Source organism: Suncus etruscus, chromosome 11 (genome assembly GCF_024139225.1).
Source record: "Suncus etruscus isolate mSunEtr1 chromosome 11, mSunEtr1.pri.cur, whole genome shotgun sequence".
In the NCBI taxonomy this organism is placed as follows: domain Eukaryota; kingdom Metazoa; phylum Chordata; class Mammalia; order Eulipotyphla; family Soricidae; genus Suncus; species Suncus etruscus.
Genome location: NC_064858.1, coordinates 18,919,292 through 19,023,095, shown reverse-complemented (window position 1 = coordinate 19,023,095; position 103,804 = coordinate 18,919,292). Strand labels below are relative to the sequence as shown.

Sequence of the window (103,804 nt, the reverse complement as noted above, 5' to 3'; positions counted from 1 at the left end):
ACTCAATACAAAATTCACCAGTGTGCCTGTTGGGGAGTGATCCAGATGGGCTTGTGCATATCAAAGGGCTAGCTGAAAAGGAAAGAGGAAATTGGGGAATGCCTTTATTTCGGGTTAATAGCTAGGTGTCATCTTACATCTCCCCCATCTTCCTAGAGCAGCTACAGGCAGGTGTTCACTTGCGCAGGGGATATTTAAAGTGCTAGTCTAGGTGCTGTATTTCATGAAAAGCATCCCAGTCTTCTAATATTTTGATTTCCATCTTCAAGACCCTCCCCTTCTAACTGATTTCTTTCCCCCCATCCACACCTACAATTTAAAAAAGATTGTAATATCAGGGTCAGAACAGTCGCGCAGCAGTAGGGCATTTGCCTTGCATGCGGCTGACCTAGGATGGACCACAGTTTGATCCTGCAGTGTCCCATATGGTCCCCCATGCCAGGAGTGATTTCTGAGCACAGAGCCAGGAGTAACCTCTAAGTGTCATTGGATGTAGCTCCCCCCCCCCACAAAAAAAAAAAAAAACAGTGATATCAAGTCCTTAACAGGCATTGGCATGAAATACATGTAAATAAGACTTCATGCCTTTGCTCTTTTGTTTTTGGGTTACACCTGGCAGTGATCAGGGGTTACTCCTGGTTCTGCACTCAGAAACCATTCCTGGCAGGCTCGGGGGACCATATCGAATGCCAGGATTCAAACCACCATCTGTCCTGGTTCGGCTGCATGCAAGGCAAACGCCTTACCACTGTGCTATCTCTCCCACCCCTGCTGCTGCTCTTTTAAATAAAACAGTGAGGTTGGTACTTTAATTTTGTTATTATAAATATTTTGTTATTTTAATTTTTTGGACTAGCCAACAGTGCTCTTGTCTTACTCTTGGCTCTTGTGCTCTGGGGTCCACTCCTGTAGAATTTGGAGGATCTAATAGGTGCTGGGGATTAAATCAAAGTCAACCACATATAAGCAAGTGTCTTAACCCCTTTACTGCTCTCCAGCTTCCTGCATAAAGACTCTTAATATTCAAGTATTATTAATATTTTTAATGCTTATTCATTCAAAGGGACTACAAAGGAAGGAGCTAAACCCCCAACAACTCTACAAACACAACTGGCTGAGCAAGGGCAGAACAAATGGGCCTGTGTGACAGTACAAGGAAACAGTAGTGTCTGCAGGCTTAATACTCAAAGGCTAAGCAAAGTTGTTAGGAGAAAATAGAGGCTATGGGGCCAGAGAGATAGCATAGTGGCGTTTGCCTTGCAAGCAGCCGACCCAGAACCTAAGGTGGTTGGTTCAAATCTCGGCATCCCAATTGGTCCCCCGTGCCTACCAGGAGCGATTTCTGAGCATAGAGCAAGGAGTAACCCCTGAGCGCTGCCGGGTGTGGCCTAAAAACCAAAAAAAAAAAAAAAAAAAAAAAAAAATAGAGGCTTCATGGGAACCTATAAGAGGGAAATTCCATGGGCAAGAGAACCTGTGAGAGGAACAGTCAGGACACAGGAAGTCCTCCATTCCCTTCTTCAGCAGCCACGGTGCCAGGCTCTGAGTAGGAAGGCAGTAGAGGTCCTGAGTCCTGAGTCTAGGAAATTTATCTAAATGTCTGCTCCTTGAAAGCTATTCGGAGGGTAGCAGAAGATGCAGGTCCTTCTGAAATCGGACACCTCAACAGCAACTGGAAAGAGCTGGAGATAGGGCTGGACAGTCCCTAAAGAAAACAAGCTGGGGATGCTGCAGCTCTGCATATCACCTAAGCACCCACAAACAGCATCCGCATCATGCCACCACCACCTCTGAGAATGGGCATTGAGAATGGGCCTGACCAACTAGATATGGGCAAGGCAGGGCCTCCCACGCCACTGCAGGTGGGCAGCACATGCGGGAGTCCAGTCTCCACCTACCATTGTCCTCTCTGTTCCTGGACACTCTCCACACTGAAGGGACCAAGAACAAGTTCCCGCCTCAGCTGGATATGACAATATCCCCATTTTCTTCCTGCAAGCTAACCATCTGCTGCCCCATCTTATTTTTTTTTTTTTTTTTTTTTTTTTTTTTTAATATGTGTCCCACCATTTTTTTTTTTTTTTTTTTTTTGGTGCCTTTACTGTACCTCCTCATTCTATACAGTCAGTGTAAAGCACACAGCCTGTGGTAAGAATTGGGAGGCCTTATCTTATCTTTTATTTATTTTATTTTTTTTTTCTTTTTCTTCAGGGCAAATTAAAGTTGTTTTTTTTTTGTTTGTTTGTTTGTTTTGTTTTGTTTTTGTTTTTTTTTAAAATAAGAATTCATTTAAAGGACAAAATTAATTAACATAATGAGGCAAACCAACACAACACGATATAACAACACAACATAACATATAATATAATTGCTATAATAATAATACATATAAGTCAAAAAAAAGCCTCCGACCAAAAAAAAAAAAAAAAAAAAAAAAAAAAAACCACAATTTTTTTTTTTTTCATAATGGCTTACATATCTTTCACTATAATATTCCGGATACCTATTCACATTGAATCAGGGGAATACCCATCACCTAATATGTCCTCTTCCCAATCAAAAATCAAATATGCTGAAAATAGGCAAAGTCCTTTCTAGAAGCTTCCAACCTCAAGTTTGAGAGAGGATGTGAAAAAAGTAATTAAAATACCAACAACAATACCAAAAAAAAATATCAAATTAAATAACCGATAAGCACTACAGCAATAAAGGCAAACACCACACAGTAGTCTCGGTTCTGAAATCCAATCATACTCAAGTACAAAAAGAAAGAAAAAGACTAAACAAAATAAAATAAAATAATATTGGAGACATCAACCGTAATCTCCACACCAAAATAAAGATGTCAATGTTCTAGGTGTTTCAGAAAAGTGCTACCATTCTGTGTTTTTCTTTTGTCCTCTGACTTACTTCGTTTAACATAACATGATCTAGGTCCATCCACGTTGCTGCAAAGTCTGTGATTGTATCATTTCTAACTGCCATGTAATATTCCATTGTATATATGTACCACATCTTAATGATCCATTCATCTGTTGTTGGGCCATCGAGGTTGTTTCCAAGAATTGGCTATTATACTGAGTGCTGCAATAAATAGTGGGGTGCATACGTATTTTGGAATGAATGTCCTTCCATCTTGGGGATATAATGCCTAGAAGAGCAATTGCTGGGTCAAATGGCAGTCCAATTCTGAGTTCTTTGAGCACTCTCCAGACTTTTCTCCATAGATGTTGGACCAAGGGGCATTCCCACCAGCAATGAATGAGAGTTCCTTTCATACCACATCCTCTCCAACAAAGGTTGTTCCCAGTATTTTTGATGTGAGCCAACCTCACTGGTGTGAGGTGGTATCTCATTGTTTCTCTTGATTTGGATCTCCCTGATGATGAGTGAAGGTGAGCATGTTTTCATGTATTGTTGGCCATCCTTCTCTCTTCCTCAGAGAATGTCTATTCATTTCGTCTCCCCATTTTTTATGGCTTCGTTTGGTTTTGAAGGGCTCAGGTTTCTGAGCGCATTGTATGTTCTAGATATCAGCCCTCTTATCTGATATATCAGGTGAAAAAATTTTTTCCCATTCTGTTAGCTGTCTTCTTGCATTAAGTAGGGTTTCTTTTGACATGCAGAAGCTTTTTAGTTTAATAATAGTCCCATTTGTTATAGTTGATGCTAACGTTCTGCCATTGGTGCTCCATTCTCAAAGACCCTTTTGATATAAAGGTCTTCGAGGTGTTCTTGCCTATTTTATTCTCGATAAACTTTATAGATTCAGGTCTGATTTCCAGATCTTTGATCCATTTTGAGTTGACTTTTGTATAAGGAGTGAGATATGGGTCGATTTTCACTTTCGAGCATATGAGTTTCCAGTTGTACCAACACCATTTGTTGAATAGGCTTTCTTTGTTCCATTTCATATTCTTGCCTCTTTTATCAAATATTAATTGGCTATATATCTGGGGGGTTTATGTCTGGGAATTCTGTTCTAATCCACTGGGTCCTGAGGTCCTGTCTCTGTTCCAGTACCATGCTGTTTTTAATACTATAGCTTTTATAGTATAGTTTCAAGTTAGGTAAGGAGATGCCTCCCAACTTCTCATTTTTCAGAATGTGTTTAGCTATCCTGGGTCTTTTATGGTTCCAAATGAATTTTATAATTGATTGTTCTATTTCTTTAAAAAAATTGTGTCTGGATTTGGATAGGAATTGCATTAAATCTAATATAGCAGTTTGGGCATAATAGTCATTTTGACTATGTTAATTCTACCTATCCATGAGGATGGGATGTTCTTCCATTTCTTTAGATCGTCTTCAATTTCTTTCTGAAGTGCTTTGAAGTTTCCCTGGTATAGATCTTTCACTTCTCTTGTAAGATTGATTCCTAGGTATTTTGATATTTTTTGATACTATCTTAAATGGAATTGTATTTTTAATCTCTCTCTCATCAACTTCATTGTTTGTATATAAAAACGCTACTGTCTTTTTGTGTATTGACTTTGTATCCAGCCACTTTACTGTATTGGTTGATTGTTTCTAGGAGTTGTTTCTGTGGATTCTTTAGGGTTTTTGATGTATATCATCATATCATCAGCAAATAGAGCTAGCTTGTGTTCCTCTTTCCCTACTTGAATTCCTTTGATTCCCTTCTCTTGTCGGATTGCTATTTGCTAAGACTTCTAAGGTTATATTGAATAAGAGTGGAGAGTTGGACAGCCTTGCCTAGTTCCTGACCTTAGTGGGAATGCCTCTAGTTTCTCAACCATTAAGTATAATGTTGGCTGTAGGCTTTTCATAAATAGCTGTAACTATCTTAAGGAAGGTGCCTTCTAACCCTATTTTGCTAAGTGTCTTTAACATGAACGATGTTGGATTTTGTCAAACCGCTTTCTCTGCATCGATTGATATGATCATGTGGTTTTTGTCCTTCATATTGTTGATGTGGTGTATAATGTTAATTGATTTGCGTATGTTGAACCAACCTTGCATTCCTGGGATGAATCCCACTCTGATCGTGATGTATGATTTTTTTGATGAGGTGTTGGATTCGGTTTGCTAAGATTTTGTTAAGTATCTTTGCATCAATGTTCATTAGTGAGATTGGTCTGTAGTTTTCTTTTTTGGTGGTGTCTTTGCCTTCTTTAGGAATAAGTGTGATATTAGCCTCATAAAAGGAGTTGGGGAGGATTCCTGTTTTTTCTATGGTTTTGAAAAGTCTATGGAACAGTGGTAATAAGTCTTCTTGAAATGTTTGATAGAATTCACCTGTAAATCCATCTGGGCCTGGGCATTTATTCTTAGGGAGTCTTTTAATTACGTCTTCAATTTCCTCTGAAGTGATTGGACTGTTTAGAGTCTCTAGGTCTTCCTTTTCCAGTCTTGGAAGAGGGGTGTTTGTCCAAGAATCTGTCAATTTTCTGGTGGGTTCTCTAGCCTAATTGAATATAGTTGTTCATAATATGATCTCATGATACGTTGTATTTCTTGGGGTTCTGTTTGTAATCTCTCCCCTTTCATTCGTGATCCTAGTGATTTGGGTGTTTTCCCTCTTTTTTTTGGTAAGTTTTGCCAATGGTTTGTCTATCTTATTTATTTTTTCGAAAAACCAACTCCTGGTCTCATTGATTTTTTGTATTGTTTTCTTAGTCTCTATGTTTGTTTATTTCTGCTCTGGTTTTTATGATTTCTTGCCTTCTGGTTGTGGTTGGATTTCTCTGTTGCTGTTGTTCCAATTCTTTGAGGTGATCTTTTAAACTGTTAGTTTTGTTATTTTCCTGTTTCTTAACATAGGCCTGTAATGCTATAAGTTTCCCCCTAAGTACTGCTTTTGCTGTATCCCATAAATTCTGACATGTTGTCTCTTCATTGTCATTCGTCTCAAGGAATCTTTTTATTTCCTCCTTGAGTTGTTCTTTGATCCAGCTGTTGTTAAGCAGTATGTTGTTCAATCTCCATGTATTAGTTTTCCTCCATTGCTTCTTTTTAGCATCAATTATAAGTTCTGTTGCATAGTGATCTGAAAGGGTACTTCTAATGATCCTTACCTTTGTGATCTTATATAGGTTGGCTTTGTATCCTAAGACATGGTCTATTCTGGAGAAAGTTCCATGTGGGTTTGAGAAGAATGTGTATTCTACTTTCTGGGGATGGAGGGCTCTATATAAGTCTATTAGCCCTAATTCTTCTAATTTTTCATTTAGAGCTCTTATTTCTTTACTATTTTTCTGTTTGGAGGATCTGTCCAGTGGTGTTAGTGGAGTGTTGAGGTCTCCTACTATTATCACAATTCCCTTCATGTGTTTCTCTAGGTTTGTCAGTAGTTGCCTCACATATTTTGGTGAATTTACATTAGGTGCATAGATATTGACCAGGGTTAGCATTTCTTGATCTAATGTTCCCCTGATCAGTAAGTAGTGCCCCTCCTTGTCTCTGATCACTTTCCTGAGGTTGAATACAATTTGGTCCGATATAAGAATGGCTGTCCCTGCTCTTTTTTGTTTTCCATTGGCCTGAATAATTACTTTCCATCCTTTAATTCTAAGCCTGTGCTTATCCTGTAACTGTAGATGTGTTTCTTGCAGACAGCAGAAGTCCGGTTTATTTTTCCTAACCCAGTTCTCTACTATGTGTCTTTTAATTGGAGAGTTTAGTCCATTAACATTTAGGGAAATTATTGATAGAGAGGACTGTTGTGCAGTTGTATTGTGTGGAGTGGTTGTTGTTACAATCGGTGGGTTTGGATCTGTAATTCGTCTCTAAGTAAGTCGCTTAGGATCGGCTTAGTTTGCACAAATAGTTCAAGTTCGTTCATATTTGTGAATGTTTTTAGTCTACCCTCCCATATGAATGATAGTTTTGCTGGGTATTGGACCCTAGGTTGGAAATTTCTTTCACTCAGTCGTTTAAATACGTCATTCCACTGTCTTCTTGCTTGAATTATTTCAAATGGGAGATCTGGTTTGATTCTTATATCCTTTCCTTTGTACTTGAGGTTTTTTTTCTCCCTTATTGCTTTCAGGAGTTCCTCTTTCTCTTTGAGAAACGCCTTTCTCTCTTTGAGAGACGCCTGAGGGCCGGCCGGGGAGGCTTGAGTGAGTTTCTGACTTTTTGCTTGGCGTTTGGTCGTGCCCCTCCCCCCAGAGACGCCTGAGGGCCGGCCGGGGAGGCCTGAGTGAGTTTCTCTCCTTTTGCTTGGCGTTAGGTCGTGCCCCTCCCTCCAGAGACGCCTGAGTGCCGGCCGGGGAGGCCTGAGTGAGTTTCTGACTTTTTGCTTGGCGTTTGGTCGTGCCCCTCCCCCCAGAGATGCCTGAGGGCCGGCCGGGGAGGCTTGAGTGAGTTTCTCTCCTTTTGCTTGGCATTTGGTCGTGCCCCTCCCCCCAGAGACGCCTGAGGGCCGGCCGGGGAGGCTTGAGTGAGTTTCTCTCCTTTTGCTTGGCGTTTGGACGTGCCCCTCCCTCCAGAGACGCCTGAGGGCCGGCCGGGGAGGCCTGAGTGAGTTTCTCTCCTTTTGCTTGGCGTTAGGTCGTGCCCCTCCCCCCAGAGACGCCTGAGGGCCGGCTGGGGAGGCTTGAGTGAGTTTTCTCTCCTTTTGCTTGGCGTTTGGACGTGCCCCTCCCCCCAGAGACGCCTGAGGGCCGGCCGGGGAGGCTTGAGTGAGTTTCTGACTTTTTGCTTGGCGTTTGGTCGTGCCCCTCCCCCCAGAGACGCCTGAGGGCCGGCCGGGGAGGCCTGAGTGAGTTTCTCTCCTTTTGCTTGGCGTTAGGTCGTGCCCCTCCCTCCAGAGACGCCTGAGGGCCGGCCGGGGAGGCCTGAGTGAGTTTCTCTCCTTTTGCTTGGCGTTAGGTCGTGCCCCTCCCTCCAGAGACGCCTGAGTGCCGGCCGGGGAGGCCTGAGTGAGTTTCTGACTTTTTGCTTGGCGTTTGGTCGTGCCCCTCCCCCCAGAGAGCCCTGAGGGCCGGCCGGGGAGGCTTGAGTGAGTTTCTCTCCTTTTGCTTGGCATTTGGTCGTGCCCCTCCCCCCAGAGACGCCTGAGGGCCGGCCGGGGAGGCTTGAGTGAGTTTCTCTCCTTTTGCTTGGCGTTTGGACGTGCCCCCTCCCTCCAGAGACGCCTGAGGGCCGGCCGGGGAGGCCTGAGTGAGTTTCTCTCCTTTTGCTTGGCGTTAGGTCGTGCCCCTCCCCCCAGAGACGCCTGAGGGCCGGCTGGGGAGGCTTGAGTGAGTTTCTCTCCTTTTGCTTGGCGTTTGGACGTGCCCCTCCCCCCAGAGACGCCTGAGGGCCGGCTGGGGAGGCGTGAGCCCCGCTAGAAAAACCTTCAGGAAGGAGACCAAAGCAGGCCGAATTTAGAAGTCATAGCACTCCAAAACATATCATTAAATACAAAGAATTATGCGTAAATCAAGGAGATCCCTTATAACTGAAGACAACATGACAAGCCCTATCAAGTTTCCAAGCCCACCAAAACGCACAGATTCATGGGAAGAAGACCTAAAAGCGGCCATGAGGAAGGAAATGCAAGAATTACTAAACAGAATGAAAGAAACCCTAGCAACCGAGTATAAGAAATTCATGGGACGAACGACTCAACCAAATTAAAGAAGAAATGTTAAAGAACATGAGAGATTCCATACAAAAAGAAGTGAAGGATTTAAAAGACAAAATAACAAGCCTTACGAGTAGAACCAAAGAGTTGGAAAAGCACATCGATGAACTCGAAGGAAAACTGCAATATAAAAATGATCAAGAAACCAACAAAGAAATAAAAGGCAAAGCACTGGAAGGAAAAATCCAATATCTCATGAACAAGGACAAAAGAAACAATCTAAGAATTGTGGGTATACCAGAAGGGGAGGAAATAGGGAAGGGGGAAGAACAAGTAGTCAGGGAGATAATAACAGAGAACTTTCCCACCCTCTGGAAAGACAATTTAGGACAAATCCAAGAAGTCAAGAGAGTCCCTAATAAAGTAGACCCTAATAAACCCACACCAAGACACATAATAATCCAAATGCTGCCCCATCTTCTGTGGCCCCTCTGAAGAAGGATCATCACAAGAGGCAGGGCCCAGAGGAATCTCAGGAGTTACTGTGAGGGAGTGCGTAAGCTTGCATAAATGAGACTCTGGCTTGGGTCTCCAGCACCCAGAATACTTTCTAGGACTCAAAAAGTTAAGTGAGCATAAATGGGCCCCGGGGGCACGGTGCTTACATTTCTCTTGAGATGTAGGCTTTATTCTTTAACCTAGGACGTGTACCTGGGCTCTCTCTTGAGCAAATTACTCTCTCCCTTGCTCAGTACCTCTGAATAAAACCTGCTTTTATATATTTAAAAAAAAATGTCATTATGGAAAAAAATGTTTTTAATCAGAAACTTTCTTTGACTTACATTATTATTATATCAATTATATTATATGTTATGTTATGTCACTATATTATGTTATGTTAGCTTACCTCATTATGTTAATCAATTTTGTCTCTTGAATAAATTCTTACAATAAAAAAAAAATGTGGGCCGGAGCAATAGCGGCAGCAGTAGGGGCATTTACCTTGCACGCGGTTGACCCCAGTACAGTCCTTGATTCGGTCCTCGGTTGATCCCCGGCGTTTCATATGGTCCCCCAAGCCAGGAGTGATTTCTGAGCGCACAACCAGGAGTAAACCCTGAGCGTGTGTGGCCCAAAAACAAAAAACAAAAACAACAACAACAAAAAGTTAAGAGACACACTAATCCATTTACATGCAAACAATTACAAGTCAGCAAGAGCCGGGGCAGAGAGATAGCATGGAGGTAAGGCATTTGCCTTGCACGCAGAAGGACGGTGATTCGAATCCCAGCATCCCCTATGGTCTCCTGAGCCTGCCAGGAGCGATTTCTGAGTGTAGAGCCAGGAGTAACCCCTGAGCGCTGCCGGGTGTGACCCAAAAACAATAGCAACAACAAAAACAAGTCAGCAAGAGAAAAAGGACAGTTATTAAACAGAGACCAGGTTGGGGGCGAGCACAAAACTGGGGGTATGGCTATGTTTGTGCTGTGGCTATGGTCCCGATTTCATACGTATGAACCTAACTGGGTAGTAGTGCTTCCTTTAAGTATGCAACCCGAAACAGCACAGACACCCCTGGCAAAGGAGAAAGGACAGTGGTGATGGGATTGCGGTGCCTGGCAGCATGTCTGGGTGCAGTACTCAGAGACCCCAATGCCACGTAAGTGGTGACTCAGTGCCTCAGATGCCGCAGTGACTCAGATGCCTCCATTCACACAGCCTCCCTAGGCCATTCAGCCTCCCAGTGGAGAACCTTCGCTCTCTGTTAGGTGCTCTGGGTGGTCCATCAAGGGCAGCGCCTCCTTACTGGGCAGAAGCCTCGGCCTGTTGCCTTGATTCAGGAGGCAGGGCCATCAGGACTGTCCTCCATCTCCTCAACCCTTTTAAGCAATTTTGGCCTTTTGCTTTTTTTTTTTATGTCCTTTCCTTTTGGTTTTCACTTGTAGTTGAAGCTATTACTCTTTTGCTCTACTTGATGTAAATATGTTTCGCACTTTATATTTAAATTTTTTTGTTGCACAGAAATTTAGTTTTCAGGGGCCGGAGCAGTGGCGCTAGAGGTAAGGCGTCTGCCTTGCCTGTGCTAGCCTAGCACGGACCGTGGTTTGATTCCCCCCACACCCCCCTCCCGGCATCCCATATGGTCCCCTCAAGCCAGGAGCGATTTCTGAGAGCATAGCCAGGAGTAACCCCTGAGCGTCAACGGGGTGTGGCCTCCAAAACCAAAACCAAAACAAAACAGAAATTTAGTTTTCAGTTATAAAAATTCATTGCCCCTTGATACTGCCCTACAAAGCTCATTTCTAATATTTTACTGCCTCAGTCCCAACCCTTACTTCCCCCTCCTCCCATGTAGGTGCAGCTAATGACATGAAGCTCACCACATAGAATGATAAGTGCAGTTAGAGAAATAACTACACTGAAAACTATCATAACAATGTGAATGAATGAGGGAAAAAGAAAGCCTGTCTCGAGTACAGGTGTGGGTGGGGTGGGGAGTAGGTAGATCTGGGAAATTGGTGGTGGGAATCCTGCACTGGTGAAGGGGGGGTGTTCTTTACATGACTGTATTCATACAAGTACAATTATATTTGTAATCACGGTGTTTAAATAAAGATAATTTAAAAAAATTCATTGCCCATCCCTCCTCCCTGTTCTCCTCAGTCCGCATGTTTCCTCTGCATAGCACCTGCTCTACACTTCCCTTGAATCCTCAAGGTATCCCCACATACTGGGAGACCCACAGGGGGCATCCGTCCAGGCTCTGCAGATGAAGCTGTTAGGCCCACACTCAGCTCTAGGCAGCCTTTTAAAAGGCCGAGCAGTCCCTGGTTGTAGGATGCTCCTGAGTGATAGCTTGGCTCTGGGAGAAACTCGAGGCATGTCAGTGTGCACAGACATAGGCACATGGCACACGGCAGGCAGACATGCATGGCAACACACATCACACAGGCTCACAGTTGTACGTGTACGAAACACATTGGGACACAGATGTGTATTCACAAGCATGCATGAATAGGTATCCAGAACATGAAGCACACAAGCGTACGTGCATGGGCACACACAATAAACCTACAGCACAAGACTCCCTAGGGCTGATTTCCAAGAATGGGACTGAGACTGCTGGGCTATTGGATTGTCCTGCTGCCTCACCTGACGGCCCCTCCCTGCACTCTCCATGATGGAACCTGCCCCAACCAGCCTTGACTCCCAGCCTTGGAGTGTCTGAGAGGCTTCCTGGGGAGTCTTCGTTTGTTTTAGTTTTTTTCAGTGTGTGTGTGGGGTCCTCACTGGATGATGTTCAGGCATTACTCTTGATTCTTCACTCAGGAGTTATTCCTGGCAGTGCTAGGGGGACCATATTCGATGCCAGAGTTGGAATGTGGGTGAGATGTGTGCAAAACAAGTGCCCTACTGGCTGTATTATCTCTGCAGCCTCATCTTGGGTAGTTTTAAAGTGCTGCTGCAAAACCACTTGGGGTGGGGGAGGCTTGACTCAGACAAGCTGACCTTTATGCATCTTCTTTAGAAGTTCAAGTCAGTCATTTTCACAGGACAGTGCAGATCCCATAGTGCCACACAGGAGTGAGTGCTGATTTGCATTCCAGGTTTCTTAGCCAGCCTCCTCCCCTGCAGGGCTTCAGCCCCAGGTTTTAGACTTGTGCAGGCAATGATGCCCCTCCTCCATTTTCCTGGGGCAGCATGCTGGGGACATTACCCTTTACTCTCCTTCCTCTGTCCTTTCAAAGCAACAGCTCCCAGGTTGCCTTGCCGTGGACAAGCACAGGGTGAGGGACACTCAGGATGCAGGGATCTGCATGTGATCCTTCCTACTCTGAGACACTGTGCACAGCCAATGGTCATAAGCCTGTGAGGAGAGCTGACACTCAGCCCCACAAGTCCTTGGAAGGAGGCACCAGTCAAGTTCCCAAAAGAAGCTGAGTAAGGCAGCCTGTGATTCTGTCCTCCAGATCACACAGAAGCGAACTGACCTGTACCTCCCTTCACCCACCACCTCCAGGGCAGCACTTTGGCCGCTGGAGCAGAGTCTCAGCGCCCTTTGTCCCTCAGGTCACTGCCCCGTAGGAGGCCCTGTCCAAGAAACAAGGAAGGGCAGGAAGCCCCAATTTCCCAGACAAGCTGTTGGAGGGACCCTGCCTCTGTGCCAGACCCTTTTTCCTCTCGCATGACTGTCCAGGCTAGCCTCCTACCTTTACTGGGGGCTCTTGGCACTTCCTGGATGCACATGCTGAGGCAGACACAACCTCTCTTCTCAAGTTGTCATACATGCCTACCACAGAGCCAATATGTGTGCAGGGCCAGAGCTATAGCACAGAGGGTAGGGCGTCTGTATTCCATGCAGCTTAGCTGGGTTCAAACTCTGGCATCCCATATGGTCCCCCAGACCCTGCCAGGAGTAATTTCTGAATGCAGAGCCAGGAGGAACCCCTGAGCATGCCTAAGCGTGACTGGGTGTGGCCCAAAAACCAAATGTCTGTGTGTGTGTGTGTGTGTGTGTGTGTGTGTGTGTGTGTGTAAGGCACGCCCTCTCCTCTCATGTGCATGCAAGTACAGCTTGAAAACAGCTCTGTGCTTGTTCCTGGCCTTGCATCAAGGTGAGGCTGGGCCTCTATGCCAAGGAATCCCTGCTGTGTCACCCCCTAGTGGTGGCATCACTGCTAGTGTCCTGGCTTGGGCGCACGCATGTCCAGCACTGCCCCAGACAGTTTCATGTCACTGGCAAGTTATCTTTGCTGGTGTTGGGTATCTGTACGTGTGTATATGCATGTTTGCCTGTCCTATATGCACGTTTGTGTATGTCTAGATGCCTGTGCATACCCATGTATGTGCACCCAGCCTGCTAGTCTATGGGTAGTATCTGGCACAGGGCGAGTGTAGAGACACACCTGTTCAGTGAAGAAAAAACATCTAGAATGGTGCCCCATGCAAGGATCAGGTCTGAGACTCCTCGGCAAGAATGTGTAGGAACACTTATTGCTCAACGGTAGGCTGGACGCATGCCAAGAGTACCAAAGGTTTCAAGGACCGGAGAAGCATGATGCTTCCTAGCAGAGGAATGGCACTCCCTGATGAACTGGGGAACCATGAGGGATGGGGCAAGGGGACAGATGCCAGTATTGGAGAGCCCCTGGCTGTGTAGTTTGGAACCCAGCTCTTCCTCTGGACAGAGCATGCTGTGCAGTACAGGAGTAGGCATGCTCAGGCCCGCCCAGGCCCAGGGTGTGGAGCTGCTGTAGTATTTCGTTCCTGTGCTGCCTTTGCATTGGCTCTGGCTCAGGCCCAGTGGGAGCCAACGGTGAGCATACTGCATGCATCTGCCCAGCAGCAGGTAGGAGCACCCTGGGCCCCTCAGTCCCACTTTCAGACCAACAACTGGTCTCCCAGAGTTAGAGCACCTGCTTTCTCCACATGAACAGCCACATCAGAGTTTGGATGCAGGGACAGTCAGAGTGCAGTGGGATTTCTGGAGATTTCCGTTGAGACTTCATGTGACCTGCTGTGTAATCCACAGCACCAAGCCTTGTGATGTTGATTTTCAAATGTGGAAATTTGGGGCACAGAGGTAGGGTGTTTGCCTAGCATGCTGCCTACCCAGGGTGAACCCGGGTTCAATTTCCGGCATTCCATATGGTCCCCTGTCCGTCAGGAGTAATTTCTGAGCACAGAGCCAGGAATAAGCCCCGAGAGCTGCAGGGTGTAGCCCCAAATATGTGGAAATTTGTTCACTTGCAGAAAATCCAGACTTCTCAAAATTCAGCGTTTCTTAGCTGTGTGGAAAGATCAGCTTTTTTGACTGTAGCACACCTCTGGAACACTTCTGCAGACCTTCTGGTATGGGGGAATTGTGTGTAAATGGAGGTGCCTGGAGATGCTAAGGGCAGGATGGAATCAGGTAGTGTCAAACAGATCCACACTGTGGGGTGATCCGAGGGAACCTCTGCTTCTCTCCCATTCTTGTCTGAACTTGTCTCCTTCCTCTTTGCCATTTGATATGATAGGGAAGGGCCTTTTGTTTTGTTTTGTTTTGTTTTGGGGCCACACCCGGTGATGCTCAGGGGTTACTCCTGGCTGTCTGCTCAGAAATAGCTCCTGGCAGGCACAGGGGACCATATGGGACACCGGGATTCAAACCAACCACCTTTGGTCCTCGATTGGCTGTTTGCAAGGCAATCGCCGCTGTGCTATCTCTCCGGGCCCCAGTTACGCTGTTTCTAACAAATACAAAGACCAACAGAACTTCAATGCAGAGATGCTCATTTTAAAAAACAATGTATAAACTCGTGTCCACATGGCGCATGTGTGATGCGGGTCCTGGCAGGTGACTTTATCAAGGCAGCTTTGCTTTTGCTGCTGCCCCCAAGGTGGGACATCTGCAGTCACCCCCCCCCCACCTCCAAGCCTCTCCTGAAGGCACTGGACTCCAGCAGGTCTCTGCAGACTTCAGACCATGCCCATCTTCCATCAGCTCCATCTTCCAGCAACTGGGCACTCAGCCTGACCTTCAGGCAGTCATGCCTCCTAGCAGGCGGCCCCTTTCTAGGCTCTGTGACACTGTGAGAAGGGCCCAGCTAAACAGCAGGGACAGAAAGGAGAGGCTCAGACTTGCTCAGATGCTCTTGGGGGAGAGTGGAGTGGATTCCGGCTTTGTCCAGTGATGAAAATGTGCTGATGCTAGGTAAGTTTGGGTGTAAACCACCATGTGTGCTGAGGCCGGCCAGAGCCTATGTAGATGCCCTGTGTGTAAAGCATTCTTACTCCTGCCAGTCTGCAGAGAAAGACTTTGCAGCCATCTTGCCACAAAAAAGGTGTTAGGGGACAGAATTCCTGCCCTAAAGCCTTACAGCTGGAGTGTCCTGTCTCTCAGGTTCCCCTGTCCTTCAGGGGCCAGCATAGAGCCTGCTCCAGACACTGTGGTGACTGCCACAGGCTGGCAAGACACAGGAAGCCACTGAGACCTTTAAAGAAACTAAAGAAAATGGCCAATAGGCCAAGGTCTCAGTTTCTCAATTCTCGCCCCCCCAACCAGGAGGAAGGAGAATGTGGAGAACCTGAATGGTTCTGGGCTGGGTCTTTTCACCTCATGTCCTGTACCCTTCACCCCAAGTCTCAGTTCCTCTGAGCAGGCCGGTCAGGCCATGCAGCAGGCCACGAGGGCTGAATGAAAGCTTTGGCGACATATGAAAGAAATAAAGAGGGACCAGAGAGATAGCACAGTGGCGTTTGCCTTGCAAGCAGCCGATCCAGGACCTAAGGTGGTTGGTTCGAATCCCGGCGTCCCATATGGTCCCCCGTGCCTGCCAGGAGCTATTTCTGAGCAGACAGCCAGAAGTAACCCCTGAGCACCGCCGGGTGTGGCCCAAAAACCAAAAACCAAAAAAAAAAAAAAAAAAAAAGTAACACTTGGAAAAGGCATCAAAAGGTCAAGGCAGTTTCTTCTTACTCTACTTTTAGGTAAAAACATTATGTATGGTCTTTGGCATTATTTTTAGTTTATTTTGAGGGAGGAAAGTAGACACAGTTCATTTGTGGCTGGAGAGAGACTATTAAGTAGGGTGCTAGCTTTGCATATGGTTGAACCCAGCACTACATACAGTTCCCCAGTACTGATCTGAGTGCAGTAAGCCCTGAGCTCAGCTGAATATAGGCTCCAAAACAAATATCTAGATATTTAGGGTTTTTTTTTGGTGGGGGGAGGGAGAGGGACACAGCCGGCAATGTCCAGGGATTACTCCTGACTCTGCTCAGAAATCGTTCCTGGCAGGCATGGGGGACCATATGGGAAGCTGATATTCGAACTACCATTGGTCCTGGGTCGGCCACTTGCAAGGCAAATGCCCTGCCGCTGTGCTATCTCTCCAGCTCCATATATTAGATATTTAAAGCAATTTATCCAGCACCAAGGAACCAAAGGGGTGGGAATAATGTGTTACTATGCTTGTCTGGTATGTGACCCGTGACTGTGTCCAGATCAATCCCACCTTCGCCTGGTCCTCAAGCAGTGTCAGGAATGGCTCCAGGGTGACCTGGATTCCAGCACAGCAGGGCCTGAGCAGCATATCCCGGCCTTCGATGAAGTGTGTGTGTGTGTGTGTGTGTGTGTGGGTGCCCAGGCCTCCTGAGCACTGCCTGAGACTGGAAGGGTGAGGCATGGAGGTATGATTGCACAGGTATTCACTGGAGACAGATGTGGGCAGAGGGTGCCTGGCTGCTGCCACATGTTGAAGCCTCAGAACATTCGTGCTGGGCCCGAAGCATGGCTCAGGGAGGCTCCTGAGAGCCCTGGGCCCAGTTCTTGACACATGTGCCCCCAAGCATTGCTGCGTAAAGGCTCCCAAATATCAGGGTACTGGTTCAGTTATAGGCACACAAGAGCCAAGTTTTGACTCCTCATACCCGCATTTCCCATGAAGGGAACCTGCACATTCATAACATCCTTGTTATGAATAAATTTACGGATCCAAAGGGACTTTTTGTTGCTTCCAAATATTGAATTTCTTCTTTAGGGCCCAGTGTCACTGTCTCTGGAGATGCTCAGGGAAGGGGCTACACATTCCCACAAGGCCACTCTGGAAGGCCTCAATTCCAGGGGAGACACAGGCCCTGCATTTCTTGTAAACTCAGGCATCACATGAAGTGGGAGGGAACGTGAGGACTGTTCGGGGAGCATCCTAAAGCAGCGGTTTTACTACAGGCCCCCTAATCTGAATTTGCTTTTGGGCCACACCTGCCAGCACTCAGAGGTTACTCCTGGCTCTGTGCTCAGAAATCACTCTTGGCAGGCTCAGGTGACCATATGGGATGCTGCTGGGGATCAAACTCAGGTCAGTCCCAGGTCAGCTGTGTTCAAGGCAAACGCTCTATCTACTATGCTATCACTCTGCCCCAACAGTCCAATTTTTCACTCAACACAGATTTGTCAACTGGTTTCCAACATCTCTGCACAGCCAGTGCAGGCTGCTGAGGACAGAGGTGGCTTCATGGCCCTGCGCTTGCTTTGATGACTGCCCTGCACTGTCTTGTTCATCTTGCTGCCTTACAGTAAGGTCTGGGCACATGGAGAACACAGCGGGAAGCAGGCTCTGGGGTTTCCCATGAGAGTCAAACCCAATGCCCCTTCCCTGTTCCCACATCCCTATCTCGTGGGAGGGGGATATTGCATAATGGAGGGGTGTCCAGGCCTCATGGAGGCACCTTTCCTGTGGCTCAGAGGCTGCCAGGGATGCAGCTTTACCAGGTCAGAGTGCAGGGGGTTGATTCAGGGCCTCCTGCCCCCTCCCTAGCCTGTTTCCCCCAAACCGCCACCCCATGTCACTCACGTCCTCCAGATCAGCTTCCTTCTCCACTGGCCTCTTCCTCCCCTCCCTCTGCTGTTTGCTTATCATTTCACCTAACATTCCACAGAGCCTGCTGGCCTGAGGACATTCCTGCCACTTCCTGCAGGTGCTGAGCAGGGTTGGGGGGGGGGGGGACACAGAGCCATGATAGGAGTGGCACCCTGTGAGGATGGTCTTGTGTTTTGGTGGTGGTGGGCTCACAGGCTCATGTGGCATAGTCTGCAGGGCTAGCTCCTGCACACAGGGACCTGACCATGGGATTCCCTCTGGCTCTGTCCTGTTAGCATTCCCTCCCCTCCTGCTTGGAAGCTCTTTTACTCACAGGAACATTCAATCTAGGAAAAGTATCTTCAGAGAGGGATATAATTTCTTCAAGAAGAGCATATTTACACACGTCTAGCACATGAAAATACTCTATTTCATACTAAATCCCAGGTTCAAATGAACTACAATACAGCATTTTGCCTCATCTTGGCGTGAGGCTGGTCCTGATGAGGTGGGGGAAGGTGTGGAGGAGGCCCCTAGCCCGTCCCCCACTGGCTCAGTTCCCCCCCCCAGACAAGTCCGCTGGGTCCCCCTGGTTGGGGAGGGTATGGGGTACAGGACTAGCTGCATGGTTTACCGCCCGGGGCCCACATCCACGCCCTTGGTGAGGGAGCCCTCCAGGACAATGGGGAAGTCCTGCACGCTCTGCAGGATGCGGATGAGCGAGTTGATGGCCATGTGGTCCCGGAGGAGAGCGCTGTCCTCGTACATGCGGGTGACGGCCGGGCACTCGGCCAGCAGTGGCACCCACTGGGGGAGCAGGCGATCCCTGTGAAGGAAGGACAGGCCTGAGTTGGCCTGCAACCAGAACCCAGGAGTGACAGTGTGATGACCCCACAGACGCACATGCACCCCAGGGTCCCCCAATCAGCATGTGGGGACTCCTTGTCCCCAGGCTGCCTGCCTCCTCCATCCCTCATGGGGTGTCAGGCAGGGCCTTGGGTCAAGGTGACAGTCTGGGGAGTGTGGTGGTGGGATGTGGCAGAGACCCCAGGGGCTGAGCTGCATACCGAGCTCCGAGGCACACCAGGATCTGAAACTTGCCGTCCTTCCCGATCTTCCGGGGTGCCGTGTTGACAGCGTTGACGTATTGGCAGAAGGTTCTTCGGGGTGACCTCTGAATCAGGCCATCTTCACTGCTGAGAATCTCCTCCGTGGTTTCAAAGTAAGTGACGGCTCTCTCTAAGAAAGGAGCGGAGTTGCGATTCAGGCTTAGGAGTGTCCAGGCAGACCCCTTCAGCCAGCCCAGAACCTGGTGCCTGTCACAGAGCCCCGCTGGCAGTGACCTGCCCCACCACAAGGTTTCCTGACTCAGGAGAAGAAAGCGACAGCAAACTCCTGGGAAAAAACTGGAACCTTCTGTAGGAACCTTCTGACTTGCTGACCTAGTTACAGATGCCATGGCCACATGATCCCTGCAATTAATCCGGATCTCAGCTCCTGAGCCAGCGGGAAAGAGTGCTTGAATGGTCAGATGGGAGGAAATGTGTATGAATGGGTCAGAGGTGGGAGCTAAGTGTGAACAGGTCAGATGGGGAAGGTAGAATTGAACAGGTCAGAGGGGGAGCTATATGTGAACAGTCAGATGGGGGTGGTGTAAGTAGGTTAGAGGAGAGAAGATATGTGTGAAGAGGTCAGTTGGGGGGGGGTACATGAGGTGCATACAAACAGTCAGATGGGGGAAGTGTGTGTAAATAGATCAGAGGTGGGGGCAAAGAGACACTTGGCTAGGCTGAGATTCCAGAAGGAATCAGGTTGGTTCCTTAGGGCTCTGCCTCGAATGCCGAGACTTTCCTTTGTCTGAAAGTTCCAGTCAGCTGCTTCCCTAGGCCTTGTTTACAAACACAAGATGATGAATCTGCCCCAGAAAAAGTGGGAGCTCTGGAAGAAGGGAGATCACAGGAGACCATATGTAACTTAGTTAGGGGAGCATCTGGGAGGAAAGTTCTGGAGCATAGTGGGGAGGAGCAAGAGGCCCAGTGAGGAGTGAGTGGAGGGTCAGATCTGGTTAAGGACAGCTGCCCATCCTTTCCACCTACAGGCTGAAGAGCGTGACCCCGACAACAGCTGGGAAAGCCTTTCAGGACTGTCTCTGGGGGTGCAGTGACCCCTCCTGGTGACAATCCACATGGCCCTTTCTCTGCTGCTTTTCCTAAGGATCCATTGCAAGCGACCCACATTCCACTTCCTTCTCCTTAGAATTGTTGGGACCCCACACACAGAGCAGGGATGAGTCCAAGACATGCCTTGCCATGGGCCCCCTGCCTGCCCTGCAGGAGACAGGGTCAGCACAAGAGCTAGACACTCATCTCGTCACATCTCCCTCCTGTCTGAGTGTCTGGGCTAGACCAGGCAGGATGTCTGCTGTCGCTTTCTTCTACCTGGACTTCTGCACACTTCTAAGCGTGTCTGGCGGGTTGGGCCCTGTTTGCTGGTCACCTCAGAGCTGTACCCATCACAGCCCCCTGCCTGCTGAAGGGCCCTGTGCTGCTCACCTACAAAGTCCCAGATGAACACATTCTTGTGGAAGATGCGGGCCGAGCGGAAGCCATGATGGAACATGTGCTCCAGTGCTGCCACCAGTCCGTGCTCGCCACACAGCAGCACTGTGAGGTTCCCCCGCTGTGGACACAACTCATCAGAGCCCATGCCAGGACACCCCCACACCTGTGCCAACTTCCCACCCCCATCCCTACTTTAATTCCCCCCACCCATTTGGGAGGCCACAGACCAAGGCTGCATCGAGCATGGGCCCCAGGAATCATGCAGAACCCCATACATGGGTCCCAAGAGCCAAGCTACAACCACCTGCCCAGACCCTGTGCCCACAGAGCACCCCCCAGCATCCCCACCTCCTTCTCAGGCTTGTGAAAATGCTTCACGATGTTGTTCACAGCCTCCCCGATGCCATCCTGAATCTGCCCGGCGCTTGGTTCTGCAAAGGCAGCAAAGGGACTGTGCTCACTTAGGGAACCCTGAGGCCCCAGGTCCCTTTCCCAAGGAAGCCGCAGCCCAGTCACATGGTGAACTCACTCCACCTTGCTGAACAGGAAACATCACTAGACCCAGAAATGGGAGAGATGCTCGGTGTCAGATAAACAATGGGCCCACTGGGGTTTGGTGAGCAGGACCAGATGGACCAACACCCGTAGTTAGGGGGCTGACAGCTCTCCCCAGGGTCAGCTACACATGACATTCTTTGGCCTCTGAATGGGCGAGGACAGAGCCTGATATGATCCTTTGATGGAGAGGACCCTACCCTTGGATGGACAGTTCTGGTCATTGGACACTATGCCTTGGAGCCTCCTCGGCCTGTCACCTTTCAAGCCATACTGAAAACATGCCTGATAACATGCCCAGGCCATTATGTTGGCCATGTTCCTGTATGGATATGTATGACATGTCGCCCAGTTGTACATGCCCACACCCCCCTCATACAAATGCATGAGCTCTGAAAAGCCACCAAACCTGAGGAGCTTGGAGGTGACCTGAGTTCCCATATGCAGACCATACCTCCTCTCTTTGAAGGTGCTCTATGATCTGTGCCTGAGAAGACACCCCCACTGCAGCCACACCAGCTGACTGGCCCTTCATTTCTAGTCCACTATTTCTGAGGCTCTGGGGCACAGAAGCAGAGGACAAGGAGCCAGCAGTATGGATAAGAATCCCTCTCAGCCTTTACCTTGCCAACTTCCAGAGAGGTTGCTAAGTGGGCAGAGCTCACATTCTCCATTTATGCCTATAGTCAGGTCAGCTCGGTCAATCCTGGCAATTTGTTTTTTTTGTTTTATTGTTTTGTTTTGTTTTGTTTTTGGGCCACACCCGGCGGTGCTCAGGGGTTACTCCTGGCTGTCTGCTCAGAAATAGCTCCTGGCAGGCACGGGGGACCATATGGGACACCGGGATTCGAACCAACCACCTTTGGTCCTGGATTGGATGTTTGCAAGGCAAACACTGCTGTGCTATCTCACCGGGCCCAATCCTGGCAATGTGTGGAGTAACGGTTGTTACAGCCAGATCACCCTCACATCTGAAGAAGGTGGTGCTCAGGGCTTCTTCTTGGCTCTGCATTCAAGGATTACACCCGGTGAGGTTCAGGGGATATATGTAGTAGCTGGGATAGAACCAAGGTCTGTGGTGTGCAAAGCAAGCACCTTCCCTGCTATAATATCTCTCTCCAGTCTCTGGATTTCATTTCTAATTTTCATTTATTTGTATTATTTTTTTGTTTTGGGCTATACCAGGCAGTGCTTGAGACTCATTCCTGGTGAGTGCGGGGAATCCTGTGGTGCCTGGGGAGGAACTTGGTTGGTCCTGTGCAAGGCAAGTGCATTAAGTCCTGTCCTCTTCTCCAAGCCTAACTTAGTTTTTTGTTTAGCTCTCCTGGCAAGTCAGGGGACTTGAATGCTGGAGATTGAATCCAGGTTAGCCATGTGCAAGACAAGTGCCACATGCAAAGCAAGCAACTGATGTACGATTATACCAGCCACCCCTAACTTAATTCTTTATGTTGTTATGGGAATCACACCCGATACTGCTGGTGGTGCTTTGGGAGGTTTATAGTATCAGGGAGTGAACGCATTACCCATATCCTTGCCCACTTTTTTTGGTTGGTTCTTGGGTGACACCTGGTGGTACTCAGGGGACTGTGCAGTACTGGGATGCCTGCCCACTGAGATATAATCCGGTCCCTTGCCCCACTTTTTTTTTTTGTTTTGTTTTTGGGTCACACCGGCAGCGCTCAGGGGTAACTCCTGGCTCTACACTCAGAAATAGCCCCTGGAAGGCTCGGGGGAACATATGGGATGCTAGGATTCGAACCACCGTCCTTCTGTAGAGTCAAGGCAAACACTCTACCTCCATGCTATCTCTCCGGCCCCATGCCTCACTTATTAAATTAAATGCATCATGAAGGGGCCGGAGAGATAGCATGGAGGTAAGGCATTTGCCTTGCATGCAGAAGGTCAGTGGTTCGAATCCCGGCATCCCATATGGTCCCCCCGAGCCTGCCAGGAGCGATTTCTGAGCATAGAACCAGGAGTAACCCCTGAGCGATGCCAGGTGTGACCCAAAAACCAAAAAAATAAAATAAAATAAATTAAAAAAAAATAAATGCACCATGAAGGCCAATATTGAATGTGCAGCTGGGGATGCTTTGCCAGAGTAAAGAGCTGTGACCCCAACTCTTAAACTCAGCACAAAGAATCCCCCTAGCCAGAGCGGTGGCACAAGTGGTAAGGTGTCTGCCTTGCCCACACTAGCCTAGGACGGACCACAGTTCGATTCCCCCAGTGTCCCACATGGTCCCCCAAGCCAGGAGCGATTTCTGAGTGCATAGCCAGGAGTAACCCCTGAGCGTCACCAGGTGATGCCCCCCCAAAAATAATAATAATAACCCAAAAAAGCACCAAAGAATTCCCTTGCCCATAACATACAATCCCCTCTGTGCCCTCCCTCTGTTCTCTGGGACCAACTCTTCCTGTGCCATTTTCTGGGGATGTTGAGTCTCAGACAGAAGTGCACCACTTACTGCTGGTCTTTCCTGACAAGGAGGTGACGCTTGCCCTCCGGGCCATGGGAGGAGACTTCTGCTGGGGGGGCGTCCGGCACTGCTTGCCCAGGTCCTCGTCAGCTACCGCTGCCACCAGCTCCCCAATGAGGACCCGCTCGAGACTGCCATCGTCCACACCTTTCCCCAGCCACCGCCCGCATGGGAACCTGCAGCACAGAGACCAGCTCAGCCACCATCCCACACCAGGCACTGGCCGAAGGCACTGTGCACCGAGCAAAGGCAGAAGTGGGCCCTGGCTGAAAGTACCCAGGCCAGAGGCTCTTCCCATCTGATGATGTTTCACACACAAAGAGCAGAATATAGGGGCCAGCATGGTGGCACTAGAGGTAAGGTGTTTGCCTTGCCAGAGCTAGCCTAGGTCAGACCTCAGTTCAATCCCCCGGCCTCCCATATGGTCCCACAAGCCAGGTGTGATTTCTGAGCTCATAGCCAGGAGTAACCCTGAGCGTCACTGGGTGTGGCCCAAAACCATAAAAAAGAAAAAAGAAAAAGAAAGAAAAAGAAAAAAAAAAGAGCAGAACATAGCAGTCCCTTGTCCTGGACTGTTGGGTTCCATTTAATGTCTGCTTTTTTGTCCTAGGTGGCTGGTTTGGGGCCACACCTGGCAGTGCTAAGGACTCACCTAGGGATCACTCCAAGCAGCATTTGGGGCGCTATCTGTAGCACTAGGGATCAAACTGGGGTCAGGCCTGACGCAGGGCACCTGCCCTACCTGCTGTACTCTCTCAAAGTGGCCTGAAATCACTTTATTTTGATTTGTTTTCAGACCACACCTGGTGATGCTCACAGGTTATTCCTAGTTCTGCACTCAGGGATCACTCCTGGCAGTATTCAGGGAACTCGTATGGGGTGCCATGGATGAATCCTGGGTCAGCCACATGCAACCCAATGCCCTTGCTGCTGTACTGTTGTTTCAACCCCCTGAAGGCCTTTGTTGAAGGTGAATGTAGGCAAGTGTTTTGCAGGAGTGAGGTCCTGGATGTGAGCCCTAGCACAAACACAATTTGGTGGTGTTCTGGGGGCATGGGAAGCAATTTGTGTTACACAGATACAAACCATCTAGTCTTCAGATCTAGTCTTCAGGTGGCAGTTGGAAAGCTTTGGGGAGAAAACAACTGCCCGGCACTTTCCTGCCACGGAGCTGTGAGCTGAGGCTGCCCTCACCTGTACGTGTGCCCAGTGATCTCATTCCTGACCACCACACAGTCCACCAGCCACTTGGTCAACAGTCCTGAGTTGTCGTGGCCAATCTGCACCGTGGTCAGCTTGCCCAGGTTCTGGCACTGCGGAGAGACACTGACGGTCAGCTGGGATGGCACGGGATCCCTGTGCTGAGAAGCCACACAGGAGGCCCCACTTTCCGAGCCTGGGGATGGGGCTAAGCCCAGCACTGTGGTGCTGAGGTGGTGGACACGGGGAGAGGAGTATAAAGAATAGCACTATGAAGAAGCATCGAAAGCCAGCATGGATGCTCATGGGGGCTGTGAGCACAGAAGGGCATAATGTTCCAGAACATTCTGTCCTGCTGCATGACTAGGGGTCAGGGAAGAGTGGTGGTTGTCGGGGAGGGCCACACAGGACACCCCCTACCTCGAATGTCATCTCCAGGAGGTTCTTTGGAATCTGCATCACGCCCGTGTCCCCCAATTCTCCCGACACACAGACCCAAGGGTTGGAAGTGATGATGGTGTTGCTCAGCTTCTTGGTGGGGATGACCACAACCCTGTAGGGGATGACTGAGAGGCCAGGGTAGGGGTGAGTGTGTGGAGTGGGAGTAAGGCACTCAGGACATGGGACCTACAGTTCAGGGATCACCCCGGCCACACAGGGTATATGTGGGTGCTGCTGGGGACTGTGTGATGCAAGTTGAACCAAGCTTGCTAAAGTGAAGACAGTGCCCTGTCTCCACCCCCTAAGGCCTCCTACCACACAGGGTGGTGGGTCCCAGCCTTGCCTCCCAACCCAATGCATAGGAACAGACCCAAATCTCAACACCAGGGTGAACTCTGGTGAGTGGAGTGATACGAGATGCCAGCCTCAGGTTGGAGGGTTCTACTTTTTTTCTTTGGTTCTTGGATCACACCCGGCGATGCTCAGGGGTTACTCCTGGCTCTGTGCTCAAAAGTTGCTCCTGGCAGGCTTGGGGGACCATATGGGATGCCAGGATTTGAACCAAGGTCCGTCCTGTGTTGGCCACGTACAAGGCAAACGCCCTACCACAGTGCTATCACTCTGGCAAAGGATCCCACTTCTTAATCATAAACACCAATGTGCTCCCCTGCAAAAAAAGGGGCACCTGGCTTCTTCCAGGTGGGTACCCCTCATTCCTGATCTACATGGGCTCTAAAAGCACCTGAGAGTTTTCCATCCCACACCCACAGCACAGGATGCAAAGTTGGGGCCAGCCAGTGTAGCTGTTCTACCAGGATGGATGAAATGGGTGATTCACATGGCTAGTTCTGGGCCCAGACCTGGGGGTGATGGGGGACTTGGTACTGCCCGGCATAGCAGGCCTGGTCTCACCAATGGTGGTGAAGGCACCCGTGAAGCAGAAGTAGTCGACAGCATTGAGGGCGAGAAGATGGTAGAGGAACTGCTCCCGCTCATCCTCACAGCGCAGGAAGGCGTAGCGCTTGTACAGCTTCCTGCAGGGCACCAGGACACTCAGCCAGTGGGCAGCCACCAAACCGGAAGGGGACACCACTCGGCTCCCGCCCCCAGGAACAACCCAAGGACAGAAGATGGAAACCAAGAATGAGCTCCACACCTGCGGCCTAGGGTCCGACCAGCAGCACAACTACCCCTGGCTGCCAAGTCGCTTGCCCCCACAGTGGTGATGCTGACAGCTTTTGCCCGCCATGGATCCCTAGTACAAGTGCCCAAGGGGTGATGAGCTGTACATATGTCACCCCTTAGCCTAGGGACAACAGTGCCTCAGCTTGGCCTTTACAGGGGGTCCTGAGAGGCACTACACCCAACTGCCACGGCTCACATGGGACTGTCCAGAGGACAGGACACATAACTGCCATAGAAACTTCAGTAGATTCTACCAGAACAACCCTGGCAGGCTCTTGGAAGCCATGGACCCCAAGATAGTTTGGACACGGGCTATAAGCTGGAGTGGGCACCAGAGGGGGAGCAAAGGGCCTCGGACAGGTTCCTCTGTATTTTTGTGCTGGTAAGGGAGGCCATGGCAGAGAGGCCCTGGGTTGCAGGCTATTCTGAGAGAAGCTCAGTGGACATGGCTCTGGGCATCATGGGTCTCCCCTTGTAATCTCTGCAAGCTGAGGTATAGGGACCCAGCTCTGAGGAGGGCTTTCAGCCCATGGCATTTCAGTGTCCTGAGGATAAGCTCCAGGCTGTTGTCTGGGAAATGGGGCCCACCCTCCTGGACATGTAATGTTCTGGGCTCAGGCCCCACTGTACTTGGTGAGAGGCTGGTCTGAAAGCAGCTGCTTGAGGTGCTGGGACAAAAGCTTCTTCTCCAGGGACAGGCGGATCCAGGCCCGTGCCCGGCCCACGTCCGTCTTGATCTCACTCATGTTCTGCACATGCCTGCAGGAGACAACATGGAGGGGTGTGAGAGGGAGGAGGAGTACACACAGCCAGAGCAAGCACCAGAGAAGAATGGACACGCTCAGCTCCAACAGCCTCACACTTCCTGTAGTGGCCAGGCTCGTGGGCTTCCTGTCAGCCATGATATTGCTGATTGCGTGATTGAAAATCAAGGCAGGAGCTGGAGAGATAGTATGAAGGTAAGGCATTTGCCTTGCATGCAGAAAGATGGTGGTTCGAATCCTGGCTTCCCATATGATCCACTGAGTATGCCAGGAGGGATTTCTGAGCCCAGAGCCAGGAGTAACCCTTGAGCACTGCCAGATGTGACCCAAAAACCAAAAAAAAGAAAAAGAAAAAAAAAAAAAGAAAAAAGAAAATCAAGGCAAAGAGGTGCTGGACTCCCGAAGCCTAGAGTGAGTCCAGCAGAGGTAAGTGGGACTCTCAATCAATCAGTGCATGCGGTTCGTTCGTGGCCATGGAGAGCCATACTGGCACCACTGAAACCAGGCTGGACCTCAGGTAAGGCTCTCTGAGTGAGAAAGCTGCCTGGCACACTCATTCCTCTACTTGAGAGTTCTCAACTCTCCCGAAGAAAGGTAAGGCCGACAAGTCTCGATTCGTCCTATGGGTGATGCCGAGGGGTCTCATTCTTGGTGTCTTTGCTTCCAAGGAAATCCAATGCATTGCCCTGTGAGCCTGCACCCCAGTCTGTCACCATCACTCAAGTACTTTACTTGGGTAAAGTGTCACATGTAGTCCTGGTCCCATCTGCAGGAGAAGGGAATGTACCTCATATCCTGGATCAGAGACACCCTCAGCGCTGGCAAAGCAAGTCCCGAGTCTGATTTTCTCCTCTCCGGCCCAAGGGCAACTGTGGAAAGACGTCAGCAGAGAATGAGGTAAGACTGAACCCAGAGGCCCTCACTAAGCCTGCAGAGACATAGAACTAAGCTGTGAGCCATTTTCATTCTGATCAACCCAAGGCTGGTGGGGGTGGAGGGATGGAAATCATGCCCAGAGGTTCTCAAGGTAGTAAATGACTCTGGATGGAGCTTCTCGCTGAATCACGTCACAGGGACCTAGGGCCTGAGGGGCTCTGGACCCATTACGCATGCCTGAACAAGGATGAGGGGGACCCAGAGCTCTCTGCCAGTCACATACACCCTAGCAGCAACCCTACCCACAAACCTGGTAGTTGTCCTCAAATAAAAGCTTATTCCCTCAATTCCCATCCCCTCCCCACTGCTTTGGTCTTTGGGTCATACTCAGCAGTTCGCAGGGCTTACTCCTGCCTCAACACTCAGGAATTCCTCCTGCTGAGATCAGGGGACCATATGGGGTGTCAGGGATCAACACAGGGCAAGGTCAACACTCTCATTGCTGTACTATCTCTTCAGCTGACCTTGGGGAAGAGTCCTATTTTGTCTATGGGTTTACCAACTAGGTAAACCCAGCCTGTGGGAGAGAGAAGCTGGGAAAATGCAAGGGGAATTCCGCAAGCTGTCCTTGAATATAAAAGAATATCTCTGTTCAGAGACTTATATTCCTCACTGTTATGATTGCAGGTTAGCTGAGAAGAATGTCATCTAGGTCAAAACAACCTATCCTGGGCCTGGAGCGATAGCACAGTAGTAGAGTGTTTGCCTTGCACGTGGCTGACCCAGGACGGACATGGGTTTGATCTCTGGTATCCCATATGGTCCCCTGAGCCAGGAGCAATTTCTGTGTGCTTAGCCAGCAGTAACCCTTGAGCGTCATTGTGTGGTCCCCCAAAATAAACAAACAAAAAAAAACCCCCAACCTATTCTTACATACCAACCAGGTTAATGGTGCCATGAACATTGCAACCACTATCCTTACATACCATCTGAGTTAATGATGCCATGGACCTTATAACCGCTATCTTCACATACCAATTGGTTGCTGTAATGGCTGAGCAATGTAAAGCTGAATTACCCACCTTCTGTTTCCCGCCTAAAATGTGCCTTTAAAAACCCCATCTCTACCTTCAATAAACGAAATCTATTGCTAGACAATACTCCCCTGTGAGTGGTCTGTGTATTAGACTTGTGGCCTTCCCTCCTCTTCCTGAGTCTGGCCTCACAGGCTACGGACTGAAAGAGACCCTACCCTCTTCCCACCCTTGCATTGGCCTTGTTGGGGGTCCCCCACCAGAGTCCGATGCCAGCCCCTCTTGGGGGACGAGGAAGAGGGCCAGGGGTAACCCAAGTCTTGTATTTATTTTTTTTTATTTTGGGTCATACCCGGCAGTGCTCAGGAGTTACTCCTGGCTCTACACTCAGAAATCACTCCTGACAGGCTCAGGGGACCATATGGGATGCTGGGATTCAAACCGCCATCCTTCTTTTTTTTTCTTTTTTGGTTTTTGGGCCACACCCGGCGGTGCTCAGGGGATACTCCTGGCTGTCTGCTCAGAAATAGCTCCTGGTAGGCACGGGGGACCATATGGGACACTGGGATTCGAACCAACCACCTTTGGTCCTGGATTGGCTGCTTGCAAGGCAAATGCCACTGTGCTATCTCTCCGGGCCCTAAACCGCCATCCTTCTATATGCGCAAACGCCTTACCTCCATGGTATCTCTCCGGCCTTTAAGTCTTATATTATTTTTTGCCCAATGCTACCATGAGCCTGACACATTTGGATAAAATCCACTTAAGAGAAAACTGTCTCCTCACCTGTATTTTTCTCTTGATCAGATAGATACTCACCCCCTACATACACATGGGGTTATGCTGGGGTGGGTCTCCACTAGCTCAGGGAGACCCTGAGAGTCTCTGGAAACTGACTCCATTGCTACTGTCACTCATTTGGAATTTCTAACAGTTGGCAAAACAAAAAACCGTAGGTAGGGACCACACATTTATAAGCCAAATAAAAGTCAACAAGCTACTAATTTGTATATAGTCAGCCCATATTGTTCTTTGATTATGGAACTATTTGTTTTCAAGTTTATGCTTATGCATACTTCACACATTGTATTTAAAATCCTAACTCCTTGGGCTGAGTCATCAAATGTGTAAGAGCAATATTTACAAAATATTGTAATAGAAATCAACACTACATTGATTTCCAAAGCATCATTTTTGTTTTGCTTATTTTTGTTTGGGAGCTGGACCTGGTGGTGTTCAGGGCTAACTCCTGGCCCCAAACTCAGTAATCATTCCTGATGAGGCTCAGGGGACCACCTGGGATGCTGGGGATTGAACCCAGGTCTATAGTGTGCAAGGCAAATACCTTTGCTTTACAACCTTGCTGCACTATCGTTCTAGCCCCTAAAGTTCTTTGCAGCCTCGTGCTAGGATAGTGTTCACATAAGCTCATTCTCCTTTGGGTGCGCATGCACAGCGGAGGCTGTGGGGCCCAGATCATGGTCAGAAGTGACCTGGATGCTCGAAAAGAGACAGAGGGATTGTGCCACACTAGGCTCTGTCTCCAAGGAAGCTCCAGCCCTTATCAGTGGCTGGAGACAGAAGTACTGCAGGCCCTAACCAACCTGGGTCCTGCTCCCGAGAGTGGCTTCTTCCCTGGAGTGCACTTTGTCTAGCAGGGTGACTTCTGTGGGAACACTTCCTGTGTACGATGGCTGGGACAGTGTTGGGATGGAGTCGAAGCAGCAATCCCTGTTCTCTTGATGGAAACTGGGGAACACACATAAACTACAAGGATCTTTTTTTTTTTTTTTTGGGTTTTTTTTTGTTTGTTTGTTTTTGTTTTTGGGTCACACCCGGCGGTGCTCAGGGGCTACTCCTGGCTGTCTGCTCAGAAATAGCTCCTGACAAGCACGGAGGACCACATGGGACACCGGGATTCGAACCAACCACCTTTGGTCCTGGATCGGCTGCTTGCAAGGCAAACGCCTCTGTGCTATCTCTCCGGGCCCGATCTTTTTTTTTTTTTTTTTTTGGTGTTTTTTTTTGTTTGTTTGTTTTTTTGGTTTTTGGGCCACACCCGGCGTCGCTCAGGGGTTACTCCTGGCTGTCTGCTCAGAAATAGCTCCTGGCAAGCACGGGGGACCATATGGGACATCGGGATTCGAACCAACCACCTTTGGTCCTGGATCGGCTGCTTGCAAGGCAAACGCCGCTGTGCTATCTCTCCGGGCCCAACTACAAGGATCTTAGTGAGTGCACTTAAAGGGGTGATGACGGAGATGGGCTCTGACATGCCTGCTCTCAGGAGTCTCTCAGGGGCAGTGTTGATGGAGACGGAGGGCAAGAAGGTTGAAAGTTGAGAGGTCGAAAATTGCTTCCTTCAAAATCAAACACCAGAATCATTTCCTTGCATTAGCAACTAAAGGTGACATGAAAGCAGCACCACTAACAGGGTCCAATGAGCTGTTTGTTCATCTTGACCAGTTTCCTAAGGCCACGACGTGTGGTGGATCAGTCACTGCCGGGCTGGCTCAATGCCAAACAACTATGCCACCTATGGGGCAGTCAGTGCTGGTGGAAAAAATCCAGTGCATGGCCCCACAGCAAGGGCAGGGCATATGCTCGGACCCGCCCCGCTCTGGGTTCCCTTTGACTCTCAGCTGCAGAACAAGCCATCAGCCCAGCCAAGACCACCCTCTGCTCCACATTCAGCAAGAAGCCCCGACTGCCCACACAATCTCACCTGGCGACTCAGCCAAGTGTTCCTGCTTCTCTTCCCGGTCCTGGAATTGGATCAGGTGTGACCAGAGTGCAGACTTCCCCTGTGAGGACAGCAACAGGTCCAAGAAGGTCTGAGAGTGGTACTTTGAAAGACACTTCCATGCTAGCAATGCACAAATCCCGATTTAGGCCTTTGGGGTGGGGATTCTGGCTCAGGCCTTCCAGGAGGGATCCCAGGCATGGCCAGAGTAGTGCTGGTAGCTCTGGAAGCAATACTGTGGGCAGTGAGACCCGCTAGGATGGGCAGCTGACAAGGCTCAGTATGGGAAGGGCTAGACACTCATGGGGCATGACAATGGCTGAGTGCCGCTGGCCCTGCCAGAGTGTCCGCTGTGTTTGACCGGGTCTCACCCCCACACCCCAGGACCAGCTTCCATCCCTGTGACAGCCCACCCACCATCGGCACACCAGATGTGTCCTGAAATGGAGATGCCACAGCTGGTCTGAATGGCCTGTGGCACAGGGCTGGTTCCCTTTACTCCGTACCTGCTTGATCTGCAGACCGTGGCTCCAGATTCGCTCCAGAAGGTCACACAGACTGGCAATGAGTGTGTTCTCCTCCAGGCCCGTGATGCTGACTTCCCCGTGGCCTAGCTCCACAGCCTCGTGGCCCATCTTCTCTACCAGCATGCGCTTTGTCTGTAACATAGGGGGTTTATGTGTCACCTGTGGATACAGGTTCCCCTCGCCCCCATCGGTGTGGCCTCTATGCTTGGACCATCGTATCCCTCAAGAGAAGAAAGACGCCATACACACAAGTCTCCAATGGCTGCGGAGACCTGGAAGCTGTCACAGCTCACACTTATGACAACATCTCACACTGCAGGGAGATCAGCCCTGAGCAAAGGGCTGCTCTCACTGTTCCCATCTGTGAGGATAGGAACACCCATGTATCTGTACTTTCACATGTGCATGAGGACACAGGAAGGAGGTGGAAGGTGGTTTGGGGCACATCGATTGCATTGAACAACTGACCTGCCCCTGATCTCCACACCACTCAAGCTGAGAACAGCCAGCACAACCCATAGTCCACAGCTTGGGGCCTGTTCCTAGGCATCAGGGGGGCAACATGGGTGTAGAGACAGATAAACACACACATAGAGACACCCATAGGGACACACGAAGACACAGACACACAAACACACCTAGAGACACTGATGAAGACAGATCGGGACCAGAGCTATAATACAGTGGGTAGGGTGCTTATCTTGCACGCAGCTGACCCAGATTTGATCCTCAAAATCCCATATGGTTCTGGAGCAGTGCCAGGAGTGATTCCTGAGAGAATAGCCAGGAGTAAGCCCTAAGCATCACTAGTCATGACCCAAATCTCACACACACACACACACACACACACACACACACACACACACACAAAATCCCACAGAAACAAAGAGACAGATACATGGATACACACAGACACATACACATGGATAAACACAGACACACGTAGGCACAAGACAAAGCCACACACAACATTCCAACATGGCCTTGCTGGTGAGGATGGCCGGGTTGGGAAGGTGAGGTATCCCCCGTGGCCCATCCCATCTTGAGGAGCATCACCCACCTTCATCCGACACTCCTTCAGCAAGCCCTCCACGAACTTCGAGTTGGTTTGCGCGATGACTGCTGGCGACAGGTCGGACAGTCTGGGCTGCCGCAAGTTCTTGCCTAAGCTTCGGGCCTCCTGCATATATTTCTAGAGAGAACAGAGGGTTTCTGGTGAAGAAGCATCTACAACTTGAAACAGGAGTGAGTGGTCTGGGGCCAGCCCAGGGGTGATGGGGACAAGGAGTGTCTGCAAGGAAGAGCATGGAGACAGGAATGGGGGTCTTGGCAGACCTGCCCATGACACCTCCCAGGACCCTGCCTTCACCTTCTCAGGAAGCCTGACACTGAGAGCAGATGTGTGCAGTCTTGCCTTCTTTTAATAAGGGCAGTTTGTACATTAAGAGACTTTTACTTTAGAAGGAAAACAATCTGCTAAATTGGGTATACATGGAGAAAAAGGAGTTACTGATTTGGGCTTTCGTAGAGCCCCTGATGACAGAAGCAATAAATGCCTCCATTCCGGGCACTGAAGAACACACCAATCAAACCATGATTCAGGTTAAGGAGTCTGATCCTCAATTTGATCCCCACCACTGCTGTGAGCTCCCACACAAAGAATTAATTAAAGCAATAAAAATGATGTGGTCTTGGCAAGCATTTGGTTCTCAGAATACTTCAGTGACCTTCTTCCTGCTTCAAAGCTTTTCCAAGGGTCAGAGAGGGAGGGCATGGGGAGTGAGTCCAGAATCTCAAGGGAAATGCAGTGCATCTGTGAGAAGCCACCAACAGAAGCATCCAACAGAGGAAAACAGAGAACAACAGGCTCAGAGGATCGGCTGGCAACACAGGCTAGAGGTCTGTCTACAGTTTCTTGGTGCTTGCTGTCTTTCCTATCACCTCACATGGTCTGGAGTTCTTTGGAATCTCCATCTGGGAGCACTGCTGATTGTTAACTCTGGAGCCCTGAAAGCAACTCCCATAGGGCTGAAGGAGACAGATGTGGGCAGAGAAGCCCTCCAATGTGGCTAATTCATGCTATCCCATGGACAGGTATAAGCAAAGACCCTAAGAACACTTGCTTCCATAAGTGGTGACACCTGTTGGAGTGTATATCCTGGATAGACTCAGATCCACTGCCCAGAAAGTATAGGCCTCTTGGACAAGTCAATCCATCTGTGGGCCAGAAGACTACAAAGATTGCTCTTGGGCAAAGCTCAAGTGACCTTCAGTCTATGCAGAGACAGAAGCTGGTGAAAAGTTGAATTTGAGACGAGAGAGACAAAAATGAAATAAAAATGACTCTTGCAGAGCTCAGAGGGACTCTTGATGTCAGCTCCTAGGGAACCCTCATCAGCTTACAGGGAGGGACCCCTCAGTAAGATCACAAGGACTCCTCATCAACTCACAGGGACCCTTGGTCAACTCACAAAGGAGGAGACTCAGGTCCCAGAGAAAGTGATGTCTATTCTAAGGCTGAGAAGTTTGACCTTTGAACCTCATGTGGCCCTCAGACCTGGAGCCAGGCTGAGAACACAGCAGGAAGCACTAGGATAAGGACTTTCTGGGAGCCATGCAAGGCAGCCAGGCTGTAGATTACTCTCACCCAGAGGCTGGGACAGGATGAGAGAGAACAGGATAGGTTGAGAGAGAACCGGGGAGCCATATTAGTCCCAAGGCTTGTAGCTGTTCCTTCCACACACCAAACTTCAGAAGTAAGGACATGACCAGAACTTCCTCCACACTGCTTGAACATAGGAGCTGGACGTCACTGGGCAGCAAAGGAGGCCTGAGGATCTTTCTCCAAAACTAACTTAGAAATAAAGATGCCCACAGGTAAGCCAAGGGTGAGCTCCAGGCTGACAGCTTCAGCCTCTAGTGCAGTGGTTCTCAAATAGTGGGGTGCGCCCCCCAGGGGGGTTTAGAGGCTCCGTAAAGGGGGCCATGTTTGATCTCGGCAAACACTGTCATAACAAGCTAAGCCCCGTGTTTATGTCTCTGTATGTCTCCATACAGCTGAGAGTTGCTGTGTCCTGCTTCAAATCTCGCTTCAAAAAGCTATGCATTGCAAAACATGCTCATTGGAGCCATTCATCCAGACATCATCTCTGATTAAAAAGTCAGCTCAAGGGGCCGGGTAGGTGGCGCTGGAGGTAAGGTGTCTGCCTTGCAAGCGCTAGCCAAGGAAGGACCTCGGTTCGATCCCCCGGCGTCCCATATGGTCCCCCCAAGCCAGGGGCGATTTCTGAGCACATAGCCAGGAGTAACCCCTGAGCATCAAACGGGTGTGGCCCAAAAACCAAAAAAAAAAAAAAAAAAAAGTCAGCTCAAATTATTTTATGTATTTTTGTTTTACAGGTTAAAGTTTTTTTAAATAAAGATACTATTTACAGTCGCGCGGGACGGGGGCGTGAAAAATGTTTTCTTCTTCCTAGACATGACAGAAAATAATTGAGAGGCGCCGCTCTAGTGAAACTTGATTAGAAGAGCTTCCTCCCTACATGTAGAAGCTCATCCACCAGGAATCTGCCTGAACTTGGGTCTGCTCCAGGGTCCCTGGGGTCCCTCTTTTTTAGATTTGTCCTGTACTGGGGTCCCTGGTACACTTCAATTTTAACAAATGTCTGGAGATGTGACAGTGGTGGGCGACTGGCCTCTACCTTTAACCCCAAATAACAGACACACCAATGAATAAAATATAGTGGGGTGAGGGAAGGTGATGAGAAGCAGGTATCTCCCACGTTGAGGGAGAGACCTGCCTTAAAGATACCCGATCCCCCTCTTTTGAGGGGTAGTTTGGACCACACTCAGCAGTGCTCAGGGGTTATTTCTGGCTCCAAATTCAGGAATCACTCCTGGTAGGTGCAGGGGACATAAGGGATGCTGAGGATTCCCAATCCCTTCTGTGGGGCAGCCAGTACCTACCTCCTTGAGGTCATTGTCAAGGCCCGAGTGCTCGCAGTGTGGCCGGGGACGCTCCTTCCAGCGCTGTGTGCTGCCCCCACGGCTGGCCCAGCGGCTACAAAGAGAACATAAGGTCACTCAGAATCCACACAGGGGTGGGTAGAGCCTGGGCTCAGCTCCAACCACAGGAGCCTGCTGGGTTCCAACTTCACTCCATAGCTTCCCAAAGCATCTGCACACCCTGCATGAGGCCTCTGCGCCAGGTGGCAGGAATCTCTGTGGGGCCCCAGGGCCTCCTGAGCTGCATGGGGGAGCCCCTGACATCCTCCCAAAAAAGATGAGGATTCTCTGCCTGATTTGAAACTGTTATTAAGATAAGGCTGGAGAGAGGACAGTGGGGAAGGCATTGGCCTGGATGTGGTCTCCATATCCCTTCAGGAATGTAGTGTGAAGATAAGGCTTAAATGTTTCGGCCTTTCCTTGTGAAATGGGATTGGGCTACCGATACTTCTCAGGTAGTCTGGTCTGGGCTGATCTCTCTGTGGCATTTTCAGAAAAGGGACTGGGGGATATTCTCCTTTCTGCAGAACTACAGAAGCCCAACACCATACCCTACACCCTCTGACAGAAATGGCCAGCTCCATGAATGAACCTTATCAAACTGCCCAGCCACCAAATTTATTTTAAATCTATCAATGACCATGTAATACCTCAATATCTAATAGTAGTGTCCAGCCCAGTAGTATCACAGGAAATCTGAAGGTAAAGTTACATAGTAATCTACCAAGCTCAGTGAACCTAAACAGTAACCAGAAGGTTGAACAAGCACCAACCACAGTCCAGTAAATTCTTTGATTCTGACTTTAGTTAAACACCATGAAAAGATAAAGCAATCATTTTAAATTGACCTGTGTTGATGTAAATTTTGGTAACTCCATCTGCCTTTGTGTCGTAACAAAAAATATGAATTAAATTTGTTTGTGCCTGAAAAGAGGCAGCTAAAGTAGTGGGTGGGAAATTGGAGACTCTGGTGAAGGGAAGGTCACGCTGGTGGTGACCTTCATGCCTGAAATAACTATATTATGAATAAGTTGGTAAAGCATAGCATTATAATAAAAACTGGGAAAGAAGATGGTGGAGGTACTGAACTGGGTCTCCCCTTACCCCCAGTATATACTAAAAATCTCTATTTTCAGGCCTTCCAAGCATTTAGAGAACCTGGGACCTGGGGCTATGCAGAAGATTATAATCAAGTGGACCCGAAACTTAGCAGAGAGAATGCAGTACTGGTAATTTGCTGTGTGGGGACCTTTATCCTGCACTGACTCCTTAGTCCCCAACAGGCAGGACTTCACTGCAGCACTTGTGAGCATGGCCCTATTTGGAAGTGAATAGGCTTTGCAGGTGGAATGCAGGTAAACTGGAATCCCAAATACAACCAGCAGGGGTCCGTAGGAGCCTGAAGTTTAGTTTCTGTCAGACCTGAACAAGTGTCCTGCAGGAGGGCCAGACTTGTCAGTTCTGGAAGATGGGCTTCCAGGATCATGTGATAGTACATTTGGGGAGGGAGGATATACCCTGAGTTCATGTTTGTTTGCTCTGCAGGCTTGGGAATCTGTATAGTCAAAAAAGCCCAATTCCTCTACCCTGATGTGAGGAGCAAGAGTCTTGAGTGTTTATACACCACCGTGTCCACAGCCCCAGAATAAGAACCTTTCATATGATGCACCCAGAAACTGAACAGTGTCAATCCATGTATTCAGTGGATACTTTGGTCTTCAAAAATGCCATGAGGAGGGGCTGGAGAGATAGAATGGAGGTAAGGCGTTTGCCTCTCATGCAGAAGGTCTGTAGTTTGAATCCCAGCATCCCATATGGTCCCCTGTGCCTGCCAGGTAGCGACCCCAAAACAAAACAAACAAACAAACAAAAAAAATGCCACGAGGAGGGCTGGAGCTATAGAATAGCAGTAGGGTGTTTGCCTTGCATGCAGCTGACCCGGGACAGACCTGGGTTCAATTCCCAGCATCTTATAAAGGCCCCCAAAGCCAAGGGCAATTTTTGAGTGCATAGCAGGAGTAACCCCTGAGTGTCACCAGGTATGGCCCAAAAACCAAACCAACAAACAAAAATGCCATGAGATGAGGCTGAGGGTAGTGGCTGGTGGCTCTGAGAGGTCAGTCCATGTACACTCATTCCCTTCAGCTGACAAAAATGAAAGGAGAGGGGAAGGGAGAGAGGGGAAAAAGGGAAAGAAGAGATGGGGAGAGGAGCAAAAATGGGGAAGGAATGGAATGCTGGCCCTTACTTGTTGCTGGTTGGCCCTGTGGCTAGGACATCAGCCTGCAGCCTCGGGAAGAAGCCTTGCTGGTACTTTCCCTGTCCAATCTTCATGTCTAGAAGGTGGGGGTGGATGGCCGTGTGGTCCATCTTCATCAGCCGCTGCTCGATGGACTGGGCTGGGGAGGAGGGCATCAAGTCAATAGCCAATCAGCATGGCCTCAGGGACAAGTCCCCAAGAACAGTCTCGACTGAGTACTGATGGGTACTCAGTCCACCCTGAACCACACTCTACAGATGTCCTTCAAGAGCAGGTGCTCCAGGACCCAGTGCCAGATAGGCTGAGGGGCCCTCCCACAGCCAGAAAATTGTGTCCTTCTGCCTCCTGTCCAGGAGCAGGATGGCTTGCACTTCCTGAGGCCCATGGCTCACTGGCCTTGGTGGGACTCAGCGGGATGAAGCTTCTCCAGACCAATCTGCCCTTTTTGGAATGTGCTGGGACCTGCTTGTATAGAATGAGGATGGGGCAGTGAAGCAGGAGACCACACATGGCCACCACCTCTCTGCAGAAGGACACAGCTTTCAGAGAGCCCCGGAGACAGGGACAGGTCCTCAGTGCACCAGGAGCAAGGAAAGCATGTCTGACTTGCTAATGACATAGGCAGTGGCTGTGGCTGTAGGACCCGCAGATGCTGCTAGGCAGAGATACTCTGGATCCAGCTCAGCTCCTTTTACCACTAACTCACTGGCCAGCGCCATGTTTTTTAACCCTTTCTTCTCAGCTGGGACATGGGAACAACACATGGCCTAGGATGTATCACCCCCTCAGGAGAGAATCAGTGTGGATGAGAAGGAATCACCTGGGCTGTGTGATGAAAGGAACCTGTGTCCCTGAGGACCTTTCTGCCCAGCACCCATCATTTTGGGGTAGTTTTTTGTTCTTTCCTCAAAACAGGCAAAAAAAAAAAAAATGGGGGATTACTCTACAGCTTTTTCTGAAAGGGAGGGTTCATGCCCTATACCTGGGGCATTTTCAAGCTATAGGACTTTTCCATGGGATAAACGCTGTAATGCCACCACAGAGGAAGGCCCAGTGCTGATACCAAGGAAAGGGCTGAAGGGTCAGGACCTGTGTTGCAATGTAGGATGAGGGTCTCGATTGAGCATGGACTCAGGTGAGCTCCCCCAAAGCACTGCTGAGCTCTATGGGTCAGCACAGCACAGGTCATGCTTTAGGGCCCAGGTCAGGAAATGTTTTATGTCATTCACCTCTTTGTTCTTTTTTGTTGTTGTTGTTTTTGTTTTTTGGCCACACCCGGTGACGCTCAGGGGTTACTCCTGGCTATGTGCCAGAAGTCGCTACTGGCTTGGGGGACCATATGGGACGCCGGGGATGGAACCGCGGTCCATCCAAGGCTAGCGCAGGCAAGGCAGGCACCTTACCTCTAGCGCCACCGCCCGGCCCCCCACCTCTTTGTTCTTTATCACTGAAGTTGTGTTCATGGGCAGACCACAAGGTTACAACATTGTGTCAGCAAGGAATCACATCTCTTGTGTCTGTGCTGTGCTTGGCAGTGTCAGGGTGGAGATCCTTGGGGATAGGAGGACTGCCTGTACTAAATCCCGACTACAGTTTGCTATTTTCAACCAAGCCCTCTGAGGCACAACAGTGAAGGCAGCAAAGTAAAAAGGTGGCCAGATGTACCTGCATTGCTCAGGGTACTGCACGGCTGGTACAAGGACGACCGCAGGGTGGGCGCCCGGACCTGCGCCAGCCGGAACTTCTCAATCCGTGCGTCGAAGACACGAAGCAGAGGGTCCTTCTCCTCCCACTGGGACATGATCTTGTTGTCTATGAAGGTGGCAAACATCTGTGTTTCGATGAAGCGAGACAGGAAGGGCAGGAAGGGCTCGGGCTGGTCCGATAGGAAGGAGGCCTGGAGGGGTGCAGAGAGGATGAGCTGGGCGCACCCCTGTCACCACCCGATCTCCACCCTCACGTGCCCACTGCCTGAGGCCACCAGTACATCACCCTAAGGTGCCCTGCAGCCTCGGAGTTGGAAGAAGGGGTGTGCTGGGCACTGCTCAGGCATTTCCATCCCTGGCCACCTGAAGAAGGGTGCAGTGCTTTAGAACCCACGTCCCCCCTCATAAGGGCTTTTGTGGATAAACCAGCCTGAGTGTCTGATTCCCCCATGGGTTGCCCCTTTGGTGGGTTCTACAGAGTCATCTGGGGAGCAGGAAGCTGCAGAGATTCAGGGAAGATTTTTTTTCTTGTTGTTTTATGTCTTGGTTTTTGGATCACATTTGGGGTGCCCTTGTGGTTTGGGGGATAGAGTCCTCTCTGACACTTCAATAAAGATCGAGCGGACCCAGGAGGTGGCCCGAATGGTGTAGAAGCCCGAAGCAGAGAACACCGAAAAGAGGCCCCTCGTAGGGAGCCTCTGCTCAGTGGAAAATGGCCCCTGGTGACTCCCAGGAATATCAGGCGCAACTGTGGTGCTGTGAGGTCGCCGAGTCGGCCCCTTTCAAGCCTGCTGCCTGTGTGGAACTTGGGGTGAAGCAGGGCACGGGTACCCTCAGCCCACAGGGCAGATGGTCTCTCTGCCCTTGTCCACAACTCTGGGGGGGGGGGGCACGGGGCCAGTGCCAGGTCGACCTGGCTTTGAGATGGGCCCTCACTTTGTCGAAGTTCTGCATATGCTCACGGCTGCTGAGCCAGGTGTCCAGGTCATGGGCCGTCTGGATGACAAAGGCCTCGTAGTCGGCGAACATGTGCGTGAAGCGCTGCGCGAACACATCCCGCAGCTGCACGCTCAGCTGCTGCTCCCGCAGCTCTGCGGTGTCGCACTGCGGCCGCCACTCTTGCCCCCCGTCGCCCTTCTCCCCGCCCGGGGCCACGTTGCCGTTGTTGTCGCCAGCTGGGTGGGTGAGGACCACGCACGTGGGTGTCGGGGGGTTGCTGGTGCCCTCCAGGGAGACCCCAAAGTGCAGCAACACCTGCGCCAGTTCCTGCACCAACTGCCCCTGGTTGGGGAACTGCGGAAACTCCTCCGGCAGCTCAATGAAGTGGGTGTCGATGTCCACGAAGCATAAGTTGGCCTGAGGAGACAGAGAGGGGGGACAGTTTGAGGGGATGAAGGGAAGCGACAGAGTGAGGCGACAGTGTGAAGAGACAATGTGAAGGGACAGAGAATATTTAGGAGAGAGGTTCCTGGCACACAGCTGAAGGCAAATCTCAGGTTCTTCAGCCTTTTCCAGGTTATAATTTCCTTTTTTTTGTGGGGGAGGGGAGAGGTCTGTGGTCAAACTGAGAGGTGCTCAGGGGTTACTCCTCGCCCTGTGCTCAGGGATCATTCCTGTTGGGCTCGGAGACCATATAGAGGGTATCAAGGATCAATCCTGGATCAGTCTTGTGCAAGGCAAGTGCACTCCCCACTGTAATGTCTCTCCAGCCTTTTATTTTCTACAAGTATGTCTCCGGCTGGAAATGCAGCTTAGTGGTGAGCGCTTGCCTGGTGTTTGCGGGTCCTGGGCCTGATCCCAACACCACACTCCTGGAATGTTGGCATGTTGTACGTGTGTATGTACACACTTACTGCCCATGCCTCTCCCCCATGTGTCGGTACAGATCACCAAAATGGGGTGGGTTGGGGTGGTGCTGTCTGTGCCCCCTTTGCCCCAGGCAGGTATTGGGCTCTGACTCATCCACCCACACCAGTCACAGTCCCTGAAGGCCATAGCATGTCCACATAGGACTTGCTCACAGCAGAACCCCGATCCCCACCTGGAACATTTGTGTGCTACATGGCTCTTAGCATCTGCCACTAAGATGAACTATCACCCCAATCTGCCCTCCTAATCTAGAACCCAGAGTGTGGTGGACTGGCAAAGAACAACCAGTGCACAGAAAGACCAATGTACTTTTCCTTGATCCTAAATTCATCTTCCATTCCATGCAATGCGAGTATCTGTGGTCTCAGGGCCTGGCAGGTGGGAGGAGGGAGCTTTGGGGTCAGGGGGAGACCAAACAAAACTGGGTGGGTCTGCATAAGGAACTATACACACGTTTTGCTAATTCACATCTGTACACGTGTGTACACAGCTTACTGTGAATCCATATCAATATGTATGTGTGTACAGGCTTCCAGTAAATCTATATCTGCATACATGGGCTTCTTGTGAATCCACATTTATATCCATGTACATGCTCATGACTACCTATAAATCCACATCTTTAGAGACCAGAGTACAGTGTGCTGCCTTGTACATGACTGACCTGGTTTCAATCCCGGCATTTCATGAGCCTGCCAGGAGTAATTTCTTTCTTTCTTCCCTTTTTTTTTTTCTTTTTTTTTTTTTTGGAGTTTTTGGGCCACACCCAGAGGTGCTCAGGAGTTTTTCCTAGCAACTCAAGAATTGCTCGTGGCAGACTCAGGGGATGCCAGGGATTGAATCTGGACCGGTCTCAGGTTAGCCATGTGCAAAGCAAACTCTCTACTCGCAGTGCTATTGCTCTGACCCTGCCGAGAGTGATTCCTGATTGAAGGGCTAGAAGTAACCCCTGAGCACCACTGGGTATGGCCCCAAAACACAAACACACAAAATCTTACATCTACATATATGTGACTCCATGCCTATAAGCACATCTGTGCATATGACTTCCTGTGAATGGATGTGAATGTACGTCTAGATGCACCTGCGTGCACAAGGCTTCCTATAAATCCACATCTATATATATGGGAACACAGCTTCCTGTGAATCCATGGTGATATGCACAGGACTTCCTGTAAATCCACACCTATCTACACATATCCACAGGGGCTCACATGACTCCATGTCTATATGCACATCTGTATACACGGCTTCCTGTGAATCCACATCTGTATACACACATATCTTCTGTGAATATAAGTCTATATGCATGTATGTGAACACGGCTTCTTGTCAATCAGTATCAGTAGACATGTGCTTACAGACCTATAAATCCACATCTGTGTACATGTGTCCACATGGGACTCCACATCTAAATATGCATATGTGTGCATACAGCTTCCTGGAAATTCAGGAATATACATGTACACACATGTACATACATACTCTGGGTAAACCACATCTACATACATGTGTGCTCAAAGGTTCCTGTGAATCCACATTTATGTATGTGAGTACACATGGCTTCCTGTAAATCCATGTCTGTAGACATGTGTCCACACATGCTCATATAAATCCACTTCCTATAAATTCACATCTGTAGACACATGTGCTCACAGCTTCCTGTAAACCAACTCCATATAAATGCATACACACTCCAGAAAATAGGATGTGTCTGTCGTCAGCTCTAAGAGCAAGCAGGGTGGGTAGGGGCTCACACAGCAATTCACCATCTGTCCTCAATGAGGGAAGCTCAGGGAAGGTCGAGGCCCATGGCAGGGCCTTCCCCACCAATGACAGGTTTGGTGACTCATGTGTGAGGTCCATCCCTGTTCTCAGCAGGCACAGCACAGACTCAGCACTGCATCTCAGGCCAGACAGAGCAGCCCAAGGCTGAACTACATAAAACTTAGGCTTTTGAGAATCCCATTTTGGGCCATGTCTGGCATTTGTGGGACCCACCTGGAGCAGAAACATGCTTTTTCTTTTAAAAGATAAATTCCTTGGCTGAAGCCAAAGTACAGATCACTTGTCTTGTACAGAGCCAATTTGGATTTGATCTCCAGCACCCCATATAGTCGGAAACCCCGTCCTGGACTCTAGCCTGGGACGTCTGGGGACAATGAGAGGCTGACAGGGTTCCAAGAGCCTGGGTTGCAGAGACAAAAGGTGCTGTGAGATACAGTCATGGATCTAACCCCCCAGTGCACAAGAAAATGCTGAGAAAGACTATGTAACATGGAGGAGGTGGTAGAACCTCACAACTGCAGCTGTGCAGCCAGGTTGATGCCCATGCCCGACCCTGGTGCCTAGTACCGCCCTTCCACTCATGCCCTGCAATTACCTCCTGAGGAAGTTCCAGCTTGGAGCGGTCAGCACCACCCTTGGACTGCAGGCCCATCAGGTAGGGCACAGGGGCGTCCAAGAACTGTAGCAGGGAAGCGGGTAGGATGGGCACGTATACGTGCTGCCACTGGAACGGGAAGAGGAGCGCGGTGATGCTCTCGGCCACTGTCATCAGGCGCTGGCAGTCTGTGGGCAAGGACAAACAAGGAGATCATGAGTGCCTGCCCCAGAAAAGCCCTGATGGGAACAGGTTGGGGACACTGATTCTCTGTCCTCTGGTATAGCTGCCAGGCACAGGGCCCTCAGATGGGTAGGAAATGAGAACCTGTGGGTTGTTCTCACTCTCGAGCCTGATTCCCAGCCCAGAGGCACCTTCCTGCATGTTCCTACAGACCACAACTGTCACCTGCAGCTACAGTTCTTCACTTCCTGGTGGGAGAATCCAAACAGGAAGTGGAAACATAAAGTCCAGGCCTCGCCTATGTGAGGCCGCATAAGACAAAGTAGAGTCAGTGGTGACTCCTTGCAATCACTTCTGCCCTGAGAAGCAGAGAAAGGACACAAGGAGGAGAGAAGGAAGCAGATAATACAAATAATCCCCAGTCTTACCCGTGGCCCACCCAAGTTCCATGCCCAGTACCCCATGTAGTCATTCTGTGCATCACCAGGTGTAATTCTTGAGCACAGAGCCCTGAGAACTGTTGGGTATGGCCCAAAAAGCAAATAGAAAAAAAAAAGACAGTAGATCCAAATAAGGAAAATGAAAGTTTCTGGGGCCAGAGAGATAGCACAGCGGTAGGGCATTTGCCATGCATGCAGCGGATCAGGATAAAGGGTGGTTCGAATCCCAGCATCTCATATGGTCCCCCGTGCCTGCCAGGAGTGATTTCTGAGTATAGAGCCAGGAGTAACTCCTGAGTGCTGCTGGGTATGACCCCCCACTCCCCTGGAAAAAAAAAGGAAAAGGAAAATTTCTTGGAAAGAAAATGTCAGGCAACAGATTTCTGAGATGCAGCAGCAGAGAATGACAAAACTCACAATGCAGGGTTGAGGATGGGCCAGCAATGAACCCCAAAGAAAAGCTGGACAAAGAGTCAGAGATCATCATGGAGGAGCCAAAAATGAAGATCCATAGACAAGATTAAAAGAAGTCAGACCTTGGGCTGGAGCAACAGCACAGTGGGTAGGGCCTTTACCTAGCATGCAGCTGACCCAAGTTTGACTCCTAGCACCTCATATGTTCCCCCAACCCTTCCAGGAGCAATTTCTGAGTGCAGAGCCAGGAGTAATCCAAGTGCCACCAGGTGTGGGCCAAAAAGCCAAAAAAAAATTTTTTTTTATCTTCATAAAATGCATGATCAAGAAAATAATTACTGAAGAAAGATGAACAAACCTGAATCAATAAAAAGAAAGCTGGTGTCTATGTGAAGCATAAGGCTGAATATCTGAGGAGGGCAGGTAGCTTCTGATACCCCAGAACCTTCACATGACACAAGCACAAAATATTCTGGGTCCATGTCCCCTCCTGACATGTCCATTTCCCTTCCATAACTGTCTACAATCTCTTGTCCCAAACTGTCACCACCACCACCACCACCATACCCACCACTGTCCAGGGCCATCAACTGAGCAATGTCCGCACACTCCAGACGCTCCAGTATGATCCCAAGCCATGCCCAGCTTCCTCCCAACACTGTTCACCACAATCCCAATCCGTGTCTGAAGGTTCTTTCAGGGATATGGGGATTTCACTCACCCTGTTTGTGTGAGACTCTGGATGCATTTCCCAACACCACAAAGCTATGAAGAAATAGTATCTGAGCTCTGTGAAGTGCTGCAATGACTGACAGGCTAAAACAGTGTCAGGGGACATAGAGTTTGCAGTGAACAGCACTGTCTTGGGGAGGAGGCCCCTGTTGGGAGCCACACCCTGAGCCTGAGCATTGCATTCCCCTACAGGTGGCCTGTCCCAGGAGTAAAAGGAGCAGTTGAAATAGCAGGGTAGCAGGACCAGTGAGGGGGAGAAGATGGGGGTCTGGCTGGAGGAGATGCCCAAACTCACATGTACTTTGGAAAAATAATGAGGGGTGTTAGAGAGTACTGGAGAGCTAAGGCTCCAAACAAGAACCTCTGGTCATAGCATGAGGTAGGGTGAGGGATTGGAGCCAGAGCCAAAAATACCAGAGATGTCCCAGGAGCAGCTACAGCACTGGGCTTCCCTGAAACCAAGGCTGCTCAGCTCCCCAGAGGAAGCATGTCTTGGCCAAGGTTGAACTTTCACACAGCCCTGGAACCATGCTTCAGAGAAGGTTGGGGGTGCTGCTTTAGTTTCCCCACATGCATCTTACAGATGCTGATAGGAACATCAGACCTGGAATAAGAGTGACAGTACAGTGGGCAATGTGCTTGCCTTGCACACCAGAGTTCAATTCCTGGCATTCCATAATGTCCCCCGAGTGATTCCTGAGTGCTGACCCAGGACTGAGCTCTGCTAGGTATGATCCCAAAACAAAAAGGTAAAGAAAAAAAAGAACATCAGGATTGGGAATAAAAGTGTAGAGGCAGATAAGTACCCCAGCAGGTTCTGGGAAGAAGTAGGCACACAAGCAAATATAAAAAGCAAATATTTATGGACAGGAACAAAGCAGAGGGACATATGGTATTGGGCTAAGACCAAGACTGATTCGCTGGGTGCCACAACCTCGCAGGGACAGAGACATGGGTAGGGCCAACTACTGGCTTTGCATGTAGCCAGACCCGGTTCCTTCCCTAGCATAGCATGTGGTCCCCAAGCACCACTGGCTGTGAGTCCAAAACAAAATGAAACAGGGCCATGAACTGAAGCTATCCTATATGATCTCAGATAAGGGCATTTCAAACCCAGGAGAGCAGAGATGAGAAGGCAGGCCTGGATCTGCTTGGACCAGCGCCAGGCCAGAGGATTAGGATTTCAGAGGCAGAGGATTAGGCCAGGCTCCAGCCTGCACCCAGGACCTGTGGAGGAGCTGGGAGCAACAAGCAGGGTTTGGTGCAGCCCAGAGCACAAACAGATGAGTGGCTGGACTCAGCTCTGCATCGCCACTCCCTGAGTCTCTTTAAATAATGCACAGATCGGGGCCCGGAGAGGTAGCACAGCAGCGTTTGCCTTGCAAGCAGCCGATCCAGGACCAAAGATGGTTGGTTCAAATTCCGGTGTCCCATATGGTCCCCCGTGCCTACCAGGAGCTATTTCTGAGCAGACAGCCAGGAGTAACCCCTGAGCACCGCCGGGTGTGACCCAAAAATCAAAAAAAAAAGAAAAAAAGAGAAAAAGAAAAAAATAATGCACAGATTGCTCAGTGAGAGAACCCAGTGCAGAGAAAAGCCCAGAATGTACTAAGCCAGGGACTGGAGCAAGAGTACAGAGGGGAAGGCACTTGTCTTGCATGTGGCTGATGTGGGCTCAATCCTAGTATCCTATATGGTCCCCTAAGCACTGCCAGGATTGATCCTTGAGTGCACAGCCAATTCCTGAGCATTGCTTGGTGTGGCCCTCAACGCACCCCCTCAAAAGAAAAAAAAGAATGTCTGTATAAAGGCTGTTTACAGTGCAACTGCGTAGTAATTTTAGCAAATTGCCATTAAGTTACTGATGAGCGGGGCCAGAGAGATAGCATGGAGGTAAGGCATTTGCCTTGCATGCAGAAGGATGGTGGTTTGAATCCCGGCATCCCATATGGTCCCCGAGCCTGCCAAGAGCAATTCCTGAGCGTAGAGCCAGGAATAGCCCCTGAGCACTGCCCAGTGTGACCCAAAAAAAAAAGTTACTGATGAGCCATTTCACTTTGCAGGACACTTCAGCTATGGAGACAGACAGACACACAGACACTTCCACAATGGCAACACTCAGGCCTCTGCTCTGGGTGTCAGACCAGGTCTAGGAAATGAGTTCCTGGACACGAAAGCAAGTTCCTAAACACTCGATCTCCTCATAGGCTCCAGTTAACTCAGACCTTTCCTGGGCTCCAGAACCCACCAGGCTAGGCAGTGGGCGGACCTTGGGGCTGCCACCGGGGCTACCCACCTTGAGAGTAGAGCAGAATCTGCATCTCCAGGAGAGCACAGGTGAACACCTGCACCAAGTTCTCCAGTCCCAGCAGCTCCAGGGCCTCACGCAGTGAGAAATCAGCCAGGGGGAGTTCATCCGGGCCAGGCCGCTGGCAGACCACAGGCTCGTAGACACCATGGAACTTGAGTGAGCGCCCGGGCGGGGGCAGCGGCACCTCGTAGAGGATGTTGTGGACGTAGCTCTCGAGCGGTAGGGGTGGGGGCTGTGGTGACACCACGGCCCGGTGCAGCTGCAGCAGGAACTTTCTGCAGGCCCGCATGAAGGGCAGCGGCGCCAGGAGGCAGATGCTCTTGGATACGTACAGAGTGTCCCTGGCCAGGTCGTAGGAAGAGCCACCCGTCGGCAGTCGGGGTGGTGGTGCCCCACACTCACTCTCGTCCAGGCTGCTGGCCAGCGAGTCTGTGCTGCAAGGGGAGGAAGTACAAATGCTGCCTGCCTGCTCGGCTTGGTGCATGTGGTAGAGCGTCTGCATGGCTGCGCGGATGGGCCGGCTCATCACCTCCTCGTAGAAGGTGAGTGCGAAGCCATAGGTGCGCGAGCTGTCTTCCCGGGTGATGAGAAATGAGTGGAACTCCGGCTCCCTGCTGTCCGCCTGTGTCCTGAAAGTCAGCCCCTTGGGCATGCACAGCTGTGGGGAAGAGAGACACGTCAGCATCCAACCTCGCACAGGCCACGTCTGGGAGGCAGCTGAGAATGGCACGGTGGCGGCACACCAGGTTCTCTGCACGATGGACAGGCAGATGGACAATGGAGAAATGGAAGGACAGGTGGGCGGATGGACAGATGAATAGTCTTTCTGTGTGGGCTAAACACCAAGATTCCGGAACCAGGCAGATCAGTCTGAGAAATGTGCCCCAGCTGAAGCTGCACTCAGTCAGGCATTCTCACTCCCATTTCTTTTCTTCTGGGGATGCTATTCGGTTGAGTTGCAACCCAGGTTGCAGGAGTCAGGACATCACCTTGGAGACCGGAGCTGGAGACCTGAGCTCCAGCCTTGGGGCATCTCTGTGACCAACTGGCTGGCCTGCTTTTGTTTTGTTTTTGGGCCACACCTACTGGTGCTCAGGGGTGACTCCTGGCTCCACTCAGCAATCACTCCTGGCAGGCAGGGGGGACCATATGGGATGCCAGGCTTCAAACCACCATCTGTCCTGGATCGACTACATGCAAGGCAAATGCCCTACCATTGTGCTATCTCTCTGGCCCCTCTTTCCGATTTTTATTTAATTATTTTGGCTTCTGTGCCATACCCACTGGTGCTCAGGGGCTACTCCCAGTCCTGTGTGAGGGTCACTCCTGGAGGTGCTAGTGAATGCATATGGTCAGGGTTAGATCTGTGCTCCAGCCTCATCCCATTCTCCCCCCCCCCACCCTCTGGGATTGCAGCAACAACCGAGACAAACAGGAAAGGGCCCCTAATCCTGAGGAAGCTCCGATTCAAGGACAGATGGAACCAGAAGCCGGGGTCTAGGGAGTTCCCTGTCACCTGACAATGCATGGAAAGGAGTCCCTAATCACAACTCAGGCAGGAAAGCATGATGGACAGCACTCTCCCAAGAATGCTACCAAATATTCTGTTACAGGCAAGATGGGGTGACAACATAGTACAGGGACATGGGGGCAGGTCCCTCCTGCCTATGGCCTCTGGACCAGCACTGCAGAAAGGGTCTTTGACAAACAAAAGAGATGGGGCTGGTGGGGGCAGGACTGATGCCAAAAGTCTGAAGTAAAGAGGGTGGGAAGAGGCTGCAGAGAGCGAACCATCAGCATGGCCAAGCTGGGACAGGGGCAGCCACATGGCCAGTTGCCTGTGAGCTGACAAAGAGAGCTGAGGAACAGGCTGAGCCCTGGGCAGATCCTAAGTCTTATCTGGGACAAGCCCTACTTGACAGGGCTGCTTGCACGCCTATCCCAGGGCATGCGATCAGGTGGGGCAAAGCCAGGCAATCACTTTCCACTGTAACCCTGAAGAGGTCACTGAGGCTTGTGGCTGCATCTACACAAAATGGAAGCACCTCCTTCATCGGGACAGCGCCTGTGTGGTCTCTGCCTCTGCCACCATGCAGTCAACTGGAGCGTGGCCTTTGAGCTCACATAACTGCCTATCAAAGGGATTACCCAGGGCTGAGAGACTGGATAGGGAATCCCCTGAGCACCACCAGGAGTGATCTCTGAGCACAGAATGATCCCTAAGTGTAGAGCCTGGAGTAACCCATGAGTACAGAGGCAGGAGTGAGTCCTAAGTTCAGAACACGGGGTAAGCTCAAAGCACAGAGAAAGGAGTTAGTCCTGATCATTGCCCAGGTGTGGTCCCCAAACTAAAACAAGCATAAAACAACCTGCCAAGAAAAACAAACTAAAGTGATTTCCCATAGGTCTTGTCCCTGGTCCCTCCACGATTAGAACACTGCCAGCTGGAACATGACAAAAAACCACCTGATGCCAAGACACCATTTCCTAACAGAGAGAAATAAGGGAAGGCTAGACGCTGGAGACATTCGTGATCTAGCCTCCAGTCCTTTTCCGGCAAGTGGGATGGTCTTTCCAAGAACAGGCCTGTAGTACTGTTCTCTCTCTCCTTCCATTCTCTCCTCTAATAAAACCAGTTTTCTCTATCAGCAACCAAGAGAGACCTCAGAAACAACTGATAAAGATAATCACCTCACTTTTCTTACTTTGTCCACTTTGCACTAAGGTGCGCGCAGAAGTTTTCTGTTTGGCAAAGCTCAGATCTGGGGAACTTCATTTCTGCCTGAAGTTAATGGCCCTGATTGTGGAGCCACCATTGATGTAGTTTGCTGAAGTGGGGTTTTGCTGAAGGCAAGATGCTTTACAACTCTAGGTGGGAAAGAATGAACCTTTTGAACAAATGCACTTACCAATAAAAGGGGACGCTGAGAGCAGAGAACCTAAAGTCAAATTTAGCTTGGTGAGAGAGCAGGCCACAGGTTAAAACAATGGTGGCCGGAGAGATAGTTCAGGGATTAAATTGCTGGCCTTGCATGGGAGTGACCTGGCCAGCACATCTGGTCCCCTGAGCCCTGCCAGGAACAATCTCTGAGGGAAGAATCAGGACTAAGCCCTGAGCACCAGTTGGTGTGGCCCCAAACCAAATACTACAGAAATAATTGCTCTGCAGGCACGGGTGGGATCACCGATCAAACAGATGATTAGTGACAAGAGTCCAAGGGGCTGGTGACCCCATGTGTCCCTGGAAGCACAGGCTGTGGGGACCTGGCATGACACCACTGAAGAACCTAGGTGTGAAGCAGCACACCCCAAGCCTCTGTGCTCTGTTTTCTTTTTTTGGGGGGAGGGGGTCACACCCTGTGGTGCTCAGGGGTTACTCCTGGCTCTGCACTCAGAAGTTGCTCCTGGCAGGCTCAGGGGACCATATGGGATGCCCGAATTCAAACCGCTGTCCTTCCTGGGTCGGCTGCATGCAAGGCAAACGCCCTACCACTGTGCTATCTCTCTGGCCCCCTCTGTGCTCTGACCTTGTGTCTGACCACCTCCCACTCTACCCTCAGCATCTTCCCAGCCACTTGCCCCCAAGCAGCTGACAACTTATTTTTGGTCACTGCTGTCTGCTGACTATTTTAGTCTGTGCCAGCCCCAAACATCTAAATGTCCGTGTTCACATGAGGGATGTGAGGCTGCCTCCCCAGTCTCAGCACTATGTCCAGCATGATGGTTTCTGGATGGCGCAGTGGTGGTGACAGCTCAGGGCAAGGCCTGCTCCTTGGCATTCACTGAGCTGAACCCTAGCACTCAAGCTGCGGCGTGTGTGCTGCCAGAAAGCATGTGTATGACCAGAGCACTGCGATATCCCCTGGATGAATGTGAAATTGGGGTTAAGTCAGGGTGTTAAGTCAGGAGTCAGGGGTCAGGGGAGGCAGCCTGCTGGCATTCTCTACCTAATCTGCATTGTGCTTCCTACCTGAAATCTACCTCCCCCCAGTTGTTATCCTTCTACTCTTATGCATGTCCCTACATTTACATGAATCTCACTGGGGCCCCTGGAATATTTTGAAGACCCTATTTTCTGAGCTAGAGAATGAGAACATGTGGACCCACCTCTTACCCTCGTCTCAAATGGGAAAGAACTAAAGCTCAGAGCCTGCCTGGGTGCAAGCCATGGCCTCTGTGTTGTAGGCTGGTACCCCTTCCCTTCCAGCAGCACAACACAATGGGCTCAAGGGTTCTGCTCTTAATATGGTTCTGATTTGGGGACCTGGGGAAGGAGACCAGGGCTCACACAGAAAGGAAGTGCTTCACCTCTACGTCACATGCCTGGTCCCCTTTATAATTTTTTGGTCAAAGTACCTGTAACCCTTTGCAGAGGCTCAGTATACCTGGAGTTGCCCTGTGTGAGGCCCCCAACTCTTATATTTACAAGTTCCTCAAGTTCCAGCATATCCCATAGGCAGGGCCTCTCCCATGGTCTAATATTGGCCCAACTGTATTTTTCTCCTTTTCCAGGGAGGAGGTCTAAAACCACACCAGCTGCTCCAGCAGTATTGGTGGTTGGAACGTGGGCCTACTGCATGCAGGATGTAAGTTGCCTGCCTATTTTTGAGCATCTCTGAAGGGAAACACCACAGATGCGTGATGCCTATTCAAACCTGGCAAACTATGCTGACTGTACTGCATCAATTCAAATCCTTCCTATCACCCTAAAGTGCATGCAATGGGGATTCTGAGTCCTTCCTGGGGGCAAGAGGCAGCCACAGAACATCCTCAAAATATGGAAACTGTTGCCCTGTTCCTTTCCCAGCTCCTCAGATGGACAGAAGCAAAGCAATGAACCAACTATACAAACCCAAGCATGCATGACCAAGGAAGAGGGGACATGCCTTGGGAGGTGCTGGGTACTTTTATTGAAGGTACAGTTCCTCAGCTCCCCAAGCTCTATATACCAGACCTATAAAGTGCACAAAATATGATCTGGCATACTGTTTCTATAAGAGCTGAATCAGGGCCAGGATATGATAAAGATATGAGTCCCTGATTTAGTCCGCGGCATCAGCAGGTGTGGACCCTATACTATGAAGTCACAATAGTGAAAGGACTGAATCACATGACATGATGTCCACATTCATGACATGATCACGAGTGCTACTGTAACCACATCAAGGGCAGGCACTGGGACCAGGACAGGAGGCAGGCTCATACCAGGTTGACAGCATCCTGGTCAAAGGGGTTCCACTCCACGTTCTGGGGGTAGTGTGCCAGGACTTTGGACTTGAATGTTCTTCTCAAAGGGCTCTGGTCAAAATTTTCACCTGTGACAAACAACAATGATTAGTGAACAGATAAGAGATCTATGACAAGCAGGCCGCAGCTCTGCACTATGCGTGAGTTCAGTAACAGGGACGTCTGCCTCTGACTCAGCTGAGTGGGAGAAAGAACTCTCAACATGAGACACACGGTTTTTTTTTGGAGGGGGGCCACACCTGGTTACATTCAGAGGTTACTCCTGGCTCTGTGCTCAGAAATTGATTACTCCTGGCTTGGGGGACCATACGGGATGCCTGGGGATCAAACTGCAGTCCATCCTAGGTCAGTCACATGCAAGGCAAATTACCTACCACTGTACCACCGCCCTGGCCCCAGAGACACACATTTAAGTATGCCAGCATAGATGTAAAAAATTCAAGTGACTCTAAAATCATGCTGAATCTATGCCAGTAAGTCTCATTCCAGTCCAGTCATTGTACTCGCCCAGTACATGGTGATAAAAATATATTTGAGGACTTTTTCTCCTACAGTGTTAGGGATGAATCTGCAGTCCATCTGTGGACTGGTTCCAGCTAAGAAACTGCTTCAGGAGCTGTAGAGAAAGGACATCAGGGGAGGCACCTGCCTTGGCACACAGCTGATTGGGGTTCCATCTCTGGGAGATCTCAGACCATGGAGCCAATAGTAAGCCCAGAACACTGCCAATGTGACAAAAAATGAAACAACAGATAACAGCCTGAACCAAGTGAACCCGGATACAGGGTTCCAAGCAGGCATCTGAGGAATGTGACAAACTCCCCTGGTGTTGGTGACAGAATTTGGAGCAGGAGTGCGGACTGGACGCTCGCCCCTGAGCAGAGATGCCTGCTCTAGGCCCAACTCTAGGCCCAGTCACCATTCTACAAAGGAGAAGGGGATTAGACGTGGATCTCAGAAGGCTGCTGGGCACAGTGTGGCTCCATGGTACAGCGCAAGCTCCCTCTTAAGTGTGAAGCCTGGGGTCTCATCACCCCCCAAAAAAGAGAAAAGAAAAGAAAAAGAAAATATGAAAAAAATTCAGTACTGGCTACTGGCTCTCTAAGCATTGCTCCAACAGGGAATTCTCAAGAACCCAGCGCCCCCAAGGGCATTATTTCATAAATATTTCATAAAAGTGGGAGGACTTAGAATTCTCAGTATCAGGGCTGAGAACTTGGCGCCTGTCCTGCATCCTAACTGAGGGGCTGTGACATCAGACTGTGCCTTGGCCAGGCACACAGGGAGAGCCAGTGAGTTCTGACATCGAGTCAGTCAAAGGGCAAAAACAATGAGAGATGGGGCCGGAGCTATATTACAGCTGGCATGGTGCTTGCCTTGCATGTGGCCAACCTGGATTTGATACCTGGCATCCAATTTGGTCCCCTGAGCATACCAGGAATGATTCCTGAGCACAAAGCTAGGAGTAACCCTGAGTATAACCAGGAATGCCTCCCCCCAAAAAAACATACACAAAAAAAAAAAAAAAACCCAAATCCAAAACAGGGAGAGAAGCCATCGAGGCTCCTCCATGTGCAGGACTACCTATGTGCTTAGAGAGAGGCACTCCCAGGCAGGCACATACCTTCAGGGGGCTGCTCTAAGGCAATGGTGGTCCTGGGTGTCAAGAGATCCCAGAAGTCATGCTGAGATTCCTTCCAGGCAGTTCCTCTCTCCCCTCTCTGGGTGCGGCCTCACAGGGAGCCCCCAGGATCAAGAGCAAAAATCAGGTTGCAAGAAGGCTGGTTTCAGAGGGAGACGGGCCGGTGTGTAGACCAGATTTTCATGCAAACACCAGGGATTTCCACTCATTTAAAAAAATTCACATACACACACAAAAAAATCACATTTGGGACCAGAGTAACAGCACAACGGATAGGGTGCTTGCCTTGCATGTGGCCAAGTTTGATCCCTGGTATCCTATATGGTCCCCCGAGCCTGCCAGGAATAACTCTGAGCATCCCCAGGTATGGCCCAAAAAACAAAAACCAACGAAAAAAACAATCAAAATTCCCATTTCATATTATTTTAAATCAGAGGGGGAAAAAAGAGCTTAAGTTCCATCCTAGTACTAAAGATCTGAGTCCTCTTGTGTGTGTCTGACATGAGACTCCAAACTCTGCACCAGGGAATCCACAGGTGCCAGAACTGCTTTCACAATCCACGTGCAAGTACAGTGAGGACACAGGGCAAGGAAGCCACTCTAATTCGGGAGTGAACTCTTCACCCACTTACCGTCCAGCACCCTCCTGAAACCCGAGTAACGTAGCAAAGCGGCCTCCACTCCCAGTGGGAAGGATGCACATGTCAAAGCCATGTCTGGCCTTTTCAATATGATTATTCTGTTAAGTAGGGCCCCCCACAGCATCTAAAGCGCAATAAAAGAGCCAGAACAGAGAAGCAAAAGTACCTCCTTAGAAGTTCACAGAAATTAAAGAGAGGGGGAATAAAAATCCATGAGCAGTAGCACAAATCTAACAGAAAGAATAATGGAATCACCACCACCACCATCACCGCCACCAAAACTACCACCATGATTACTGCCATCACCAAACCACCATTATCAGCACCATCATTTCCACCGTCACCAGGACTGGCTAGGCTGTTTAAAAAGGGACCAAATAAGAACAAGCATCGCTACATATACAGCTATCTTGGCAACTATTGTTTTGAAAAGAAAAATTAAGGGAAGAAGCAATTAAGAAATCCTGCTGTCTCTGCTACAGATTTGGAGACAAGAGGATCCAGCTGTTGTTTCTGGGTCTCAGGAGAACAGCGAATGTGGCAGTGTCTCCAGGAGATGTGAGACAGGAGAGAGATCTATTCCACTCCTTTATTCTGAATTTGGGCTTAGAATTTAATTGCTAGGACTTAGAAGGAATGATCAAAGAATCTGAATTCTCATGAAATGCAAATGGCAAAGAAGCGCCCTTTACTGAATAGTAACTTTACCTTCAGAAAGTGGCAAGGAGCACACACTGTGCAAACAGTCCTCTCTCACCACACAGAGCCTGGATCTTGTGTGAGTGTCTCAGGCATCTCCCAGAACACTTAAACTGCAATTATGATTTTCCTCTGGAGCCTGGGGCCTACTAGCCAAGAGAGTGTGGACTAATGAATAGGTTTTTTTCAAAGTTTGAAATTGGGATCTGTATGGAAATGAAGATGCAAATGAGAACAAAATTTTAAAAAATAGTAGCTAATTTTTTCCCAAGCAAAACAGAATAAAGAAAATAATCATGATAGGGCTTAGAGTGACTTAATGATCTCCAACATCCCAATCTTTTTTTTTTTCTTGACATTTTTACCTGAGGCAGCATTTGTTGCATCTGCGTTCCTGCCGTGTCGATCTGCTTCTAGCCATTGGAACAAAACTAATGATACAACAGAAACAAAAGGCTGAATGAACAGACACAAAAACAAATTGTACCCAAAAAGTCAAGTGTCTTCAAAAGGATGAAAACTGAGAATAAAAGGGTAAATGAAGAGCAATGAAACATTCATAGGAATGGATGAAGCTGAGCTGGACATGGCATCGTGTATAAGCTGCCACCAATGCTGGGATCATTCTGTCCATGGAGGCTTCGAAGCCTCACAGCTGTTCCCTGGAACCAGGCATAAGGCTACTGTGAAGTCCAGGGAGACACTCCTGCTCCATGGCCATGAGTGGTTGACTGTGACCATCACAGGGGCAACCGCTAGATAAGCAGTCCTGGGTTTAGTACATCCACTGGGAAACAGTAGGAATACACTCTGGTGAATGCAGGGCTTCATGGTTCACCATTTTCCCCCAGGGCCCTCCCAGCTCCACCCCCAGGGAAGAGGACAGGCCTGGCTCTGAGGACAAGTTGAGGACATTGCCTGCAGTGATAGATACAGGATAGGTCTGCAGGGATGCACCATTGAGGAAAGACTGCTGAGACATGGCTTCTCCCTCCCAACACAACTATGAACATGAACATAGGGACACCTACTTTCAGGACACCATAAACATAAGGGTGCAGCCTCCAAGTGCCCGCATCTTGGTCACATTTGAAGGACCAGGGAGAGAGCACTGGGGAACGAGGTGGCATTTACTATGCATGTGGCCAACCTGGGTCTCATTCTTGACACTCCATACCTAGATCCCCGAGCCCACCCTGAGTGATCCCTGAGTGCAGAACCAGGAGGAAGCCCTGTCCACCAACGGCTGTGGTCCCAAACCAAACTAAAATACAAAAAGAAAATGTGTCATGCTGGGTTGTGCTGAGGGCACCACGGCACATGGAAGACACAGGCATTGTGACCTGTCAGCGCTCAGTGGCAGGTGAGGATGGTTGGCAAGTGTGAAGCTGCCTGACATCGATCTTTGGGGTGAGGCCCTTGGATTGGAATCTACAAAGGCTGTCACACAAATTGGGGACTCAGGCAGGCTTCCTCCAGTGTTCCCTTCCCAAGATGATGTACAAAGCCCAAGGGACCAATGGTCAGCTTGAAAAGGCTGCACCCATGACCCCGCACCCCAGCCCTATGGCAGACGTCAGGGAGCCGGTGCCTCATGGCATGAACAGAACTAGGGCTGAAAAGTTCTTCCTCGAACACTCCCAAGAATCCTGCACTGAAGGTTTCCACTCCATCCCACCCAGTAGGACCCACAGCCTAGACGCCAAGGCTGGAGGGCTAGAAAACTAGGTGCAGGCAATAGAGAGCAATAGGTAATGGATGTGGATAGGACACAACAGCCAGGGAGATACGAGCTCTTTCCAAAATCTTCTCTCCAGAGACGAGTGAAGAGAGACGGTGATGGTGTGATACCTCAGGGTCAGCTGCTATGGGGCAGGAAGGGAAGGAATGGACCTGGACCAGACATGAGCAACCTGCCATTCTGGAGTCTGCAGCCAAGATAGAAGCATCTGGAGAGTAGCAGAGGCACAAGGCCCTCAGTGGACCTTGGAAGCAGGCAGTGTGGGTATCTCAGGCCATGATGAGGAAAGAGGTCCTGGGGCTCATGGGGAACAGGCTGGGCAGGCAGAGGCACAGGTTGGAGGGAGGGCAGCACAGTCCGAGGATGAGAAGTGTGAAGAAGGCCACTCGGCCCTCTGTGTTGAGGTCATGCAGACCTCTGTGCTTGCTTGGACCATGTGGGAGGAAGTGCCTCCCTGACAAGCCCATGTTCAGCTCCTGGTGAGGGACCTTGAGGCTGGTAGGGAACAGGATTCAGGACAGCTGCATCACACAACAGTACCACCAACCAAGCACCAGCCCCAGAGCTCAGAGAAAGTCTATGATGTGCTATGAAGGGGACCTAAAGGTGTAAAACAGACTATGTGGCCTCCCATTGTCCTGGGCCTGGAATGCAGGTGCGTGTCCGTGTGTTAAGGCCCCTTGTGACAGGATCCAGGGCTCACAGCCACTTCTCCTGGCTCCCTCCCAAAAGGCCCACCGCTGAAGACACACACATAGACGTATCTGCACACATGAATCACTCCCTGGATCCCTCTTATACACATGGGTTCTTGCCCCTGATGGCATTTAGAGCCGGCTAAGACCATCCAGGATAATCCCTCCAATTCCAAAATCCTCCACTGATGGAAATGGGCCAAGCCCCCACAGCCACCCCATCACAAGAAAACCCAGTAGCCCCATTTCCCAGCTGAAATAGCTGCTGCTCCTCCATAAGCTCCCAAAGAAAATAATGGCCACCAGATCAGCCCAGTTCTGGCTGATACCTCTATGACATTTTCAGGAAGGTGGAGGTAAATTCCTCTTTCTGCAAGAACTACAGCAGTCCAACCCCACACCCTACACTTTCTAGGAGAAATAGCCCAGCTTTGGGGCCAGCGAAGTGGAACTAGAGATAAGGTGTCTGCCTTGCAAGCGCTAGCCAAGGAAGGACCGAGGTTTGATCCCCCGGCATCCCATATGGTCCCCCCAAGCCATGGGCAATTTCTGAGCGCTTAGCCAGGAGTAAGCCCTGAGCATCAAACGGGTGTGGCCTGAAAAAACAAAAAACAAACAAACAAACAAACAAAAAAGAAATAGCCCAGCTTCATGTTTGAACCTTATCAAACTGCCAAGCCACCTAATGTGTTTTAGATCTACAAATGGCCATGCAATACCTCCATCCATCCAGTAGTATCACAGGAAATCTGATGGGAAAGTTACATAGTAATCTACCAAGCTCGTGAGCCAAAACAGTAACACAGAAGGCTCAACACAGCCCAGAAAATCTTTAGACACTGACTTTAGTAACACCACAGAGAGATAACAATATTTCAAATTGAACTCTTGTTGATCTAAGTTTTGATCATGCCATTTGCCTTTGTGTTGTAACAAACCATTTAAATAAAGTTGTTTGTGTCTTCAGGGGTTAGACCAGGGTGATGGGTGAAAAATTGGGGACAATGGTGAAGAGAAGGACACGTTGGTGTCAGGATTGGTGTTTGAAAATTTAATGCCTGAAATGATTGTATTATGAGCAACTGGGTAAAATCATGATGTCATGATAAAATTTTTTTTAAAGTCCCAGGGCTGGAGAGATAGCATGGAGGTAAGGCATTTGCCTTTCATGCAAAAGGTCGCAGGTTTGAATCCTGGCATCCCATATGGTTCCCCGAGCCTGCCAGGAGCGATATCTGAGCGTAGAGCCAGGAGTAACCCCTGAGCGCTGCCAAGTGTGACCCAAAAACAAAACAAAACAAAAAAAAGTCCCTACTAACCATCATTTGAGAAGATACTTTTTCTTTTTTCTTTTTTTTTTGGGGGGGGCGGGGTCACACCCGGCAGCTCTCAGGGGTTTCTCCTGGCTCTCAGAAATTGCTCCCAGAAGGCTCAGGGAACCATCTGGGATGCCAGGATTCAAACCACCGACCTTCTGCATGAAAGGCAAACACCTTACCTTCATGCTATCTCTCTGGCCCTGAAGATACTTTTTCTGAATCAAGTCACATCTACATTCCTCAGATGATGCCCCAAGATGAGAAGGGCAGGATTCAGCCTCACACCAGGGTAAGAATATGAAAAAAACATTTTCTCAGCTGTGATATTAGCATGGTCCTCAAAGGCAGCCACATCTGGGGTTGTGTGTACTGAGAAAATGAACTGGCACATGTGTATCTGAGAATGTTTAGCAAACAGGTACCTTGAAAGCAGAGAACACACAGACATGTGGAACGCCACAAGTAAAAGCAGCACCAAGTATGGGCTTCACTATTCTGTGACTTTTTGGGGGGGAGCCCCCAACATTGGTAAAGGCTTACTTCTGACTCTATACTCAGGAATCACCCTTGGTAGGGCTCAGAGTACTATATGGGGTGCTGGGAACCAAACCATATGCATATGGATCGAGCCATATGTGAAGCAAGTGCTACCTCTGTACTCTCTCTCTCCAGCCTATACACTAACTTCTTTGTGTTCTTTTAGAATAAAAAAAAGGTGGGGGGCAGTCTGGATGTGGCTTAGCAGGGGCCTTGCCTGTGTGAGGGTCCGAGCTTGACTCCAGCACTACTAGGCCTTCTGAGCATCTCTGAGTATACCCACGCCGTTGTAGCCAGCAGTAAGTGTTTTTGTTTTGTTTTGTTTTGAATTTCATAAAATTGAATCAGTGTGAAATACACAGTTATATGACCATTTATTTTGGTTTTCAGACCATACTTGGTGGCCTCCATGAGCGGCTCCTGAGTATTGCTGGGAGCTGCTCCAGAGTGCCTGAGGGACCATTTACTGATGCAATGGGAAGTGGGTTCCTGAACATAGAGCCTGCCCCTCCCCACAAAATAGAAACAGTAAAGGAAATTCAGGGCTGGATACTCTCTGCAGCAGGTATTTGGGTCCTATACCCAGCAACACATATGATCCCTAGGTGTGATCCAGAGCAGTCAGGCATAAAATAGGACGGAAAGGAGAGAATGATAGAAGGAGGAAGGAAGGAAAGAAGGAAGGAGCGAGAAAGGAAATAGGATGAAATGTTCAGAATGGTGGCAGTTACATTCATACTGCTAAAACGGCAAGGTTTTATTTTCTAGCTTTCTTTACTGGCATTCATTTGTGCTTTTTATTCTCAGGCTATAAACCACCCTTGAGCACATCACAGACAAACCAGCAAGCTTTTTTATTAAGCATGACTGGCCTGTATCAAACGCCATTGCCTATACAAAAGGGCATCGTTTTAGGGAGCTACCCAGAAGCAAACAAAGATCTGGGTACATTTATGCCCTGTCCCACTGGGGCCATTTGCAGGAAGATGCAGGACCTGCAAATGGCAGCTCAGGGCTGTGCATCCCAGGCAGTTGGCACTGGCTGTGTGTCAGTGTCCAGGGGAAATGAGTTCTCCTCAGACACCATGGCAGCCAGAATCAATTTTGAGTTTACAGTCAGCAGAGTGAGTTTCCAAAAGTACCACATAGACATCTTCCCACTCGTTGGCCATAACACATGCATTGTGCTAGAATGCACAGCTGAGACTGGGTCAGTCATAAAGACAAGAACACCTGAACTCCTCAGGGCCCAGTCTGGCAGTGACAGACAGGAAGTCCTGCCTAAGAGGACCCAGCATCGCAGAGCAATTCAATCCTGGAATCTCAGGGAATGTGCCTGTAGTTCCACAAGACCTACATAGATGCATAGAACATGCATAAGCTCACCCACACATGTATCACACACATGCATACCCCATGCCCTATGCACACACATACATGTACCCACATAGAAGCACCCACCCACCCACATATGCATGCATCTCCTTTGTCTGCTGTCTGCTCAGGCACTTACCCCAGGGCCAGGCACTGCTCATGCTGTGCTAGGTACTTTGGGCAGCCCCTCCCCAGTCCCCAAGAAAAAAAGGCAAAGATCGCCTTTGAAGTCAGCAGCAGGACCCCAGCAAAGTCAATTCTGAATGAACAACTGGGGCCCAGGCAGATCTGTGAGGTCAGCAGCTGTGCCAGGAAGGGGCAATGTTGAAAATGGCTATGTGACACAGACAAAACCCTGCATACCTGCCTCACTTAGTCTCACTCAGGGGAACACACTCAGGTCCCCTGGGGTCACAATCAGGGCCATAATCAAGGTCATGTTCAAGGTCATGCTTAGGGACAGACCTATGTCACATTCAGATCCCTTTAGGTCATATTCAAGGTCAAAGTCACACTCAGATACCCTCAGGTCATATTCAAGGTCATGGCACTCTACAGCATCAGGGGGAACAGGTGGCTGGTGTCATCTCTGCTGTTTGGGTCACTCTTCCCTTTCTATGTCACAAGCAAGCCAAAGGTGGGATTTCTAGGTAACAGTGACACCAGGACCCCTGCTGCCTGATGGGAGGAGGTATGAGATGCTAGCATCTGTGCTAATCACAGAATGGATGAAGGAAGCAAGTGACATTTTGGGAGACATGGGCTGAGTCACTTTCTCAGGATCCTGATGGCCCCCTCAATCCCAAGCACCCCATGAGCTTCCCTGAATGCCACCAGAAGTGGCCTCTGAACATTGCACCAGGAATCAGTCCTGAGCACAGAGCTGGGAGTGAACATAGCATTAGGTGTGGTCCCTGAACACCACCAGGTGTGGTCTTTGAGCACAAAGCCAGGTGAAATGCCTGAACACTGCCAGGAGTGGTCCCTGAGTATTGCCAGATGTAGACCAAAAACAGAAAGGTAGGGCTGGAGAAATAGCCCAACTGTAGAACAATTGCCCTGCATATGCCATGCCTGGGGTGCGATCCCTGGCACCACACATATAAAGTGGGGCTCCCCACAAGCATAGGTTCAAGCAGCAGGCAGTAGACCCCTGGGAGCATGTTGCAGTCCTGAGAGGGACCCCCACCAACCAGTATCTCTATTATCAAAGAGCCCAGGCTACGGGGCTCATAACTATGGGGATGTACCTGGACCACAGCAGAGGAAAATCTTGTGATACCATAGTGTACATTATGGTTAAGTAAAAGGGGCAACAGGTTTAAGTAAATTTTATTAATACAACAAGTACAGTTACAAGCGACTTAGTTATGAAAGATAAGGACTGGGGGTGGGGAGGAGGGAAATTTGGGACATTGGTGGTGGGAATGTTGCACTGGTGAAGGGGGGATGTTCTCTACATGACTGAAACCCAACTATAATCATATTTGTAATCAAGGTGTTTAAATAAAAATATTAATTGAAAAATAAAAAGAAATAAAAAAGAAAGATAAGGACTGTAACTGAATCATAATTTACATGTGTGGCTTTGGTCCTTCCAGGTAGATTCTGTCTGGTACACAAGACAATCCATCCCAGATACGTGAAGGGACTCTAGTCCTAATACATAGAATCTAGACATTATTCATGAAGAGGATCTGACACATCAGTGATCTAATCATAACATACATTGATCACCTATTCCTGAAGAAGGAACAACCAATGAACACAACCAACAACACAACCAATAAAACTAATTCTCATGTGCAAAGCAGCCCGGGCTGGTCCTGAGTTTATCTCTGTTCTTTTACTTTAAGGACCCTGCTTTTCGTAAGGGCCAGGATGTGGACTCTTGGACAATGAGAAACGGGAAATTGCTCTGGGTCTAGAGCCAGACCTTCCTCTGCTCTGTTGGGCTTCTCCCACCAGCAACACACACACACACACACACACACACACACACACACACACACAAAACCACGATTTATGCAGTGCCTGAGCAGAACTGCATGATATGGGTCCTGCCTGACACAACCCCCAGCGGTTGAGCAAGGCCTTCACCTCATGACTAGAGAGCTACATGGCAATACACCTTTTCAAACTGAGAGAAATAGGCCAAAGTTCAAGTGACAAGTACTCGGTGACTAATAGATCCACATCCCCAGCACAGAGTCCGCTCAGGAAATGCCTCAAGAAGGGTAGCAAGGCCATCCTGGGCCAGAGCTAGAAGGCCAGAGAAGGGCGAGGCTGCTACTACATCATCTTCTGAGAATAGTATTATGGGCTCTGAAATCTAGTCTGAAAAGAATGGGCAAAATGAGCTGTCAAAGGACACCCCAAGCACTGGCTGGCCACACCCTAACCTCAAAGTACTGACAGAATCCATCAATTATGACCCTTAGGCTGGAGTGGCCATATGCTGCCTGCCGTCCCAGGTCAGAGCTCCTGGCAGCCTTAGTGGGTGCACACACACACACACACACACATACACACACACACATTCACATGCATGCCTCTTCCAACACATTTACACCTATACACACAAACTCACAGACCTTCTTACATTCATACACACAATCATGCACTTTCCAACGCACTTACATATACACCTATTCATGCACACACATGCACCTTCCCACATAATTTTATATAAACTCGTATACTTACACACTTACGTACCCTTTTACATTCATACATATATTTATGAATCTTCTCACACTCATGCATTTTCTAACATTCATACAAACTCCTGAACCTTCTCACACTCACACACTCACTCATGTACCTTCTCACACACTACACACAAACTCACACACTAATATTTATAGACACATAATCATATCCATGTATTCTCACATGCACTTGCACACGACTACACAGCCTACACCCACCTATGTATGCAAACACACAGATGATCTCTAGAGCAGAAGGCCAGGGTTTTGCAGGCCTAGGTGAAAGCTGTGTGTAACCTGGTCAGGTACTGCAGTGCAGGCCAGCCTGACTGGCTGAGCATTTAACCAAATGTCAAATGACCACACACAAAGGGGTGGATCAATTCCTAAACACTGCCCAACAAATTCTCCTACTCAAAATAAGTCTCCAGACATCCATTTTATTGAGGATAAATGTTTACACTCGGGTAGAATTTCAGTTAGTGACATAGTCTTGGTTCCCTCAATAGAACTGGAGGAGGAAGAGAAAGTAGAAAGATAGAGGGAAGAAGGGAGAGAAAAAAGGAGGGAAAGGGACAGGAAGGGTGAGAGAGGTAGGAAAGGAGGGAAGATGAAAGGAAGGAGGGAGGGAAGGTTGGTGAAAGAAAGTGGATAGAGGGAAGGAGAAACAGTGGAAGGAGGGAGTGAGGAAGGGAAGTTGGAGAAAAGAAGGAAGGTGGGTAGAGGGGAGGAGGGTAGGAGAAAAGACTAAAGCTGGAGGAGGGACAGGGAAAGAGGCATATCTCTGTGTAAGTGTGAGCCAAGGAAAGAACAGGAAGTTGGGTGTTGGGAAGAACAGGAAGTTGGGTGCTGGGAAGAATAGGAAGTTGGGTATTAGGAAGAACTGGTGGTTGGGTATTAGAAGGAATTAGAAGCTAGGTGTGAAGTTTCAAAGGGACTCTAGTTGGTTGATAGGAACAGGCAGCAGCTCCTCCTTGCTCCTAGGGACTGTCCCATTACCACACAGACATGTCCCCAAGGGCAGTGCATACTCCCTATCCCCACCTGGCCTGGACCGTGTCTGCTCTGCCCTTTCACCTTGCATACCACATTGCACCCATACTCTCTCTCTTTTTTGTTTTTTTGTTTGTTTGTTTTGGTTTTTGGGCCACACCCGGCATTGCTCAGGGGTTACTCCTGGCTGTCTGCTCAGAAATAACTCCTGGCAGGCACGGGGGACCATATGGGACACCGGGATTCGAACCAACCACCTTTGGTCCTGGATCGGCTGCTTGCAAGGCAAACACCTCTGTGCTATCTCTCCGGGCCCCACTCTCTCTTTTTTTTAAATAATATCTTTATTTAAGCACCTTGATTACAGACACGATTGTAGTTGGGTTACAGTCATATAAGGAACACCCCCCCTTCACCAGTGCAACAGTTCCATCACCAATGTCCCCTATCTCCCTCCCTACTCCCCCCCCCCCCCCCCCGCCTCTATTCAAGACAGGCATTCTACTTCTCACACTCATTAACATTGTTATGATAGTGTTCAGTGTAGTTATTTCTCTAACTGCACTCACCACTCTTTGTGGTGAGCTTCACATCGTGAACTGGCTCTTCCAGCCCTCATCTCTATTATCTCTGGGTATAATGACAGTAATGTCTTTTATTTTTCTAAAAACCCATAGATGAGTGAGACTATTCTGTGTCTATTTCTCTCCCTCTGATTTACTTCACTCAACATAATAGATTCCATGTATATCCACGTATAGGAAAATTTCATGACTTCATTTCTCCTGGCTGTTGAAGCGCATATTGATTGTTTGCTATTGTGTATAGCACTGCAATGAATATAAGTGCGAGGAAGGCATTTTTGTATTGTGTTTTTGTGTTCCTAGGGTATATCCCTAGGATTGGGATAACTAGATCATATTGGGGAGTTCAATTTCCAGTTTTTTGAGAAATCTCATATTGTTTTCCATAAAGGCTGGACTAGACGGCATTCCCACCAGCACTACTTGTTCTCATTCTTTGTGGTGTGCGCCAATCTGTGTGGCATGAGATGGTACCTCACTGTTGTTTTGATTTGCATGTCCTTGATGATTAGTGATGTGGAACGTTTTATCATGTGCATTTTACACCCATAATCTCTTCTCTTGCCATGGCCCTCATCCCTGGCTGATCTCCTAAAAGGGGTCCCACCCACCCCCAACCTCACCCCCAACACAGGCTTCTGGGCCCCTCCCATGCTGATTGCTGCCTCCAGCTGGTTCTTCTTGGAGGAACTTCTGAATCTCCTCGACCAGGTTCCGAGACTTGGGGTCTACCCAGCTACATCCACTGTGCTGCTGCCCACCTCACGCCAGCTGCCAAACAAGCCCAGTGCAGAGAGCTGAGGGCTCTGCAGTGCCAAGACAAGATGGAGGCTGAAGCCAAATCACAGGGACCCACCAGGCCCTTCCAGCTTTACCCCCTCTACCACCACCATCCCCGTCCAGAGACATGGTACCCTCTTTCCAACAACTCCCCCAAAACAGCCCCACCTGAGGGGCCCTGGAGCAAAGGTGTGAGGGGCCTGCACATACCCACACTCCTTTCTTCTGGTTGTGTGTCTCAGCTAAAAATGCCTGTTATTGTATTTGGAGGTTTGTAGCTACACCTGGTAGTGCTCAGGGGCTATTCTCTCTGTGCTTGAGAATGACCCCTGGAAATGCTGGAGGCACAGAACCTGGCTGGCTAAGTGAGTGCAGGGCAAGTTAGACCCTATCCTGCCTCCTGCAGCCATCCACATTGAAGGCCAGTCCTGCCCACACACTGTCCACAGACCCGCAGTGAGAGGCAGGGCAGGAAACTGGGTGCAGTCATCCACATTGCAGGCTGGCCTCAGTTTGTAGCCTAGCAGTTAAAGGCCACTGCCCCAAACTCTCTCTGGCTCCCCAAATATGTTTTTGTAAGAACTAAGACCAGCCAGAGGACATCGAACAATTGAAATAATGATGAAACAGGTCCCTGAATATAGAATCAGGAGGCCTAAGCCTTCAGCCCCTGTAGTTATGGCCCCAAAACAAAAACAAAATCATAAACAGAAACCAAAGTGTAAAAAAACCCTTCTCTGCTTAAGAACAGATCAGAGTCCCCTCTAATGATCTGTTTATGTTTATTTGTTTATCTGATCATCTGTTTATTCCTAGGTCAGAAAGACAGCTCCATGGCTACAAGGTGGGATGCATGAAGAGCCCATGTTTGGTTCCTCTACCACCAGATCACCCCTAAGCACTGAGTCAGAAGTAGCAGCCACATGTTGTGGCCCAAAACAACAATGAAAATAACCCATGGAGCCGGAGAGATAGCATGGAGGTAAGGCGAGCATAGAGTCAGGAGTAACCCGAGCGCTGCCGGGTGTGACCCAAAAACAAAAGAAATAAAGAAATAAAGAGATAAAGGGGGCCACTACTTCCCCAGGTCACCCACAACTCCTTCATGACTCCCCTGAGCTTGCCATAGTGTCTTTGCCCCTGGCACCACTATTGATGATTTTTTTTGTTTGTTTTTGTTTTTTGGGTCACATCTAGCAGTACTCAGGGGTTACTTCTGGCTCTGTGCTCAGAAATCACCCCGGCAGGCTCAAGGGACCATATGGGATGCTGGGATTAAAACCACTGTCCATCCCGGGTAGGCTGCATGCAAGGCAAATGCCCTACCACTGTGCTATCTCTCCAGCCCCTATTGATGATTTTCTTGGTCATTCATGCAGGGTGCTTAAAGAAGAGGTAGCCGTGCTGCGAGTTCTCTACTCGCTCTTCCCTCCAACACATGCCTGGAGATGCCCAAAGCCATGCATCCCTCACTCTCTCATGCCACAAGTTCAGTGACATGGACCTGGATGGAAAGGACAGGGATGTGTCCACACTGGGGAGACCCTGAGGACACTCAACGATTTTTTTGATTTGTTTTTGGGTCACACCTGGCGGCACTCAGGGGTTACCCCTGGCTCTGCGCTCAGAAATCACTCCTGGCATGATCAGGGGACCATATGGCATGCCAAGATTCAAACCAGGGTTCCTCCTGTGCTGGTTGCATGCAAGGCAAACGCCCTACCACTGTCTATAGGTCCAGCCCCAGACGCTCAGCATTTCTACTCCAAACCCATTCTCAGGGCAGCTAGCAAAGGGTGCAGCAACCCTCATCTACCCAGACTATGGGGTTTTCAGGTTTGGGGGCCATACCCAATGGTGCTCAGGGGACTATATGGAATACCCAGGATAGAAACTGAATCAGCTGCCTTTGTGCAAGGCAAGTGCCCTACTTGTCCTACTGCTCGAGCCCATCTCCCCAGTCTTTAAACTGACCACATGTGATATACTCCTCTGGGCCCCTACTGGTAAGAACACTAGCTGCCTGCATGACCTCATGCTTCCAGGTCCTGCAGTCTCCTGCTGGGCCCCAGCAGAGATGCTATCAGTCATGCAGGCCAGGTTATCTGAGCCCTACACATTAATATTTTACTGGATTTTCTTATTTTGGTTTTTGGGCCACACCCAGCAGTGTTCACTCAGGGGACCATATTGGATACTAGAGATTGAATGCTGGACCATGTGCCGTGCAAGTGCTTTATCCCCCTGTACTATCACTCTGGCCCCCAAAGAGATTAAAATACCTATAAAACCCACCCACAACGAGAATGTTCTCAATTCTAAGAACTTCTCTTTAAAGAGCTTAAAGCTTTATTGCTGTGTGAGAGACTGGCCAGAGAAAAGCTCAAAGGCCTAGAATCTCAGCACAAAGTGTGGGGTCAAAGGGCAGAGGCCATGCACCCTGTGCAAAGCCTGAAAGCATTCCCACACGGAGAGGAAAGCTCAGCACTGTCTGCTGAGCTTGTAGGAGGACATTTCCCTTCAGGCAAAGCCCAACTTCACAAAAAGACAGTTAGGAGCCGGGTGGGACAGAAGATAGAGTGGTGGGGAGGATGTCTGCTTTATTACACAGCGAAATGAATTCAAGCCCTGGCACTCTATTCAGTCTCCCCTGGTTCCTTGAACTTGCCAGGAGTTAAGGCCTAAGCACAGCTGAGTGTAGCCCAAAGAAGGGGTGCTGGAAGCTCCTCACTCTTCCTCAACCCCCACAACCCTGCACTCTGTCCACTCTCAGTGCGGGGCTGTCAGGGACAGCCTGTCTTAACACCCATTGATCCATACTGAGCTCTAGCATGGGGGGGGACTCTGCTCTCCTTTTTCTCTGCCATGTGACTGGGGCAGACTCCAGTCTCTCTGCCCCTATCTGGTCTCTATCTGTCCCCTCAAATTAGAGTCTGGTATATATGGGGGGTGGAGTATAGAGACATAGGCAGGAAGGTCACTATGCAGGGGGTCACGGTTGTGGGGTACAGGGCAGCCATCTCCACAGGTAACCCCACCCACACACCACAGCACCTAGGTACTGGCTGTGGGAGCCTGTGGACCTGAAAATCCAAATAGGAACTTAATGATCCTAGACAGACAGAAGGGGAGAGAGACAGGAGACAGGAAAGTATCCTGGGAGAAAGGCTGAGAAAAGCTTCAGCTGCCCATACCCCCAAATCCCCTCACTAGGGGCCTAGGACAGGAATCTCCTTCCCAACCCTGGCTCACTCATGTCCTAGAATAAACCATGAGCAGCCAGTCCCTGAGGAAAACAAGTAGGAAGCTGGGGACAGAGGCCAGCATCCGCTTCTGCTGGAGATGGAGGACGGGGTTCAAACCCATAAGGAGATTCAAGGGCCACTGGAATCCTGAAGTGAAGCAAATCAGAGGGGTCCAGAGCAAGAAGAGAAGATGCAAAGCCCTGACAAGGTCACAGTCACGTAAGGCTGCTCAGAGCAGAAGGACAATGCCAGGGCCTCAGAGAGTGGGCATGGAGAGGGGCCCCAGTTTAGTCTTTAATGTGGAGACACCCACTGGGGACCTCTGGGGAGTAGAACAGAGGTGACCTCTTCAAAGTACAGAGAAACGGGCAGTGGGGGGATTGGGAAAAGTTAAAGGGACAGTTGGGAGAGGTTGAGAGAGGAGGAGGAGAGGGGAAGGTCATTGAGGTCCAGACCCAGCCAGCAATGTGGCCCATGACCCCTAATTTGGCAAATTACACAGCATGGGAGATGGGGACACAGCTCTAAGGACTGAGCCCCAGGTCCGTCCTGGCTGCGGGGTTCAGATGGAAGAACCACCATGACAGAGTCCATCACAGAAAGTGTCCTGGGGCTTCCACACCTGACACACGGAGTGTGTGCAGGTGGACAGGGCTGTGTTGGGCAGTGCAGAGCTGGGTCCATTGAGCAGGGCTGCCCAGACAAGCACCCTAAGAGTAAGAAATGAAGAGCAGAGGGCAGGCCCACAGAACCACTGGCTCTAAAGAGCTCTGCCTCTGGCTGAAGTGCAGAAAGCAGTTCCCACAAAGAAAGGCTGTGAACTTTGTTATTAAAATGGATTTCAAAATAGAACAAATAGTATTTTAGAGTCCAGAAGAAATTTTAGTAGTTTCCCATGAAGCTGATAAATTACCTCCTTTAAGAAACTTGGGGGGACTGTATTGGGGCCGGAGAGATAGCATGGAGGTAAGGCATGTTGCCTTGCATGCAGAAGGTCAGTGGTTCAGATCCCGGCATCCCATATGGTCCCCTGAAACTGCCAGGAGTAATTTCTGAGTATAGAGCCAGAAGTAGCCCCCGAGCACTGCCGGGTGTGACCCAAAAACAAAAAAAAAAGAAAAGAAAAGAAACTTGGGAGGGGCAGAGAGATAGTACAGAGGGCAGTGTGCTTCCTTTGCACCCTGGTGCACAGGTGCAGCTGACCTGGGTTTGATCATCAGCATCCCAATTGGTTGAGCCTTCCAGGAGAGATTATTGAGATCAGAGCCAGGAGTTAACCCCTGAACACGGTCAGGTATGGCCCCAAACAAAAATTAAAAAAAAAAAAAACAAAAACAAAGAAAGAAACCAACTATGGATTGGGGAGAAAGATACAGCAGGGAGGGCGCTTGCCTGGCACATAGCCAGTAGGGTTCTAGCATATGGTCTCCTGCATCCCATCAGAGTGATTTCTGAGTACTGCCAGGCATGACCTCCCAAAAAAATGAATAAAAATTATTTGGGGATTAGAGAGAGAGTACACGGGTTAAAGAGCTTGCCTCACTCGTGCTGACCCTTGTTTGATCCCCAGCATTGCATGCCTCCCCCACACCCTGTGGCTGTCAGGAGTGACATCAAACACAGAGCAGGCGTAGCCCCTAAGTGTGACTCAAAATTACCAAGTGTGATCCAAAAAGAAAGAAATGAATGGTTTAGGGGCCTAGGGTAAGCTCCACGCACTGCTGTGTGACCCCAACATCACTGTGAATCAAGGAAAAGTCTCAATTATTCATTCATTCTCTGCTTTTATATATTCTAGCCTCTCACTGCTAAACAGAACCACTCTGCTTTCTATAGAGGCCAAGCCCACGTGGGACTCTGCGCACAAACTTCTGTGGAGGGGAGGAGAGGGAAGGGGAGAGGAAGGGAAGGGGAAAAAAAAAAGAGGAAAGGGGAAGAGGGAGGGAGAAAGAGAAGGGGGAGAGGGAAGGGGATAAGAAAGAGAGAGAAACGAAGAGGGGAAAAGATAAGTCAGTATTGTAAAGGTTTTCTTGAGTTGAAAGTGCTGTTCTCGGGGCCGGAGAGATAGCATGGAGGTAAGGCGTTTGCCTTTCATGCAGGAGGTCATCAGTTCGAATCCCGGCGTCCCATATGGTCCCCGTACCTGCAATTTCTGAGCCTGGAGCCAGGAATAACCCCTGAGCACTGCTGGGTGTGACCCAAAAACCACAAAAAAAAAAAAAAAAAAAAAGAAAAGAAAAAGAAAGAAAGAAAGAAAGAAAGTGCTGGGCCCGGAGAGATAGCACAGCAGTGTTTGCCTTGCAAGCAGCCGATCCAGGACCAAAGGTGGTTGGTTCGAATCCCGGTGTCCCATATGGTCCCCTGTGCCTGCCAGGAGCTATTTCTGAGCAGACAGCCAGGAGTAACCCCTGAGCACCGCCGGGTGTGGCCCAAAACCAAAAAAAAAAAAAAGAAAGAAAGAAAGAAAGTGCTGTTTTTATTTATATGGAAACGCCTTTTGTTTTATTATCTCATCAAAGTCGCTGGTGGGCCAGGGCCTTAGTTGGGGACACAACTGTCTTGCGTCTGTTATGACAGGAGTGATAGATAGGGGTTCATGGGTCACAGGGCCACAGGCTGTGTGGCCACAGTGTGTTGAGGGCTGCAGCAAGTGACCCTGGGACAGCCAAGGTTGCATCATGCAGGGGCTTGACCAAGGCAGGCAGAGGGGGTCAGAGGGCACCCTTCAAGGCTGCACCTCTCCCCTCCCTACTCACACAAGCTCCCTGGCCCTTTCTTCTCCAGTGGGGAGAGAGGTCTCACCTGTAAGCATCTATCACTGATGGGGGTGCCATCCATGCTTATGCAGCAACAATGTCACCTGTACCTCCACAACCTCCCAAACATAACATCTCTACCACCTGTGCCATGGCTGATGTCGGTGCCACCAAAATCAAATGTGAGAGCCCACAAGTGTGGTGCCCACCAGGATGGGCAGTGAGCCCCTGTGAGCCCCGAGAGGAATCAGCTCTCTAGGTCTCCCTGCAACTGGTCTCAGGGACAAGCCCACATGCATGGCCTGGTCTTCTCAGCACCGGTGTTGAGCATCCAGGGTGCCTGCCCACATGCCCTCACCCCACTGGGCACCACCAGGCTTATGGTCAGAAGCCCCACCCAGGCAGCAGAACCCTGCTCAGCTCACGTCCTTTCCCTCCTGTGCCCACACTGCCTCTGTATCCTCTATTAGGGGTGGAGCACTTTCCTAAAGGCCCTCTGAACTCCCCAAGAAATCACCATGGCTACTCCATCAGGGCCCGGCCCAGGCTAGACCTTCCCACCACAGTCACATCCTGTAGCTACGGCTCTTTCCTGCAGCCGGTTTCTCCTTAGAGAGCCTGGGTGACTGTACTCAGCTTCCTCCACCGTACAAAAGGGGACTCCTCCTGTGTACATGATCTGGGCAAAGTTGGGGGGGCAGGGTTCTGGTAACGCTACTACCACTGATTTCTAGAATAAAATTTTACAACTGCCAAACAATCTACCAAATCATCGCAAACAGGACATGCCATCCTCCAACAGTGGCGAACCTTTACCCCAGCTGAGAGATAAAGTCCCTGGGGCTTACAGCTTTGCAGAGACCAGCAAACTACAACTCTAGGGGGTGAGGGCTTGGGGGCACATGCAAAAACAGGGGAGGGGGGCAGGTTTGCCCTCGGCTGCAGCAGCAAACAGCAGACTAACAGGGAAGCTTTACAAACAGGACCAGACATCAGGTCCCATGGATGGGGCGCCATGCTACAAACTGCACTCTCAGGCCACTGGAATCAGGTGTGATTCAGAGCCCAAAAGTCAGTAACTGCAAATCAAGCCTCTTAGTAAATTCCAAAAGCTTAGTCTCAGAAGGGACACTGGGACACACTGAAATGCGCCAGCCTTCACAGCATTATTCCCCACTAATTTTGCTGTTCTTTTCTCTTCACCTGGTAAACAATGTGGCCAGAAACGCTGTTTCCAAAAGGTAAGAGCTGAGGACACTGCAGCAGACCATAAACCATCTGCCTTTATTTCTAAGTATCTAGTTTGTTTGCAGCCATTGAAAGGCCCCTTTGTTTAAAATGCAGTCCCTTCCACTCTTGGAATAAACTTGGCCAGGACTGGTCTCAGGCTTCCAAAGCCTTGATAACTATCAGAAGGCCTGAGCCTGTCTGTGACAGGCCAGAATTTGTCCTTCATTTTATTTCACTGTCCAGCGATCTGCAAAGGATGAATTCTAGGAACATGCGTGTGTTGAGAAAAGCTGTGAAGCACTTGGCAGAATTTCTGTTTCATGAAAGCCAATGAAGACAGATGTGCAAGGGTATGAATTGCAAAGAAAGAGCCAGATTAAAAAAAAAGATCATCTCTAGAAAGGTAAAACAGAAACTTAACAATGAGGAACCAAGAAACGAGACAGCAAAACTGAAGAAACTGCCTCAGGCTTCTTTGCCTTATTCAGGCGGCTCATTTCCTGACCCCTAAATGCAACTCCTACAAACAATCCTAGGGTGGCTGGCAGGGAGCCCCACACTAGACTCATGTCCTCAAACTTCCTGGTGTCTGCCAGGTGTTTTGTTTTAGTTTTGTTTTTTAGGCCACACCTGGTAACGCCTTAGGGGTTACTCTGGCTATGCGCTCAGAAATCACTTCTGGCTCAGAGGGCAGTATGAGATGCTGGGGATCAAACCCAGATCCATTCCTGGGTCAGCCACGTGCAAGGCAAACGCCCTACCCTCTGTGCTGTATCGCTTTGGCTCCTGTCTGCCAGGTGTTATCTGCCATCATCATCTTCCTCATCTCATCCTCTTGTTCCCCTCTCCCTCACCCCCCAGCTTCCCATGACAGGTGCCTCTCCCTGATGTGAGCTGCTCTCACACCAGAGGACACCTGTCACACGTCTCTGCCTGAGTGTTTCTAAGCCACCTCAGACAGGACAGCTCCAGGGCCACACTCCCTGACACCTCCAAGCGCAGCGGAATTGCAAGGCTCTACACCACTACTCAGCCCAGACCTAGGGGAACCATCTGCATGAAAAATACCCCTTCCCCCCTTGGGTGAGGCGTCATATGCTCCCCTACGACATCCACCACCTCTGCCTCTCCCCCTTGCCTGTAAGTTCAGCTTCATCCTGTCGCCCTGGGGTCCCACCCAAAAAGCAAGTCTAGCAAATTGTGGGGGCCACTGAATGTCCCCCTGATTCCTCCTCTCTGAGCTCAGCCCACTGCTTGTCCTGCATTAGGCCTTGGTCCTTGCAACCCTCTCTGGTCATTTGCACTCATTATCCCCAATGCTAGGTGTCTGGCCCCTGGTCATTCATCCATACACCCCATCAGAGGTTATCCTCCCAAGTTTCTCTTTCTCCTCTCTTTCTTTCTCTCTCTGTCTCTCTCCTGCTCTCTATCCTCTCATTCTCTCTCTCCTCTCCTCTCATTCTCTCCTCTCCTCTCTCTCTCTCTCTCTCTCTCTCTCTCTCTCTCTCTCTCTCTCTCTCTCTCTCTCTCTCTCTCTCTCTCTCTCAGTTCTTGACACTGCCTACTATATCTTTGTACTCTGCCTGATTTTCCCTTACTTCCATAAGCATTTTGCAGTCAGGAGTGCTCACGGGCACTGCCATACTCAGGATTCACGCAGCTGTTTGTAGAGGTCAGGAGCATGCTCCAAGACCTGGACACTCTGTGCAAGGAAACCCAGATCTGATCCTGGCAGCCCTGGGGTCCGAGCACTACCAATACCTAACACTCAAAACAGCTTTGGGGGAATGGGGCCAGCAGTGCTGGGTGTGGCCCCTCCAACCAATATACTATTTCTGGAATGAATGAGTGACAGAATCAGTCACGAAGGATTGTCAGGGTCAGTCATAGTACAACATGTAGAGCATTGGCCTTGCCCGCCCTGACCAGTGCTCGATTGCAGGTGCCCCGCTAGGCATGATCTGTGAGCACAGAGCCAGGAGCAAGCTCTGAGTGCCAACATCAGGGATGGCCTAAACACAAAATACCAACAACAACAACAAAAACGAATTACCAGCCAAAGGAGTGAAGTGCTAGAAGGCGCATAAACCCCATAATGCCTAGATCTGAAGCCCCAAATCCATGTGCCCTCTTGGCAAAAAAAAAAAAAAAAAAAAAGGATTCCAACTTGTCCCTCCCAAAATGTTTTTAAAATCAAGGTTTTATTTTTAGAGGGGGAGGCTAGCAAGCAGTACTGTGGGGTTAACTCCTAGCTTTGCTCCGGACCCTATGGGATGAGGGATGAGGTCGAAGAAACCGGGGTCGGGCTTGGGCAAGGTAAGTCCCCTCCCCATTGTGCTATAGCTCGGACCCCTTAAAATAATGTTTTTGCTGCCCAATTCTCTGACAGCCTTGGCACTTACGTCCCAGCCTTCTGTCCCCTTTTACCCCCATACGGAGGGGTGCTGTCTCAGTTGGGGTACTGAAGAAAGGGGGTGCCAGGGTCAAGCCTTCAGAAGGGAGTCTGGGACGAGGTTGCTTTTGCACATCCCGAGCCCAAAAAATAAAAAATAAAAAAGCTATCGGACGGTGCACCTGAACCCCTGGGAAGCGCGGTTATGTAACCACCGCACACCTGCTGCGGTGCACACCCGCATGCCAGGGGGTGCAGTGCCAGCTCTGCGGCGGCGGCGGGAGAGAATTTGCGGGGGGCCCCCCATCCCATCCCATCCCTTCGAGGCCCAGAAAGCCCAGGGCAGACGCCCACCCGCATCCCCCGCTAAGTTGGGGCGACCGACCCCGAGGGCCCGGGGTGCGTCCGGGGAGGGACGGACCCAGGCCGGGCTTCGGCCAAAGGTCCCCGCGGCCAAGGCCAACGCAGGCCCCGCGGGGCCGCGCCGCCCAGACCCGCAGAGCCCGAGCGGAGACGCGCCGCGCCGCGCGCGCGCCTCGCCCGCCTCCCGCCTCCCCCGCCTCCCTCCCCGGGTCCCCGCACGCGGGCCCACCGCGAACAATGTCGCGCCTCAGCGGCCGGCGCGTCCCGCCTCCCGCCTCCCCGCGCCCGGCCCCGCAGCGGCCCCCGCGCGCCCGGCCTTACCCGCCAGCTCGTCGGGCTCCAGCCCGCTGTCCGCGTCCCAGCCCGCACAGCACGAAGTAGTGCGCCGAAGCGGCAGGCGGCCGGGGCCGAGCCCGAGCCGGGCCACGCGCTGCCGCTCATCCCGCGCCGCTGCCCGACCGCTCGCTCGGCTCGGCTCGGATCCGCGCTACGCCGGCGTCCGCGCGCCCATGGCGGCGGCCCCGAGTCCCGGCAGCGGAGCGCTCGCAGCGGCGCCCCCGGCCCCACCGCACCGCACCGCACCGCACCGCACCGCAGCGCACCGCGCCGCCCGGTCAGCTGAGCGCAGCGCCGCGGCGGCGCGGAGCGGGGCTGGGCCTAGTGGAGCGGGGCGGGGCTTGCGGGAGCCGGCCGTCAGACACGGGGCGGGGCGTGTAGGAGGGGCGGGGCTTCGCAAGGAGGCTCGTCCTCATGGCCCCCGGATAAGGCCAGGCGGGGCGGGGCGAAGCTGGAAAGGGGCGGGGTTTCTATGTGATGGGCGGGGTCTGTCGGGGGGAGGCGGGGCTTGGCTGGAACGGCTTCCTACTATTGGACGTGAGCGGGGCGGGGCCTGGCTATGGTGCGGCGCTTCGTAGGGAGGATCGTCCTCACGGCACCCGGATAAGGCCAATCTGGGCGGGGCGAGGCTCGAAGGGGAGTGGTTTGTAGCGGGCGTGGTCTACCAGAGGGGCGGGGTTTGGCAGGAACGGCTCCATGCTAGTGGACGGGAGATCTTGGGGGCGGGGCCTGTCTCGGGGCGGAACTTCGTAGGGAGGCTCGTCTTTTGGACCCCGGATAAGGCCAATCTGGGGCGGGGCGAGGCTGGAAAGGAGGGCGTGGCTTTTAAAGTGGTGGGGCGGGGGGTCTGGCCGGGAGAGGCGGGGCTGCTTGGCAGGATCAGGTCATCTATCGAGCAGGTGTGAGACTGTGGGCGGGGCTGGAGATGGGGTGGGGCCTGCGGGGTGGGACCGTAATAGTAGATCGGTCCTTGAACACTGGAGGTGAGTGGGGGGCGGGGCCTGATTCCAGGGGCGGAGCTTTGCAGGAGGCTCGTCCGCTTGGCACCGGACAAGGCCAATCTGGGGCGGCGACTATGAGTTAAGGAGGCGGGGCTTCTATGCTGTGGGCGTGGTTTGTCCAATAAAGGCGGGCTTGCCAGGCACGACTCCATGCTAGTGGACGTGAGAAGAGAAATCCAGATGTTGCGGGCGTGGCTTTGTCCGGAGAGGCGGGCTTGGCAGGATCAAGGTCATCCAATTCTAGCTAGGTTGTGGGCGGGGCCTAGAGAAGGGGCGGGGCTTTAGGGTGGGACAGTAGCTGGATCTTGAACGCTGGAGGTTCAGGGCTGTGCTGCAGGTGAGTGGGCCCAGAGAACCCGGCCTAGAGCAGGTAGACTCGGTGTCCCTCGCTTGCGGAGTGACCGCTGCTCCTATCTGACATCCCTCCCCAACCGGTCACCAGGAAGCTCTAGTCTAGGCAGTGCCAGATCGCTGGCCAGGCTGCTGCACTGACCGATGTGGGGGACCAAGGAACTCGCCAGGTGCTGGGCTTGCTGCAGCTGCACCCAACTCTCCACCCCGCAGGGAGGGCAGTCAGCGCTCTGGAAGTTCGGAGTTCAAGATGCATTATCTCTGTCCCGCCCCCAGAAGGCCCAGCAGCAGGCCCTGGACTCTGCCCCATCTCTGATCCTTCTCTAGACCTCTCGCTCGCCCACCCCTGGCTACTGGCACCAGCACACGGGCACCCCAGCCAGCTGCTCCTTGGAGCCGGTCCGGATTGGGAGTGCCTGGAGACTCTCCAAGACACCTGCCAGTCTTTAGGGAGCCCTAAACAAGTTGCATCAGGGGTCAGGGGTCAGAGAGATAATACAGCAGAAAGAGTGCTTGCCCTGCTTGTTGCCAACCCAGGTTCCATCTCAATCTGGGAACATATGGCCCCCCAATAAACTCAGCATGACTTGGTGTGGCCCACAAACGAAGAAGAAGCAGCTCCATTAGGCCTGGAGATTGGACACTGGCCCCGGCCTCTCCTGCTCCCCCAAACACAGCTCAGCCTTTCAGACAGAAGCTGCTCGGGTGTGGTGGCCCTGTCACTGACCTTAGTCCTGCTGTACTCTGTACCAGCCTCCTGGTGCCTTCAGACACTGGTTGTCTGCCATCCTGGCTCTAGAGTCATGTAGAACCCTGGTCCACCTCTGCCTCCATTTACACTCCCTCATGAATGAAAGGAGCTTACCTGTAGTGAAGACTTGTTGACACTATGAAATCTCTGCGACATATTTATGAGCATACGCTCATTTACTGCATGTGACACAATTAACTGCCGCTCCACATAGAAAGTGCTGAAATAGCCTCACAGTAGGAAGCGTGGGAGGGAGCACGTGTTTCTCCCAGTTTTGTTGGTGAGGTCCTGCAGAATGTGCTAGATTGCTAATGAGGCACCTGAGAAAAAGACTGCATAGCATTACTAGCAAAGAAACATGTCATTCTTTGCTCACTTTTAAAGTAATTGGCTTGAGGGCCTGGAGCCATACATAGCACAGTGGTAGGGCGTTTGCCTTGCACATAGCTAACCTGGGATGGACCCGAGTTCAATCCCTGGCATCCCATATGGTCCCCCAAGTCTGCCAGGAGCTATTTCTAAGCGCAGAGCCAGGAATAATCCCTGAGCACCGCTGGGTGTAGCCCAGAAACCAAAAAAAGTAATTGACTTGAGGCCTGAGAAATAGTAAAACAGATAAGGCACTTGACTTGCACATACCAGATCAGGTTTGATCCCTGGTATCTCATATGTCTGTGAGGGCCCCAGGAGTGATTCTTAAGTACAGAACCTGGAGTTACCCTTAAGCACTGCTGTAATTAATTCTCAAAAGAATTTTAAAAAAGAATAAAAGTAGGGGCCGGAGAGATAGCATGGAGGTAAGGTGTTTGCCTTGCATGCAGGAAGACGGTGGTTCGAATCCCGGCATCCCATATGGTCCCCCGAGCTGCCAGGAGCAACTTCTGAGTGTAGGGCCAGGAGTGGCCCCTGAGCGCTGCTGGTGTGACCCAAAAACCAAAAACAAACAAAAAAAGAATAAAAGTAACTAACTAACTTCTAAAGTGGTCATTTATGAAGAACTTAAGCACTACATACATGTTTTTAAAACTAAGAAAAAGAAAAAATAAATTAAAAAAGCAGAAAGGGCAAATAATGTGATTGTGATATATAAACCTAATCAAAATATTCAATATTTATAAATATTTATTTGTTTTGGGGCCACACACAGCAGCGTTCAGGTTCTCCCCTGGCACTGTGCTCAGAGATGCTTTAGGGATCGTATGGATCAAACCTGAGTTGGCCCCATCCAAGGGGTTCTATGCACTGTACTATCTCTTGCCCTAAGATTTTCAAATCTTCCCTAAAACTTCCAAGAGAATCGTCAACTTACAATATCATTTGAAAATACCTGGTAAGTTCCTTAATCATCACTCACCGTGACTGATGAAGAATGAAAGCATCACAGATTGCATTAAGGTGTAATGAAAATACAGAAAGAATCATGGAGAGTCAACATTGCACACTTGCTTTTCTCTTAGATACTGATAGGTGTAAATTAACAAGGGGAATAAAAATGACTTGAAACTAATCTTCCAAGGGGACCGGAAAGATAGCACAGCAGTAAGGCATTTGCCTTGCATGCATCAGATCCAGGACGATGGTGGTTCAAATCCCGGCATCCCATAAGTTCCCCCAACCCTGCCAGGTGGGATTTCTGAGTGCAGAGCCAGAAGTAACCCTGAGTGCTGTCAGGTTAGAGTGCTTTCTAAAAAGAAAAAAAGAAAAGAAACGAATCTTCCAAAACATTTCCAGGGTGTGGAGCACCCTGTCCCTTCCTGGTTCAGAACTGGGTACATACTCCTCCTGTGGGCACACATAGGTTGGGGCTACTGTAGATTTTTTTTTTTGGTGTTTGGGCCACACCCAGCAGTGCTCAGGGGTCACTCCTGGCTGTCTGCTCAGAAATAGCTCCTGGCAGGCACGGGGGACCATATGGGACACCGGGATTCGAACCAACCACCTTTGGTCCTGGATCGGCTGCTTGCAAGGCAAATGCCGCTGTGCTATCTCTTCGGGCCCTGGGGCTACTGTAGGGACTTCAAAGCTGGACTTGTTTTCTGCAAGCCCTATATGGCAGCAGGTTAGCTGTGGGCCTCAGTTCCTTCATGTGCTGGAGGCAGCTCAGCTCCACTCCCCAAGTCCTGGCTGTTTTGTCAGTGGGTCCTATCAGGACCATGCTCAGAGCACTGTTTCCATTTTTCCCCTGTGCCTGGTGCCATTGTTATAAAACCAAGTTCCTGTTAGGGCAGCCAGGTTCTAGTTCCAACCACCCTGGCACTACTCATGCCAATAGTCTCTGACCTGCCAGGGGAGATTTCCATCAACATTTTCTTCTGCAGAGCTGTAGCTTTCTGGGAAAAATCTTAGCACAACAAAAAGATTATATGGAAAATCAATCACTGTGTTTCCTCATCATATTCCGGAGAAAGAATTCCTATGCTAATAGGACTCTAATAACAAAACAGCTAACTCACAAAACAGCTGACTCACAACTTGGCATGAATCTGCTTCTACCTGATCTAATGTCTAATATTGTCCAAAATCTCTTTATGTAAGTCATTGTGCTCCCAGCTTGCCGAGTTGGAAACTAAAAAAGACTCGGTTCTGTTTTTATGCAGCTTGCTTAGTCTAGAAGGAAGTTCTGAGTTACCAATTTGGTGGAAAGGAAAATATTTATCAAGGGACTGGAGAAATAACACAGCGGAAATGGTGCTTGCCTTGCACACAGACAACCCTACTTCTGTCGCTGGCACATATAGGGTCTCTGGAATCCCACCAGGAGTGATCCCTGAGCACAGAGCCAGGAGTAAGCACTGAGCATCACTAGGTGTGGCACAAATGCCTCCACATACAAAAATAATAGGGGAGGGGAAATGCAGAGACTAGGTAGACTGTGTAAATGGTCTTAATTTGGAATAGAAATGGTGCGTTTTCCTTCCTTTCCTCCCATCTCTCCCTCCATCCCTCCTTTCCTCCCTCCCTTCTTTCCTTCCTCCCCTCCCTCCCTTCCTTTCTTCCTCCCTCTCTTCCCTCCTTTCCTTCCTTCCTTTCTCCTTCCATTCCCTCCCTCCCTCCTTCCTTCCTCCCTCCTCCCTTCTTTTTCTTTCCTTCTTCCTTCCATCTTTCCTTCCTTCCTTCCTTCATCCTTCCTTCCTTCCTTCCTTTCTTTTTTTTTTTTTTTTTTGATTTTTGGGCCACACCAGGTAATGCTCAGGGGTTACTTCTGGCTATGCGCTCAGAAGTTGCTCCTGGCTTGGGGGACCATATGGGACGCCAGGGATCGAACTGTGGTCCGTCCAAGGCTAGTGCAGGCAAGGCAGGCACCTTACCTCTTGCGCCACCGCCCGGCCCCCTTCCTTTCTTTTTCTTTTGCTTGCTATACCCAGAGATACTTGGGCTTGCTCCTGGCTCTACTGGATATAATATGGGCTTCTGGGATCAAACTCAGATCGGCCATAGGTAAGGATGTACCTTACCTGCTCGCTGTACCATCTCTCTGGCTCCAAGTCAACTACTTTTTTTTTATTTTTAGTTATTTAACTATACCCAGTGAGGCTCCTGGCTCTACAGTTAGGAATCATTCCTAGTGAGGACCATATGGGATGAAGGGATCAAAACTGGGCCAATTATTTTTAAAGTGAGCAAAGAGCCACCACACTCCTATTTCTACCAAGAGGAAATAGTTCTAAATCCTGGTAAACTTAGAGAGGCGATGCTAAGAAAATAAGACTGTACTGACAGCAAAAAAGTGACTTGTGGCTGGATGAAAAAAATCAGAAAAGATAAATACATGCACATCGCATGCTTGTCAAATAGATCACACAATCACACAGCTATTCGTGCTTCATAACTGTGCAGAGTACCCCTTTTATTTTTACTACTGGTATATCATTAAAATATTTTAAGCACATCCTTCTTTTTCTTAAGTTTGATGCAGATTTTTCTGTGATAAAAGATGGTGGATCATGTTTTTTGCATATAAATAACTCAAATGTAACTATTAACTTATTCTTTTTTTTGTTTGTTTTGTTTTTGTTTTTGTTTTTGGGCCACACCTGGCGATGCTCAGGGGTTACTCCTGCCTGTCTGCTCAGAAATAGCTCCTGGCAGGCACGGGGGACCATATGGGACACCGGGATTCGAACCAACCACCTTTGGTCCTGGATCGGCTGCTTTCAAGGCAAACGCCACTGTGCTATCTCTCCGGGCCCTTAACTTATTCTTTTTTTTTTTTTTTTTTTTTGGTTTTTGGGCCACACCCGGCGATGCTCAGGGGTTACTCCTGCCTGTCTGCTCAGAAATAGCTCCTGGCAGGCACGGGGGACCATATGGGACACCGGGATTCGAACCAACCACCTTCGGTCCTGGATCGGCTGCTTGCAAGGCAAACACCACTGTGCTATCTCTCCGGGCCCTTAACTTATTCTTGAGGCTAATTCAAATGCCCATACCTATAGTCATATATGCATAGACACATGCCTGTGTGCTTGCTCATAACTCCACAGTCCTTCCTTCTCACATGTTGTTTCTGCGATAAGCTGATGAAGACAAGCCCTAGAAGCAACTTCCAGAGATCCCAAGAATAGTAATAATGATGATTAAAACAAAGCAAAATATGGAGATGGCACGATAGCACAGCAGTAGGGTGTTTGCCTTACAGATGGCCAACCAGGATGGACCCTAACATCCCATCTGGTCCCCCGAGCCTGCCAGGGGTGATGTCTGAGTGCAGAGCCAGGAGTAATCCCTGAGCGCCACTAGGTGTGACCATGCCAAAACAAAACAAAACAAAAAAACAAAGCAAAATAGACACTTGTATATGTATGATTTTTAATCACTAACAATATTGAATTTAGCAATTTCTAGATGAATTGAATTTCATGTGGTCTTTCTAGATTTTATGCTTAGCTCTCATAGCTGCAGTGAGGGGTCTCAACCTACAATCTCTGGTCCAGATCTCATATATGATTTATTTTTTATTCCCTTTTTGGAATTGGGGCACACTCAGTGATGCTCAGGGTTTATTCTTCACTCTATACTCAGGATCACTCCTGGTGATCTTAAGAGATGCAGTTGCTCAAACTTGGACCAATCACGTGCAAGAGAAACACCACACTCTTTGTAGGATCGATCCAGGTCCCTCACACAGTGCCTACCCCCTCCTCATCTATTCTGGCACTCAATGCAGGAACACCAAGCACCAATTTAACATGAGCAGACAGTGGCTTCATTACTCAGGGCTCCAGCTTCTCTGGTTTTTGGTTTTTGGTTTTTGGGCCACACCCGGTGACACTCAGGGGTTACTCCTGGCTATGCACTCAGAAATAGCTCCTGGCTTGGGGGACCATACGGGATGCTGGGGGGTCGACTGCGGTCAGCTGCGTCACTGCTCCGGCCCATCAGAGCTCCAGCTCCTCCTACCTTCTTGAGCCAACACCTCCAAAAAGGAGAACTATTGTCTTGGCTCCCATCGCTCTCAGGAAGACAATTGCCCTGCCCTGGCCTGGCCGGCTCCCACAGAGTGCACGTTTCCACTAGAAATAGAAGACAGGTCAGTGCTCTCTAGCCATAATCAATAGGACCATTCATGAGGCAATTACTTTAAGCTTTGCAATTTAGGCATAATCTCATCATTGAATTAGATCTGAAATCCTAGACAGATTCTAGGATGTTTATTCAGTTCATTCACTTCAAAGCTCCCACCCAGCTATCCAGTCCCCATTTCCAGGGAGTGATTTCAGCTTACATTATCATTTTGGGGATATTTGGTGGAAAGTACCTAGTCTATTGTAGAAAACCAAAACTCTGTCTTTTTAAAGAATACTCCTCCTATGACTGTTTCCTTAAACTTCAGACTCAAACAATAATTAAAGGTGGAGAGAAGCTGGGAGAAAAGCCAATGTAATTGTATGGCCTAAATAATGCTTTCTGACACCAGCTTGCCCATTGTGATTTGGGAGGGAAAAGGGAGGGTGGAATTAATATCAGACTCCAACAATCTTCAAACAAGTAAAAATTACAATGCAGTGTATGTCTATTTAAAGTAACAGAATCCAAGGCAACACAAGAGGCTTCATTTTAGATATGCATGTTATTAACTCAGAGTAGCAAAGAGCATTATCTCACAGCTAAGGGCCAAAGAGGAAATAACACTTCAAAGCTGAGTTTTCCTTTCTTCCAGGCTTGAGATGATAAAGTAATTCCAGCTCGGTCTTGAGCTGCTGTGGCTTTCAGTTTTGTGAGGCGATTTGCTCGTGACCGTTGAGGCTAACAGAACACCCAATCCTGTGGCCCCTTTGGCCACACTACAGAGTGGTAGGTAGCTGATATAATAGATTTGTTTTCTGGCAGTGCTAAGTCCAGGGCTTCAACAAGAAAGGGCTGGTCCTGGCCCCCACTGGTCCCTGGGACGGAGTGGATAGTAAAAGGGGCTCAGACACTCTTATTTACTGGCACACAAACACTGGACAATCTCTAGTGATAAAGGATTTAACATTGTGCAGTAGCCTTTCGTCACTGTTGGCAAAACCTGTGCTCTGGAGAGCTCTAAGGCAAAACATAACAAAGTCAACAAGATAAAGCATCTTTTTAACCTAAAATAAATAAATAACTATGAAGAGGAAGTCTTGCTAACTGCGCATCCAAATTTGGCTTCTGAGTTGTCAGTCTTGTCTCTGTATTTTAAAACGATTCCACCGGCAGCAGGGAGGCTGGAGCTGTGGAGAGGCAGCAATTAATGTGGCAGACTGAATGCTGAGACCAAATTAAGGGGAATTATTTCCTCTTACTGCTATGGGGGGGGGGGAGCATACGGGGGCTCCTTATGGATAAACACCACTTTGTGGGTTCATCTTGAGATGTACAATTGCAGAAGTTCCTTTAAAGGGAAACTAAACCCAAGTCAAGTGAACTACAGAAAATAGCTCAGTCTTACCTCTCGCATCCCCTTTGTGGCCTGCAGCTGCTATCACAAGATGAAGAGCAGACTGGAAATTTCTAGTCATCTACACGTAGAACAAATAGAATCCCCTTGAGGCTATTAGCTGGATTCAACATTAACATACCTGGGTTAATATTAAAGACCATCTTAGATAGGATCCTCAGCTCCCTAAGCCCATTCCCAAGGCTAGTATTAAAACCAGCTATCAGGAAGAAGCTACACCCAGGGGCCAGTGATAGCACAGTGCTAGGGTGTTTGCCTTGCATGTAGCCAACCAACCTGGGACAGACCCCGGTTTGATTCTCAGTATCTCATGTGGTCCCCCAAGCCTGCCAGAAGCAATTTCTGAGTGCAGAACCAGGAGTAACCCTTGAGCACTGCCAGGTGTGACCCCAAATTCCTAAAAAATAAAACCAGCTGTCAGGTGTGGAGAGATGGTTTAATGGGACAAGTGTGGGCTCAGCACATGGGAGGCCCAGGTTCAATTGTCATCACTGCACACACTTATCTTGTTTGTTTGTTTTTGATTTTTGGGTTACACCCGGTGGTGCTCAGGGGTTACTCCTGGTTCTGTACTCAGAAATCACTCCTGGTGGGCCCGGAGAGATAGCACAGCGGCATTTGCCTTGCAAGCAGCTGATCCAGGACCAAAGGTGGTTGGTTCGAATCCCGGTGTCCCATATGGTCCCCCGTGCCTGCCAGGAGCTATTTCTGAGCAGATAGCCAGGAGTAACCCCTGAGCATCGCCGGGTGTGGCCCAAAAACCAAAAAAAAAAAAAAAAAGAAAAAAAGAAAAGAAAGAAATCACTCCTGGCAGGCTCAGGGTGTTGTATATGTAAACATTTCCATGGGATTATTATGTTACTGAGTCTATCCTGATTGGTGATTGTGCCCTACCCTAGGGTGTGACCTGGCATTCTGCTCCCACCCTAGAGTGGTACCTGATTCTGATGTATAAAAGCAAGGGTCTGTGGAAGGCAGGGGCTTTTTTCTGGAGCTGATTCTGGGGCTTTGGATTCAGCCTTATCCATGGAATAAAGCTGATATCTTCAGAGGCCTGACTGCCTGTTAGCTTTATATCCGCCACGTTCATCTCAGAACCGCCTGCTGAACAGGGTTGCAGACGCATAGTCCGGGCTGGAGGAGAAAGACCTCATCCTCTATCCCTCCATCAGTCAGTCCCATAAAGGACTGACTTGCAACACAGGGGACCATATGGGATGCTGGAATTCGAACCATCATCTGTCCTGGGTTTGCTGAGTCCAAGGCAAACTCCTTTTCACTGTGCCATCTCTCCGGCCCCTGCACATACTTTTTTTTTTGTTTTTTTGGCCACACCCGGCGATGCTCAGGGGTTACTCCTGGCTGTCTACTCAGAAATAGCTCCTGGCAGGCACGGGGGACCAAATGGAACACCAGGATTCGAACCAACCACCTTTGGTCCCGAATCAGCTGCTTGCAAGGCAAATGCCGCTGTGCTATCTCTCTGGGCCTGCACATACTTATATTAAGTGTCCTCAGAAGCTATCCCCAGATACCCAGCTAGGTGTGGCCCCAAAAGTAATAATAATATTTTGTCCCAAATATATTTTATTCGTCCCAAAAATAATTAATAATAAAAAATCACATTATTTCAATAAAAAATACTGAATTATATATATTATATATATATTTGGAGATTAAGACCTTTCAAGGGGGGCCACACCCCTGGCAGCTCTCAGGCTTTGCACTCCAAAATTATTGCTGGCAGGCTCAGGGAACCATATGGGATGCAGGGGATCTAACCCAGGGTCAGTCTCATGCAAGGCAAATGCCCTACCCATTTTGCTATCACTCTGGGCCCCATGATTAAGACCATTTTAAAATCACAATGCTGGGGCCAGAATGATAGCACAGCAGTGGGGCGTTTACCTTGCATGCGGCCAATCCAGGATGGACCTGGGTTCAATCCCTGGCACTGGCAACCAACCATAGGTGGTGCTGGGAACTGTACCAGGGGTCAGTGCATGCAAGGCAAGCATCCTACTTACTGTTCTCTCTCTGGCTTTGGGGGCGGGGGCAGAGCTCAGAGCTTACTCATGGCAGTGCTGAATGGACCATATGTGGTGCTGAGGATAAAACCTGGGTCAACCTTACCTGCTAAACCATTTCACTGGCACCCTGTGCTTTCTTTCACCTTCTTCAATGATTCTTAAAAAACTTTGACAAAATAGAGGCTGCTCAGGGCTGCAGGAAGCCAGCGAGCCTGTAAAAAGATCCAGCTCTGTTCCCTGTGCCCAGAGCTTGGCCTGCAGTTCCAGGGGCCTGAGCTATCCAGAGCCCCCTCTGCACAAAGTCCAGCTTGAGGACTGTGGGAGGGGCCGGGTGGATTTGGTAGAGCCAATTCCCAAAAGACACCCCCCCAGGCCATGTAATCTTTGAAGCCCCAGCAAATGCCTGATCCACTGAACTCATTAGCACAAAGGTTGGACTATGCAATAGTGTGTGAGAGTTGCTTGCAGTCAGCAGTTTGCAATGTACTATCATGGACAGGCCAGCTTGAGAACAATTGTCACCAGCCATGGCCTGGGTCAGTGTGTGTGTATAGACTGACAGGAGAATTTGGGGATCCTTGATCAACAGCCTGTATGGATCTAAGTGACAGGACTATGAGGTTCTCTAGGTGCCCACTTTCCCACTCAACATAAAAAAGTTCTGCAGATGAACACTGACCAGCACAGTTCTTCTCTTCCACTTCCTGCCATAGAGAGGAGGAGAACTTACAGAGCTCACGAACAGGACTCCCGCAACCCACAGGTCCTCTACTGTGAGATGAGACTAACAGCTTTAACAAAGGTGTTTCCCCAACTTTCTTTTTCCCTAACCTCATCTTTTGGTATGGAAGCCCACCTGGCTTCCAGGACTGTCCCTTACCCTGGTGGATTTGGTTCTAGAGAATAAAGAAAGAAAGTAGTTCGGGCTTTTGGGGGGGCAAAGAAAGAACACATGGCAGAGAGACCATGAGGCAAAAAGCAGGCTAATTCTAATGAATATCTTTTCTGACTGGCTTGGTACTATTTCTCCACTGTTACCTTGCTTCATCAGACCCTTCCACCTAAGGGGTTTGAAACACAGTGGTGGGTTTTTAGTTTACACTCTACATCCCATTTCCTACTGGAATACCACCACCACCACCACCACCACCACCACCACCACCACCACCACCACCACCAGAAGGTCTTTCCTCCCTCCTTATAGGAAGCTCTCTCACTTGTTTCTTACAGGCTTGGTTATCATGACTTCAGACTCCTGCTAGTACTGTGGGGTCACTGGCTCATCTAGGGACACGAAGACAGCGTGATGGTTGAGACCAGGCCCTGTGTGCGGGAGGCCTGAGCTCATGCCTTGGTGCCAAGTGGGCCCTGAGCTGTCTGTCTGATGCTACATTTGAACTACAACCAATCCTAGCTCAATCTTGTACTAAGGACCAATAATTTTAAAAGATCAATACCCAGAGGCAAAATTCCCTCAACTGAGCCCCTAGGTATCCTTTAAATTTGGCCTGAGAGCCATCCGACCTGGCTCAGCTGTGTGCAAGGCAAACGCCCTACCACTGTGCTATCTCCCCAGCCCCGGGGTCCTCATTTCTTAGGAGATGTTGGACCCTAGCATACTGAAATAAACTATGCACAGCCCCAGCACAACCTGGACCTCTCTCGGTCCCAAGAGGCTCTTGGGCCTGTGTCCACCTTGCACCTGAGCAGTTGGATCTGGGCGCCTCTTGCTCCCGTGTGTGAGGGTCCCAGAGCACCTGTGGGGGTGCCTGCACTGTCCCCCCTAGGCCCGAGCTCCCTTTCATGGCCTCAGGAATGAAGAGGAGCTGCCACCTAACTGGGCTGGGCCATAGGCACCTTTTCTCATTCTGGAGCTCTGCGGAGGAGGCTGAGTTGTGGACGTGCTCCTATCGCCCCCTGGTGGTGGGTCTGCGACAGCAGCGCAGTGCAGGGCAGGTCTGGCACAGATGCCTCACTCAATTCTCCTATGACTTGTTTTAGGGCAGGGGTCTTCAAACTTTTTAAAGTGGGGGCCGGATTACAGTCTCTTAGAGAGATGGAGGGCCGGACTATATGAGCTACTAATTCCTACTCACACTGCACATATATAAATAAAATGAAAACCTGGGGCCGGGCGGTGGCGCTAGAGGTAAGGTGCCTTGCCTTGCCTGCGCTAGCCTTGGACGGACCGCGGTTCGATTCCCCGGTGTCCCATATGGTCCCCCAAGCCAGGAGCGACTTCTGAGCGCATAGCCAGGAGTAACCCCTGAGCATCACTGGGTGTGGCCCAAAAACCAAAAAAAAAAAAAAAATGAAAACCATTTATAAATAAACAGATCACGCACCAGTATTTCAATGGAAACTGTGGGCCTGCTTTTGGCTAAAGAGATGGTCAATGTCCGGTTCCATATTTGTCACTGCCAGCCGTAACAAGTGATGCAAGTGGGCATCAGTTAATCTTGATCTGGTTGGAGATTTCAGATGTTTCATTCTTGAAAAAGTCTGTTCACAGGCATAAGTGCTACCAAAGATAGTTACCATTTTGAGTGCATGGTTCCTGATATTTGGATATACACTGAGTGTATATGCTGGCAGGTATCTTGGCAACCAAACAGGCTCACTGCTGGCGGGCCGGATCAGACTCCTCTGCGGGCCGCAGTTTAAAGACCCCTGTTTTAGGGGGTACATAGGCAATGGGTCTCAGGGTGCTCAGGCAGTGGGTCTCCAAGCCCTACAGATCAGTGCTGGCGGCGTTGCTGGAGGCCGCTAGAAAAGCCAAGAAGTGCTGGGGGCTCCTCCGGGCACTCCTAGACCACACCCAGCAGGTGTGGGATTTGGGGTGTGCAGGTATGAAGCTTTGGGGAAAGCTGCCTGGCTACCGGCCCTGAAGTTTGTCCAAGGACAAACACAGCCTTTGAAATGCAAACACTGAGCTCTTTGGAGATGGAGAAATTAAGTCAGCAGCCAGTAAAGGATGGGTCCCCTTAGAAAAGGAGATGTTGGGGCCGGAGAGATAGCATGGAGGTAAGGCATTTGCCTTGAATGCAGGTCATTGGTTCGAATCCCGGCATCCCATATGGTCCCTTGAGCCTGACAGGAGCGATTTCTGAGCATAGAGCCAGGAGTAACCCCTGAGCGCTGCCGGGTGTGACCGAAAAACAAAAACAAAAACAAAAAGAGAAAGAAAAGAAAAGAAAAAAAATAAGAAAAGAAGTTTTTAGAGCAACTGACTACAGATTGTGATGAGAATGTGAATGACTGCAAGGAGCCCAGGCTCTTTCTGCCTCCGTGCAAAGTGTCCCTCCCCCCATTAGGAGCTGGGAGGAAGCCCCATCCTGCTCTGGGCACTGCTAGGGACCCCCATGCTCTGGAGATGTTTGCCCTCTCCTCCATTCCCTGAACAAAATCTCCTTATGACCACTGGGTACTGACACTCATCGACACCACCCCCCCCACTTGTTGTGTGGGTCCAGAGCCTGAAGGAATGCTCCCCTTCCGCACACACAGTGAGTGACAGTGACAAGACAGCAGTACTAGTGACAGTGAGAGCAGTAACAGTGATAGCAGTGACAGGACAACAGACAGGGAGGGCAGCAGTAATAGGGACAGGGCAGCAATGAGTGACAGTGACAGCAGTGATGACAGGAATGACAGTAACAATGAGAGCAATGACAGGATAGCCTTTCTCCAGGCAGCTGTCAGGACAGGAGGAGGCTTGGAGCATACTGGAGGCCACTGGGCCCCAGCAGGGTTCAGAACTCACTTCCTGCCACAGGAAGACAAGCTCAAAGACATTCCCAGTGGAGTCTCTGAGATAGCACAGCAGTAGGGCGTTTGCCTTGCATGTGGCTGACCTGGGACGGACCTGGGTTTAATTCCTGGCATTCCATATGGTCCCCTGAGCCTGCCAGGAGCGATTTTTGAGCACAGAGCTAGGAGTAACCCCTGACCACTGCCAGGTGTGGCTCAAATACCAAAAAAACAAACAGCAAAGCAAACAAACCCAAGAAAACAAAAACCAGCAATGTAAGACCATTGTGTTTTGGGGCAACCTCCTTTGAGGCCAGGGCCACAGTGAATCCATTTCTAGACAAGGAGCAGCAGAAAGGAATTCTGGGGAGGAGAAGTGGGGATTCTGGGTGTGTCTGGACAATGATGGATAATGATTTAAAAATGAATCTGTAGGGCCCTTAATACCTGCCTCTGAAGCAGGGAACACGGGATGCAACTGCCAGTAGCCCCTCAGGGAACAGAAGTGAGGGTCACTACCCATGCACAGGAGTTTCCTGAGTGACATACATCAGGGGACTGGAACAGCGGCCGCACTCAAACATAGGCATGGTAGACCGACTCAGAACACAAAGTTTTGGAAGAGTTAAATTCAGGAAAATAGGGGCCCGGAGAGATAGCATGGAGGTAAGGCATTTGCTTTCATGCAGCGAGGTCATTGGTTCAAATCCCCTGGTGCCCCCATATGGTCCCCCATGCCTGGCCAGGAGCAATTTCTGAGCCTGGAGCCAGAATAACCCCTGAGCACTGCCAGGTGAGACCCCAAAAACACACCACACACACTAAAAAAAATTCAGGAAGATGCTGGCATCACACACTGGCAATGTCTCTGTTCATTATATGTGGCCTCAGACCCTACTTGGCTGGGAGAGAGACAGTGGAGAGAGGAGGATCTTCAGCCCTTCCCTACTATGTCTGGTATCCGTTAGAAGCTGTGAGATAAAAGTGACTTGACTAATGTGTCCCATAGACCCCTAATATTCAACATCAATATCTGGTGGTGTGGGGCCAGAGAGATAGCACAGCGGGTAAGGTGCTTGACTTACATGCTGCCCAACCCAGGTTCGAACCTGGGCATCCCCTGATATTCCCCTGAGCACTGCCAGGAATGATCCTTGCGTTCAAAGCCAGGAGTAACCCCTGAGCACTGCTGGGGTGTAGTTCCAAAACAAAACAAATTAGAAACACAATCTCTGTGGTTTGTGTGTTGGCGTGAACCCCGATTCTTTATTTTTTTTTGTGGTTTTAGGAGGTCACAACACACCGGCAGTGCTCAGGGATTATTCCTGGCTCCAGGCTCAGAAATTGCTCCTGGCAGGCACAGGGGACCATATGGGACGTTGGGATTCGAACCGATGACCTCCTGCATGAAAGGCAAACGCCTTACTTCCATGCTATCTCTCCGGCGCCCCTGAACCCCGATTCTTCAAAATGTATGCTTGGGGGCAGAGATAGTACAGAGGATAGCGTGCTTGCCTTATATGAGGTCGACCCAGGTTCTATTCTAGCACCCCATAGGGTTTCCCTAGCACCTCCAGGAGTGATCCCTAAGCCATTAGAGTACCACTGGGTGTGATTGAGACCCCCATACTCCCATCAAGAAAGATACAGTTTATAGTATTTATGTAAAACAAACCAATGTTTCACGTGAAAAATAAACTGGAAACCAAGTGGTGTAACAATTGATCAGGGGAAAATCTTAGAATTCATGACCAGGGGCTGGCAAGGTGGCGCTAGAAGTAAGGTGTCTATGGGGCTGGAGAGATAGCATGGAGGTAAGGCGTTTGCCTTTCATGCAGGAGGTCATCGGTTTGAATCCCAGCGTCCCATATGGTCCCCCGTGCCTGCCAGGAGCAATTTCTGAGCCTGGAGCCAGGAATAACCCCTGAGCACTGCCGGGTGTGATCCAAAAACCACAAAAAAAAAAAAAAAAGAAGTAAGGTGTCTGCCTTGCAAGCACTAGCCAAGGATCAGGACCGAGGTTTGATCCCCCGGCGTCCGATATGGTCCCCCCAAGCCAGGGGCAATTTCTGAGCGCTTAGCCAGGGAGTAACCCCTGAGCATTCAAACGGGGGGGTTTGTTGGCCGAAAAACCAAAAAAAAAAAAAGAATTCATGACCAATGAAGAGGCTATTTGTAATGTACAAAGGTTCTTAGAACTGATGACAAGAGGGTGAGCAGCCTGGGGGAAGAGGCCAGAGGATTCTTATAGAGGTACTGTTATGATCTAAGATTTTAGAATTAATTGTACCTAAATGTTGAGATTAGAATATGGTGTGCTGGGGCCGGAGAGATAGCATGGAGGTAAGAGTCATTTAACCCTTGCATGCAGAGGGACAGTGGTTTGAATCCCGGCATCCCATATGTTCCCCCCAAGCCTGCTGGTGGTGATTTCTGAACGTAGAGCCAGGAGTGGCCCCTGAGCACTGCCGGGTATGACCCAAAAAACAAAAACAAAAAACAAAACAAAACAAAACAAAACAAAAAAAGAATATGGTGTGCCTTTAATTTTTTTGACTGTTGTACTCTGGTTGCTTAAGGAAGATAATAGCTATAAATATGCCTTTGCTGTGAGCCTAAGTACAGCCATGACAGGCTCTAGTTTTAAGGGTATAAAGACTAGGTTTAAGGTATAAAGGCCCAAAAGTCAGTTTTCCTGGAAACCAGGCCCTTGGGGTAAATGCCAGGAATACATCAATAGAAGGCTAAATAGCAGGCTGACAGCCAGCCAGATGGCAACTGTACTCTGGGTCTGCTGCAATGAACAAATAGCCAGATAAGACACCTAGCACCTAGATCTGGGGCATGCAGCCCACCCAGAATGTCTGTCTGATGTACATTTGAAACTATAACCAATCCTAGCCCAATCTTTGTAGTAAGGACCAATTTTTAAAAGATTAATACCCAGAAGCCAGGAATTTCCTCAACTGAGCCCTAGGTATCCTTTAAATTTTGGGCCTGAGAGCCATTCTTGGGGTCCTTTTTATTGTTTTGTTTTGTTTTTGTTTTTATTTTTTGGGGTCATATACAGTAGCACTAGGAGTTACTCCTGGCAGGCTCGGAGGACATATGGTATGCTGGGGTTCGAACCACTATCCAACCTGGGTCATCTGTGTGCAAGACAAACGCCCCTACCACTGTGCATCTCTCCTGGCCGCCCGGAGTCCTCATTTCTTAGGAGATGTTGGACCCTAGCATACTGGAATAGAACTTTGCATTTACATTAATGCCTGTCTCTCCTGGTGGTATTTTGGGTGGTGAATCCTGAGTTCCAGGACTTAATAGTTTCATGGACAAGTGGATACTCACCTTTGAGAACAATCTCAGCCCTCATATTGAATGACATGAGAATTCCGATATTATACCTGTAGTCAAGCTAACTTTCTTACTGAGAAAAGATTAAATGGATTAAAAGGGTAAAGGAAGGATTCTAAGAAAAAATATATTGGTTTTGGGGCCATACTCACCAGTTTCTCAGAAAGGGCTTACTCCTGGCTGTACTCAGGAATCACTTCTGATGAGATTCAGGGGAATCTTCTGGGGTTCTAGAGATTTAAAAGTCTACCCGCATGCGAGACCAGCTCCTTAGACTCTGGGCCATCTGGCTCCACTATAAGAACACTGAAAAGACAGGCGCGCTATAACCCAAGCCCTGCAGGGTCTGATAGTGGGCTGGTTTGACAAGAACAGAGGAAGGGATTAGAAAAGGAGCCCATTGCTGTGCCACGAAGACCTTTTCCTGCAACAGGCCTCAGGAGTCTTTACTGTGGTATCTGCCTGCTGAGAAGAGAACTTCCTGTCTTCTACAGTTTAGCCAATTCCAGAAAGGGACCTGAGAGGTGCATCACATTACTCTGAGCCAGATGCTGTGAAGAAAGTTTGGACCAGATATAGATTTGGGTGAGACAGCAAGTTGCTGGGATAATTCCGGGAAGGAAGCACGGTAGCCAATCTTAACCCATAGGTGATAGAGGGCCCTGAACACAGTGACCTGCTTGGTCTGATCATGCCTGATCATAGTGGGCATTGCAGGAGTCAGAGCAGTAGCTCCTTACCAGACTGTGCTGAGTACTGGTCAATGGTGTAGGCCTATAAGGAGAATGTGGACAGACTGCTGAGGGTCTTGGGACCAGGAGAGCATAGTCTTCTATGCTCTAGTCTTCTCAATTATTTTCCATCATGCCCCCCTAAGAAGAAGAAAACATTTTTCGCGGCCCCCCCCCCCGCACAACTGTAAATAGTATCTTTATTAAAAAAAATATCTTGGGGCCGATGAGGTGGCGCTAGAGGTAAGGTGTCTGCCTTGCAAGCGCTAGCTAAGGAAGGACCGAGGTTCGATCCCCCGGCGTCCCATATGGTCCCCCCAAGCCAGAGGCAATTTCTGAGCGCTTAGCCAGGAGTAACCCCTGAGCGTCAAACGGGTGTGGCCCCCCCCAAAAAAAAATTTCAACCTGCAAAACAAAATATATAAAATAATTTGAGCTGATTTTTTAATCAGAGGGTGATGTCTGATTAATGCTACAATGAACACGTTTTGCAATGCATAGCTTTTCGAAGCGGGGTTTGAAGCAGGACACAGCAACTCTCAGCTCCAGAGACATACAGAGACATAAGCATGGGGCTTAGCTTGTTATGACAGTGTTTGCCGAGTTCAAATGTGCCCCCCTTTATAGAGCCTTCATTTATTTAAGAGCAAATAAACCCTTGTGAAAGATCACAAGTTCAGACCAAGGTCTCTTCTCTGGGATGATCAGTCTTAAAAATGACTGAAGAGAGCTGTAGAGTTTATCTTATAGACCCCAGGTACAACCAGGAATGAGGTGTTATGTTTTTTACAAGAGCCTGAGCCCAACCACTGACTTTGGACCTCAAATAAAGAAAACTCCCCCAAAGGACTGAGGAAGGTTTGAGGAAATAAAACTGTATGGTCAAGTTAAACTGTTTAGAGGATATGAAATTACATTTGTCGCCTGTTTCTTCAGGGCCCCATGCTCCCCTTTTTAACACATCTCTCACTTATTGGTCTTGTTTCTTTGCTGCCAGCATTCTCTCTATGAATACATTTCCCCTCTTTTTCTTCTTTCTTACTTGCTTTCTTGGTTTTTGGGCCACACCTGCCAGTGCTCAGGGGTTTTCTCCTATCTGCATGCAGGGATCACTCTTGTAGGATTTTGACGATCATATGTGATGCTAGGGATAGAACCCTGGTTGGCTGCATGTAAAGCAAGCACCCTACCCCATTATGTCTTAACATTACTCAAGCCCCATTCTCACATATTTTTAAGTAAGCTCTAGTTTAAAAAATACAACAACAACAAACAAAATAACTTACACGACTTCACTAACACCCCCCTCCCAAATTATGTTTTGACATCTGTTAGTAAAATAGATCTCATGGTTAAAAATTGGTTAACTTCATGGAAGGGCTGTGAATACGCAGTGTTCTTTGTAGGGCATTTCTCTACCAGTCAGTTCCACCCTTCCTCCCATCCCATGGGAAACTCCTTTTCAACAGGAAACGGCTAGATCTGAGTCAGTCCTGATCTTTTTGAACAAGACAGTGGTGACTAAGATTTCCATGTATCAAAGGGAAATACTCAGAGAGCAGTTCCCCCTTAGGCAAGAATTCCCAGGATAGGGGGACAAGAAAGATTAATTCAGCAGGAAACAGCTAATTTTGACTCCAAGCTCTAATTTCTATAAAAATGGAAAGAAAGAGATGAGGGTGGGGGATGAAGTTTGAGACAAGGACGTCCACTAACCTTTATCCTGTTTAGATCTACATATAAGACTGCACAGGAGATTTGTTTGTTCCTTCTGGCACTCACTGGTCTGGAACCCAGGCTTCCTATAATGTGCCTTTAGTGGTAGAGCACTTGTCTTAGTGCCACCCTGTCCCCCACTTATCCCCCAAGGAGTTTGCTCTGAGTATGAGGTTATGAGTGGCCCCCCAAACAAAAGAACCTCTAAAGAGGTCCTAATCATTCAAATGGCAGTGAACTGAGATGAGTCTATCATTCATTTGTGGCTGCATAGTAATTCCACTGTTGCATTTTTCACTCTGAAAATAGAAATAGAAAATTTCCCCTTTTTTGGGGGGGGGTCACATCCGGCGGTGATCAGGGGTTAACTCTGGCTCTGTGCTCAAAAATTGCTCCTGGCAGGCAAGGGGGGACCGTATGGATGCAGGATTTGAACCACCATCTGTCCTGCATCAACTGTGTGCAAGGCAAACACCCTACCGCTGTACTATCTCTCTAGCCTAAAAAATTTCCATTTCTATCCTGGACTCTTAGATTGCTTCCTTATACTGGCTATAAATGAACACAGGGATGCATATACCTTCTAATGAAAACATTTATGTCTTGGGAGTAGATACCAAGCATGAGATTGCTGAGTCATATAGTCGTATTTTTTTTTTTTAGGAATCTTTGTGTTATTTTCTATAAATGGGAAAACCAGTGATGGGTGTGGACCAACAATTTTCTTCACACATCCTCACCAGCACCAGTTATTTCTAGACTGTTCATATACACTCTTTTCATTGGAGTAAAGTGACCTCATTGTTGCTTTAATTTGGATTTCCCTGATAATAAATGACAACAAATACTTTTTCACATCTACTAGCCATCTGTCTGTCTTCAGAGAAGGGTTTATTCATTTTCCCTACCCATTTTTAAAGGGGTTATTGGATTTATTAATGCTGATCTTTGTGAATGCTTTGTTTATCTTGGATATTATCCTTTTATCTGACTATTGTATACTAACTTTCTCCTATATTTAAGCCATCTGAGCAGTGTTCAGGGCTTACTCCTAACTGTGCTCAGAGGTGACTTCTGGCAATATTTGGGAAATCATATGCAGTGCCAGGGATTGAACTCAGGTTCACAGGAAATAGGAGAGAGAGAGAGAGAGAGAGAGAGAGAGAGAGAGAGAGAGAGAGAGAGAGAGAGAGAGAGAGAGAGAGAGAGAGAGAGAGAGAGAGAGAGAGAGAGAGTAGGGATATCTCCCTTACAGAAAGGAGTCGCCTGGGATGGAAGATTACAGGTAGGCTCAGGCAGTGCTTGATGACCCAGGCCTTGCTAGACTGAGAAACCAAAGAGGATTATCCTCTCCTGTGTTTTTATTTTTGTTTTGTTTTGGTGATGCTCTGGGATTACTCCTAGTTCTACACTTAGGGGTGGGTCATTCCTAATGGTACGCAGGGGACCCTATGATCTGCCAAGGACTGAATTCTAGGTTGACTGTATGCAAAGGGGAGGCTTCAGATTTTCTCAGGAATCCTGCTTCAGGAGACCCTCCTGTGATCTGGACCCTCCTGCCTTCCTTTTCTCTCTATTCTCTTACATATGTTTGGTTTTTATATAGATTGGAATTATATGGAATTACATAGACTAGAATTATATAATTATATAGTGCTGGAATCACTCCCAGCAGGTTTAGGGGATCATATAGCATGGTGGGGATCAAACACAGGGGCAATAGTCTTACCAGCTATACTATTGCTTACTCTCCCTTTTTTGTTTGTTTGTTGTTTGTTTGTTTGTTTTTGGCCCATTCCTGGCAGTTCTCAGGGATGGATTCTTGGCTTTGCATTCAGGAATTCACTCCTGGTGATGCTTGCTGGATCATATGGGATGCTGGAGATTAAACCCAGGAGTTGTCAACATTCAGGCAATCACCCTACCCTTTTGTTGTAACTATTGCTCCAGCCCCAGCAGAAACAATTTTATTTGATATAACCAACACCCGTTCATGATTAATAAAACATACAAGAAAAACAGAAACAGAAGAAAACTTCATGATAGCAACAGCCATTGAAGACCAAACTACTAGTCAGCGATTATACTCAGTGGTGAAAAACTAAGGAGCCTTACCCACAGAGGTCAGGACACAAGAGCATGAATGGCCACTTCCTCTACCTTTATTCAATACAGTACTAGAAGTCCTAGGTCAACCAATTAGGCAGGAAAAAGAACAGAGGGATCCAATCAGAAAAAAATAGTGATATTGTCACTGCTTGCAGATATTACAATATACATAATATTTTAGAGGACCCAGTCAAAAACTTTTAGAAACAATAAACCAATACAGCAAGTTAACAGACTACAAAACTCAACCATCAGTTGCATTCCCTACAAGAAAACAGTGAACTAGAAGTGAAAGAGAATTCAAAAAAGAATTCTCCATTTCAAATTATTCTCCAAAAACATCAAGTATCTGTTTAGATGACACCCTACTATTGTCCAAAACAAAGGCCAAAGGCATTCCCCAATTTCCTCTTTCCTTTTCACCTATTCCTTTGTTATGTAAATGTTACCTGGATCTCATTTGACTTATTCCACCTGGTTGAATTTGTACTGGGAGAATAAAGAAAGATCTATCTGGCTTGATGCACAGAGAGACCATGAGGCAAGAAGCCACTGATTCCATGATTCTTTCTTTCTTTTTTTTTTTTTGTTTTTTGTTTTTTGGGCCACACCTGGCGGTGCTCAGGGGTTACTCGTGGCTGTCTGCTCAGAAATAGCTCCTGGCAGGCACGGGGGACCATATGGGACACCGGGATTTCGAACCAACCACCTTTTGGTCCCTGGATCGGCTGCTTGCAAGGCAAACGCCGCTGTGCTATCTCTCCGGGCCCCCCATGATTCTTTCTTGACTGGCTTGGTTTATTAATTCTTTGTGGCTACCCTGCTTCAGACCTGTCCAACTGGGGTTGGAAATATGGTGCATGGGGTGATTTCCCAACATGGAGTAATTTAGCAAGTGTTGAAGAATTGACTTAAAAGAGATGAAAGACCTTTATCTGGAGAATTCTGGGTAACTTAAGAAATAGAAGATGGGGGCCAGAGTGATAGTACAGCAGGTAGGGAGCTTTCCTTGCACATGGTAGAACCAGGTTCGATCCCCAGTATCCCATTTGGTCCCCTGAGTACCGTGAGGCGCAAATCTTTTTTTTTTAAATAAGTAGAAAAAATGGCCCTCAGGAAACATAAAAATATTCTGTTCATAATTTGGAAGAATCAACATAGTCAAAATGATGATTCTAATAGATTCAATTCAGTTCCCTTCAAAATATCTATGACATTCTTAAAGGACTTAGAATGATCACTGATTAAATTTGTGAAGAACCATAGAATGATACAAATAGTCAAAGCAACTCTGAGAAATAAAAAATTAGGATGGCTGAACAGACTGTACAGAGGAAGAGTACTAGCACGCAGCTAATCTGTGTCCAATTACAGCATGGCATATGGGTCTCTGATCTGATCCCTGCCAGGAGTGATCCCTGAATGCAAAGCCAGGAGTAATCCCTAAGCACAGCTGGGTGGGGCTCCCCCCCCCAAAAGAAAAAACAAACAAGAAAAAGGTAAGACAGGAGAGATAGTACAGTGGTTAGAGTGCTTGCCTTGCATATGGTCAACCAGGTTTTGATCCCTGATTCCTGACACCACTTATTCAGAGTCTGCTGAACTCTACCAGGAATGACCCCTAAGCAGGGAGGCAGGAATAATGACCAAACACCACTGAGTATGCCCCAAACAAACAAATAAATAAAACCCCAAAGTAATATTGTATTTCCTGAATTGAAACTAATTTTATAGTTGGACCAATAGGTTAGAACTAAGCATGGTACTAGATGGTACTAAGATGATTTAGAAAGTGAGAAGCCCCAATGATAATCCTTCCGACACATGAACATGACAAAAAAGTAAGGGTCATAAAATAACTTTTCAAAAACCAGTTCTGGGAAAACTGGACATCTATATGCAAAAAATTAAACTGGATTCTGTATCTCCACCTTATGCAAAAATCAATTCAGTATGTAGTCAAGACCTTGAGACTAGACCAGATCCCATAAAACACGCAGAGAGAGAAATGGGGCAGGAACTACATAGTAAAGCAGGTAGAGTGCTTGCCTTTAACATGCTGACCTGCATTTGAGCTCCGCATCCCCTATGGTCTTCCCAGCACCCACCAGAATGATTCCTGAGTTCAGAGCCAGGAGTAATTCCTGAGGCATCACCACTGTGGCTCCAAACGAAACAAAACAAAACAATGAAAAGGAACCAAACCAGGCCCAGAGAGATAACATGGAGGTAGGGGTGTTTGCCTTGCATGCAGAAGGATGGTAATTTGAACCCTGGCATCCTATATGGGTCCCCCAAGCCTGCCAGGAGCGATCTCTGAGCATGAAGCTAGGAGTAAACCATGAGCTATGCCGGGTGTGACCCAAAAAACAAACAAACAAAAAACAACTTAAAAACAGATTTAAACATAGAATTTTACTTTTACTTATTGAAGAGCTGACCTCAACAAAATACAGGCATATATTTGAAAGCAAACTCACCTTTAAATCAGTGTTTTTATTTTTTTAAGAAACTTACTGTTATTAGACAAAAAATAATATGCCCAGTTGTAATGGGTCCAATATGATAGAAGCATGATAGTTTTGGTCGATGAAAACATGATTACATGCATGTAAATCATTGCACATACAATTCCTGGGCTCAACTCCCCACTATAAAGAAATGACAAATGTCCCCACTGGTTGGCAGCACAAAGAGAAAAGAAAATAAGTTGGTGCACCTGATTTCTCATGGACAAAGTGAACTTGAGACTATCCTCTAATGGAGGACTATCAGAATATTACAGAAATATCACTACATGGCCTGGGTGACCTCCACACTTCTGCGCATGCTCGGCTCCGTCTAGCAGCCCCATCCTTTTGCGCATGCTCGGTCCCGTCTTGCAGCCCCGTCCTTCTGCGCATGCTGAGCCTCTTCTTGTAGCCCCGCCCCCCGTCATTCTACGCATGCCCCATGCTGCCTCGGCGTCTGCAACCCATCTGCGCAAGCGTCCCATCCGCTGATTCCGCCGCTCTGCGCGCCGCCCGTCCGCGCATGCTCAGTGCCGTGTCCTGCAAGCTATGGAGGTGCAAATGCAAAAGCACCGCTGAGCTCGGCCTTTAGCACCCCCTGACCCCTTTCTTTCGGCCCTATGCAGTCCGGCTTCTATGGGGGGCCAAGGTGGCTCAGACATATGGTCCCCCACTAGCTGATTCCCTGTCTTTGGGGGTCTAGGCACACTCTGGTTTGTATGGGGCTCTCGTGTAGTCAGTTAAG

At 49.2% G+C, this 103,804-nt stretch overlaps 1 protein-coding gene and 1 pseudogene across 1 annotated transcript; both read right to left on the bottom strand.

Annotated features, from left to right (window-relative positions):
* Window positions 1-2,056: 2,056 nt before the first annotated feature.
* LOC126023261 (uncharacterized) lies at window positions 2,057-2,165 on the bottom strand (annotated as a pseudogene).
* Window positions 2,166-18,286: 16,121 nt separating this feature from the next.
* DENND5B (DENN domain containing 5B) lies at window positions 18,287-77,954 on the bottom strand. The gene is given in 23 exon segments (XM_049783777.1): window positions 18,287-18,703; window positions 18,945-19,116; window positions 20,430-20,556; window positions 20,787-20,869; window positions 23,465-23,652; window positions 24,671-24,789; window positions 25,097-25,242; window positions 26,030-26,151; window positions 26,933-27,061; window positions 27,854-27,935; window positions 31,702-31,780; window positions 32,226-32,378; window positions 33,307-33,438; window positions 36,213-36,306; window positions 38,500-38,650; window positions 40,177-40,408; window positions 41,154-41,573; window positions 44,470-44,657; window positions 48,535-49,207; window positions 53,755-53,864; window positions 77,820-77,856; window positions 77,858-77,884; window positions 77,886-77,954. Coding segments are annotated over 23 exon segments (3,714 nt in total). The 5' UTR covers window positions 77,940-77,954; the 3' UTR covers window positions 18,287-18,507.
* Between the last annotated feature and the right edge of the window lie 25,850 nt (window positions 77,955-103,804).